Source organism: Aplidium turbinatum, chromosome 9 (assembly GCF_918807975.1).
Source record: "Aplidium turbinatum chromosome 9, kaAplTurb1.1, whole genome shotgun sequence".
In the NCBI taxonomy this organism is placed as follows: domain Eukaryota; kingdom Metazoa; phylum Chordata; class Ascidiacea; order Aplousobranchia; family Polyclinidae; genus Aplidium; species Aplidium turbinatum.
Window position 1 is genome coordinate 23,698,876 of NC_137480.1, and position 144,179 is coordinate 23,843,054.

At 37.0% G+C, this 144,179-nt stretch overlaps 5 protein-coding genes and 1 long non-coding RNA gene across 7 annotated transcripts; 4 read left to right on the forward strand and 2 right to left on the reverse strand.

The window, feature by feature from the left end:
* Window positions 1-8,074: 8,074 nt before the first annotated feature.
* Window positions 8,075-17,206, forward strand: LOC145777757 (uncharacterized). The gene is made up of 6 exons (XM_082589202.1): window positions 8,075-8,083; window positions 9,718-9,842; window positions 10,666-10,756; window positions 12,189-12,292; window positions 15,575-15,665; window positions 16,734-17,206. The coding sequence occupies exons 2-6, from the start codon at window positions 9,780-9,782 to the stop codon at window positions 16,811-16,813; spliced, it is 429 nt and encodes a 142-aa protein (XP_082445328.1). The 5' UTR covers window positions 8,075-8,083; window positions 9,718-9,779; the 3' UTR covers window positions 16,814-17,206.
* An 8,949-nt stretch (window positions 17,207-26,155) lies between these two features.
* Window positions 26,156-37,449, forward strand: LOC145777515 (mitochondrial amidoxime reducing component 2-like). The gene is made up of 7 exons (XM_082588908.1): window positions 26,156-26,421; window positions 31,362-31,532; window positions 32,049-32,232; window positions 33,662-33,802; window positions 34,472-34,533; window positions 35,098-35,172; window positions 36,224-37,449. The coding sequence occupies exons 1-7, from the start codon at window positions 26,198-26,200 to the stop codon at window positions 36,342-36,344; spliced, it is 978 nt and encodes a 325-aa protein (XP_082445034.1). The 5' UTR covers window positions 26,156-26,197; the 3' UTR covers window positions 36,345-37,449.
* A 5,021-nt stretch (window positions 37,450-42,470) lies between these two features.
* LOC145777540 (prolyl hydroxylase EGLN3-like) lies at window positions 42,471-59,148 on the reverse strand. 2 transcript variants are annotated; one of them, XM_082588946.1, is made up of 7 exons: window positions 58,978-59,148; window positions 58,122-58,607; window positions 49,681-49,895; window positions 46,815-47,042; window positions 46,051-46,170; window positions 44,342-44,484; window positions 42,471-43,867 (listed from the first exon to the last, which is right to left on the reverse strand). In XM_082588946.1, exons 2-7 carry the CDS (start codon window positions 58,357-58,359, stop codon window positions 43,768-43,770), a joined length of 1,044 nt encoding a protein of 347 aa, XP_082445072.1. In that variant the 5' UTR covers window positions 58,360-58,607; window positions 58,978-59,148; the 3' UTR covers window positions 42,471-43,767. The 2 variants fall into 2 exon arrangements, with proteins under 2 accessions (XP_082445072.1, XP_082445071.1); XM_082588945.1 differs by having other exon boundaries at window positions 49,681-49,898.
* Window positions 59,149-72,966: 13,818 nt separating this feature from the next.
* LOC145777494 (kynurenine/alpha-aminoadipate aminotransferase, mitochondrial-like) lies at window positions 72,967-83,879 on the reverse strand. Its single transcript, XM_082588875.1, has 11 exons — window positions 83,766-83,879; window positions 82,636-82,680; window positions 81,375-81,548; window positions 80,500-80,707; window positions 77,107-77,331; window positions 76,831-76,896; window positions 75,999-76,067; window positions 75,348-75,458; window positions 74,257-74,383; window positions 73,837-74,048; window positions 72,967-73,158 (listed from the first exon to the last, which is right to left on the reverse strand). The coding sequence occupies exons 1-11, from the start codon at window positions 83,777-83,779 to the stop codon at window positions 73,102-73,104; spliced, it is 1,308 nt and encodes a 435-aa protein (XP_082445001.1). The 5' UTR covers window positions 83,780-83,879; the 3' UTR covers window positions 72,967-73,101.
* Window positions 83,880-117,055: 33,176 nt separating this feature from the next.
* On the forward strand, window positions 117,056-125,687 carry LOC145776820 (neuromedin-U receptor 2-like). Its single transcript, XM_082588042.1, has 3 exons — window positions 117,056-117,528; window positions 118,812-119,018; window positions 125,024-125,687. The coding sequence occupies exons 1-3, from the start codon at window positions 117,056-117,058 to the stop codon at window positions 125,685-125,687; spliced, it is 1,344 nt and encodes a 447-aa protein (XP_082444168.1).
* Window positions 125,688-131,319: 5,632 nt separating this feature from the next.
* LOC145777687 (uncharacterized) lies at window positions 131,320-134,587 on the forward strand. The gene is made up of 4 exons (XR_014290350.1): window positions 131,320-131,417; window positions 131,607-131,703; window positions 132,202-132,283; window positions 133,520-134,587. It is a non-coding gene; the product is annotated as an uncharacterized LOC145777687 (long non-coding RNA).
* Window positions 134,588-144,179: the final 9,592 nt, after the last annotated feature.

A 144,179-nucleotide genomic window follows, 5' to 3' on the forward strand; every position in this document is an offset into this window, starting at 1 on the left:
GTATTCGAAATAACTGGCTCACTGAAAAGTGTGGCGAGCTGGAATTTGAATTTGATGGTAAGCGTCAGGTTGCAAAGTGGAGTGATCTAAAGCGGTTACATGAAATGGAAACAAATCATCTACTGAAGCTTTCGAAGTTAACAAATGTGGCTGTTTCTCCAAAACCAATTGAGAGGCAAAAGGTGTCAACCTGTCTGAAGGTGTTTTGTGATGAAACTGTCGCCGCTTTACAAACTCATCCGAAACTGAAACATCTTCCTGTTGCAGGTACAGCAAATTTTATCAAAATTTTCATTAAATTATGGAAGATTCTTAATGTCAGAAGACTTGGTACTGATGTGAGATTTAACGATCCAACTAGGGCAGTGATTCGGTCACCCGATGACCCAAGGCTACAGTTTTTGCTAGATGTTGCAAGCATGGCAGAAAAAATGAAGAAAACTGGCTCAGTCAGAATTCGTCAGTTAACGGCAGATACTGCCAACTTCTTGCACCATATATGCCATGGTTTTGTAGATCTAGCAAATTATTTACTTTCATGTGGAAATGATTTTGTAATCTTTGGCTGGTTTACAACAGACCCATTAGAAAAGTGCTTCAGTAAACTTCGACAAGGGTCTGGAGGTACCTATTTCATTACTGCTCAGTCAGTTTTGGAAAAGGTAAGAATTCAACATGCGAAGCTCTCACTGCAATTAGATTTAAAGTTTGATGTTGCCGAAAGTCATGCTTGTGCCGCTTGTAATCGTGATCTTGTAGAAAGTGAGCTTGAAATTTTGGATAGCTTATGTGCTTTGGAAGGGAAAGTTTCAGAAGAGGTTTTAATTGCAATGGTTTATATTGCTGGGTATGTTGAGTTGAAGAATGGATGTGCTATTGCAGAAGACACATACTTCTATTATGAAAGATTTGGTTCATATGTTGATAAATTAAATCGAGGTGGTCTGACACGTCCTAAGGATAGTGTTGTACAGTGGTGTGTATTTTGTTACATCTTTTTTACAAGTGTTGTTGGCGAAATGTGTCGAAAATTTATTTCCTGTAACTTTCTATCCATATCTGAACGACATTGCTTTTTCATGACATTGTCTCATTGTCGCACATTGGCTAATGTATTTTTAAAGAACTATGCCCTGTTGCAGTCTCCCAGATGCTCAAAAGAAAGTGCATTGAAAGTGCTAAAACTTTCGTAGAATATAGTCTATACATGCTGATAGCTAAAGGCATAATCTTTCTTTGAATCTTTATTTAGCTGATCTGATGTTATAAAAATGCCTGGTAGTTTATTTGTATATTTTTCCAGGTAAGCTTTTACTTTCCATGCAACTTTTAATGTTTTTGAACAACATTTCTACTGTATTTATTTAGTAAGTATTTTCTACTTCGTTATATGGCTGCATTTATCAGTAGTAATCATTCACCATCTACAATTAACCACTTCTATAGTTATATTGTAGTAAATCACAATATAATTGTGACTCATTTGACTTTCTCTTCTACTCGTTCATTTTGTAAAATTACAGCTTTATATTTTGTTTAACCTTATTGTTTTTGCATTTTAGGCAGTCACTCTAGGGCTAGGCAGACTGGCTTCATTGATTAATTTATTGACTGTTGATATTTGAAGAGTTGAGCTTAAAGTTTTGAAGTATAGCTCTGTCTGTCAGATGAATATGAAAACAGAATTTCACCATTTATAAGTGACTATATGGCAGAAGAACATCGCACTATCAATGGTATGAACTACAGAGACCAACGCTGATCCTGATCAACCAACACCAGGTGCCTCTCCCTCCATCAACTGATGACTCAGAGATAACCATACAATATCAGATTCAGAGGGTGAACACTGACTCATTTTGATGTGGCCAGAACTGCTTACATGCTTATTGTTTTGTGTATATGTCTATTGTCTAAACTCAAAACTATTCTTGGATAAAATTACCAGCAGGCATATTTTTGTTTACTAGTTTCTACTGCTCTAATCTCACTGTATTTTCTGATTGTATAGGAGAGTTGGATGTAATATCTGTCTAGAAGGCCAACACATAAGATCTTTTGCAGCGCGATCTAACGAACGATATAGTTTGAGCAACGTCCGGCTCACCTGCATTGTACTGTGAAGGCATGATTCAATTGAAAACTATTGATCAGCACGATTTTGTTTAAATTGCTATTAATGTTGCATGGAAATTAGTTGCAGATATGTATGATGCTCAGTACTTTATTTCTACCATGTTTAAGTTTTTCTGTGCTTTTAAACTGTTAATGGTTTTATATTTTTTGCATCCAGTAGGCTACTTGAATTTTTTGAATTACAGTACGTACTGTTTAAAGTCAATAGGGGAAATGCAGAAAACTGATTCGTAGAAATTGTGGTCTATCAACATTATGCAGCGATTCCACTGTCATTTGCTTACCTAAACTACTAAAACTGCTGTTATTACTAAATGCTATTTGTAATACAGTAAAACATATGATGATCAAGTTATATCCATGTGATATTGTTTGTATATTAATTACAATAATTAATAAATTTTGACGAAACATCACCTAACTATTAATAACGTTCCAGGAAAGTGACAAAATCGTGTTTTTTTACATAAAGCATATCCGCCGTCAGTCAGATCTCGTGCGTGCACGATGCGCTGGCCTCTATTATAGCTCGCCGTGCTTCGAACATGCCTTTACATAGGAAAGTTCTGGGTACATCCCACTTACTATTTATAACTAGCCAGTAGAAAAATTATAAAAAAAATTATGTTAAAACGGAAAGTGAAATTTCGCCTTTTTTTTCAAAAAATTGAAAGTTTGACCCCCCTGCGGGGGCAGAAGATGCACCCCCAAACTGATGAAATTTTGCACACGTAATTTTTTCATGCATGTGCCACTTTTTATGACTAGCCGTTTTTGAATTTCGAAAAAAAGTCAAAAACGGCCCACCCTACTGTCCATAAACCACCCCTTACAGGCAGGGTTACATTTACTTTCGCCTGAATGTTCAGTACCACTTCACTTTTTGATATATAACATCGGCTTTATCTTTTTCGCTGAACATGGAGATTTAAGCTTATGTGAAACTTGTCTATAACTCATTCTTATTTGAATTTTCATGTATTCAGAGTTTTTCATATTAGCAAAGTGTTAATTCTGTTTGTGGTGTGAATAAGTAGCCTAGCAGGATGGCATCTTCAAGGAGAAAGTGTGAAAATGACCCTGGTGTTTTTTGTTACATATGTGGCACCTTTTGGCTACTGTTCCTAACCAAAGGCAAACCATAACAAATTTTGTGAAATAAGCATATTTTGCATACTTTAAAATTCGCCTGGGTGATCAGGACAAGTCATGGACTCCACATACTGCATGTAGGCTAAAGCTTGTGTGGAAAACCTAAAACGATAGATCAATGGAAATCCTAAATCCACTCACAACATTCACGAAAATCATGCAAGCGAAAGTTTGTCCCAGAGTAACGTTTCCCAAATGTGCATGTGAATTTCCTTTTTTCTGTAGACTTGAACCTATTTTCAAGTGTCTATTCTATTCAATTTCTTCAATTTTATTTTTCTTTGCTGGCGCAAACATATAGCGAATGATATTACAAACACACAACTGCAGCGCCAACAAAAGGAAAAGATGACAAACCAAAAGGTTTAAAATATGCATTGGGGATTTGCACAGCCACCAAACCTACTTCTTAACACGAAAAAAATAACGAAGTAGCCTACTCTTGTAAACAAAAGGACGTTGAACGTTTAGTGTTAGCAGACAAACTTTGAAGAATTGGGTTCAAGTTACCAGACTTCAATAAAATTTAAAATAAAAAAAAATAAAACAGGTCTTGAAATACCTCAATGTTTTCATTAATATTATTTTTGTATCTCTTGTGTAGTAGACTTTAGACTTTATCGTGATGAATTTAGACTTTATCACAGACCTTGTTGATAAAAAAGGGTTCAAATTCCATGAAACCCCATAGTCTACCAATATAGATCAGGAGTCGATTTTACCAATTTTCACAAAAACAGCATTCAGATATCATAAAATCCTGATGTGATACAAAAAATCTGATGTGATTTTTGAATTTAGCACCCAAAATATACCCTAGAATGACATTTACTATGCTGACACAAAAAGTGTGTTGGCTTGTGTAATGCATCCAACACCTCTCGGTTTAATGGTAAATCTTAGTGGGCACTGCAAACTAACAATCATCGCTACAAGAGCAAGAGTGCAAGACTTCCATCATTGCTGCCTGCACACTCTGCACATGCGTGTTAATTAATAACAATCACCACCTCTGAAAGAATAAAATACAAGTGTTGCCTTTGTTGTTTCAATCTTACAAAATACAGTAAAGTAAATGCATAAAAGCCAAACAGAAAATTTGGAGCCAAACCAATATGACAAAAAGCCAAAAGAAGGCCAAACCCAAATTTTTTGGATAAACGGCTTCAAAAAGGGTCAAATTTGTGAAATTTATCCGTAAAAAGGCCAACCTGGCAACTCTGATAATAATGACCAACACACTAACATAGTCAAAACTCTGTAGAATGTGTAGACACTTTTATTATAACACATATGCATGGTTTGTACATCAAACACACCTTTAGAATTAACCATTGACGCCAAATATCAATATTCTGATACTTTGAGGTCATTGACATCTCAAGGTCATCAGAGGTCAGATCTGACTTACCTCCCGATCTTAAAATGACCCTTATGGTATGTACTAACACTGGTGAAAATTTCATGCTCTAATCATAATTTGCACAATTCTTATGATTATGAGAGGTTATCAGCTGTGCTATTTATAGGTGTCATGCAGGTTATAACATGGACGATGCATAGTGGTTAATTGGACGATGCATAGTGGACGGTGGACGATGCATAACTTTTGTGTGAACTTTTCAATTAATCGAAAATTTGAATAAATTTTATAAAAAGTTTGGTAAGAACTTTCAGCGTGTTTCAAAATTTTCATTAAAATTCGACTTAATTTTGATTTTTTGCTCAAATTATGATTATGCAATTGTCAAACAAAGTGCAACCGCAACCCTAAACTATTAAATTATTCAAAAACTTTGACAAATTTAATAAAAATTTAGGCACAAACTTTCAACAAGGTTTAAAAATTCCATCACGATTGAACTTATTTATGATTTTTGCTCAAATAATCAAAATTATACCAGACTATTGGGAGCAGTGTAGAAATTTTAATCAGGTGGTCTATGCTTTGTCGCAAAATATATATTTAGGCGCATTGAATTATATTTGGGCAAGAATTTTTTTGCCGACCTCATCTTGACCCAGTGGGAAAAGTGAAGCAAGGAAACTTTTTCTTGACTCTAATCGCCTGTGTGCTGGAGTTTGGCTATATAGTGAATGTCTCAAATTCATGTCCTGACAAGATCTTTCTTTTGTGCTGGTCACGCTTCTTCTGATGTTGAGAAGAGCAATTCCCGACAGAATGTGTGGCGATGTGATGTTGGTTGGTTTGATTAGGGCATTCGAGGAGATGTTGCATTGTTTGCCTCTGTCCATATTTACAACTTGTGCTTCCCAAAGAATATCTCCAGTGTCGCAACATTTTACATCTTCCAATACCAGTTCAGCGGTTGAGGCATCGCCAATACTTCCAGGGTTCACGCTTTTTTGAGGAGGAAGGCCTGTGGGAGAAAACTCTATATCGGCCGTGTCAGCCCGGCTGTCAGCTCTTCCTTCTACAGTTGGACCCGCACATTGGCGGCAACCTCACCTTGACCCAGTGGGACAAGTGAAGCAAGGAAACCTTTTCTTGACTTCAATCGCCTGCGTGCTGGAATTTGGCCATATAGTCGGTGTCTCAAATTCATGTCCTGACAAGATCTTTCTTTTCAGCTGATCACGCTTCTTCTGATGTTGGGAAGAGAAATTCCCGCCAGAATGTGTAGTGACGTGATGTTGGTTAGTTTGAAACAGCCTGCAATCAAACGGCAGCTTTGGTTCAACATAGGATCAATTTTCTTGGCATGTGCCGAGCGTTCCCAAACTGAGCAGACATATTCTGCAGCGGAATAGCATAAGGCTAAAGCAGTTAATAGCATTGTATCCGGAAGGGCTTTGAGCTTTGATGTTTTGAGCTGGCGATGCATCTGAAGCAAATCACCTTCTCGGGAATCGACTTGTTCGTGACTGGGCGATACTTGTTTATCAGACGTAGACACGTGACATTCGACGTCAGATTGCGTTTTGTTCCTATTTTTTTTTCTTTCATTGCACACAACCAGTCCTCAGCTCCTGTAGCTCAGTTGGATGGAAGCCCGAGATTGAGAACGGTGAAAGCGTAAGATCAAGCAAGGCCGGTTCAACTCTTTTAGTGTAGGCTTATACATCGCACTTCAAGAGCAGCTCTCAATTTAGGGCCACCCATAAGGTAAAAGTAGTCCCATACTTGAATTCAAGCATCGTGAGATGAGAAGATATAGGCTAGTTATCATTGTACTAAGCCTTCGTCACTAAGGAGAGTAGAGTGGCCAGTTTCGTTCTCTAGGCCGCCTTTCCTTCAGCAATGCCCACCCGATTTGTTACACTGTGGGTGGTGTTTTCAACCGCCATGTTATGTCAGGAATCGAACCAGATTTGCATTATTGGAAAACCAACGCCTTATCCGTTGCGTCATTTCACAGTCATCAGCACCACCTACGGGTCGGGATAATTCACAGGTAACAAAAGATGGAAACGTCCGTTTGATCATGTACGACAAGTGTTCATGCCTGGGTCGGCTGCATCACGGAGTGGTGAGAGCCTTGTTTCGAAGTTTTAAAGGGCACCAGTTTGACACCGCTCAAGAGCATGTGGCTGTGTCCATATCAAAACATCTAAAGGCATGAATAAAGGTGGACTCGAAGATTGGCTTCCCTGTCTTCCCGTCCATAATCTCAATCTTCAACGAACTTCAACTGAACCTTCATACAAAATATCTCGATTCAGAGGCTGAAACTCTTACCACAAAGGTAGGCTTATTGTTTGTCCTAAGCCATAACACTTGTTGCGACAAATGCTAAAACGAAACCTTTTGCACATTTAGAAATAGTCAACAGCTCCGGAAAACTTTCGTAAGTTTGAAACTTAACGCAAGGGAATTTTCACAAAGTATTACTCATGGGAGTTTTTCTTATTTAATAATTATCAAGTAAACAATGTAATTCGGCTATGTCTTTTTCATCTCCAATTGTGTGCACATCGCTTCAAGTTGCAGCCTACCGTACGGGTTTTTCACTTAAAGCTATAACGCCTGGGGATATAATTAGCCACGATAGCCTGATTAATTTCTAGTTAAGAATTCGTAATCTAGCACTTTTCGTGTGCTAACAGCAGTTTCAACATGTTCAACAGATGAAGAAATAGTTAAATTACTTTTGAACAGAATAGCACGCTTTACGTTTCCGCTGTGCATTTTAATTAGACCTACATCATAAACAGCTTTCAGTAAACAAACATTACTTTTGACTAGAGTCAGTAGCGCCAGCAAAAAGTACTACAGACAGTAGAATTCGCCTATAACGGCTTCGTTTATAACGTCAATTCGCCTAGTACGTCACATTTTGCTCGGTCCCGGCAGAATTCCTATCTTTTACGTACATTGTAGTTCGGCTACAACAGCATCGCCTATAACGTCAATTCGCATGTAACAGCACCCTTAATTGGTCCCCCGACGTCTTTTGTTCGTTTATAACGTCACATTAAGCCTTCACCTTCACCAGGAACGGTCAGTCTTTTAATCCAGTTAGCGTCGCTGCTTGCAAAATGTCTTCCCTTTATTTTGCTACGTCGTTCGCAGCAGGGACTTTAATTAAATGAATTAACTTTTTTTCCGCGTGAAAAACTATCACCTGTAAAAAGCAGCTCTACAGCTGACCTTTAAACAACTCAAAGCAACAGTTGTACGTGCAGTAACTTACTGTATAAACTAATTAACTGAATTAACTTTTTTTTCCCGCGTGAAAAAATCCGAAGTTACGACGATAGCGAGCAAATCCTACATTATTTAGCAAAAGCTGAACGCTATGTGGTAGAGAAATCCGTGTCAAAACCGAAACAGGTGAAGATCAATGCCTTTTTGGCTAATAAACAATGAACTTCTCTACTACTGTATGTAACGAGCTGTATTGCGCAAATTTCCTGTAGGCTACCTTTCGCTGTAGGTTATTTTTTTTAAAACAATTTTTTTGTTTATTGTATGTTCTGCGTGACTTTTGTCAGTTTGGTGGTACACAGTAAACCTGACTGGATTATGCACCTCTTTCTTTAATCAAAAGGCAGTTTTGGAATAGTTTGCGGTAGTTCGTCTATAACGTCAATTCGGTTATAACGTCAGTTTTTGCAAATCCCCTAGGGGTGCTGTTATAGGCGAATTCTACTGTATTAGACCCGAAATTAATGTAGGGGCCAGGAAAGTTAAAGAAAACGTCACATATTAAGTTGCGTACAGTGACCATTTTTTTGGTATTCACTATTTTTCAGCCACCCGTCAGGTTTGCAGTTTGTTCAATAGTTGTTGACATCATAAAAAATTAAACTGATGTGATGCGATATAAAAAATCATTGTCAAATCAAGCATGTGTAACTTTTCAAAAGTTACAAACACCTGAAAAATGGTTGCCGTAGCCTACGCCATTTGCGGTACATTTGTGCAGCGATGTTTTGTTTTTGAGGCATTAGAATGTCAATGGTAGCTTACCAGGCCAAATGTAGCCTCTCGATTGGCCTTCCTGGAATTATGCTCAAATCTTCTTACTGTTTTCAATTAGTTTGCATTAGTGATTCAACAAACTTTTAAGATACGTGAGGTGACATTTCCTCGAATTCTAAACCAAAACATTGAGAAGTAAAAGTACGTTTTTATGAAGAAAGGTTGTTGTGGAGTTGATCCTAAACATTTGCAATGAAACTTTACCTTATTTTTACGTTTTTGGTAGCTTTTTGCACTCACAGCGCTACAGCAGACTTCCAATGTAAGTTTTCCACTACTGTATTTTCCAACTTACACAATAAAAAAAGGTCTTGAATTAGCCTGCTATTTCTACAAGATTTATAGCTTTGTTTTCATACAAGGTTAATATTTTTGTATTATTAATATCAATATTTTTCAAGAATAAGTCATTATCCTAACACAGTGTTGTTTTGGTTACACATTGTTTTTCAACAAACAAAATTACGATTATTAAATATCAAGTAAACATATAATAAGAGTTTGCACTGCAACAGTCGAATCTTGTTGCAACCGTTGCATTTATTTTTTTTGTTTTGAAAAAGTACCGTAGCAATGTTTTGGCTGTTAAATGATTTAAATTATTTTATGGATGTCCTAACGCAGGATGGCATTGTCACATCTTGAGCAAATGAGAAGATAAAAATGTTTTCTTCCAAAGCTTAAGTGATCTCCCAAAGCCACACTAACACATTGCACTAACACACATTGCACACTAACAAATTTCTTTTGTTACATTAAGTCCAAAAAAACATTTGACTGCATAAAACTTTCTTGACTTGAGTGAGAATCGAATCTCCGTTAAGTTTAGACTGCGGTGTCCAGCATGTAGATCTTAAACTATTCTGCCGCGTCGCCTCAAGACAATGAAGTTGTTGTTGACTTCAATATTCAATGCATGGGGAATACCTGGATTTCCAAGTGCTCAGAGACAATAAATACTAAACAACAGTTTCTTTTAACAGCTGCACTAGCGGATATAATTCGACAAGCGCTAGAGCTTCAAGGTCTATTGCCAACAACGCCTATGGCCACAACAACGACTACAACAGCAGCTACAACGACAACTCGTCCCAATGCACCACTGACAGTAAGATACGAAAGTGATTTTAATAAAAAATAAAGAGTACAAAATGTAGACACCAAACTCATTTTCAGAAAACATTTCGAAAACTAGACCGTGTTTATCTTCAGTGCTGATGAAAATAGTGTAATTTTTTAAGTTTACTTTACATGAGGTTAGTAGCCTATCTACTGTACTTTTTGGGTCTTTCCTGTTCGAAAGTGACTTTGTTGCGTAATACTGTAATGCTGCATGGGATAGTAACCGAGCTTAGATTAAATTAAGCTATGGCACGGTTTTGATTGGAAATTTCTGGTAAACAACTAAATGCACTTGCATGGATTTGTCCTTTTCATTATAAACAAAGATGCAAAAGTTTTCAGCTGGTTGCCCGTTTAATTTTTCGACCATAATTCACTTTGTGAAGTGTGTTTGCAGGCAACCGAACGAAAAACGGGCTTTATTGACATTAGCTTTAACAAAATGCTGTTTGACTAGGATAACCAGGAAGAAATTGGCATTGTGAGTTTTTTAAGGTTGCCAAAAACTGGGCAAGTTTTTCTCTAATAAAAGGCCAACATAAAGTATTAAGCCATAAACATTGTAAAATTCGAGAATAACAAAATATTTACAAGTTTGAATGTTTTTTTGTCTCTATTTAAGCTATCATGTTATTGAACTTTTTTTGGCGTTTTTTTTTCTTTGAAAAGTGCAGCCGATCTTATTTTTTCCTTCGTTTAAGGCAAGTGTCATAGAACCACTTGATGTTGGACTTAATTATGACAGTTTTGGTGTTAGACACAGCCTGTATTTTTGAATCCGCCACAATAAAACTATAATTGGTTTACAGTCTCGCAAGATATGTCGTGAGTTTTGCTCAAGAGATACCAGTGGAAATTTCCTTTTACAATGTGAACCAATACGAAACAGCAGGCTGAGACGTAAGACAGCGTAATGAACTTCATTGCATTCTTAGAATTAGGTGTTTGCATGCACGTTAAACCATTACGGTTTTGCCACCTTTTTCTTTTTTTGCTGTATTGTATTTCCACAATATCGTTTCTTTGCATCCCGCCAAAGAAAAATAAATTGAATTGGATTCAACTTCCTAAGTAATTGGTGCTAGCGAGGTTAGAAGCAGCAGGGATGTCGTCAGTTGCGTTGACAGGGGCGGTCTAGGGGATAGTTATGGTAGTTGATGTTGAGTGTAGTTGATGTTGTGACTTTTTCCGGTGGTATTGTGACACTGTAAAAGTTTTGATGCACCTTGTCTGCATCGTTCATGTTTGGTGGTTGGTAACTTTGCAGTGAACTTGTTTGATACGAGGCTACAAATTGATTTTAGTCAGCTATTTTAAAGTTGATTGATTGAATAAATCTTTATCCTTTTTTGAAAACTTCATCCTGGCCGTTTCACGCAGTAGCTTTGAGAGGGAGGGGTCCAGGGGGTGCTTTTGGACAGGATAATTTTAAGAGCTCGCAACCTCTTCAAGGTACCCAAAACTTGAAAAAGTAGCTGCGTAATCTTTGAATACCGGTATAGTGAAGTTTTCTTAGAAGTGTCTTAATTTAGAGCCCGAAGATCTTGTTGGTAGCTACCGTTTGCAAATTATCTTCCCAACGGCCCTGGCTTCGCGCTTTGAACTACTGTACTGCCGCAAGCTAACCGAGTTTGATAGAGTGTAATTTCCTACAGTTGTTGAATTGTTGTTGTTTTCGACTTATTCCATCCATCAGGTGCCACTGAATGGAGAGCTGTCTTTGATATGCGTTGCTCAAGCACACTTCCCGAGAGTCGAACCATTAGCCTACCGTATGATCTTAAACTTTTTTTATTTGTGAAGTCAGCCGCTTAACCAACTGCGCTATCAGGGAGGACAACTTTAAAGTTGCACTGGTCCACTCTGGACAAGTACCAACATTTTTGGGGCATTGAGGAGACAGAACAAGTGCTGGGGTTGGAGAAACGCAAGCACAAGTCTCTCTAGTAGAAAGTTATATTGCCTGAATTTGAAATAGTCTATGTCTATCTATAGTCCATAATTAATAATAATATAATGATATATAGTATATAATTATAATAATTATAGAAACACTCTATGTCTATCTATAGTCCATAATTAATAATAATATAATGATATATAGCTTATAATTATAAGAATTATAGTATATTATTATAATTATAATTGTAGATACAGTCTATGTCTATCTATAGTCTATGTTTATGACAAATCTTAATGCTATAGGTTTAGGTTACGAGATGCGTTGTATTTTAACTAAGAATTCGTCAGTGGTTCCTCTACTAGTATGCAAACCTTTGTCAGTTCAAGGATAAAGATTCAAAAGCCAATTATAATCGTTAATGTTTTTTAGGCTTCTGTGGAACTTGTCGCGTCAGCGGGAGGTGTCAAGTTGATACTCCAGGATATTTTGGAATACAAGCTTCGGTCATGTTGATATATATACCTCCAAATATGGTTGGTCGTGTAGCGTAAAAATGTTTTATCCGGATAGCCTACTAAATGATTGTGATGTCCAGTAAATAAGTTGTTTATAAACAAAATAATATAACATCTGCTATTAAAAGCGCAGGCTTTTTAAATCACCTCAATTCAGTTTGTTTTTATTTCTAGCCATCACAACAAAAAACAATAAGCTTATATGACAAACATAGCTATTATGATTCTATGGCTGACATGATAATGCTGATATTCTATCAAAAATACTATATTGTATTGTAGTCACAGAGGAAGATTTGACGTTGCGTTAATATCAATACACAGTATGAAGTGCAATAACGAAAAGTTAGTGTTAGACAAGCCAAAATAGCGTAAGCTTACTGAACAAGCGTTGCCATAGACTTGCTTTAATCTTTGTGATTTGACGCAAAACATTGACAGAGGGTGCACACTGCACAGTCATAGTTTTAACTTTCCTTTTAGCTTGTCGTTGCCTTTTCGTTAATTGTTCTGTGTCAAAAACAAATTGGTATCAAAATTGTAGATACAATAGTGGGTGTATTTCAGCAATTTGTGTATTTGTGTACCATGGCACTTGTTCTTGGATATAGCACAGAGTGTAGCCTGTCTGTAGGTACAACAAACACAACGTCAAATCTTCCACATTTGGCAAAAGTAACAATTTGTTTTTGTTATATTTCAAAAACTCAATGATGTGATAGAAGAAATTTGAGGTCAGATTTGAAATCAGCATCCCGGATTTACTCTAAATCAGCTGCAAAATTTATAGCCTATTGTAGCCAACCGTAAAAATCGTGTTGACTAGTGAATAGACAACAAATTAACGTGTTAAATATCATTGTTCAAACCCCGTGAATCCATGATCCAGGGTTCAAACGATTGTTCAAACAATACAAGAAAGTAACAAATGATTGAATTCAAACGTTTTCGGCAAAATCTTATGCACTCATCAAGAAATAATCTATATACTAATGTAATAATACTGTGTATTAAAGTAATAATACTGAATATTAACGAAATATGTATGATATTAAAGGACATGAGAGAAAATTGTGAGGTAGAGAGCGTTTTTCCTGGCTATCAACGCAAGGATGAGTAGCCTATCTATTAGTAGTAAAGCGAGCAGTTGCGACGCTACACCGTTATGATAAAGGCAGTGGTCGAATACCCTTGTGGCATGAATTAGTGGAGCGATACTGATGAGTAGGGCAAGGTTTTGCAACTTTTTTTTACAGCTTCCGGCAGCTTCCTAAATACTCAGAATTTATGTAGTATGATGTTTTAAGCTGTTTGTAGGAATTTTATATTGTAACTTTTTGCAGCTTATTTCTATTTTTCATGCAACTATTTACTGCAACTTTTATCAAGTGTTGCGCAAACTGTAAAGGAGTGATTTAAAGAAACACGCTATAAAACTATTTCGAGTATGGTTCTATTCTTTTTGATTTGCATGACAAAGAGCCATGTGATGGATTAGCTGCATCTCAATATTATCTATGACGCAACAGTTGGCTTGCAAGCTAGAAGTTCAACAACCCCAGCCAAGCACGACAGTGCCCGAACTAAATTAGAAGTGGAAGTATGACTTGGCTTTTGGCCAAGCCCGCACAAACGGAAACAAGTTGTGTCTAGTCTATCGAGGTCAAGTTTTTGCAACTTCTCACAAATGCAATTTTTTACTGCAACTTTTGTTAAAATTAAGTGCAACTTTCTCACGATTTTAGTGCAACAAAAACTTGCCCTACTGATGAGCAGTGCCGGTCTTTGAGTATTTCGAGCCATGTGCGGAATGTGCTTTGCGGGCCCCAATGACAATGATCCAATTCAGTAGCGTAGCTAAGTATTTTGAAAGGGGAGGGGGGGTTTGACGGCCGGCGGGCAAAGCCTGACGGCGTGTTCGCCGAAGGCGACACCCAGCGGTGTGGGGTCTGGGGGGCCTCCCCCATAAAATTTTAAAAAATTACTTTGAATTTGGTGCATTCTGAGCGCATGTTCAACAAAAATTTGGGTATGAATATTAACTATAAAATGGTGCTGTCCGGTGGCATAGCAAAAGGATAAGATCATGTTTTCTCTGGCATTTTTCGGAAATAAAGCTGAGTCTCCATGTTTTCTTGTTGCTAATTCCTAAAGCCGCAACTGACTTCAAGGATAACGGTACTTGCTTGTGAATCGAATTGAATTTTTTCCATTGGAAATGACAAAAATTACTGCATTTCCTGAGTAAATTGCGGGCCCCCTAATTTCCGGGCCCTGTGCGATCGCACGGTTTGCACACGCCAAAGACCGGCACTGTGATGAGTCCAGCCTCATTAACGAAACACGGTGTCTATCGCTATCAATTCTTGCTACAATCGGCTACCGAGAAATATGCGAGAAAATCACTCATTTAACACTAACACGCTACAGAAAGTACAAACAACTAAAAAAAACATATTCTGAAGCTGCTAAGACTGTTTTTGCAAGGTATTTAGCAGAATGTAGTTACAACACAAATGCAACATTGTGAGATGGCGAGCTATAAGAATATTAAGAAAACGCATCATTGCTCTCGTAGCCAATTAAGTGTCTTGCGTAGGACTGTGGAGTCGGAGTCGGTGTAATTTTGGCGTGTCCGGAGTCGAAGTCGTTGAAAAAACGGCCGACTCCGACTCAACGATGAGCAATAAAATTTTTGTTTGCCATTACTTTTTTTCAAAATATTGTTTCTTGCTTTCAGTATTGCACTTCAAACCTTTGCCAGAAAATCGAAGTGTTGGTTCTTGTCAGTTTTGTGAAAGTCGAGGGTTCAATTTTGATTACAAATTTAGTGAAATTTATTTTTAAAAAATGAAAGAAGACAAAAATTTTGAAAACTTGGCAGCCCTCTATAATTTTGCAACACTGAAGTCGGAGTCGGCTAGTTATAAACTGAGGATTTCGAGTCGTATATTTTCCCCCGACTTCACAGCTCTGGTCTTGTGGACATAGGCTACCAATGCATGTCATATTCGTGCCACTGGAACAAATGATTTTATAGACAATGTAGGAACGGAGAGAGTGGGAAACCGGAGATTTCAAAAATATCAACAATGTCGAATATTTAACGTAGGCTAGCGTACGTCGTAAGAGTTTTGATAATAATATATACAAATCATGCATATTCCTCTGATCGAGTGTAAGGTCTCGTTATATACGGTTGCCTAAGTTATTGCGCTATTGGCCAAGCAGTTCTTGAATGACAAGTTATTTATTTGATAAAATTTGTTATTTTTTAAAATTCCCATGTTTGTTTTATAGTTCAACAGCCTGTGTCCAAACTATTGCATTGGAAGGAATAATACAGACGTCTTTGAAAATTGTTCAGAAATCTACGAACTAGAGGAGCAAGGTAATAGATAGATGACAACTTCTATTTTTAACATTTGTAATTGTTAACTAGTACACTACCAGCACTCAATATCCGCTACACACTGTGCAATAAAGTTGGTCGGCGTTGTTGGTGGCAGAAAAGAACTAGCCACAGGGAAGATCCAGAATAATAGATATTTAGCAACTTTTAACAGTTGTTGTTAACTAAAGTACACTACCAGCACTCTCAATAACCGCTACACAAGGTGCAACAAATTGGGCCGGCGTTGTCGGAGGCAGAAAAGAACTGGCCACAGGGAAGATCCAGCAAATAGTAGACTGAAGGAAGGGGAGAGATTTCAACAAAATACAATGATGTGTAGGTCTACATTAATCCGACCTTGCAAATGCATCATGAATGAAGCTAATTTCCTATGTTTTAGCGGGGAGGAGTTTGCTAAAACCATCCCCCCTTGAACCTGCCACTGATTGGTCACCTCATTCTCGTTAATACCGAAGGTTTTGAGTGTGTCATCTTATCATCCGTGCTTGATGCCAAGTATTGGATCACCTTCGCTTTAACCCACAATAATTACTTGTCGTAACTAAAAGTACAGCATGTGCTGGACAACATAGCCAAACACTTTTAATCCAAAACTACAATTATGATGTAGGCTACCAAAAGGAAAAGCAAAATCAAGTTTTTGCAATGAGAGCCTTGTTCGAAAGTGGTCTGTTTTTTTCTGCTCATGGTGTGTTTGCTCTTCATGATAAATAAAATGCATCTATTCATATAATCGATGAAGTGCAACTACAGTTAATGTCAGAGTTGGATCTATTACATAGCTTTCAGTGTAATTCCATTACAATTACACCAATAAAAGTTTTAATTAGGCTACATTAGCCTACAATTACATTGCAGAGAATAATAATATTAATTAAACAATAAAATTAAAATATTGTTATCAGCAGTTATTTGTACTTTGATGAAAATTATCATAATCATAATTCCCATTAATTTATTGTTCTTTAGAATTCATTCGGCTATTAAGCTGGTTTCTTTTTTATTTAGTTTCATTTAGGGCATTTCTTTTTTTTTCTTTTTCAGGTGTTTGTGAAAGTTGCCGATCCCAGTATTATGATCAATGCGTTCTCGGTCTACCACCAAGACGAAACAATATGGGATAATAATGATGTAACAATGAACAATGATCACATCTTAAAATTGTGCTTTTTGATTGGCTATGCCGAATACAGCACTTTACATAGCCTACTGGTCAGCCGTCCACTCTGATAGCTCAATTGGTTAAGTGCCCGGCTTTGTGGACAAAGATACCGTAAGGTTAAGCAGCGCTGGTTCGACTCTCGGTGAATGCACTTCGACGAGCAACGCATTCAAGGACTGCTATCCAATCATCGGCACGTAATTAATGGAATTGTTTACAGGCAACAACTCTTCATGAACTACCCAGACAGCAAAAACCGTTATCTTTGTAAATGCAAAAACGACGGATTTTGCTGTCGTTCCCTGAAGCGTTTCGGCTCCGTCCAGATTTAACAAACTTGAAATTTGAGTTCATATTTGATTATAATTAATGAGAAATAAAACGGTATTGAAGCATTGTTTATCAGTTGTGTAAAATGAAGCAGCAACAAGCCCTCTCTGAGCGAGTCTATCACAAAATAGTAGATTTTTTCAAACTTTTGCCATTCAAGTTTTGACTTTATCAGGTCAGTTTACAGCTTTGGCGCCAATAAATATGAGAAAAGTTTTAGGCAAAAACATTATTTAAATTGGCATGAACATGGACAGAACTTGAATATGAACTTTGCATTCAATGTAAATGATCTTGGAATATTTGTATGCTTAGCCATAAATACTATGTGGGAAAAAACCCGAACGTAAAATATGTTAGCCTGCGTCCAAAAGTCCGAGTTTTAAACACAGGCCGGTGGAGTGAGGCACCACTCAACTGACCACTACACCATACAAGTGAGACTTCCGTGACCGCACCGAGTTTTGAACACCGGCCCTGTGGAGTGCGGCGCCACTCAACTGGCCACTACACCATACAAGTGAGACTTCCGTGACCGCACCGAGTTTTGAACACCGGCCCTGTGGAGTGCGGCGCCACTCAATTGACCACTACGCCATTCTATGGACAGTGCGATTGTAGACTTTTAAGAGGTAAGGCTTTCCGTGATAGCCGAGTTTTGAACACGGGCCGATGGAGTGCAGCACCACTCCACTGACCACTACGCCTTTCCAGTGAGACTTCTCGTGACCGCCCCTAGGTTTCAACACGGGCCGGTGGAGTGAGACACGATTCCACTGACCACTACGCCATTCAAGTGAGATTTCCCGTGACCGCACCGAGTATTGAACACGGGCCCTCTGGAGTGCGGCACCACCCTGATCACTACACCATTTAAGTGAGACTTCCCGTGACCGCACCGAGTTTTGAACACGGGACGTATGGTCTGCGGCGCTACTCAACTGACCGCTACACCACTCTATGGGCAGTGCGAATGTAGACTTTTAAGAGTTAAGGGAGGCTTTGCGAGATTGCACCGAGTTTTGAACACGGGCCGGTGGAGTGAGGCACGCCTATACTGACGGACCCTGTGGAGTACGGCAACACTCCTCAGACCACTACGTCTTTCAAGTGAGACTTCTCGTGACCGCCCTAGGTTTCAACACAGGCCCGGTGGAGTGAGGCACGACTGCACTGACCACTACGCCTTTCAAGTGAGATATCCCGTGACCGCACCGAGTTTTGAACCCGGGCCCTCTGGAGTGCGGCACCACTCAACTGACCACTACGCCATTCAAGTGAGTCTTCCCCTGACCGCACTACTCAACCCCACGTGCCGTGTTCAAATAATGCCAAATAAGGCCCAAACAAGTCTTTGTATTGATCACATAACTCGGAACATGATTTTTGCAAGTTAAAGTCTATGTCGTTGTGACGATGAATAGCATGTGAAAATGAAGAAAATAACTTTTCTACCGAAATATCTAGTGCTTGAATAGCATCACGCCCTAATAAGTGAAGGTTAGGTATTTCACATATCATAAATTGAACTGTGGTGGTCTTTCCCGATTTGTTGTAGCTCGCTTCGTCTGTGAAAGATCCAATAATAGGCATCAAGTGCTTACTTACCCATTAATAACGTAGCTGCGGAGTCTGCAAGTTAGGTTTGCCTAGCTGCGACCAAACTTCAGAAGAGATGGAATTTCCCCCCTGTAGCTGTAGGGGAGACCGGGGATAGCTCGGACGATTTTTTGAAAACAGCCCATATTTTTTTTAAATTACACAGCAAGTTCGTAAATGTTATTTTGTTGTAAACCTTAACGCTTTGCCAAAAAAGGGTAGGAGTATCGTTTGTTTCAGCAAACCGGAAATGCTTGTAAAAACCATAATTTCTACGGTCCTCAAATGTCCGAAGTCACCCCGGTACCGGGGTAATTTCGGACATGCCTTGGGTCATCTCGGACAGCAATTTTATGCAGACGTTTTGAGTTGATTTGACAGTTAATACAGAATAAGGCAAACCGGGGCGTGTTGTCACAAGGGGCGTGTTGTCACAGCAATTTTTTTTTGTACTTGCACTGACTGCTTCGAGTCTATATTTATAGCACGTGCTTCGTTAAGAGTCATCTTCATTTTGAGGTTAGCAAAGTCAAGAAAAAACAGCAGGTTTAGCTTAAATTAAATTATTATCAAAAATTTTCATCGATGTAAACTTCACTAACTTTTCAAAATTGTGTGACGCTTTCGTAAGAGCAGTCTGACCGCAAGTATGAAATCAGTTTTATAGCTTATTATGTTAGGAGTTTAGCTGACACTTTTGAAGTTAATAGCGTGCCTTTTCTAGCCACCATTAAAACTTTTGTCTGACTGCATACGTCGGGGCTAGTTGTTACAGCTGTGACAACACGCCCCGACGTACAAGTTTAATACAAGAATATTAATAAATTTCATTGAAACATTCCAAACAATTTCAAAAACTGTGGACTTCACCCCCATCAACACAAGCCTTGTTTAATTTACGGGTTTTTCTATTAACTTTAGTGAAAACGTAACGCCAAAGTGTTAAAAAGTACATTTTAGGAATTCAAACCATAAATATTATTAACACAATTTTAAGAGGGCCCTTTTTACTAGAATTTGGGCGGAGGCCCCACATGGACTTGATGCGGCACTGGTTAGCAGGTTTTAAGTTACTGCAAACGTGCAAAAGAACAGTTGTAGGCCTAATCTTGTGACAACACGCCCCGTGCAGGGGCGTGTTGTCACAATTTTTTTTTTTTTTACAAAAATTTGATTTTCTTGAAATCCTTTTGCGGTTAAAAAGTTTAACTAGTAACAAAAGGAAGTGTAAGTGGACAGTGTACGAATGATATAACCAAATCACTTGCATTGTATAAAGCAAAAACACAAATCGAAAAACCCCAAACCTGTGACAACACGCCCCGGTTTGCCTTATTTGTTTTTCTTTTATATGTCCAAACCATTATGTCTTTAAAATCCAATAAATTATTCAAAAGACCTGAAAATAAGATTTTGTTTAAGTTTGATTTTTCCACGGGGATACTTCGGCCATTGTGTCCGAAGTATCTCCGACCACGTGATCTTGATCTTGAAGATCACAAGTGATCTTGAAGATTAAGATCGTGATCTTGATCTTGATCTAGAAGATCACTTTTTTTTTTGGTGATCTTGATCTTGATCTAAGATCACTTTTTTTGTGTGATCTTGATCTTGAAGAACAATAAGATCAAGATCACTTTAAAATTGAAGTTTACTTACTAGAAAGAGGCATTTTTTTAGAACTCGTACTGTACAAAGTAGTTAGTGGCAACTACTAACAATAAGCCACTGTTAATATGATATGTGTCCAACAAAAGACGATTTAAAGTTCATCTAATCTGGTCACTGGTCAGTGTTGCCATTTCAAATTGAAAGAAGTTTTCTGTGTTGGTCATAATAAAGATGTCAACTTCCGTGTATGGTACTTTATGTTGACTTATAATAAAAATGATTTAACTTTGTTCACAATTTTCATGTATGAATTTTAAAGAAATGTTTTTCGCGCCCCCGATCTAAAAGTGCCCCGGGCCCCCTATCAGCTAAATCCGGCCCTGCGAATAACGAAGCGCTTAGGGTCGAACTGTGCCTTCATGTAGTTCGAAATTTTCTCCATTGTAAGTTCGTTGATTGGCTTTGCTGTAGACTCCTGTGCGGCCAGATTGAGGATCATCTTGTAGATGCTGGCTGACTGGTTGGTAAGGAAAACTTGAGCCTTTTTATCATCAGGAATGGACTGTGCTTTTACGAATGTGCAAAAACGGGACCAATAATAATCAGTCCAAAGTTCTAAAGTTGAATCAAACTCACAAAATTTAGGAATAGCTTGAGTTTGGTTTGATACCCGAGTTTGGTTTTCCGATTCGATAGGAGTTTTGAGGACTGAAATTAATTCCTTCAATTGTTCTTCATGATGACGTTCTTGCTGCTGCATTTGTTGTCGCATCTGTTTTTCTTGCTGCTGCTTTTGTTGTCGCGCCTATTCTTCTTGCTGCTGCATTTGTTGTCTCATAGGCTATGTTCTAGCTGCGACTGCATCAATTCCACCACCTTTTCCATATTGTAAATAATTGTAAAAACTAAAACTTGTAGAAATTAAAACTTGTAGGAACTAAAACTGATCACTCTGCGTAGCACTGTGAGCTTCTCGTTCAGTCGATTAGAAATCCCATCCTCGTCGTCAAATAACTCTGTTGTCTTTACAACATCTAAGGTTTTTTTAGCGACAGTCAAACTCTGTTGTGTTTTTACTTCATTCAACCAGAGTCATAATAAAGATTTTCTACTTGTATTTTAATTCGCAAGAAAGAAACTGTAGGTTACTGTCAAAAAGGCGTGTCCCCAAAATATACTTGAATTCAAAACGCGAAGCGCTGATTGACAAACACGCAAAAGAGAAGACCTAAGGGGAACTAGAAGTAGCCTACATTGTTTAAACCAGGGGTCATCAAACTTTTTTCTCTGAAGGCCGGATTGCTGCGAGATTAACAGCTGCGGGCCAGATGCAAATTGCGAAAAGATATACAACTATTTAGAATCTCCATTGAATTGAGCACAATAAATAACAAAGTCAGCGGTGGAATATAGCAAAGTTGTGATGAAAATCGAAAGGTTGCTGGAAAAGTTATCCCCTGCTGTGATACACTACAGGGCATCGTGGTCTTGAAAAAACATTACATCTTTCCAAATTTGGTCTGGGCTGTCCCCATTTGTGGTGGCCTAATGATAAAAACAGAACACCAACATGTAGGCTGCTTGGTGGAAAAATGTACAAATTATTTCCGCAGCACGTGGCGGGCCGGATGAAATCAGTTCGGCCCTCGGGCCGTAGTTTGGTGACACCTGGTTTAAACAAAAACAAATCAAAATAACAAACCAAGAACAAAAAAACAAACCAAGAACTGTGTCTATAAGATTATATGCAAAAAATGCAGGGAAAGCTACATAGGCAGCACGATCCGCCCACTCCATTCCCGCCTCAAAGAACATCTCAGCTCGGATAAAAGTTCGTTCATTGGCAAACAAAATCCTAAAATCAACAACCGCGCCGAAAGGGAAGAACTACGTCACCTAATCTACTAATCAACTGATCCAACAAAACCTCACAGCAATAACGCCTAACAGCACAGAAACTCAACAGCCGGCAGCCTCAAGCTAAACCAAAGAGCCACTTTAAAAAACCACTCACTGACTTCAACACCATTCGTCATAGCACATGACTAGGGAACTGTGTTCCGAAAGCTAGTGTAATTTGATATTGCCAAAAAGAACCCGCAGCATCAGGCTATAACAGATCGTTTGAATCTACACTGTGAAGAAACCAAAATACACAACAGAAAACATGTTTGGTATGATACTGGGTTGCTACAATATTAGCCTACCGGTACTGAGTTTGCGAAAGCCGTCTTGAAACAGGTGAAAAGTTGCTGGTATAACCAGTGGCGTACCTAAGGTTTTTTTTAAGGGTTTCAACCAGGGCCGGATTTAGCTGATGGGGGGCCCGGGGCACTTTTAGATCGGGATGCCCCCGTGCAAAAAAAATTTTCGCGCCTACAGCGCGAAAAACCATCTCTACGTCTACAGTAGCATTAGTCCAGTACTGCACAGCATTTTGCAGAAACTTTAAAGGCCAAAAGGAAAAAATAACACAAAATCACATTTTTTCCACATAGGGGGGCCCTTCAAAAGTGGGGGGGCCCGGGGCAACTGCCCCCTCTGCCCCCCCTAAATCCGGGCCTGGTTTCAACCCCCCTTTAGCACTCGTGTGACGTTACGATATTGAGAATGATGGTTTCAGTCTCTTTATGTCTCTAAAAAATGTTTGCCTAATTTTAAACGAAACTGCATTAATAGAGCGAGTTTGCCAGTACCGGTACCAAACATTCAAATATCTCAGCCAGGAATTAGCAACAAGAAAACATAGAGGGTTAGCTTTATTTCCGAAAAATGCCGAAGAAAGCATGATCTTATCCTTTTGCTATGCCAACGGACAGCACCATTTTACAGGAATATTCGTAACCACATTTTTGTTGAAAATGTTCTCAGAATGCAGCAAATTCAAAGTAATCTTTCAAAAATTTCTGGGAGAGGTCCCCAGACCCCTCGCTGCTGGGTGTTGTCTTAGAGTAATCAGGGATGGCGAACCACTGACCCGCGAGTCATGAAGTGACCCATCACAGATTTTCAGTGACCCACTTGTCTTTTTTAAAATAATGAAATTTAAACAAATATTTCAGCAAAGAATAAATGTTTCACTAAATATTTGTAATAAGGCCCCACCCACGTGTGACAGTAAATGTACTGGCTTAGGCCTACTTATGTATAACAGTGTATGTGTAAGGTGGTTAAGTTGTGGTGATGTTTTACAGCGATTTTTGAATTGTTGGAAGAAGTACAACTTTTTTTAGCTGAAAAAAAATCAAAAATATCCAGAGGTTGAATGATTTACATGTAGCCTACGTGGTTGAATGATTTACATTTTTTCGCTGATTTCATAATGCATTACAATAAGTTAAATACCGTACTAAATTGCAAGGCTGTGGATATATTGCATTATCCATGTTTGGGCACGTTAAAGCATTTGAGAAGAAACTCGCTATTTTTTCTGCAGACCCTGAACAAGGTCAGCTGAAATATTTTCCTCAGTTGTTGAAGCACTTTACCAGCACCAATTTAACTTATGAACAAAAGCAAACTGCACTCAACAAGTATGTTTTACTGACGAAAGAGGCCAAATATGTAATGTCAGAAAGGTTTACCCAGTTCCGAAAGCTAGATACTACATTGCAGTTCATTCTTTTCCCGCATGCAATTCAATTTGAAAATCTTGAATCAGGGATTGTCTTGAATTATCAAACTTCGAATGGCTTCGTCTTTTCCAACTTGGAAATGGAAATTTGTAGACTTAAATCATCTCCTACAAAAATTGAAATAAAAACGGATATGGATGGTTGTGACTTTCCTGCTGTTGAAAACCATGCTAAAAATATAATTCTTACAGAGTGGAACTCCCTGTCAAATTTGTTTGAAACTATGAAAAGATTTGCGGTAGCTCTGTTAACATTGTTTGGTTCTTCATATTCGTGCGAATCTTTATTTTCGCACATGAATTTTATAGCTACAATCAAGCACACGGAATCGTCTCAGCTCAGATATGAGCGCTGCATGTGTGAAGCTAAAAACTACGGATTACCAACCAAGGATAATAAGACTTACAGAAAAGATGCAGCAGCAAGTTTCGCATTAACATGTAGTTTCGCATTAACAAGTAATTAAATGTATGACCCACTTTTGCTTTTTCAAGGATTAAGGTCTCTTTTGTGACCCATGCACTAAAAAAGGTTCGCCATCCCTATCTTAGGCGAACACGCCGTCAAAACTCCCCTTTTCTAAATTACTGGCTACGCCACTGGGGTGTAATAAAGAAGCCGATTAGGGAATTTGCAAAGCTGCCCAGAAAAAAACTTATTTTGCGGCGTCTGGCAACACTAGCATAAGCTGGTTCATTGCACATTGCAGTTGCAGAATGCAGATGACTTGCTGCAATCAGAGATGCTAGTGCTACAAACCTGCATGATCATTCATCAGTAATCAGCGTTTGATTTGCATTGATGCAATTCATTTTAAATTGAAGTTCTCAAAGAGAATAGAAACAAGTTACAGTTCAGTAAGCAATGTTTCTGGTTAACAAACAAACTTGATAGGCCGCATGCAGTGGCGTACGCAGGGGGGGGGGGCATTGGGTCATGGCCCCCCCTCCTTAAAAATGGTTTAGTAGTTAATGACGTAGATTAAGGCATTTTATATGTTTTGCATTGCTCTGTCAAAGCAATCACTATAACAATTTTGTTTTATAGACTAAGCCAATACGAAATACATGGCCCAATCCACCTACCCCACCCCAGGTATACCAATGTAGAATAGTGTTCTGTAAGCCTATTATAGTGATTAGTGAGAGAGAAATGGATAAAGTCTAAACTAAAACCATACTGGGATATCATGAAGACGTCTGGGATATCAATGGCCAGTGGCGTAGCCAAGGGGGGAGGGGGGGTTACAACCCCACTTTGGCACGCGTGTGACGTCACGATATTGAGAATGATGCTTTCAGTCTCTTTATGCTTGGGAATGATGCTTTCAGTCTAAAAAAAACTAGCCTAATTTTAAACAAAACTGCATTAAAAGAGCGAGTTTTGCCATTACCAAACATTCAAACATCTCAGCCAGGAATTAACAACAAGAAAACATAGAGACTTAGCTTTATTTCCGAAAAATGCCGAAGAAAACATGATCTTAGGCTATCCTTTTGCTATGCCACCTGACAGCACCATTTTACAGGAATATTTATACCCACATTTTTGTTGAAAATGCTCTCAGAATGCACCAAATTCAAAGTAATTTTTTAAAATTTTCTGGGGGAGGCCCCCCAGACCCCACGCCGCTGGGTGTCGTCTTAACCGAAAACGCCGTCGGGCTTCGCCCGCCGGTCGTCAAAGCCCCCCTTTAAAAATTCCTGGCTACGCTACTCTCAATGGCCCCCCCCTTGAGAAAATCCTGCGTACGCCACTGGCCGCATGATTTGCGGTTGAGTCTGGTTGCTCCATTACAATTACAATGTTGTTTGTAAACAAATCCACTGTATCAAACAAAATGACTGAGACTTTTAACACTTCAAACAACAATTGGAAACTTCACTCTTGTCAAGCTCGGTTAGGGGCTGCGTTAGTACTTAGTAGTTCAAAGTCTTCACATGAGTATGTGAAACTGCCAGACTTAAGCTCTCAAAGAAACTTTATTAGTCCAAGGAGAAAGATTCATTGATGTATATATCTAATTCAATTTAAAAACAGGCTATGCTATGATTTAAAACAATCTAATCTTGTTGATGTAATGTTGATAGATTTCCTGGTTAGGTTATTTAGTTTATTGATTTGCTTTATATTTAGCAAGTTTTTTTTCAATTGAGCAATTAAAACTTACAATGCCAGTATCACATAATTCTTCATTAGTATTTGGAGCAAGTGTTGCAGCTGTAGTAACAATACTTGGAATATATTTCTATAAACGACAAAAATCATGGAAAAAAGTTGGATTTGTTACAAAGCTTTTTTTGTATCCAGTAAAGTCCATGAGAGGAGTTGATTCAGTTGATCTTTTGTGTTTGAAACAAGGCTTGCAGGAGACCAACGGTACTTTGCATGATAGGTATGTCAATTTAGAGCCATGTATATAATATAATTTAAAATAATTTGTTAAGGGATTAGCTTTAGTCACTGCATATAGTAACCTTAGCTCACAGATTGTTGTGCCATCTGCAGTTAGTTCACCATATAACTATTAGTTTTTTTGACAGTCAAAACCGTTTAATTTCATTTGTCAAAAAATGGACTTGTTATAGTTAAACTTAAATTTAGTAACAATAGCCTAGTCAGATTGCAATTAAGCTAAGATTGTAACATCGATGCATTTTGGAGCTGTGAGAATGGCACTGCAGATAAAGCGTTGCCTTTCCAATAATGATACAAACCCGGTTCGACTCCCGGCTTAAGCTTGTTGTAGATAACATCGCTCACCTCTACATAGAGTGTAATAAATTGGATAATAATAATAATAATAATAATAATAATAATAATAATGTATTCTGGTCCAGTACACATGGTACTACAGAGAAAAACATTAACATACTCGCAAATAACAATTGATAAGAAAACGTAAATAAATAAAAATAAGAAATTTTTGAAGAGAAAACAAAAATCACAAAGAACAAAAAAGATAAGACACAATCATAAATAGTTTTCGACACGTCGCTTAAATATCGCAATAGACATACTATTGACTACAGCATATGGTAAATTATTCCAAGTGTCGACTACTCTATTGGCAAAGGAAAATTTACGGCAGTTCAGTAGAGCAAACTGTTTATGCAATTTAAAATTATGGCCTCTGGTTGAATTAGAGTTAAAAAGGAAATATTTGGAAGATGGTGATACCGAAACATTGTGTACTAATTTAAAAACTTCTGTCAAATCAAAAATTAATCTCCGTTTTTCCAACGAGAGAAGGTCTAGTTCAAACAGTCTTTGTTCATAGGTTAGGTTTTTCAGTCCATGAATGCATTTTGTTGCTCGTTGTTGCACCCTCTCTAGCAAATCAATGTCCCGAACAGAATGGGGATTCCAAGCCGCCACTGCAAATTCCAAGTGGGGCCTGATCAACTGTTTATATAATCTTAAAAAGACATGCTTGTCCCTGCTGACCAGTGTTCGTTTTAAAACACCCAGGACCATCTCCGCCTTTTTAACTGCATACGAGACATGGGTGGATGTTTTAAGATCAGTCGTTATCATGACGCCCAGGTCTTTTTCACTCTTTTTAGGGGCAATTGGCATGTCACCTAGAACATACTGATGCTCTAAGTTGCCATGACCAAAGTGCAGAGTGGAGCACTTGTCAACATTAAACTGTAGTTGCCAGGATTCAGACCAGTCCATTAACAATTTCAAGTCCGTTTGTAGCAGGGATGAGACAAGATCGGGATCATCCCTGCTCAATTCTGTGTAGATTTTCATGTCATCCGCGTATTTCAACAAGGTGCTGTGACTAATGTAGTCATCAGCGTCATTGACATAGGCAATAAACAGCAAAGGCCCAAGGCAACTTCCCTGAGGCACACCGGATATCATGGGTTTCGGATCACTTTTCTCTCCATCCACCACAACGACTTCACTCCTACCAGAAAGGAAGGAACGTATCCACGAATAAACATTGCCTTTTATACCCAAAGCCGACAGTTTCCTCATTAGTCTTTCGTGTGGAACCGAATTGAAGGCTTTGGAAAAGTCCAAATAGACAACATCAACGCATTGACCTTTATCAACAATAGATGTGATGTCTTCCAGAAATTCAAGAAGTTGGGTTGTGCATGAGGATTGTGGGATAAATCCAAATTGGGATGATTTAATAAGGTCACGCTCATCCCAGAAGTGCCAGATGACTTCTCTTAGGCATGACTCCATTAACTTACAGACACAACTTGTGAGGCTCACTGGACGATAGTTTGCAGGAGTTTTTCGGTTTCCCTTTTTAAAGATTGGGGTTACATGGGCAATCTTCCACTGCGCTGGAGTGTCACCATAATCGAGACACAGCTGAAAAAGTCGACACAACTGACATAAAAGAGTAAAACCACCAGCTTTAAGTGCAATGTATGGAATACCATCAGGCCCAGTTGAGGCAAAATTTTTTGTCTTGGTCAGGTTTCTCGATACTAGCTCAGTCGTGAAGGTGACACTGACTAGTTCTTCTTTGGTTTTTGGAGGAGCAAAAGGTATGTGGTTGGTATCCTCATAGGTAAAGACAGTGGAGTAAAAGTTACTCAGGGCTTGTGCACACTCAGTTGCATTGTTTGTTAAATCACAATCGCTGTTCTTGACCAAAGGACCAATGGAAACTTTTGATTTTTGCTTGGAACGCACATAGTGCCAGAACGGTTTGGTATCAGTAGTTTCAACTAGTCTGCATTCAAAGTTTTTGATGGCATACCGAACTTCTGATTTAAGGTTCTTTGCCGTAATATTTCGCATTCTCCTGTTTTCAGTAGTCTTATTTGCGAGAAACTGTCTTTCTGCTTTATTGCGTTGTTTTCGAGCATTACGGACCTTTTGAGTTTCCCACAAAGGAGATGTCGTAGTTATTTGTGTTGTTGATGGGACTGTAACTTCCAAGATACAATCCAGGGTTGATACAAAATTTTCCCAGATTGAATTGACCTCTACGGTGGAAAAAACATTTTCCCAGTCAGCAGCATTCACAAGATCTTGAAACAGAACCCAGTCTGCCCTCCTAAAATTCCGACGCAATCTAGAGCTTTTATTGCTGTGGATGCTTAACAGCGCAACTTCTGCCAAGACCATGTTATGGTCCGAGTTAGCTAAGGGTTCCAAAATATCGACGTTGGTAATAAGGTCTGGATTAGAGGTGAACAGCAGATCCAAAGTTGCTTCTTCTCTTGTTGGGCTTAATACACACTGCACTAAGTTATTGTCCAGAATTACCTCCATAAAATCATCATTGCTTGGCTTGTAACAGAGGTTAGCCCAGTTAATTGAAGGAAAATTGAAATCACCAGCAATAAGTCGAAAAGTTGACTTTTCCTGGCAGGCTTTGCACAGAAGCTCATTGAGATGTTCGTTGTCCAATGCGGAATTATTTGGAGGGCGGTAGACAATGCCGATCAGCACTGTTACATCTGATGGAAAGTTGGCTTTACACCATATAGTTTCTTCATACACATCACAAGTTAGGTTTTCAACAAGTGTACATTCGATCTGTTTATCTACATACAACAGAACTCCCCCCCCAGCACGATTCCTCCTGTCATTTCTGAACATGTTGTACCCACTTAGTTGAAAAACGACATCTGATATATCTTTGTTCGCCCATGTTTCTGTTATGCCAATAAACATGGGTTTATATTGAGCAGCATATAGTTGCAGCATGTGAATTTTGTTAGGTAAACTCCTCGCATTGATTATAAGGAAGTAAGGGTTGGTCCTTACATTTACTCGTCGTTTTTTGCCTCCTTGTTAGACTCATTCCAAGTGTTGTCCCTCTTCCAGCTGCCATTTGTTTGCTTTACATACTTCCATATTTTACCATTGTCCCTTAGGCTGTAGCTGACTGTGCTGACGCCACTTTCCATGGCAGCCTTGTTCAAATTGAAAACACTCTCAGACTTCTTGTTGTAAATTTGCCGAGACTCTAGATCCATGTTCGGGCGTACTTTAACGTGTTGGAAATTAGTGCCCCTCTTGTGCTGAGTAAACTTCATTCTGAAGTTTCTTGCATCAAGCTCAGTGGGAAAGCACACCTTTACAAGTCGAGTTGAGGTTGAGTCATCGGGTTTTTGGCCTAGCCTTTGGACATTTAGTGGTTCCACTTGCACACCAATCTTCTTTCCAATTTCTTTGATTTGCTGTTGATCAGTTTTGGAAGAGCACTCCTCCATGCGTGATATGATAAGTTCGGACTTTGTTTTTTCACACTGCAGCACTGACTTGACAGAGTTCCGAACAACTTTGTCTAGACCACCAGTAACCCCGTTAGCAACTCTCTCTGCCCATGTTTTTTGTTGTTGAGGTTCGGCCATGTTGGGTGTTGATCGCTGCTCTAAAGAGGCCACCTTACTGGATAAGTCGGTAACTACCTCGGTTAGCTTCTGTAGCTGGGACTCGATTTGGTGTGGGTTGTTGCTTTGTTCTTGCATTTTGGACAAATGCACCATGAGCTTCTTAGCTCCACGGTTGCAACCAGGACAGATCCAAAGAAGGGATCCGCATTTTGCACCATCCTTGTCATCACCATTGGCCAGCATAGTTAGGGTGCCCTCTGGCATGTTTACACACCTTGCATGGTACCAATATTCACATAAGTCACATGCAACTGCTTTGTTAGCCACTGCTTTAGTACATGTAGGACATTTTTCTTTTGCTTTGTCCAGCATAGTTGCTCTTTTCAACAGGTCAACAGCACAAATTACTTTTTCATTTATCAACTATTCAACTTATTTAATTCACTTATCTTATCTTGATTACAAATAGAATGGGCATAATTGCTTAATTGCTGAATAGGATGGGCATAGGATGGGCATAATTGCTGAACGAAAGGCAGCCGAGATAAAGGACTTGGCCACCCTACTCTATTTAGTGCTAAAGACTTACCGTTAGTATAATGAACACCTTATCTTCTCCTACGCGACACTTGAATCAAGTATAGGATCACCTTTACTTTTTTATATTTCGGAGCAGTGGTTCCCAACCTTTTTGTTGTCATAGTTCTCTTTCATGGAAGTCTGGAATCTAAATTTCTAAAAGTGACTCTTGATACAAATTTTAACATTATTATTTCATTATATAACTTTAGTTCTTCTGAAATCAATGCATTTATGCTCTCCCTTAAAACTGTCTGCAGACTATTTAGGTGTACATAGATCCAGATTGGAAACTCCTGTTTTCAAGTATGATCAACTTCCAATAAAAGTTACTTAGGGCAAATATACTGCCATTTTTTTTAGCAGTATTTTTGAAAAAATATTTTGCTCATACAAAAATACTTTCTTTTGTATAGGCCTACTGTATCTTTTTCAGAGGTTTTCTTGTTGTGCAACCTGGAGGGAACATGTTGACAGCAAGAAAGGAGCCACGTCTTGTTACAATTACTGTAGAAAAACAAGAAAATTTCATCATTCTTAGTGCCCCAAGCAAATCATCTATTGAAGTGGTTATTCCACAAGATGGTAGGAATGCAATGAGTTGCAGGTGCAAGAGTCTTTTCTTCTGACTAACTAAATCTATTCTAAATGAAACTTATAATCGTTAACTAAATCTAAATGAAACTTCTGACTTTAAATAAATCTAAATGGAACTTCTGTCATTAAGTTAAGTTAATGATTTACTAAATCTAAATGGAGCTTCTGACTTCAACTAAATCTAAATGAAACTTGTAACATCACATATGTGTAAGTACAGCAATTAATTGTTTGAAAATCTTTTGCATAGACTATTTCATCCTAAGTATTGTGCAAACTTCAATCTGCTCTTCATATGATTTGATTGCATCAGGCCAACTCTAACATTTCATATTGTGTTTTATGAACCAGCAGCCTACTTTATATTATGTGTTTAGTAGTTGCAAAAAACTTAAAATGGTAAGGTTTTATAGCAGTTAGCATTTTTTATATAAATGGCTTTTGTTTCTATTTCAATAGTGATTTTTTTTAAAGAAAAAGACAGAGGATGGCTGATTACATCAGTATTTTTTATTGCATTGTTCAGGGTTTGGGGGAAGGAAACTGCTGGAATTGACTGTGGAGATGAAGTTGCAAAATGGCTCAACGACTACCTTGGTTCTGAGTGCAGGTTATATTACTATCCTCCTACACTCCAAGGAAGAAGCATGTCCATTAAAGAGGATAGACCAGCTTCCTTCTTTGGAAAAATGTATTACTGGAAAGGAAATGTAGGATTTAAGTTTATTTTATAACTTTAAATATTTGTTAACCTTTTAAATTTATAAAATATGCTTTATTATATATGTAGTATTCATGAAAGTCAATCGTTCATTTATCAAAAAACAAAACACAAAAGTGACATAAAACAATAATACATCTATACAATGTGTAAGTTGTGTTATTGACAGGGAGACAACGAAACGACCATACTGTCTATTAGTCAGTTGCCACCCTGGGAAGAATAATTTCAGTTATGAAACCAAGCAACTAAAGTGTTTTATACTGTTGAAAATTGAATGAGGCTGTTCATCAGGCATTAAATTAAATGATATGGGATGTTCTACTGGTGCAAATTAAGCTAAACTATCACAAGATGTATACAGTGACAATCTGCTTTTATTCCGACGTTTCGTCAATCAGACACGACTGACTTCTTCAGGGGGCTAGACCAGGTAGTGACTACCTGTCTAGCATGGCAAAACACAGGACATATTGCTGAAAACAACTAAACATGCAAAATGAAAATTCAACTTCTGGACAAAAGCTTATCGCGCGCAAAGTTTGAAATAAGTTAGAGAAAAGGGGGGGACTTAATTGCAATCAACAAGAAACTTAAATAACAACAAGATAGGAGAGTGAACGGCATGAGTCATGAATCGAGTTTTGTACGCACTACTGCACAGTTTTACAATCAGCATGAAACCAATTTAAAAAAACGTCAAATCAGCACTTACAATAGTTTTTTGTAGATAGCGGGAAAAGAGATGCCATCATTGCGATTCATTACATGAGACGCGCGATAAGTTTTTGTCCAGAAGTTGAATTTTCATTTTGCATGTTTAGTTGTTTTCAGCAATATGTCCTGTGTTTTGCCATGCTAGACAGGTAGTCACTACCTGGTCTAGCCCCCTGAAGAAGTCAGTCGTGTCTGATTGACGAAACGTCGGAATAAAAGCAGATTGTCACTGTATACATCTTGTGATAGTTTAGCTTAATTTGCACCAGTAGAACATCTCATATCATTTAATTGTTTTATACTGTTATAATTTTATTGGCTGCAAATACACTCAATTGTGAGTCATACAAACACTTTCTGTGCTGAGGAATAGTGGCATAGCAGATTATGTCATTTCTTTGAAAAATAATTCCATAAGTTCTATAAAATGAAGAACGTACGTTTGCCAACACAAAGGTGGACACTTTCCTCTGAAATGGGGTTCTTAAGCTTTTACCGTCATTTACTTTTTGGTGAACGTTTAAACATAAATTTACCCCCAACCAAATATTTTTAGATTATACTTTTTTATTTATCCTACTTTAGTAGATTTATTCCCATGATGCATGAAATCTTCCTTAAACTGAGAACCCATGAATCTCTATCTTGAATCAGATAAATTTATTGTTTATTCAAAGCTCATAAAAGAATTATGTTTTCAGGTCAGGTACCAGGATTGCACTCCATGCAACCTGCTATCGGAAGCATCCATTGAAGATCTCAATACGAGACTTGATGATAAAGTGACTGTTCGATCGTTCCGACCCAACATATTTATCGGGGGGTGTGCACCGTATGAAGAGGTATATATGTTGTGTTGTAGCGATTTCTCTGCTTTTTAACATTTTGCTTTGCCATCCGGGTGTCCAAGACTTACGTTTTTCTTGTTTTGAAGGTTTGTTTAAAAAGTGTTTGTTCTTTGGAACGAAACTGAAACTTTGTCTCCCCGGATATTTCAGTTCGCTAAGCGCCTGGCTTTACAAACGGAAAATCTGCAAGATCATGCGGTGCTGGTTCGATTCTCGGCGTGTGCACTTGAGTCACGCGTTTTAACGCCAGCTCTCCATTTAGCGGCACCTGGTGGATAGAGTAATTCACAGACAACAACACTTCAACAATCGGAAACTTTACTCTGTCAAACCATGGTCAAACTCAGTAACCGGACCTGTGTCAGTGGTTCAAAGCTTCTACAAGTATGCCAGATTGCCAGAATTAAGTTCTCAAAACTTTTTTTCTCAGTCCGAAAATTAAGATTCAATCAATCTTATTTCCACTTGCAGAGCTTTACCTCTTTCCTATGATGGTATCTTTTTGCAGCAGGCATATGCTGTCCAGTGCTGAACTCATCGGCGTTGTAGTGTGACGTAAAATTGATTCATTACGCTGCTTTGTTCGATTTTAAGAGTTAGTAGACGTTTTTTTGCAATTTGCAATGCAGCAAACTACAACAAAAAATAATATTTTTGTTTCAGGACAACTGGACCTATATTCGAATTGGTGATGCGGTGTTCAAATACGTCAGAAACTGCTTCAGGTGCATAGAGTTCATCACTCTACAGCAATTGTGTCTATTATGTGTGATATGTGTTTTTTAATCTGCCATTTTGACTTTGTTTTTCTGGTGATTGAGCTTTGAATAAGAGACATGAAGGAAACGTAGCTAACATTCTTGCCCACCTTCGAGGATGTCATTCTACACCACCCACTCGGATGACGAACTTAGGTTCATTTGCGCGTCTTTCAGATGACCTCATTGGTTGACGTAGCCGATCATTGTAAATTGTAGTTATTCTCTTTTGTCACGTCTAGATAAACTACAATCGGTTCTGGTTAAGTCTTCAAACTACAATCGGTTCTGGTTAAGTCTTCAAACTACAATCGGTTCTGGTTAAGTCTTCAAACTACAATCGGTTCTGGTTAAGTCTTCAAAGAGTCCTCCAGCATTGACAGACTCTGCCCTTTGGTGGAGAAGAAGTCAACCTTGTAGGCTTTTGAACATGAACTGTGGAATTTGATGAAGGACAGGGATGTTCAGGAAAGAACTACGTTAATGGTTTCCGGGCACGCCAGTTGGACAATGAACAACTATATTTTTTAGATGTGTTCTGACCACTGTTGATCCTGACTCTGGTGAGAAATCCGAAGATGGAAATCCACTGAAAAAACTCAAAGAGTAAGTCCACCCCCAATTGCTCAGCATTTGCACACTTGATTTTCCAGTAAACTGCACGGCAGGATCAAGCCGAGTAGGTTCAATACTCGAGGCGTTCGTTCGAATAATCGCACTTTAAGAACAGTTCTCTAACTTTTTCAACCTTGGCAACCGGGCATGCATCAACGTTTCAAGTATGTGGAACTGCCAGAATTAACCTTCAAAATAGGCTTATTAGTTCTGGACTGAAGAATCAATTAATTAGTAGTTTTCTGCATGTATTAAGGTGGTGGCTTTCCTAAAGTATGATATATAATTACCAGGTTGGCCAAAAGTAGGCTTACAGTTATTAAACTTTGACTAATTTGTTGGAGAACAAGTTGAAATGTTGGACAAAATCATCTGATCAGATGAAGCTTGCTTCAAATTATCTGGTTAAATTTAAAAGTACCCACATGAAAACAATAAATTTACTTTTAGACCCAAACCCTACTTTTTATAACTGTAAGCCTACTTTTGGCCCACCCTGTGTATATATCTTTTTTGTTTCAATAAATTTATATACAACATGTTCATTTGTCCACGTGTGTGTTGAATTGCCAATGTTTCGCTTGTTTGTGTTAAAACCTGATGAGTTTGGAAATGGGTTCAATTCTACCACAAGTGTTCTGATGGGTCATCCTTTTGTGGCAAGACCCAAGCACGAAATGTCATCACTAATGGTTGCTGAGTCTTTTTTTCGCTTTAACCTCGTAACTTTATCTTTAGTGCGCTACATTCGTAAATAGTGAAAGTAGCTCTTAGGTCATCGATGGGTTGACAGCAACAAATTAAGCTGCTGTTGTGCTGTTGTTTATCACGTCATAAACTGAGTACGGTAACTATTGTATTGATTAACTGTAGTGTCTGTATTGCTGTTTTTACGAACCACACGCGCAGTCGTGCAAACCATTACATGGAGCAACACATCTAATCGAAGTGCGTGGCCACGTTTCTGTACCACTGCTGCAGTTTTCATGATTAAAACATGTGTTGAAAATGAGGAATAAATCAAATGTGATCCTTTTTTCAGATATCGACTTTGTAAGCCCAAAAATCGTTCTTTCTATGGGGAAAGTCCCCTATTCGGGATTAGTCTTGCTGTCGTCAAGGAAGGTCGGATTTCTGTTGGAGATGAAGTTTACGCTTTTTGATGACATGGGGATCATGATATGCAACAAGTTTTGTCCTGTTGTAGCTTAATTGTAGCTTGTTGTGCTTAATTAGTTAAAATTAATTTCAATACTCCAGTTGCAACTGTGCATTTAATCTCTGCAGGTGTCTCAAAATTAATTCAATTTTATGTGACTGTTTTGTTCTGCCTGAACGAGGTTTTTGTATGTTCTACTCGTCAACCCACCACTGAAGCTTTTTTTACATATCTTCTAAAGATTGCAAGGTGATTTTTTGTCAGTATTGTTCTGGTTGTTCTATGCCAATGTAAAGGAATGTGTAAGTTTTCACTTTTATCTAATCCATGGCCAAACAGTTGTTTGTTGGGCGAGTGCGATCAATATATTGAGCTATGGCCGGTGCGTCGCAATGTCCTTTGACTGTATTTATCTTTTGTTTTGTATGCTCATATATTTACTCCATCGCAAGCCTTAAAGCAGCCGGCGGCCATGGCCGCTAAGTAGTGCTTGAATGACCGCCTGTGCTACCTCCTCCGTCGGCCAAGTTTGGCTACCGGTTTCTTCTAGCCAATTATTTAATTTCGCAATAGAATGATCGTGGATTAAATGTCGAAAATATGTAGTATCAAAGAGTGACGCAGAATTAGGTCAGCGCATCATAGTCACTACTGTTGTATTGAATATATCCAGCTGCGATCACCAGCGCTGTAAGTCTTGTTTGCAATTCCCGATGTTTATTTTAACGAAGTGTTAATCCGAAATGCTAATTTACATCGGCTGGCAATATTGTCGTTTTTATATCGATTCAATGTTGTCGGACATTGAATCGTTGTTAAAAAGGAGAACTAGGTTAGTTGACATCCGTGGGTAAAACACGTGTCTTCATAGTTGAGAACGCTGTGGGTTAGTGACTTCACACCCTCAATGGTGACATCATAACGGAATAAATGGTCAGGTTTTATGAAAGGCGGTATGCAGTTGAAACAATTTACTGAGCTGCGAGCAGTTAAAACAATTTAGGGTCGTTAGATGGTCCCTCAATGCCGGATTACAATCCCGATAAAGCATTTAATGCGTGGTACAACGATTCTATTGCAGGACGTCGCCCAGACTTCAACAACGCTAAGGGAACGTTCAAATATTACGTAACGCCTTCGAGGGGGAGGGGAGGGTTATGCAAAGCGTTACGTTAGCGTCACATCGGGGGGGAGGGGGTTCAAGCAAAACGTTATGTAACGCTTTCGAGTACGGAATGGTAGTTTTTTGTGCTGAATTCGTAGTGAAAAAGCGTTACATGGGGGAGGGGGGGATTGAAAAAAGCGTTACGTTGGCGTTACATGGGGGAGGGGGGGGTCAAAAATTCGGAAAAAAAGCGTTACGTAATATTTGAACGTTCCCTAAGTGATCATTTTAACATTGTTGCAAGTTTAATGCTATTTACTTGTGCTATCGTTATTGTATTTTGGCCTCAAAGCACGCAGATATGGCCGCCGAGAAGGAGCTCTCGGTAGGCCACGATGGCTGCCGGAAAAAAAACACGAGTTTTAAGGCCTGCTATCGAGATTCGCTACAGGTTTTTGTGCGATTTTCATGCTGATTGTCTATGCACAAGTCGAACTCTTTCTTCATTAAAGCCAATACACTATCATAAGAATCAGTTTTTATGCAAACCATATTTGATGTCGTTATTTAATGTGCTTTGCTAACTGTTGCTTTTATCGCATCGTTATCAACATTTTCATGGAGTAGTAGAACTGTTGGAAGTCAACAGCCAACCTCTATCAGTGAGTTGGAAAGCTTGAGTCATAATGACTCATTGTTCATTTATGGATTATTACCTGGGTTTCCAGACATGTACGAAAAACGTTTTCTTTTCCCAAAAATGCCATGCCAGAGAATACCATCAGCTGCGTTGTAAAATCTGTCTGTTTCTGCCTTGTCTTCACATACCTTAGTGTAAAAGACTGGAATGCTAAAAGCCACGTTGTAGGATAGCCTATGTAACCTACAGCATGCTCGAGCCGGAGACTAAAGTTAAGTGGTTTTACGGGTGCTCGCTTGTTGGGTACTGCCAACTGCGCAATCATTTATTAGTGCTTTTCTTTTACCGCTGCAAATATTAATGCCTAGAGCCGCCACTGCTATGCAATCACTGATACAATAAAATACTGTTTCAGCAAGTCTCGCTTATTTGTCATGTCAGCAGTCTATGATATTTGTTTATTACGCAATTGTGCCAGGGGCGATCAAGCAAATAGGTTTAGGAAGGGGCAGCGATTTCAACAATAATATGTTGGTCTACATTAATTCAACCTTTCAAATACCTTGCTTGAAGTATAGACAGCAAATTTCGTCATTTTTATATTGATTCAACGTCTGCAGACGTTGAATCAATGTAAAAATGACGAATTTTGCTGTCTAGGATGAATAAATTTTGTTTTCTGTGTTTTAATGAGGGCGACCGCCTCCTTCTGGGTCCGTCCCCGCATTGTGTGACCACGAATATATGTCATGCTACGTTTGCTAGTAATCTTTAATATTCTTTTCCTTTGCAGCCTATTACGCAATTGTGTAATCACGAATAACATGATTAAAAAATCGTTTGTTTCAAGTGAAAAATAGGTTTACTTGCAGAGGTGGGCAGTAGCGCGCTACTTTTTTGGTAAAAGTAGCGGTAGCGGCGCTACTTTTTAGTTGGAGTAGCGGCTGCAGTAGCGGCGCTATTTTTATTCCAAAGTAGCGGGAGAGGCGCTACTTTTTTTCAGTCGCACTCCCGCTACTTTTTAATTTAAATTGAAAAAAAATGCTTGTTTTTTTTGCAATACTAGCGTGGTCAAGCAGCTATATAATCGGCTTGGTTGCAAAGTTTCAGTCTTTTCTAGCTGACGTTTTGACATATCATGGATGCAAGTTTGTTTCTGTCTTGACTCTTTGTTGTAAGTGTAGATATTTTAGTGTAATGTTTATTAAATGTATATATCATCGACTTGGTTGAGGGTGGCTGCTTGACTCGAAAACCGTCATGGTCACTTCGCAGCTTCCCGTTGTGATTTACTAACTTCAACGATGCAGTGTACATTTGTTATTTTTCTTTGTTTCAATTGTGTTCGTTAAGCGTGCTGCATCATTTAATGATTTTGCTGTTATAATATTGCACAACAAAAAAATAAACCAATCAATTTAGACATTCTCCAGGGCGAGTCCAAGGCATATTACGAAGTCTTGCTTCCAACCATCACAATTTGCAGGAAGAAGTTGACCGAGATCAGTGACCTGTGAGGAGTTGAAAGTCCTTGAAGCGGTGAAGAAACGATTCAACAATTGCTTCAACAACCTGAAATGCGTTATGGCATCATGTCTTCATCCCTCCTTCAAGACGTCGTGGCTACAATTTCTGCACTACGTTTCCACGGATGATGCTGACACACTGCGAGAAAAAGTCAAGACAGATGTAATTCGACTGTTGCGGGAGACATCAAGCCTGGTTGATACCGAGAAGAGTGACACCAACACCAGTCATGACTCCAAGGATGTATTTTTTGGAGTGTTTGCGTCATCCCGTGAAACGTCGGTGCAGAAGGAAACAGCAGTTGTGGACGCCTTTTTTTCGGACAAGAGCAAGTCCTTGAGCTTTTCGAACACCGAGTTAAAACATCTGTTCATTAAATACAACACCCCAATTCCTTCCAGTGCTGCGGTGGAGAGACTTTTCACTGTTGGAAAAGATGTGCTTTAAGCGAAAGCGGGCAGGACTTAGTGACTCTCATTTTGAAATGCTCGTGGTTTTGAAAGATGCGTAACAATAAATTTCCCTTAGAATGTGTTTTCTATAACGACGTCAAAATGACAGTGTAAACAAATGATAACATTCGTTTTCAAAGTCATTTTTGCGTCACTAGGGACTTGAGTGTTTCCTAGTGTCATTTTAGACAAAAGTAGCGGTAGCGCGCGCTACTTTGGCCGAGTAGCGCGCTACTTTAAAAGTAGCGGGTGCCCACTGCCCACCTCTGTTTACTTGTATCCTACAGAAAAGTTCAATTCATTCTGACCGCAATAAACCACCTTTTTTACCACATTATCATTGTGTTGTCCGTGTGCGAAGCAATAGATTTTCGCTTTTAGCAGCATGATTATTAGCTTACTTCACAAATGTAGATACAAACCTCCTGTTTTAGCCTGATGCTGCGAGTTCGCTATGGTAATAGCGGTTAGCACTTGCTTTCGGAACACAGTTCCTTAGTGACGTGCTATGTTTCAGCCAATTAATGTCATTTTCACGTTTGTCGTTTTGAGTAAAGGAACTCCCCGGTTGTCATGGTAACTAGCGGGTGCTTGTTCAAGCGGTTACTTCATGGTTGGTTGCACAATGACGGTGGGTTGATAATCTCGAAACCTCTTCTCGCGGCTGAGTGATTCCTGTGTTTTGCCATGCTAGGCAGGTTGTCGTTGCCTCATCTTGCCCCCTTGAAAAGTCAGTCGCGTCTGATTGACGAAACGTCGGAATGAACGCAGGCGAATGCACATTTCACTTTTGTTGAACCAGTAAGATAAACTTTTCCACAGTTTAGATTTGCATTGAAAAATTGTTCCTTGGTAACATTTATTTCACTTGTAAAACAGACCATAAACTCGATTGTTAGGCATAGAAAATGAAACAATAACTCATAAATGTGTCACAAATGAATCATGTTTCGATATCTGTTAAAAAATAGCCAATAGCAATGAATGACAAAACGCTTTCTGTTTATTTCTTTGTTGCAGTACCCTATGATACACTCTACACAATTTTAATGAGCAAAATTTGCCAAATCATGGTTTCCGCGAGGCAGCTTCCAGCATGGAAAGTACCTGGAAAATTTCACACATGACTTCCAGCCGAATATTGAGAAAAACTAAAATACAACTTCCCAGCTAAAATAATTAATCCGACCAAACGTTGAATAAATGTAGAAAGGATGGGTTTTTCTGGATGGATTAATGGTCAAACACCTCTCAGCAATAAAAAAAAAAACTAGTCAATAAAAGCGATATTTCGAAATTGATCACATCTAAGGTAAAATAATTGATTTTTCACAAAACAAGCTTTTGCTGATTCATTGCAGTGAAAAAGTCCCCTTTTCTGGTAATCGACATTTTCTGTCGAAACCACATTATACGTCATAGATGCCAACTTGATGGACAGCACGTACGCAGGCTTTAGGGACAAGCCGGGAAAACCTCTGGTTACCTTGTAAAATATATTTGTTTAACGTTGTAGGGTTATCTTGTTCAGCAGGTAGCCTAACCTTGACCTCAGAGAGAACGTCTTACTATGTTGATATGTTTACAGCCGACAAATACGCAAGCAAATCAGCAGCACAATCGTCCCACATTTACTTGATTGTGATTGGTATAAATAAAAGGTGTGTCCTACTCGAGCCAATGGCTTTCTCTCCAACACGAAAGGGAGTTTTTTTTAAAGTCACCATAGCTCAAATTAATTTCTCCTATTTGGGATTTTTTTCTGTTGTGAAACAGTTAATTGATACGTAGCTTTAAAAATTAATCCAAATCACCGAATTTGATAACGAACGGAATGGATGAAGAAAGCTACTGCACTCAGCTAGTCAAACCGTTGAACATAAAATTAACATCTTCAGGCTCTGGGCAAAAGTTAAAAAGCTACCTTTACTGCACTAGCCTATGCATTACATTGAGTCAGCTATACAGTATATACATGAAGAATGGTGTGAAAACAAATTTAACAGAGATTGGCCGCGTGGCAGTCAACGAATAACTAAAATTACATACTATTATGACGTCAAAATATTTTGTATAAACAAAGTTGCATAAAACGAGAAAGGCAACTATGAACCTCAAGCGGACCTTGCATGTACGGTACAAATATACATTACAATTGGTTACAATTTTGCGATGGCATGTTCACAGTTATCAGCAAACCGTGAAGCATAACATAAAACTGCACCGTTTCTAGCACTAGTTGCAACGTTCATCTGATAAAAGTGGAAGTAAAAGCAACGACAGACAGGTTGATTTATTGGTTCACTGACGTTTCGTGCACCATGACAATGCGCATCCTCAGAGCGAATAACATACAAAGCATTGAGGAAGCGCATTGTCATGGTGCGCGAAACATCAGTGAAGCAATGCATCAACCTGTTTGTCATCGCTTTCACTGTTATCAGATGAACGTTGCAACTAGTGCTAGAAACGATAATTGTCCTGATGAACACCCAAACTTTTCAGTATTCATATAACGGTATCATGTACAATGCTTCAAAGCTTAAGCTTGCTGTAGTCATTGTGTACATCATAGCACCATGGAGCTCAATCCAAAAAGAAAATGGTCTCGTTTACAGCGTTTCAACGTCGCCATAGGTTGAAACGAAGAAAAAAGGGCAATTTTTTCTGGCTGGTAGTGGACAAGTTATCTGGTAATAGACTAAGACATAAGTGGAGCCACAACTACAGAAATAATGACCAATAGGCAAGCAAACAAAACGCGAAGTGAAACCTTCACGAGATACGTACAAACTTGTCCGGACGAAAATCCGCTCGCGAGCAAGCAAGAGAAGGTCGTGCTTTAAGGAATTCCCAGACAACAAATCAACTGTTTGTTACATTGATTTAACGTCTGAATCAAGATAAAAAAAAAACTTTTAATTTTCTGTCTCGGTATCAACCCCAACGCTGAGATAATGAACTGGTTACAGTTGAAATTGCCTGGTGGATCACGACCAGAAAGAACCACACAAATCCATCACATCATACAACTTGGATGAAATACACTTGAACATCAGCAACTATTTTGTCGGGTGGGATTTTGCCCGAGTCATCCTAATTTGCATGCAACTACGAATAAATTAAAAGCAGGAGTGGCACGTATTTTTATGAATTTGTGAATACACAACAAGACGAAGTTTGCCAAAGCTATATACAATAATGTATGTTGCTGTTTGTGCTGTCCTAGCAAAGAGATTCTAGTATATGAAAGCTGTTGCGAATACGGCCAACGAGAGTTGAATATCAGTCAAACCGAACGTTGAGCAAAAGAAAAAATGCATCAAAAAGATCGCAAGCTGGACCCAGGCGTGCTAATCCAGATAATAAGATTGCTTTATTTAGCAACGATTCAACGTATGCAGTTTAATGAGATTACAATTGCTGAAATCTTACTGGTACCGAATCGTTCGTAAAAAAAGGATAGAACAGTCTAAGAAAATTCTTACTTGATCTGGTATAGAGAGATGAGTAATTACAAAAGTGCATTGAAATTTAGGGATAAGCTGCCACACAAACGTCACAAAGTCACATTTTTCGGCGTTGATTCTGCGTCAAAATGCGAGTAATCGACATTAATTGTTTGATTTTCTCCTCTGTAGAATGTTGACAAGATGATGTAGCTTGAAGACTAAACCAAGCCGTTTGAACGAAACAAAAAGCATTACTGCATCCCTCCAGAAAAGAATTGGGATTTCTGGGCCCACCGCATAAGGGCACGTTGCCTTTCATCTCGGTCAAAATACCAACAAGTCATCGCAAACCTGTAAAATGACGAGTAGTTCGTTAAGTGACATGATGAATAAAAGTATTTTTAGCTGGCCGCCTGGCTGCAAAGTTATTACTTCCGCACGCTTCTTTAGAAGAGTATTAAATAATTACAATGTCCACGTTGCTTCATCAACTTTTGATTGTAGTTTTGAGTCAACACCATCTAGCACACTCGTGCTTTAAAAGTGAGACTTACGAAGATTTCAAATTTTGTCGTTGTTAATTCATTCAAATTAAAACAGAAAGAAGGAAATTCATAAAAAAAATCTTAAAGCCAAGAGATTTTGAAAAACGTCAGTAAGTAACTAAGTATGAGTGCAAAAATATGTCGTTTTCTACATTTAAATAACGTCGGCAGATGGTAATTTAACGTTGAGTCAACGTAAAAAAGATGAATTTTGCCAGCTTAGATTTAAACAAAACTGATGAATTTAAATTAGCAAACTTAGTAAAGTGGCATTACATACCGTTGCCTGTACGTGGGTTGCACTTCATGAGGGACACGGGAGTTGGAGAGAAAGAGACAAATTCGATTGAAAACTGGTTCGCATTTCACCATGTAGTTTCGACTGCCACCTTGTGGATATAAACACAAACACCCACCATCCGTCTGCAAACATGTAATCGGCTTTCATATACTCCATAAAATAGATAACTACGCGCGGTATCTCAGTCGATAAACACTCGGGAATTGAGCAATGGTGGTGCAACTCTCACCGCCTGCAGCTGAACCACGCACTTTATAGACAGCTGTTGATTAGAGAATGGCTTACAAAATTGCATGTCATTGATGAGTGAATAACTAGGTCGATTAACAAACGAAAATGGCAGTGAGTGATCATCGCTTCACTTCAGAACACTTCTGATAAATCTAATCAACTTTCCGGAAATGACTTCTGTCGTGTAACCGCTTTTAGTTTTAAGGGTTGAAGTACTGAAACAAACACTTCGAGAATATGTTATGACATGCAAAAAGAGGAAGTTTTTGTTGCAAAATTTTTCACTTTCATCAATTTAGAGTTGTCGTTTCTGTTTAATCGGCCATTGCATTTGGTCATAAAGCTTTCAAAAATCCTTATAAACCAAGTTTAAAACATTTTCTAACGACCAGATGAATTTGCATGTGTTGCAATCAAGCACAGAAAGAGCGATGCGTGGCAATATTGGCCTTGCCTTCAAATAGTTGTTGTCGTGTCCAGACTTTCGCAGGGGTGGTTGAAGATTTACTTTAGACTGGCTGGACGGAAAGTCAATTACTTTCAACGGCATTTTTTATCGTTAATGTTTCGTTCTTGAAAACTCTCGGGTAAAGTTTTATAGTCGGATGCTATAAATGTTGGTATCCTCCTCTAACTTGGCACGTTACATTGCGGGACGCAAAACTCCGCTTTTCTGCTTACATTTGAAGGGTCCATTATCAATTTGAAATCTTTTCACGGTTTGCTACAAACTTGCTTTCAACAAAATATCTTAAATTATTTTATTCCTTTTGCTTTTAAAACTAATCTTTATTTCAAGCATGTCATTAATTGTCCTGCCTAACACAGCCGCATGCTCTTCAGCGGTGTCGAACCGGCGCATTATCCGTGTGATGGTGGAAAAAATTCTCATTGTGGATTATGCCAAATGATGCAGAAAAGGGCATCATCAAGTAATAAACTACCACCCCTTTCGCGGAAAACTCTAATCCAGAATCTGGGTGGGTAGATGAGACTCAATAGCCTGATAAAGGATGTCTGCTTTGAAAAAAGAAACTCAAATTGTAAAACCAACTACCGACTTGGTAAATGTTTGTTAACCGTTTTCCTTGTAAGTTGTAGAACTTCACGTCAAGGGGATGTGAAACTATATCCACTTTTGGCTAATCCGCCACACTAAGAGGATTACTATTTTCAGATTTTCAAAAAATTGCACTTGTTATACTGGCTTAAGCCAGGGGAATAGAGATGGTATTAAAACAATTTAAGATATTTTGTTGAAAGCAAGTTTGTAGCAAACTGTGAAAAAATGTCAAATTGATAATTGGACCCTTCAAATGTACGCAGATAAGGAAAGTAGAGAATAACAAATTTTAAAATTCTACTTGAAGAATGTCAAGAATGAAACATTAATGACAAAAAACTGTCAAAAAGAAATTGATTTTTAAGATAACTCTGCTAAGTTTGTATATACATACCGCAGTATTCCATTCTTCATTAATATAGTAGAGACATGTCAAAAGTCTCCCGTCTTCTGTAGGATTGTCCACGTGACGCTTGTAGCATGTTCCATTACCGGGGTAACAGGTAACCATGGGCTAAAACAACACAATAAATTTCAACAACCCAAGGTTGCCAAATTATTTAATATATTTCTTTATTTCAACCAACTTGTTGTTTGTTGTTGTAATAATTTTGTAAATCTATTAACACAATATCAAAAAGTGAGGTGACCAATTGATGTATACTTTAGCAGGCGGAAAAAAATAACGCATTAGTACCTTAGATCTCTATAAATGTTTCTAGGACACTTACTCATGACATACACTTACATAAAAACTATATTAAGAAAAAGTAAAGCTGGATGAAAAATACCAGAATGCCAAATAAGATATTTTGTGTACAAAATTAATTATTCTTAATTGTTTTAGTCAAAAAAGTCTGTGTTATATTGTATTTTCTTACAAGTTAGTCAATTAAATATGGCATTTTAAAAAGTTAGATAGTTTTTATTTATAAAAATAGCGTGTAAAAGTACTAAATTAAGGTAACAATCTTTATTAGTCCACCATAGGCCTGCCTTTTTACAGCTGCACACAAACTATAAACTTTATCTGTTGAAATTAAAGCCACTAAAAGGTCACTTTTTTGAATTGGGCATAAGCTGTCCCAAACTCAACATATCGGTAAGTTGCTTCATCGCTGTAAATAAAACAAAACTCAAAACATGATGTAACATCACCTTGGTCCTTGACTCAATATTCCAGTTGCTCATGTCACTGCACAGTTGGATAAGCTTGTCAAGTTTGGACATTACCATTTGAAGTGGTTTACAACCAGAGTAATATTCATCGATCCAGCGAACTTGATCCCCGCGAACCTGTTCGGATTTCAACTTGCAAGCATTTATGACTTCACCATCTGTAAAGTTTCCAGGTGCCGCGTACAGGGATACAATGGATTTGCGAACCTGTGTTTAGTTTATTTGATTTTGTTGATGAGATACAATCAATCACAGATACTAAAAAACCATACAGTCAATAAAACAAAAAGTCATCACAAACACAAAGCAAAAGAAGCTGTGTCAGTCAAATAGAATAACTTCATCAAACGTCATAGATATCGTAAATTAGGCATGCTAAATTCAATCAAATCAAATTTTCGGGTCCACGTCTTTTAGGCGCTGACAGTTAGGCGCTGGTCTAATAGGCGCGCACACTGTGGCGTCTGGATATTTAGGTGCGGAGCACTAGGGCGCCCGTTCATTTAGGTGCTATTCCTAGTAAAGTCTGTAAATTGTATCAGCTTGGCAGGTAGGTAGGGGCGTAGGGCAATCCTTTTCACACAAAATATTATATTGAACAGGAATTGTTTTGTTAATGCGTGTGCGTTGTTGGTCATGGCTTCAGTGAGTGAAGTTGCTTGAACCGGCAATGCTTTTTCACACAAAATGTTATATTAAACAGAAAAATATATGGGTGAAGCTGCTTGAACCGAAAATGCTTTTCACACAAAATGTTATATTGAACAGAAAAATATGTTATGGCTTCCGTGAGTGAAGCTGCTTAAACCGGCAATGATTTTCACATAAAATGTTATATTGAACAGAAAAATATGTTGTTTTTTTAATGCGCGTGTTCAGCATTTATTTGTTGTTAGTCCAGGTTTGCGCCGGCAAAAGCTTTATCAATAAATTGTTCAAGTTTCCGAACATGTATGAGTTCACTTTTAGTTAGGTCAAATAATAACTAAACATCAGTAAAAAATGTACCATAGGCTGTACTCAAGCGGGCGGTAGGCTTGAGTGAAGAGTAACTTAGTTTTCCGTCAAAACCCGGACTAGGTTTAATAACGAGCTAAGTCTCACCATTATGCTTGCAACTTGTAGCCAAGGTGTAGCCTATATGCCCTGTAGAAATGTATTCATGTGAACAGTAGTAGAGCGTCTTACGCGTTCTCGTCACATGGCCAATCCATCCCGAACAGAAGTAATTTATATTTAATCTAAATTACCAGACATTTTTCACACAAATCTGTTGTATTTACGCGGTAAAAACATGTCATGTGATCGACGTAGACGCACAATCTTGACATCAAATGAAAGCATACACCTTCAGCTATCCGAAGATGCAAAGCTTTGCAATAAAATTTAAAACATTGTATGTACCACTAGCAACTTTCCAAACGGTATTTTTTCTAATTTCTAAAAAAATTAAAAATTGGCAGAAAAGTGTAGGCTACTTCATTATAATCTTTACTACCCAAGCATGATAAAATAATTTGAAAATATGTGTAGTTTAATCGAATGCCAAAACAATTCTGCACATGAGAAAAAATTTACTTCGTTTCTGCGCGCAATGCTTTAGGAGGTACAGCAGAATGATTATGGAGAAATTTGGAAAATTTTAAGCAAAAAGTTTACGTAATTTAGCCTACAGTCTTTTTGATCGAGAAATTCCAAAGTAAGGGGTTGCCTAGCCAGTTTTGACTGCCAATTCCAATGAGTGAAAGAAAAAAAATCCACTGTGTCCCCATCTTTAAGAAGTCCTCATCCGATAACTGCACCGCCAAATTTTTTTTTTAAATTAGTTAAAAAAGGACAGGCAAAGACTATGGATCTGCCATCATTTACATTATTTTTTTTGCTTGAAATAGGCTACCTTTTAACCTTGGACGTAGGGATACTTCCTTGGTCATCATGGCAAAAATCCCAAGACGTGTGTATACGTCCGTGGTCGCAAAAGAGTTAACTAAAAAGTGAACTCAATAATGTTCGGAAGCTTGAATAATTTATTGATAAAGCTTTAACCAACGCAAACTTGGACTAACAACAAATAAAACAATAATAAATCAATAAAACAACAATATATTTTTCTGCTCAATATAACATTTTGTGTGAAAAGCATTGCCGGTTTTAGCAGCTTCACTCACTGAAGCCATGATATAATTTTCTGGCAAGCTACCAAGCTGATACAATCTACAGACTTTATTAGGAATAGCACCTAAATGACCGGGCGCCACAGTGCTCCGCACCTAAATATCCAGACGCCACAGTGTGCGCGCCTATTAGACCAGCGCCTAACTGTCAGCGCCTAAAAGACTTGCTCCCAAATTTTCTTAGCCTTGTTCAACGTTTACGAAACGGCCATGAACTAAATGTCAGGTTGGTACAATGAGAGGTTACAAAAAATTATATCACTACACTACATAAAGTCAAAACTCATTGATAAATCAAAATTATTGAAATAAAAATTTAACATTTCAAGTTTTTTGATAAAAAAAAAATGATTACAATATTCATAAAACTGCATGGCTTTTGTTATAAAAAGTGAAACAAACACAAAATCTATTAAAGCCTTCTTAGCCTAAGCCCTAAGGGTTTGGTTTTTAATAAAAAATTCCATATGAACAATGAACATCTACTTTCAATTCATGGACCTCTCTTAAGAAAAGCAAGCAAGAGTACAATAATGAAGTTTTTAGTTTTTAACATTTGTGATGACTAAATTTGTCAAAGCAAAATAATTTTAAATGCTTTGGTGATAGCCTACTTCATTGTAACACATGTTTAGTGGTACAAAACTTAACACAAACTTTAGTGACGATACCTCTTCAGCTTGCTCCTTGGGTAGAAAATTGTTGAGAATAACTAAGCCGTGATTTTGAAGAGATTGCCATATAGTAGCTGCCATATTGGTGTCAATATTGGTCACATCCTTCAAAAAATACTTTTCCAACCTGACAGAATTGGAGGTGGACAACAAAGCAGGTTGCATATCTGTAGGACTAGAACTGGAACTTGGACTGGGTATTTTCCCTCCATCTGCTTTAAAAACATTTAGACATTGAATTCAAAAAGGCACATAATTTTTAATTAGGTTTAAAAATACTTTCAACAAGCATAATGACTCGATGACTGAGGTAATAATACATATGATTCCAGGAGTTCAAACGTTAAGACTTGATATTCACAGTGACAAGTGACTCTACGCTCCACATTAAGAGCACACATGACAACAGTTATGTGGTTCTGGGAAGCAAACTCCCTTGTTTCAACAAATCAGAAAACATCAACTTCTCTGGGTACATAGGATGAGACATCTAAAAAATTCAGTTTAAATTAAACTCTCCTATTTTCAAAACAGCTCAAAAGCAATCAAAACCAAAGAAGACTGACACAAACTTTCATGAGAAGAATTCAATCCCTTCCATAGTACAGCCCAGACGCACTATGCCACTATAAGAATCGGCTAAAAATTGCAAATTATGAAAACTTTTCAATGGTGTTATTTTGCACCCAACTGGTTTAACATAAATTATCATTATTATAACATATGCAACATTATATAGCATACTATGCAACTTCTCTTAACTTATCAGGGCACTGATTGGTTGTGAAAATCTTACCACAAGACTGCTCACAGTGCTCAAGAAAGCCTCTATATTACAGTAGAAGCTTAATCCTGGCAGTTTGAAATACCATACTTGCAAAGGCTTAAAACCTGTCTGTTCAGAAATTCAAATGCTTAACCAACTTTTTGATGGGGATAATTAAAATATAACTATTTCTACTCCTTTAATGTCAACCATAGTTAATATCACTTAGCCACATCTTCTAACAAACTGTTTATTTATAATATAGTTGCTATGTTATATCAATAACTAATAGTCTAATACATTAATATATATATAGTGTTGCGTAGTGCATATCGTCGTTAATAAGCTAACTATCGTAAGTCCAAATTTTTCAAAATTGCGTTTTTGATTGATTTGGTGTCTTTATAGACTACAGATTATTTTGTTAAAGCATCGTAACTCCATCTACTTTAGTTTTGATGATACACAATCAGGCCTCGAAATTTGTACTTTTTTCCGGCGGTCAAGCATGTCCTACCGGACTGGCCCTTTCAGCAGACATTTAATATCTCAACCGGACATATTTTTTGCTTGCAAATAAATCAGTGCGTTAATGACAGTCGTGTAATGACCCAATAAACACAATTGAAAACAATCCAAATTTCCTTATTACAAAAGCAACTCCTATCATTTATTCAGTGGTTTTCGCGTTATAGAATCGTTGTGCCAAGCGATTACTGCCGGCGCGGGGTCGTAAATCTCCATGTCAGGACTGTCCAGACAAAAGCGCATTAGTGACTCAATAGTGTTAGCCCTCAATAGTGTTAGCCCTCAATAGTGTTAGCCTTCAATAGTGTTAGTGTTAACTAACTAACACAATTTAGTGTTAGTCTAACACCCTCCCTAATGTGCAGAAATTCTATTTCTATCAGTATCACTCAGCGTGAATAAGGTCGCCACATTCGCCAAAGCACGTGCGGAACCCAGCTGAGACTTGCTTCTCTGTGACGTTTCTTTTTAACAAATGATCAATGTAACGCAATAATCCTCATTGTTAATATTAGAATACATATCCTGCCAAAAAGTTCAGACAACTTTATTTCAAGGTAATATTGCAAGGCGTTGAAATGATGTAAAAATAGCTACTTTTGCCATCAGCTTGTTAACCACGCCACTCTAATGTGATCTTTAATGCAATTGCCTGTACTATTATTGTTTCAGCTCCGTATTTGTTCGCGTTGAACAAACAATTGTAACAATTCAAATTTAAAATATATTTTTGCTGCATTAGCTCTATTTTTGTCAAGAACTTTGCGGCGGTCATTTATGACCGACCAATGAGTGGGCTTCGGCAGACATTCGAGGTCATTCCGGAGGTCATGTCCGCCATGACCGCCGGAATTTCGAGGCCTGCACAATGATGAACTATCGTAAATGGGAGTTACGATAGTTTTGCAAAAAAAAAGACATAAAATGAGACTTACGATACTCTGCTCTGAAAGTAATTTTACACGTTTCATGTTAACACTCCATTTTCTTTTAGATAATTTTTCTTTCAATCGTTTTTTTGCATGTTGATGTTTAAGGCTTAGTTATATTTCTTTCGATTTCGCACACAAAAATTTTGCTGCATTATTGTAACTACATTTCGACAATTTTTTTTTGTTAAACTATCGTATGTCCATATTCATACGCGCCGACTTCCGGGGGGGCCCGGCGCCCCCCGTAAATGTATGGTTGAAGGGCAACAAAAATGGTTATTACAAGTGGTGTTTCAAAGATAAAACACTTCACGAAAGAAATTTAGATCATTATTTTAAACGGACTTAAAGAATGCCGAAAGGGAAAAATAGCCTACGTTGCTCTTGCCCGCAAAACAGCAGCTGATCGCATGGCTTTCTCATACGGTATGGAAATTTCAAAGTAGATGGTAGAGTAACTTACGCTGCTGGAATAGGCACGCAACTATTCATGGCAATATTAAGTAAACCAGCTAAATTAGACACGCTATTTTCAACGAGGTCTTCCCCGCTGTGAGATCAATTATGATTCAACAGAACGCATTGTTTTGTTCGCAATGTGTGAGAATAAAATCGAAAACCGATAAAAGAAAAGGTGTTTAATGGTATTGGTCGCAGATATTGCTTGCATTAACGACATCTCTTACCGCTATTATCACCTAGCCAACCTGACATCATTGTTTTATGCGGCCGTTAAGGTTTTACATCAACTTCAATGATCATGGAATGTTACGTAATAAGAACGATTATATCCTAGACGCAAAAATTAAAAATATAATACTGATCTCTTAAAACAGCTCTTTCCGCTGTTTTGTGTCGTGAGCTTTGCATATTGTTCAACAAGTGCATAAAGTTTAGAATTGACAACATATCATTAAATTTGAAAATTAAGTTTGAATCACCACAAATAAACGTATTCAAAACTTTTAGTTCGGCCGACGCCATTACACACTCCGTAATGTACGTCGGCAATGATTTTGCCGCAGCAAAAATGTGTTCATTTTGAAAACCGCCAAGCTTGTCCCGTGTATAAGTTGAATCTGTCTTTTTGAGGTGAAAATCACTTGCGAACATCAACCTATACTTGAATATATACGGTATTCGATAAAAGACTATAAAGACTTTCGATAAAAAACAGAAGAGAAAACACTTCGTCGTTGTTAATGCTTTGAAGATAAGTAATTAACAAAACGAGCGAAACGAAGCTAATAAAACTGATAGCGGGTTTCCACTCTGCTTGAGATCATGATTTTTTGCGTTTTATTTCGATAACTTCACTGTCTTGATCGTTGGTATTCACTCGCATGAAAAGGAAATGAATCGGCTTGTTTTCCAACTGTTCCAATTATGAGCTAACAATATCAAAATTTTTACGACTAGGCGTACTGCATGCGTAAAACTAATCGTTTCAATCAGCGGTTCTAATAAATTCGGTTTGCGACCTAGGTGTCAATATAAGCAAGACACTAAGCTTAATCAAAGACTATTTTAATTGAGTAAAATAGCGTTATGGTTATGACGTCATCACCTTTCTCGCCCCCCAAGGTTTTTTGAAAAGTTGGCGCCTGTACATCAGAAATATTTTTTTAGAATTTGAATTTTCTAAATAACTAAAATAACCACCTGATTGAAATATCAAAAATAAACAGAGAAATTGAATATTTTTTGTTCCAAATCCAGCATTTAGGTTATTGTTGATCAATACAAAATATAGTTGAACATCATTACTAAACATGGAGGGTAATATTTTTAATTCAATTGAAAAGCAACTTGATTCATACACTAAAGGGGTTTTTGACCAGTTCTGACCAGTAATACTAATAGGTGGTCAAAACTGCCCGGTTTAAACCAGGTTTTAACCGGGCGGTTTAAACTTCCCCAGTTTAAACCGATTAACCCTGATGTACAGAAGACAACGTAAACTTTAAAATTCAATTTTCTCAAAACTGCATTTTTGGAGTTACGATAGTTCAGCTTATTAGCAACGGGGTCATTTCATTATAATTCATCCAGGCCATGGAACCATAGAATTTAGAATTGTCCCATTTTTTCACAGTTTAAAATGCTTGAAATTCTGAGTTATTTGGCACAAATTTTGTCAAAATTGGTTGAGCGGTTTTTGTTTTATCGCTGTTTTAATGTTTGACCACCAGGTGGCGATTTTTTTAATGAGCCGCATAAAAATGCTCATATCTTGGGACCTAGTTGCCCAATCTTCATAAAATTGGTATCTATCTCCCCATTTTCAGGGGTGGGCTTTCCAAAAATGAAGGTTAAAATGAGCTAGGAGTTATACTTTTTGTGATATAAACATTTGTAGTGCTTCGATTGCATGGCCGATTTCGCCATGCGGCCACACATTTTTTTCAAAATTTTTTTGATCATTATTATTAGCATAAATGTTATATTCCAGAAATATCTTTTCAATCACTTACAATTCACAACCTCATAATAAAAATTGTGCACAAAAATGCAGAATTTTTAAAATAGTCAAAAACATTGGATTTTATTTTTTTGGATATTTGGGATAAGACTTTAGATTTCATTACCACTACTTGTATTACAACTATTTTATGAGCAGAACTGTAGTCAAGCTTTCTTCTCAATGCTAATATTGACGTAGATAACTGACTCCTATTCCAATAATTCCACTTTAATCACTAACAATTCATCAGCCCATACTGGGTGGTCCGCCTCTTCCCCCCCCCCCCCCCCTTACTACGCCACTGTATGTCAAGCAAAGAATAGTACAGTAGTATAATACACTATTACACAAAGTGAAGGAGTCAAGACATAAAGATGAAGGAGTTTAATACATCGAAAGGATGTAATGAGGGGAGCAAGTCTTTTAGGCGCAGACAGTTTGGCGCCGGTCAAATAGACTCGCACACTGTGGCGTCTGGATATTTAGGTGTAGAGCACTGTGGCGCCCGTTTATTTCTAAGGTGCTATTCCTAGTAAAGTCTGCAGATTGTATCAGCTTGGCAGGTAGGGCAATGCTTTTCACACAAAATGTTATATTGAACAAAAAAATATGTCATGGCTTCCGTGAGTAAAGCTGCTTATGCCGGCAATGCTTTTCCCACAAAATGTTATATTGAACAGAAAAATATATTGTATTTTAATGCGCGTGTTCCGCAATTATTTGTTGTTAGTCCAGGTTTGCGTCGGCGAAAGTTTTATCAATAAATTATATTCAAGTTTCCGAACACTACTGAGTTCACTTTTAGTTAAGTCAAATAATAACTACACTAAACATCAGTAAAAAATATACCGTAGCCTATATTCAAGCGGGTGGTAGGCTTGAGTGAAGAGTAACTTAGTTTTCTGTCAAAACCCTGACTAGGTTTAATAACGAGCAAAGTCGCACCATTATGCTTGCAACTTGTAACCAAGGTTCACATGCCCTATAGAAGTGTATTCATGTAGTAGAGCGTTGTCTCATACGTACTCGCAACACGACCAATCCATCCGAGTAGAAGTAATTGCGAAAGATAACAGATTAAGTAAAGGTCCATCTGGCTGCAACCTGTGTTCAGGATGAATAGCAAATGTCCTGTGGAGATGAGCTAAAATCAAGAGTAGTAGAGCGTTGTCTCGCACCTCATATCCACATGCGCATTAACAAAACAACATATTTTTTCTGTTCAATATAACATTTTGTGTGAAAAGCATTGCCCTACCTGCCAAGCTGATACAATCTGCAGACTTTACTGGGAATAGCACCTAAATAAACGGGCGCCACAGTGCTCCGCATCTAAATATACAGACGCCACAGTGTGCGCGTCTATTTGACCGGCGCCCAACTGTCTGCGCCTAAAAGACGTGGACCCGTAATGAGCTTGTCCGATGTGGGAAATAATTATATAATACCATTTTCCAAACATGTCTCGCTGCTACTGGTAGGACAGTGTGCATAGTACAATTGCGTTACTTTAATTTGTCAGAAGTTACATTAAAGAACAGCGACAGTCTTAATAGTAAAGTGAGTTATATGCAACAATCTAAGAAATACATAACAGTCTGAGAAAGAAAGTACATTACAAAATAAAGTCACACTATTCTGAGGATATAACTACAAGTCTATACACTTCTGCTATCATTTCTGAATTGGAATATATAGGCTTTGTCTGCACTGATCATTGTAAAATTACATACATACATCATTGTAAGATTATTAGTGCCAAGAAGTGTACGAAACATTAAAGATAGTTTTAAGTGACTTTCTGCAATAAAATACAATTAAAAAGGATTCAATAAACATATAGTTTTGCATGCATAACTAGTGCAGTAGTGCATCCCATTTTGCATTTAACATTATGTGACACTAGACAAAATATGCTCATTGCAGAGCCATTACAACATGCGAGGGGCAACAATCGGAATGAATAAAAATGCAAGAACAAGGGCCGCCATGCATGTAAATAAACCGACAACCACGGTTTCTACCATGTAGCTAAACATGTGAGAGGCAACATAAATTACTATACAATTGAACACGGGTTGTCATGCATGCGAATAAACTTTAAACCACGGTTTCTAGCATGTATTGTACAGTATATAACTAAGCTCTGTGAGAGGAAGCAAAAATATAAAACATAAATGAACAAAGGTTGTGGCACACTTGGACACATAGAACAGCATGCCATTATTGTAACATTAGTCAAGACCTAGACAGCAATTTCAGGCAATCAAACCCAACATAATAGAAGCCAATCAATGCTCATTTTGAATGCAAATGAAGCGACGATTCACAGTTTCCATGTTTGGAGCCGAAAATGTGTATATTCTGCCTGTTGTAGTGGAAGGACTGTCCAAAATCTCACATGTTTAGCTACATGTTTATTTACATGCATGGCGGCCCTTGTTCTTGCGTTTTTATTCATTCCGATTGTTGCCCCTCGCATGTTGTAATGGCTCTGCAGTGAGCATATTTTGTCCAGTGTCACATAATGTTAAATGCAAAATGGGATGCACTACTGCACTAGTTATGCATGCAAAACTATAGGTTTATTGAATCCTTTTTAATTGTATTTTATTGCAGAAAGTCACTTAAAACTATCTTTAATGTTTCGTACACTTCTTGGCACTAATAATCTTACAATGATGAATGTATGTAATTTTACAATGATCAGTGCAGACAAAGCCTATATATATATTCCAATTCAGAAATGATAGCAGAAGTGTATAGACTTGTAGTTATATCCTCAGAATAGTGTGACTTTATTTTGCAATGTTATGTACCAGTGGGGTGTTGTACAATGTACATACTTGCTCAGATTGTTGCATATAGCTCACTTTACTATTAAGACTGTCACTGTTCTTTAATGTAACTTCTGATTAATTAAAGTAACGCAATTGTACTATGCACACTGTCCTACCAGTAGCAGCGAGACATGTTTGGAAAATGATATAATTATTTCCCACATCGGACAAGCTCATTACATCCTTTCGATGTATTAAACTCCTTCATCTTTATGTCTTGACTCCTTCACTTTGTGTAATAGTGTATTATACTACTGTACTATTCTTTGCTTGACATACAGTGGCGTAGTAAGGGGGGGGAGCGCGGACCGCCCAGTATGGGCTGATAAAAAAAATTAAAATCTAATGTTTTTGACTATTTATAAAATTCTGCATTGTTGTGCACAATTTTTATTATGAGGTTGTGAATTGTAAGTAATTAAAAAGATATTTTTGGAATATACCACCTATTATATGCTAATAATAATGATCATAAAAATTTTGAAAAAAATGTGTGGCCGCATGGCGAAATCGGCCATGCAATTGAAGCACTACAAATGTTTATATCACAAAAAGTATAATTCCTAGCTCATTTTAACCTTCATTTTTGGAAAGCCCACCCCAGAAAATGGGGAGATAGATACCAATTTTATGAAGATTGGGCAACTAGGTCCCAAGATATGAGCATTTTTATGCGGCTCATTAAAAAAATCGCCACCTGGTGGTCAAACATTAAAATAGCGATAAAAAAAAAGCCGCTCAACCAATTTTGACAAAATTTGTGCCAAATAACTCAGAATTTCAAGCATTTTAAACTGTGAAAAAATGGGACAATTCTAAATTCTATGGTTCCAAAATTTCAATTTTCTGGATGAATTATAATGAAATGACCCAACGATATATCCTAATAGGTCACAAATATAACTTACAAGAACTTGAGTTTTTAGATATTTTTCTTTCTGTATCAAGAGTGTGCTGCAGTTGAAAATTAGAAACATTGTTTGCAACATTCATAGATAATGGCTGGCATAACTTCTTGTGCAGTTTCCAATCTTGTATTTGATGTTCTTTACTGCAATAGGCTGTTTTATGACAACGGGAGCACCAAGACAATCCACTTGTCTGGCCACAAACGTGACAAGCCAATCCAACAGGCACAGGAGGCATTGCCTACACACAACTTTGAGCTAGAAAATAACCAAAAAGAAAACAATTGAACCTCTTCGTCTTCAGAGTGTTAATGGCTTTGTCTTTGCAAGTATGAAGTATAGGGCATGGCCATATCTGCAGAACTAGTGTTTTTAGAATAAATTCTGCTCCAATTTCAGCAAACTTTAAAGGAATGAAGGTACAATAACTCGTAATTTGAGAAAGTTTGAAGTACCGGCAGTGGAAAGAAGGCAAAACCTTAACACCTGCAACAGAACAATACTCTTTGATTGCAACCATGGCAACTGGTGTCAAAAATAGAGCCATTTTGTAAAGTGTAAAATCAATCAATTTTTTTACAGTTACTTAGACCCACTGATAATGCAATTCCCACAAAACAAATTAACAAATTTAACTGGGCAAAAGAATGCTTTTCATTATCAGTGCAATGAATTGGATGCAACCTATTCCGTCCCCTGAACACTTCGTCTCACCAATTTCGTCCCTTCAAAAGATCGAGAAAAAAATAGAACAAAGCCGATGTCGCTGATCGGAGTTTCCGCAAACATTTTAAAACTTTACCCTTAAATGAATCATTGAATTTTTATGAGCCACCACAAAATAACAGTGACTAACCCAAACCCTAACTTTAATCCTAATTTGAGAACCTTAACCTGAAAGTGAGGTTTGGTTTATCGTTCTATCATTTCAAAATAAAGCTTTGGTAGAGATTAGTCTTGTTGAACCATAGGCATACGAAGCCGAGCAACACAATCAAGTTTAACATATTCACGTTTATTACAGCTGGGGAACACCTGAATTTGAATTCTATACAGAAAAGTGCAATTAAAGATCACATTTTCTTATGTATGATACAGAATGTGAAAACAACGTTTCTATCAAGCAATTTGAGATCATGTCCAGAGGCAGGTCGAGTATCAAACCAATATCTTAGAAGCCTTGTACATAAAACGTAACAATTCCCCTCTAAACAGATAATCACATGCTTGCGGCTCATCTTTCTTGCTTTCTGTATTTTAAAATTAGTTTTTCCGCACCTTGCCTTTCTACCACATCATGTAATCTGTTCAATACCTTTTGATGCAGTTACCTTTGATTCTCGTAGAGCCTACGTATATAGTTGAGTTTAAGCTAGTCACAAAAACTGTGCAGTTTTTGCTTTTTTCTGTTTATAAACTTAGTAAACCATTGTATTTTATTCAGATATACCGGTAGTTAAATTGTATGTATGTATAATTGGATGCAACCTAGTTCGTACCATGAACAGTTCGGACCGTCAGTTCGTACCTTGAAAAGATCGAGAAATTTAAAAAAAAAAAGCCAAAGTCGCTAATCGCAGTTTCCGCAATCATTTTAAAATTTCCCCCTGAAAAGATCGAGAGAAAAAATAGCTCAAAACCGAAGTCCTCTGATCGCAGTTTCCGCAAACATTTATCCGCAGTTTCCGCTAACTCTAACCATAGAGTAATCTATGCTCTAACCCTAACCCTCGCTGATCGCAGTTTCCGAAAACATTTTTCCCCAGTTTCCACAAACATTTTCCGCAGTTTCCGCTAACCTTTACCCTAACCATAGAGTATAATCTATGCTCTAACCCTCGCTGATTGCAGTTTCCGCAAACATTTTTTCGCAGTTTCCTCAAACATTTTTTTGCAGTTTCCGCTAACCACAGTTTCTGCTTACTCTAACTCTAACCATAGAGTAATCTATGCTCTAACCCTAACCCTTGCTGATTGCAGTGTCCGCAAACATTTTTCCGCAGTTTCGCAGTCTCCGCTAACCGCAGTTTCCGCTAATCCTAACCCTCGAGTTTGTTTCAAATTGTTTGGGGAAACTCCGATCAGCGACTTCGGCTTTGTGCTATTAAACTGCGATCAGCGACTTCGGCTTTTTTTAATTTTTTTTCTCGACCTTTTCAGGGTACGAACTGACTGTACGAATGGTTCAAGGTACGAACTAGGTTGCACCCTATATAATTATATGTTATTCCTAAAGAGGACATCTTGTGATGTCAAAAATGTTTGATATTTTATCTAATGGAATATAGGATATATTGTGCTCAAGTAATTATTATAGCTGTTTCCTATTTAAAAAATTAAAATGTAGGTGACAACTGATTTGGGTTTTATTCATTTAAAAAGGAATATAGAAAGCAACTCAAGTCACACAAACTATTAAAACTGACATGGCATTGTTTACTTTCTGAACTTAATGCTACTATTAACTGATGCATTGAAGTGCTTTTTTTGATAACTAGTTGTTTATTTCTTTCTTTTTGTTTGTATTACTAATTCAATTAGCTATTGTACAGTTGTACACAGTAAAATATCCCATGTGGGGCACCTTGACTTAGACAACCGCATGGTTTTTAGTGTGCCTCCATGGTGTAGCTTCCATATGAACAAAAGAAATACGTTATATTATCTGCTATTGTAAATTGAAATGAATGTGGAGCTATACAGAAAATAAACTTGATTAATTTGGTGACCTTTTAGCCTTTCACTTTTTACTGACATATTTACATTTTACAACAAAGTTTTTACTACTTGAACACTTTTGTGATTGTTTTGTCTGATGGTAGTGTTGCCAGATGTCCACCAGTAAATTTCCTTACGACCACTCAAAACTTTTCTCAACTTTTATTTTTCAGTTTTCGTGTGCCTGCTGTCAGAAGTCTTCAATTCTTTATCGACTAAAAACAAGTTTTTATCGAGAAAGGTTTATCAATTTTGCTGTAATCTACGTAGGCTGTCGTAACGCTTCCACACGAGGAAAGTCAAAAAAAGATGCAGAGACGAGATTGACAAAGAATGTGGAACAAATAACTGGTAGGCTATACCAAACCACACGACACACTGGATTGGCAAGAAAAGAGGCAAGCCTTCGCTCAGCAGTGGGCTATAGCCTATAGGCTACCTTCGCTACCACACAAAAATAAACATTGACTTGGATATGGATTTAAATCCTGCAGGATTTGAGACCAGTAACCGGATTTGGATTTAAGCTTAGCCTACTCAACAACCGCATTTGGACTTCTGACAATTTGGTTATGACTTTATGTGTTCTTCTCATTGCTAATTTAAATCATCCCTTCAAAGAACTGCCAAATAATGATTTTTCTTAATTTTTTTTTTAATAAACCCGTTGTATTAAAACATCTCTAAATAGGGCCGTGTAACCCCCCCGGCCACTGCATGGGGCTCACGACTCTTTAGGAGCCCACTCATTTTAGTCTGTTTAATGTTTTTTGACTCTTTAAAAAAAATCTACTACAACAATTAATGCTTGATCTAATTAAAAGCTTAGCTCACCTGTTCAGTTCAGTTCAGTTGTTTTTATTTCTGACCATCATATCAAAAACAATACACGTCAACATAGCAAAGGTCGAGAAAAAGGTAGAAGCGACAAAACGCGAACGTTAAAACGTGCTTGTGACCAAAGTAAGTTATTGAGTTGAAAAAAATTTGGCACGTCGCAACACCTTCAGAAAAATTTAAGATGTAAAGGGAAAATAAAAAAAATAAAATGTTACAAAAAAATAAAATAAAAACATAAATTTAGGCTATAGCTTTATTAGCCCACATAGCTTTAGCTGATATATTTAAGATTTGTATGGACAGTTGCTATGAAGATCGGACATGGTGCGTTATCAAGAGTGCTTATGGTCGTAAGGGGAACACGTCTTGGTGCGTTTAGTCTGTTTAGGGGCCCACGCATCGATTTGCTTTGTGCAGCATTTTTCGGCTTGTAATTTTAGGCTACATGTATTTGAAAATCTCTCAGGGCATGTACACCTATAATGGTAAAAAAGGAGCCTTATGAAATATATATATATGTCACGATTTCTTTCTATCTCTTGCCAGGAAAAAGACTTGGAAAGGTTCAATGACGTAGTTTAATGGGTCGAACCGAAAAACAGTCAATTAAATGTCGAATGGTTCTGCTAGCGAAATGATAATCTAACTTCTTGAAGGACTTTAACGAACGGCTTCTCAAATAAGCTCTTCGTTAACTCTCAATCAACAATATTTTCTGCATCAACTACCAATCCACAACTCATAACACAACTCTCATAATCAATTCATAATAATACAACTACCATAATCACATAATCAACTCAATAATAAATCATTACGCAAACTACACCACTATTTATAGAAAGTTGTTTCGGTCTAGTAACATCGAGAAGGTTACGTAATGTCACATTGTTCTGTCAAGTTGCAATAAATGTCAACAAGCAGAAGCTTAAAGAAGTCTAAAGAATGTCACGTAGGAGTAGAGGACTCTTACATAATAAATATTTCGCAATCGGACATTACTGATAAACAACCTTATGACGTCATGACAAACGACGCTCAGAAATTACGAAAAACAACAGAACATTCCAGAATTGCATGCTTACAGACGATTCTAGAAATACGCTACATAATACAGATTTCTCATCCAAAGGTTACTTCAGGTCATAACCGATAATAACACACCGCACCAGAACTCCATAATGAAAACAGCACATTCTGTCAAGACGCAGAGTAGCCCGACGCGACGCCTTACACATTGATTGTGACAATATATATAATATAAAGATAAGAAGCAATAAATAAATAATAATTCAAGCCACAACTAATCAAAGTTGAAGTTCCTTTTTTACCTCCCTTAACTGCTTAATTAGAATATTGGGCCTTTTTCAAATAGGCTACAATGAATAGGCCCAAAACATTAGATGAAGGGATATTTGGTACAGTTATCAAATAACTGAATGATTAGACCAAACTAGGTCCTAGATCTAACCGAGTTACCGGTAGGGTCACCTTACTTGTACCTACCGATACAAAATGGCAACCTTCCGGTACTACTGGTATCTTGCTAACCAATATGCAGCACACTAAACTGTAATAGCCAGACGCACTTGCCACACAACTTATTTCTGCACCGGTAAGCCTCGTCCAAGCAGTCAATTTTAGCCTGAAAGACATTCGACGGTTAATAGTCAGACAGTTAGGCCTACTGAGTTAAGCCTGGTTCTCCAAAGGAATTGTTAATCCACATCCCAAAACTGCCACAACTGATCTAGGGCTCTAAAACATATCAAACTGTAAAAAACGACGCGTTATTTATCTACAGGTACCGTACCAGATGCAAAACAGAATAGGCCTAGCCTAAACAGCAAAAACCGTCCCATTCGACTTTGGCAATTCTTTAAATGACAGATGGAAACGCGGCTGTTCTCATTAGCATATTACAACAACAATTCAGCTAAATTGCTGCAATATAGCTAAATTGTATTTTTGCAATTTAGCTAAATTGTTGCAATATAGCTAAATTGCTGCAATATAACCAAATTGTATTTTTGCAATTTAGCTAAATTGCTGCAATATAGCTAAATTGTTGCAATATAGCTAAATTCTATATTGCAATTTAGCTAAATTGCTGCAATATAGCTAAATGTGTTGCAAAATTGCTCAATTGGTGTTGCAAAATTGCTAAATTGTGTTTTTCCAAACGGCGCCCCATAACATGTAGGCTAACACTAATTAGAAGATTTTTTTTCCATTTTTGCAAAGTTATCTCGCTTGCTTTGCTCACTCAACCACGTTTTTATTCACCTGATCAGCGATTTTGGGCGTGCATAATTTTAGAAGGAAATTAAGAGAATAAAAGGTTTTTTGTAAAAAGTTTGCTTTTCTCGCAAGAAACTAACAAAATACTGTAGCCTAATTTTCTAAAGTATAGCCTACCCTGCTCATTCATATTGCCTAGTTAATTAACAATTTGCCTAAATTAATAAATTTCAGGCAAAATAATAAAAATACCATAGATAAAAATACCATAGGTGAAATCAGGGATATCTAAAGAAGGGGATACGGAGGCTTGCAGTGATTGCCTTATTCTCACGATACTACCAGGACTGTAGCCTATAGTTTGTAGCGCGTTAAACATGCGTTTTTTTAATTGCAGAAAGTTGTGTACCTAGTGCAGCTGGTAAAGTCAGTTACAAAAAAAAACAGTTAGCAAATGTTAGCCTACGCAGAACCCGGCGTAGAACATAGGCTACGGTATCTAAAGAATGTTTGTTTGGAAAGACAGTTGAAAAGTTACCAGTAGGCTAAAGCTGTTTTTCTTGACAAAACTTTTTCAGCAGGCTAGATGTCAAGCAAGTAGGCCTATAGGCTAGGCTATAGGCTAACGTGTAGGTGAACAAGTAGCCATGAGCATGCAATGAATATCCATCCATCCAGGAAGCGGTAAATAGGGCCTTGTGTGATTTAAGCTATTGAATATCGAGCTTCTGCAGCAATCTTTACAACATTTTATCATTTCAAATAGCCAAAAACATCAAACAAACTGAAATGGGTGGGACCGTAAACAACTGTGCCCCCTCCCCCGGGTACGAGAGGCGGCTACTACGGCCCTGATACCCAAGACCACTCTTGAATAATTACAGAATTACAAACAACGCTAAAAATAAACATTTTTTTCAAGGCGGAGAGGGCCATGGCCCAATGCCTCCCCTGCGTACGCCACTGGGTAAAGCGATGGTCAGGACACTTCAGATAGATTTTCAAAGTTTTAGCCTGCTGATAGGCTACACCATAGCCTACTAGCCTATGCAAATCCTCAAAAAGTAAATTATTGAAATTTTTCTGTGGTAGCCTAGTAGGCTGAGTGGATTTTTTTAAATGGTAACCTAACTTAAATTTTAAACCAAACCTTCCATCCAAATCCAATTTTAATTTGATGTAGGCTATTTAGTTACATACTAAACGACCTATCCTAGACAACATATTAGTCGTTTTTTACATTGATTCAACGTCTGTAGACGTCAACATTAAAAACGATCGTAAAAATTTAAAGATTAGCAATTTAAAGATTAAGTTTTAATTAAATTTAAAGATTAAATTAAGATTTAAGATTTATTAATTTAAGATTAAATTAATTTAAAATTTAAAGATTAAATTTAAAATTTAAAGATTAAAAACGATCGTAGAAATCAACATTAAAAACGATCGATATGTTGTCTGGCTGCATAGGCCACAAAGTGTGTGTTTTGATAAAAAAAAATTATTGCGCAAACATGGCTAAAAAGTCACCAAACCAATGTCATAGCCTAATATTCAAAATTTTCAGGGGGCTAGCCCCCCCCCCCCCCTATCCATCTTTACTTTTTTGAACATTAAGTTTTGCATTGTCTATTTGTCTTGTAAAAAAATTTCTTTGTTAATAAGATACTGGTCCTTCCTTAATTTTTTTCCAGATCTGCCACTGAATTGTCGGCATATTTGCTACAGTTGTTTACTGTTTACTGAAATGACGAATGTGAATTTTTTCCTTACGTTGAAAGAGTTTGCGTTCATAGCGTAAGGCAGGCCCGTAGTTATACATTTTAGCTTGAGGGGGGCTCAAAAGCTGTTGCGAAGTAAAAGGCTATGCACCAGTGGCTGGTTGTGACTTTAGAGCATAGGGGTGCTGTAAATGGTGATGTTAAATATGACGTCATTAAGTGACAGGAACGGACAAGCGCCGAAGGCGAGAACCCCTAGGGGGGTCTGGGGGCATGCCCCCCCAGAAAATTTTGCACTTTTATATGCTCTAAACTGCCATTTCTGGTGTTTTCAGGACAAAAAATAAATATTTTAAGCAGTTGAAAATGTGGATTTTTAGAACTTTGAAACAAAGAGCACGAGGGATCAGTATCGAGCACGAGGGATCAGAGAGAGAAAGCGAAAAATTAATGAATGTCATCACGGAGGTTGAAGATACTTTATTTCAAGAGCTCTGTGCTCCTGAAAAGAGCGATGTTGGTGCAGTGGACCTCACTAAAAGATTTAGGCTATATATGCTAAACCATCACAGCACGCTTAGAATAGTGATACCTTTCAGAGTAAACGTTTTCAAGGCATGTTTTTGAAATACAACACACCAATACCATCCAGCGCGGCTGTGGAACGCATGTTTTCGCTTGGAAAGGAAATTATGCGTCCCAAACGCAGCAGATTGTCAGACAAACGTTTTAAAATGCTTATGTTTCTACAAGGAAATAACTAAAAGCTTTGAGATTGGGGGGGCGTTGCCCCCCCCAAGCCCCCGGCAACTACGGGCCTGGCCTAAGGCTTTTTTGTCCTATTTTCAAAAGCTATCACAAAACATAGGCGCCCACTAGTGAATTTCGGGGTGGCTTAAAATGGTGCTCACACGGGACTGATTGGAGGCAATGAAGCGCCAAGTTTCTCTGTTGTGAGAATTTTCTATTGTAATTTTGTAATCAAGTCCTGACCAATTTTTGATATCATTAGTCCATTGATAGTCCATTTATTAGTCCATTGATTAGTCCATTGATTAGTCCATTTATTAGTCCATTGATTAGTCCATTGATTAGTCCATTGATAGTCCATTTATTAGTCCATTGATTAGTCCATTGATTAGTCCATTTATTAGTCCATTGATTAGTCCATTGATTAGTCCATTGATTAGTCCATTGATTAGTCCATTGATTAGTCCATTGATTAGTCCATTTATTATTAGTCCACCATATCTTTGGTGGTCTACTCCTGTTTTGTTTTCAATTCATTTTTCTTTCTAGTAAGCTAACCTAGTTGTCTTTGAATAGAATTATTGCGAATCATGTGGCCAATATAGCCTACTTCATTTTTTTTTGTTTTAATTGTTTGTAGAACTTCCATGCTGGTTTGCATTCTAAATAGCACACCTTCATTTGTAATTTTATCCTTTCATGAAATTTTAAGCATTCTTCTGTAAATCCACATTTCAAATGCCTCAAGTCGTCCATTTGTGATGATAGTGTCCATGTTTCTGTATTGTAAAGTAACGTAGTCCAGACATAACATTTCATAATTCGTTTTCGAGTTTTGATGTTGATTTTGCGTGTTGTTAAAATTTCTTTCATTTTGACAAAGTTGTTTCTTGCTAACATCTCAATGTTTCCGTATCACATCGGCCATTTTCAGTTATCGTGTGTCCCAGATAGGTGAAGCTTTTGGCTTGTTCGACCAGCGTTCCATCAATAGTTATATGTAAACTTGGTGCGCTTTGTTTTCTCGCACCAAGTTTAAATATCACTTCTGATAGAATGTTGGCAGAAAGTATTGTGTAACAATCGTTACCTCCTTTTCATGTGTGGGAATAGCAACCTAGGCAGTTTTTGAAAACAAGGTGCATCACCATGCAGGCCTATGCTTATTTTAAATGGCTACCTAGAGCTTCCTGCTTCCCCAAGGCAACAAAAAGCTTTATATCATAAAGAGACAGCAAAAAGTAAAAAAAAAAAATCACCAGAAAATGTCAGTCAGGCACTAGCAGTAGTGGTAATCAAAATCAGCAAAATGTGACAAATCAGGCCGCATCTCCAGGTGGCCATGGTTACACACAAAACGACAGTATCCAAAATTTTAATTTGATGGTTTTTCTATGGAGTTTTATTGAAAAGATGCTAAAGTCAAAGAATGGCTACCAAATGTATCACACATTTATAACACTGAAGATGAAGACAGTATAGTTTTCGAAACGTTTGTTTGCTGAACATGAGTTTGGTATCTACATTTTGGGCTCTTTACTTTTTGATTAAATTCATTCCTGATTGAAAACCTTAGGTGCCAAAAAAAAAAGTTTGAGATAACGTTGAGGCGTGACAGCTCAAACAAAAGAAAACTATAGGCTACTTTACTTCGCATGGGCAAAAAGTGCTGTGTTTTTTTGTTGACAGTAGATAGGGGAGATGCGGGAGAGTTGAGCCAATTTTTGATTTTGAGCCCATATTTCCGATTGTATGGTTGCTGGTCCAAATGTTGTGTGCTTATGTTGAAGTAGAACCAATCGGCTTCCAATCACTCTGATTAAATGTTAGTCAACATCAAACGTATTTTCAGAATTTAACTTTAAAAAAGTTTTGTCAAATGGCTCAACTCTCCTGCACCTACAGGAGAGTTGATCATAGTGTTAAGGAGAGTTGAACCGGATAAGGAGAGTTGATCCATGTAATGTAGAAGTTCCAAGTTAGAGCAGCAATGTTCTGCAAAAACCTCATAAACCTTGTGAGTCATAATTTTTGCTTTCGACAAACAATCAGTGCAGTTAAGAATGACTTTTCCTGTTAAACAGTAAGCTATCTGTAAGCCTAAAGTAGGGGAGAACCTCCTACAGTGCCCAGTTTTTTCACATTTTCATAAATTTTGAAAAAAGTTGCAGAGAAACACTGAACTTTTGATTTTTATTCTATAGTTTGAGGTTTTCTCTATTTCTTGGCCTATTTGTCTAAGTTCTGGGATTACTAATTTTTGTTCGGCAGCCATTTAAAAACTTGTTTTCAAAAGTGGGCACTGTAGGGTATCGGTCCCATACAATGCCCATGGGGAGTACCTACAGTGCCCACTTTACAAAGCATGACATTATTGTAATGCTTAAAGGCATACTAAAGGAAAATTTCAAACCGGAATTAAGCATTAAAATGAGTAAACTGAACATTCAAGAATACATTTCAAAAACAATTACCCAAAAAAATTTGTTTTCAATGGCGCTGGCAAGGCCCAAAGTCCAGTGTTTCATTTATTTTCATTTTTTTCAAAATGACCAAAACGTGCAAACACAGCTCAAGAATACGTCATAAAGTCCAGCAATAACAAAAACCACGTTACCAATCTGATGTTTTGAGCAAACTGTCTGCTGTTTTGATGTTAAAATGTGCTGTTTTGATGTAAATACATACATAGCCTACAGTCAAATCGCCCGCAGTAACAATTATTGCGTGATCGGTTGATTGCTAGACTTTATGACGTAGACTTTATGACGTTCTTTACAGTCGCACGCTTCGTTGCTCAGGCCAATCTTGTTTTGAAAGCTCTGACAAAAGCACGCGCACAATGGTGGTCAGACCGCAATGGGGCAAAATTTTATTGAAAATCGTTTTATGGTAGCATGTTAAACACAAAGAACGTGGAAAATCGCCAAGTCAGGTTTTTCCTTTAATACCCCTTTAAAAGGTCATATCCTACTTATCTTGTGTTGTAATATTCTGGCTGCAGCAATCACCACACAAAAATGTTGAATTCAAGCCATACATAAAATGAACGACACTAATCAATAAAAGAAGCAGATGAAGAAATAAAAAACTTTCCAACCATTTTTTTCCAGCCATGTTATTTGCCTTTCACGCTTCCGGTATTTTTTTGTCATATTTTGTACCTACGTAGCAAGTTCGTATGCCAATTTTCTAACATTCTTATTGGAAAACCAAAATGGTGCTTCGCAGACCCTATTAGATAGTCACAAAGTTTCTGTTTTTCTGGTCATTGAAAATTCTGTTTACGGAGTAGTTTTGCTTGAAATTGGTCATGGTAATATTCTCTAGATCTCCTTCACACTTAGCTAAATAACGCCGAATTGTTCTACGAGAAATGCCGCACTCCTCAGATACAAATTGTTTTGATCTCCCTTTTACAATCACCTCCATGCATGCTTTCTTCATTACATTTTCTGGATATCTAGCAAGCTTTTTTGTAGGCTGCTGGACATTTTGAAAATATGATATAGAAGATTTGTAACTTATTGTCTGGACAAGAACAATAAAAGTAAACCTATCTAAAGATTGTTGCTCATTATCAATAAAAAAAACATAGATCCAACAGTGCCCACCCCTGGGCACTGTAGGCTCTGTCACTGATGGGCACTGTTGGGGCCGTCGCCATTTTGGACAAAATGTGCTGCAATATTTATAAATTACATTATTACAAGCATTAAGCAATATCGAAGCTTGCCTACATTAACTAACTATCCACAGTGTAACTGACAATACTGTAACATGAGCAATGAAGTCACATGCACACTTTCCTTTCTTCCAAAAAAAGTTTCTATTTTCCTAAAAAAATGATTTCTGTTCTCATTTGCCAAGTACTTCACATTGCATCTTCACGTTACATGCTAGAAATCATTGGGCACGTGGACATCTCAAAATGAATTCGGGCGCGCAATTGATGATGCATTGTGGGTAAAATTTGAATATGGGCACTGTAGGAGCCTGGGCACTGTAGGAGGTTTTCCCCTACTGTATATTTATGCACCACATAATTTTATGAGTGTAGACTTTTTAAAAGAAAACATCAAGCTTGTAAGCAGTGTGCCACAAAATACACCTGGATTTCTACTCGTAGTAGCTCTGAAGAAGATCTCCAGCGTGCTGCTGAAGCAAATGAACGTGACACCTGGATTCGATCAGCTGCAAACGAATTTGGGGTCAACAACAGGTCCACTTTAGAGCGATAAGAAACGCAAAGAAAAACGTCATGAAAATTTTGGATACAAGAAATGTAAAACAGCTAATATGATATTTACAATAGAAATGGAAACCGAGCTAGCCAATCACGTGATAGACTTGACCTCTACCTATTATGGCTTGTCAAAAGACAAATGTCGCATGCTTGGCTACGAATTTGCTGTGAGAAGTAACGTTGTTATTCCCGATAGCTGGAAAGAGGACAAGAAAGCAGGACAAAGCTTCTGGTTGGGAATCAAAGATCGCCAAAAGGTGTCGATACATAGGCTACTCCTGAAGCGATATGATTAGCAAGGGCAACAGCATCCTAATAGATACACTGTTGGTACCTTCTTCGATAAACTTGCAACTGAATGGATCGCTATCATTTCCAGCCACAAGACATATAGACTACTGCATTTAGGAAAAACAAGTTTTACTCGATGTGTCCGCCATTTGCGTCGATAACATGTCGGAGACGCTTCGAAAAGGACCTGCAAGAGTCAAGAATAACTCTTTGAAATATTTAGGTCCATTTTTTTTTTCAGATTAGCCTTCAGCGCTTCCAAACTTTGGTTGTGTTTAGTCGAAGCCTTGTTCTCCACTATCCAGGTAAGACCAGATACCAAAGTCCAGGAGGTTCAGGTCTGGGGATGAAGGAGGCCATTCTTCCTTGGAAATGAAGAACGGCACATTATAGCTGAAAGCCAGTTTTGCGTTCTCTTAGCTCCATGTGAAGGGACAGAATCTTGTTGGAATGACCAGTTACGTTTTTTTGAAGTGTTTCTTTCCCAAGGCAACAATGAACCCTCAAGAATATCATTTCGGTAGTTTTCTTGGTTCAATTTCACTCCTTGGTCCACAAAAATTAATGGACTCCTTCATGCTGATTCGTTGACTGCTGCCCACACCATCACTGCTGAAGCCGCCCCTTGTCTCCGAGTGACTACCCGGGGTTCCATGTAACCATTTTTTAACCACACACGATCATTTTGACTGTTAAAATGATGCTAGACATCAAAATTCTTCTCATCGCTGAACACAAGGTTTGGCAACGTGCCTCCTCCTTCAATACGTGAGAGCAGATTTTGGCTCTGGAGAGACGTTTTTCAATGGTATTGGCATTTAGCAACTGTTTCTTCATGTGTTTGAAATTGAATGGGCTCATCTTCAAATCCTTCTTGAGAACTGTGAACATGGTTCCACAGGCCACGTTCGCCTTCTTTGCCAGTTTTTGAATTGGATCTCTTGTAACATTAATTATTGATGACCCTTGTAATAGATAGGCTAAGCCGTTAGGTTAGCTATTTAATCACAGTATAACAAATAATTCAGCAAAGATAGCTTGGGCTCTTTTTTAGAACTCACCACAATGCCTGAAACATTTGCATGATTGGCTAGACTGTTTTAACAAATAGGTTGAAGCAAATGTCCAGTTGCTTTGATATTTTTGCTTCAATAATTAACTGTTGCAAGCAAGTAGGCCTATAGGCCTATCGTTTTTAAGCATAAAACAACAATTTAAGCGCTAGAATTGTAGATTTGAGAAAACTATATTTTTCATTAAATAAAAGGGAGAGTTGAGCCATGTGGTTCAACTCTCCTTGACGTGATGGTTCAACTCTCCTAATTGTAGCCATTTTGAATTTAGCCCGGAATTTTTCAAAACGCTTTTAAGAAGCTGCGTGGTAATTGTTGCATACAATCACCTTTTCCAAAGGTACACTGCACTATATTTGTAATTTAAATATCTTTTATAGATCTAGAGTTATTTAAGCAAATGCTGAAATTTTTCGAATCTACTTTTTGATACATTTTTTGCATTTTCAAAGATTACTTTCCGTGGCTATATCGTGAATCCTTCTTGACAACAGTGAAACTGTAACAATGTTTTTTCATACCACTAGTGACAGTAGAGTGCAATTATGTTAAACAGAATTTCTGCTAGAGGCGGTGGCTCAACTCTCCCTGTGCCTCAACTCTCCTGCATCTCCCCTACTACAGTCGTCCGCCCCGTTAGCTCAGTGGTTACGCGCTCGGCTCAAGGTCACACGGTGCTGGTTCGACTCTCGGGGTGTGCGCTTGAACAATGCATTTCAGGACTGCTCTTCATTCAGCGGCACCTAGTGAATGGAATAATTCCCCGGCAACAAGACTTCAACAATCGGAAAGTTTACTGTGCCAATCTCAGTAACCGGCCCTGCGTCAAAAGCCTCTACAAGCATGCGAAACTAACAGGAATAACCTATCAAGGCTTTGTCAGTCCGAGGATAAAGATTCAAAACCAACCAACCAGACAGGACAGTGGACAAAACCAATGGTTCCCACTGAAGGCAGTGGGAGTACTTTATGTTAATCACAACTGTCATTTATTATCCAAATTATTGGCTAAAAACTGTGGTTGAAAAATACTAGGATTTTTAAACTACGATATTAAATACATCGACTATTTAGAAATGTCTTTGCAATTTCTCTGATCTTTATTTTTCTGTTGATGAAGAAAAGTCGTCCAACAATTTCTTTAACCGCCTTAGGCCCTTAAAAATATTGATACAATGTCAGTAAAGAAGAAATATTAACACATGTGCAGCAGCACTGAGGAAAGCAGCCATGTTGTATCAACCGCGCAGCGTAGCGTAGCCTACGTAGCTCCATAGAAGTGATGAGGATGAGAAAAAATTGCTGCTCCTTCCGGTTTATTTATTACTGTGTAATGTTCTAAACGTAGATTTCCACAAGAAAACGGCTCACTCTTTTTATCATTACTGTGATTAAACTTACGTGTGAATGTGATACGGCCTATTGTATTCCTTTCAATTTATTTGAATACAACCCAATGCAAAAAACTCCGTTCCGTTAGCTCAGTTGGTTAAGCGCTTGGCTTTGTACAGAAAGAAATCTCAAGATTAAGCGGCACTGGTTCGGCTTTTGGGGTTATGCTCTTTGAGCAACGTATTTTAGGACTGCTCTCCATTCAGTGGCACTTAGTGGATGGATTAATTCACATACAAAAACACTTTTAAGATCAAGATGACTTCACTCTGTCAATCTCGGTAACCGGCCTTGCGCAAGTGGTCCAAAACCTATACAAATATGCAAAACTGCCAGGAATTACCTACAAGAGGCTTTGTCAGTCCGAGGATAAATATTTAAACCAACCAACAACTCATTACAACCACTTTTGGTTGATCTACTTTCGGTCTGTTTGACTTTACCTCTTCTAAGTCGTCCATTGATGGATAAGAAAATCCGAGACGGATGTAAGGTCCAACGTGGTCCTTTTCGCTGGAGAACTTTTTCCCCGGAACCACAGTCACGCCATATTTACGGGACAAAGCTTCGTCACCCAAAAATGACGTGTCCTTGAATTTTGTAAGTTTAATCCAAAAGAAAAATCCGCCTGTTGGATTGGTCCATTCCATATGATCTATGCAAAAATACACGAACGTTATGATTGCATTTGGCAAACAAACAAACATCTACTAGTTAAGTTTTGCTTCTAACGAAGTCTTTGCAATTTTGTCTTTGTTTTTTGTCTTTAAAGACTTCTAAAGTTAAAGAAGAGAATACCTATAAATTACAGTGTCATTTATTAGATCATAGATAAGTCAAAGCAACAAAAAATCTTTACTTACTAGAAAGATGTTTTTTGAGAAGTAAATTCGTTTCGGCAATTCGATGTTTATAAAATGACTGGATTTTTTTAAAATTTCTTTCAAATCCTTCAATTCCCCATTGTTGAAATAGTTTCACCAAAGCAATCTAGAAAGACAGCGCGTCATAGAAAAGACTTAAGGAATAAATGTTTCAAATATATTCAGAAGCACTTGATAAAATAGTGACAACTTTACTTCATAATAACAATCATCATCAACTTGAATGGAAAACCAAAGTTTGTTTCGCCTAGTCCAAATGTCATGTTCAGACACGTCACAAAGCAAGTTTGGCCCCAGTACCAAAGATAACTATCGGTACCAACGACAATTCCCGATACCAACGATAACCTACCGGTATCAACAATATTTCCCGGTACCAACAATAACTCCCGGTACCAGCAATAACTTCCGGTACTAACGCTAACTTCCGGTACCAGAAATAACTCCCGGTACCAGCAATCACTTCCTGTACTAACGCTAACTCTCATTACCAGCAATAACTCCCGGTACTAACGCTAACTCCCGGTACCAGCAATAAATTCCGGTACTATCGCTAACTCTCGTTACTAACGATAACTTTCCGGCCCAGTACTAAAGAAAATATACCACTGAAACATTTACTATAGCTAAAATGGTATCACGACAATTCAAAGCAGACAATTCAAAGCAGACAATTTAAAGCCGACAATTCAAAGCCGATGATTCAACGACGAAATTTTAAGGCAGGGATCTCTGAAGAAAAAATATCTGTTTTTCAGAGATCCCTGGGGTAAGGTTAGGGTTAGGATTATTGTCTTTATCGTAAATAAATTATCGGCTTTGAATTGACCGCTTGGAATTGACCGCTTTGAATTATCGGCTTTGAATTGACGCATAACCGCTAAAATATATGCGACTCTTTTCAGTTTCTTGGATTTCCTAGAAAGGTTTTGGCTCCTAAAATCATTCCAGGTTCCGGACCGAAAGAACCCTGCTTTTGGACTCCCTGCAAACGCTACTGTTGAAGTCCATGATAAAGTATTTTTTTTTACAAACAAATTTCACAACTGAAATATTGTATCAACATTCACCTGGGAATACGATGCAGGTTGCATTCCATCTGTCCTTTGGTATTCCATCGCTTTCCTGATGATAACAGCTGGTCCAGTGACCCAACCAATGCGCACTCCCGGAGCGACAATCTATGACATCACAAGGGTAATTTAGTTGCCGCCACATGTTTTGTTAAAGCCAAAATGTCGATGTTTACTTTTCCAACATTTTGCTGTAGACTGTTTTACAAAATTTGGTCATCAATCTTATTTTATTATTTTCTCTTAAAAAGTATTTTTCTTAAATATTTACAGTACATTAACATTGCATACAGTATATGCATAATTAAGTCACTACCTAGGTTAGCAACGTTACTTTGAATATTATTTGATTATTCTGAGAATCTAGGGTTAAACAAGTGGGCTACTGTATTCAACCTATATTGGCTACGCTCACTAAAATGAAGGCAGAAACTAAAATATAGTAATTCTATTACTTCTAGTTTTTCACAGTAGTTGTAGCGATCATCCGATGAAAGTAAAATCAAATACATTATGTTATTTTTATTGCTTTTACTTGCATTGTATGTCTTTTATTTTATTATCACTTTCATCAGATGAACGTTGTAACTACTACCAGAAAATATAACAACCCTGATGAAGATCTAAACAAACTTTTTAGGATATTACTTTTGATGTTGAGTCGATCCTTAAAACTCTCGCATCTGTGTCCAGCGCTTGGAAACTGGGTACGAAGTTCTAGAAAATATTTTCAAGAGTAAAGCAGTAGCACTGATAAAAGACAGAAATAGTAACGTTATGCTTAGTCTGTGGGAACAATGTATAGCTTAGGAAGTAATACAATTGTATAGCTACTGCATGATATTAGTCTCTGACAGAAGACGAAAAAAGATTATGATATGTTTAGTGGAGTCATCTGCAAAAAAATCCAAAGTTGGGGAAGCCAAATTTTGCATCTACTTTTTATTCATTGAAGTTCGGTCAGGACAACCACAAGCCTTCAGAATGTCGGTCAGCAGGGCTTATAGAAAGATAATCTGGGACCGATACCAATGAAAATTTCAATCCTACACTTCTAAGAACAACGCACTATATCTAACAAATTCAAAGTGGTTTTTGTAAGTTCCAGGGATCCTGGAAAGGTCACGAACCTCAAAGTCATCCCGGGCCCAAAATTACCCCATGGACCCCTTGTCAACGCTACTGTGGGTCAGATACTATCATTATGTACCCTACAATATTTCACATAGGTGGCACAAATGATATGACTTATCCACAAGTCGTGGGTTGCATTATACGACTTGTGCTTTGGTGGACTAGGTCAGTAGCCGCAGAAGGCTTCCGGCTGTACATATACAGTATGCAATAACATTACGACTAACTAGTACACAAGAACCAGCATAAGCTACCAAAAGATTTCATGCTTGAAAATCAAGTTTGCAGCGAGTAAATTGTCAAGGCATCATATGTGTAGTTTCTGATGGTCAATAATTTCACTTACGTCAAAACATTGTAAGTAAAAGAAAGAATCGTCTTCTATGATTATCAAGTTGTATTCTTGAGCAATCTAAATAACAAGAAAAGTATGACACGGCAAAAACACGACAGGTTCATGCTTGGTACTCATAGCGAAAGTAAATTCGGCAGTTTGTCCCTTTCAAATAGTCCTGGTTTTAAATATAGTATAGCCTACACTCGATCGATTAGCTTTTTAGACGAAAAGTCTTAAAAAAAATAATTTTAAAAAGCACTGACGCATGAGGAAAAAATTCGGTACTTTATATATTTCTTTTTTTCTTTCCAGTGGAATAGTAACTCCAGTTGGGTTCTGAACTGATGAGACGATGTAGATTACTTTCGGGGGGTTTAGTTTGACCGTTTCGTCAGTGGCGTTTTTTTTCGCTTCTTCTTCCCAATTTTCCAATAGGTGTCGCAAGGAGCTTGGTATCATCCCCATGTCGTCCATAGCAACCCCAAGCGGGACAGCCCCAGATATTTTTACCTGAAATAACAAGTCAGTTTTAGATTATGGTACTATAGACCCAACCCAAGGCCTCAAACGACGATAAAGAGCTTTCAGCGTACATCGCTTAACTGCTGTGCTCCTTTATTGAATATTCGAGCTTATATTCCACGACTGAATAGGTTTCTTAAAGTTTTATATGCAGTAGATTTCGGCTACAGTGATGTTTCGTTATGTGGACACTTTTGGAAGGTCCCCCCAGGTGTCACTATGGTCAAATTTTACTTCATTCTTCATTCATTCGGTTTAATGATTTAATTGATCATCATTATACTATAACAGGTTAAGAATGCTGGAATTCCACAAGGTACCTTAATCAGACGTCACAGGATCCCTTTACCTGCACCAAATGATGACGACTTTTACACTGTTGAGTAGAGTGGATCGTTTTTCAACTTTTTTTCTTAATCGCTTATTAATAGTGCGGAAAAGTTGTGCACTGACATTGTAAGCACAACACAAAAACAAAATTTCAAAAATTTTAATATCTTGAGTTGCCCCAAAGAAGTTGAAATATTAGAAAAAGTGGAAAATTTCCAATTTTTAATCGCGTATTAAGAGCGCGGAAAAGTTTTGCACTGACATTGTAAGCACAACGCAAAAATAAATTTCCAAAAAAATTAATATCTTGGGGTGCCCCAACAAAGTTTAAAATTCAAAAAAGAATTGCAAATTTTTAAAAATTCTATTTTTACACATTTGTAACTGCACTGCGCCTCCACGAATCATTGTAAATTACGCAGAAAACCAATATTTACAAGTAGAATTACGGTAGCCTACAAGTACATGTTATTGTAAGATACGCAAACCTTTTAAGAACATAATCTAAAATCTTGCTTTGTATTGAGACGCGGCATGTCTTTCCTGGACTGTAGCCGACTTCTGATGAATCAAACGCGGTTAGCGGCACCACATACTGCAACAGATGCCTCAATCTTTAGTGTCTTGTCTTTTCTGCCATCAAAATACAAACCGTGTAAAACGTCCAACCTGGACTCTTGAGATTCTGCTCGATTTCTACTTCTTGATCTTCGAACTTTGTTTCTATCAATAATATCAGTTTTATCAGCATTAACCATTACCATACCTACGTCGTGCAATGCAGCAGACGCTACAGCGGCCGCTGCTCGATCAGAGATGACATAGCGATCCCACATAAGTGTCATCGAACGCATCGCCACAGGTCTGGTTGTCTACTGTAGTATGGTGGGACGCAATTAGAGTCATGGTCGTCGTCATGAGATCGATTTGCAATCCGTGTAGCTGCGTGAGAGAGATACAGCTTGAAGCCTGCAGTAGCTGCGTGAGAGAGATACAGCTTGAAACCTGCAGTAAGTCAAGTGTGTGCTGTGTTGCCTACACATAACACACAAAAGGCCCGCACTAAGGGGAAGGAAGCAAACGTTGGTGAATGTTCATGTTATTAAACAGGATACAGACAACCATGACATCAGCAATGCGAAGTAAATATTGATTTTCGGAAATTTTCTGAAGCGGTTAAAAACTAAAAACAATAGAATTTTTGGAAATTTTCCACTTTTTCTAATATTTCAACTTCTTTGGGGCACCCCAAGATATTAAAATTTTTGACATTTTTTTTTTTGTGTTGTGCTTACAATGTCAGTGCACAACTTTTCCGCACTATTAATACGCGATTAAAAACTAAAACAAAAAATAAAATTTTTGGAAATTTTCCACTTTTTCCAATATTTCAACTTCTTTGGGGCAACTCAAGATATTAAAATTTTAGAAATTTTGTTTTTGTGTTGTGATTACAATGTCAGTGCACAACTTTTCCGCACTATTAATAAGCGATGAAGAAAAAAAGTTGAAAAACGATCCACCCTACTGTTGAGCACTTCAATGTGGGGAATGAGCTTGTCTTTTATGGAAGGTTTGGCTAGTTTTCTAAAGAATGCTTAGTTGCTTACATGGGTAGGGTGGTGCAATCAGCTTCACGTACAGCGCCGTGGATACTTTTTAGAAGGCCTCTTCTGGTGTCACTATGGTCGAATTCTACTTCATTCATAAGGACTTTAAACCACACTCGCAGGCTCAACCACGAACATTGACAGTTGTGTGCAGATTATTTCACCCACCAAGTGCCGCTGAAGTAACAACCTTCTTTAAAGCGCGCTTCTCAAGGGCACACGGCAATAAAGTCGAATAAGTTTTGCCTGCACGTAATCTTTTCTACAATTGCAGAGTGGTGTGTATTTATTGAGCCTTTCAGTTCTTTGGAGTTTTGTTTGTCGTATCCAGGTTTACACCTGGTGGTTGATGATTTAGATTAAGTGGACGGGAAGACAAGGAAGCCAATCTTCATGTCCACCTTCAGGTATGTCTAAGTGTCCTGCCAAAGACACAGCCGCATGCTGAGCGGTGTCGAACCGGCGCATTTTCGATTGCCGTTCCAGCGCTCTCACCACTCGGCTATGAAGTTCTTTCCTGACAACAGAGCTACTATAGTGATAAAGTATCTAAATATTTATCAAAATGAGATTCATCAACCAAGTGCTTTCTGCAGTTTTATAGCTCTTCAATTTTTTACTGGCTTAGATATTATCAACAGTTCAACACTACAAAAAAGCGCTCAATGCCAAGCAAAAAAGCTAGGCGAGGTGAATTACAGTATAAATATCAAATTTAGTTGCGAACTACCTAAAAACTTTGATAGCTTGTTTTCTCTTATTGAGATCTTCAGAAGGGACATGTCTAAATAGAATGCATATTATTAACTACGTAACTGTATAACTTATATCATACTATTTGTTCTACTATTATACTTATTGTATTTAAATAAGAAATCTCAATAAGTGTGAAACAGGCATAATATAATAATAAAGCATAATAAATAAATAATAAAGTGTATATAAATAAAATATTTTTATTTGAATAAGGACTTTCTGATGATCCTCCTTTTAGGGTGAAACAGGCTGTCAAGGTTTAGAGAGATAGATAACTAGATAACTATGTTAGATAACTATATTTGATTTAATAAAATATAATAAATAAAGCATAAAAGACATAATAAACTACAATAAGTTTGAAATGTTTCTAGACTTTTAATTAAATAATAGTAATGGAAATATTAAAATAATTCACAATATAATTATCCTACAACATAAGTTATAATTATTCTCTTACGTTTCTTAGACCTCCTGGAAAAGTAAATTCTCCCATCAAAATCACATCACCCTTTTGTGCAAACATGGGTATCAACAAATGAATGCCCCCCATGGCCCCATTGGTGATCAGTACATCAAACTTTGTTTCCGGGTCGGGATGATTCAGATAAGGAGGTTCGTGATACCTCTCATGTAATTTTGCTACAAATTTGAGAAGATCGTCCATTCTGAAATTCAATGATAAAGATTCTGAAATTACTGCAATGTTAAAAATCGAATGAGGCTGTTCACCAGGCATTTAGTTCAAAAACGGTGTTCTTCGTGCTTGAATTAAATCAATGTTTTAACTATTCACACCTAACGTTTCATGAAGTAGCTTGAAGAGTTGATTTGTAACTTTGTGTGTGTACTGTAGTTTAACTAAGAACTTTAAAAATTTGATAACAGTCGAATCTTAGTAGAACATTGATTGCATCGTATAACAACACTTCGACTGCTAAAGAAAAACTAAACAAATCCTATAGCCTAAGATAAAAGAAGGTAGGTTATGTTTTATGACGAAAATGACAAAAATTTCACAAGCATTCGATTCTTTTTATTTTGTTTTCATGAGAGAGATCGTATGTTTCATCAATACCTTCAAAATTACCAAAATACAAGAGAAAAACTACACAATATAGCGCAAGGTTCTCGACCGGGGGTGCATTTATCCCTGGGGGGAAATTTCATCGCTATGGAGTTAAATTAATATAACAAAAAAATACATAGGCCGCCCCTTGATAAATGCGCAAATTTAGTATAAAAAAATCTGAGGGAGTAAATTTAGTCTTTGAGAGTCTGAAAGGGGTAAAGCAAGATAAAAAGGTTGAGGACTGTGATAGGAGAATAATTTACCCTTTTGGTGACTGATAGGCAGATATGAACATCATCTTATCTTCGTCGATATCAAGTTCTATGTCGTCAGAACAGGTAAATTTTGCGCTTCGGATCGGTATCACGCTTTCATTTGGAATCCCCACCGCCAACGAGATCAGTTTGGTCTTGGTGCCAAATTGTCTTTCTGCGACACTGTTAAAAATTCTTTCGGGTTATTGCTGTATCACAGATCACCGATTTTGCATTGTGCTTACTTTCCAAGCATTATAGATTTTAAAAAATGCTATCTTGCAAAATTTTACACATATTTTTGTCTGAGTGGTCAAACAAAAGCATTTGAGAAAAGAGGTATTATTATAAAATATATACAATATTATATAAAATATTGTCGTTTTAATCCGTGGCCTACGGCAATTGGTGCCTTAGATCAGGGGTTGGCAACTTTTTTCGCAGGACGGATCGGTTTGAGACAGGCATTGTTTTGTGAAACAGTAATCAATAAGACTTATGCTTGGTGCGTAGGCTACGCATATTACGGTATTACAACTCATTCAGTCACCGTTACGTTGGAAGCCCTGAGCTTATTTTGCAGCTAAAGCTTGTCATGACTGTTCTCGTCTTCTATTAGTTAAACGAAACATTCTCGTCTACATGGCACAAACGTCTGATTTGATTACTCGCATGGCGTTTCAATCAAATCAGCGCCTTTGTGGTCTTTATGCAGGTACATTCTTGCATTCTTTTCTCAGCATAAATTGCGTGGCGTTTAACATCACGTTAGGTGAGTCTACTACTGTACTGCAATCGACTACAAATTTTCTCTTTCACTTATTTTGCCTGTCTTTGCCTTATTCTGTCTTCTGTTAAATACAAGTCTAGTAAAAATACAACACTAACTAAGGATTATGTTAGTCAATGACACCAGTAGTTCGCTATGTCTAACTACTTCGTAATTTTGCCATGTTTGCTCTTGTTTGCTGTTGTTGAAGGAAACCTTATAAAATTATTTCTTTTTTGTTTGAATAGTTTTTACAGCAAACGTTTGCTAATTTTTGTGGCAATTTGTCCTTAGTTTTGCTCCGCCCAGTAACAAATTCCTTACCGCCTGACACTGGGCGCGTCTCAATGGTTGCCGACCCTGAGCTTAGGCACCATGCACAAGTATTTGGAATTGTTGATCAACACTAATAATTGATCAACAATAAATGATTGTTGACCATTTATTGTTAATCAACAATAAATGATGGTTGATTGTTTGATTGTTGATTACAATTCTTACCTCAGCATGTCCGCTCTGTCCGTTCTGAAGAATGGAGTGAGAAATCTATGACAGTATGATAAGAATTAAATGATAAAGCAAGTGGAAAAAATAATAATGCATCTTACTAAGTACTGTTGTGCTGCTTTTATTATACTTTTTGCAAGGAGATATATAATTTTTGTTTTGCAATAAGAACTAATACAAACTTGCAACTGCTCTAATATTAGACACATTTGTATTTTTGACCGTTTTTTTATTACGTTCGTTCTTCGTGTGATGCGTTTGGTTTAGGCTAGCCTTTTGAATATTGAGTTGCAGTTGCAATTTTACAATTCCGTTAGTTGAAGAGTTTATGCTCCTGCAATTGCTTCTAGAAGGCCGGGGTTCGACTCCAGGACGTGTCATGAATAAAATACCAACTATTTTGTACAAAGCAAAAGAGGATACGCCAGATAAATTAACCTCGCAGCGCATTATGTTGCATTTATGCAACAACAAAATTTGAGAGGTACATGACTTCGTGAAAGTAGAAGTAATATTTGTGAAGAAAATAAAACAAACAAGAAATTCATGTTTTTTTCTTGGGCCCTGCGGGGTTGATAAAACAGTCGGAAATAAAATCCTAAAGCTTTCCCCATGTGGGCACCACTAATCTGTCATATTTAAATGCGAAGTTTTTTCCAGTTATTCCAAATTATTTTCTATAAGAATGGCTGCATAGCCAAGTGGTGAGAGCCCTGGAACGGAAGTCGAAAGGGCGCCGGTTCGAACCTACGCAAAAGCACGCGGCTGTGTCTTTGGCAGGACACTTAAAGACATGCCAGAAGGTGGACACGAAGATTGGCTTCCTTGCCTTCCCGTCCACTTAACCTAAATCTTCAACCACCAGGTGTAAGCCTGGATGCGACTAAAAAATAAGAATGCATTCGAACGTTTTTAATTTAAGCTAGCAAACTATTGGGTCATTCATAATGACGTTCGTAACAACGCATCAATATCCAGAGCATTTGTAGACCTGCCTTGTACATCAGCTGCTTTGTCGCGTGCTACCGGGTTCGTAATCCCAAGGTCGTGTGTTTGATATTTGCCAAAAGCACAAGCAATAAAGAAACAAAAATATTAAAAAAATAAAAGAACAACTTCCTTACCTGTTGTAGTCCATGTTTTAACAATCCTTGCTGGAAAAAATATCTAATTGTGTTTTTTCTTTTAAACTACTCTTTGTCTGTCTAGCGAAAACGACCAACTATAAAGCTAGGACGATTGTGTGAATATAAATAACACTTTTGCTTGTCACGCAATTCACCTGATGCTCTTAATGATTAACATAATGCATATATTGCTATGCAAACTGTTTGCCAGCTCCTGTGGAATTTCTTGGAGTGCTTTTGTGTATATTTAGAAGTTCTGAGGCTATGGGTACTAGGAACTCTATTTGATATGTAATACTGATGTATTGATATAACACGACTGTAGCCAGGCGCGGATTTATGGGGGGGGCCCGGCCCCCCCCCGAAATTTTGTGAAAAATTGTATGTTTTCGCATCAAATGGTTTGATATGCTTCTAAACAGCTGATATTAGTCCCTCGGCATCACAATTGATGAAAATGGTTGTTTTAATGTCTATTTTCTAGCATATCGTATATGTCGTAGTATCATTGTTCATATCTGTTTAGCTTTTTCTTTCTTTTTAATTGATTTTCAAATTTTCTGCCCCCCCCCCCGAAAAAAACTCTTAGATTCGCGCCTGACTGTAGCCTACGCGTCTGCGGTCGATAGCCTACCCTACTATGGTGTATTTTAAAAGGTTTTTGCTTTTCATTCGACAAGTGTATCTTGTTTGTTTAGGACATAAAGTTAAGCGAGATAACTCCTCAGTTGAACTTACCTTGATTGCAAATTGACGCTACTTCGTTATTTTCAAATATTTGCAAGTTTGTTTGGTAAATATCTGAAGTATTTAACCAAGTCTAGAAAATTCTTATTTTTGTGAAATTCGTAACGTGATCAAACACTTCAGTGATTGGTTGATGCGCAAAAAGATTAATTACCGCACTTATGGAATGATTGGTAGACTAACATTCCACTTAAAACAAAAAGATAACAAGAGCAAAGAGAGACGTTGTTGACAATGACAATATCTAAAAGTGGCTAAATTCGTCTAGATGCCTGAAGTATTTTTTGGCTCCTGAAAGGCCAATGCAATAGTCTTTGCCATTGATAGTCCAGATATCTAGTCCACTCGCTTATAACGACGAGTTAAACCTGTTTGTAATTGCACATTTTATTATTGTGCCAGTAGTTAAAACAAATATACTTTACAATCCAGAGACCTTCGCGACTGAGGAAGCCTGAGGAGGGCAACCGTTTCTTTTTTCCAAAAAAAAAATCGTTATATAGCTTCGTCAATGTCATAATCACTCTTTATAAGCACAATTTTCAAACACATTTCCATTAAATTAGATGAAAGAGCATTTTAATTTACATTTATTTGTCTTGCAGTTTGATGGAAGGGGTCGTCGTCGTGTGAGCTTCTGGGGCCGAGGGTCTATCCTTTTACCACCCCAGATTCACGATGTTCCCGGACTACACTGGAAGGCTACTAGAGAGCCCCAAGATATCTTGGTTCGGGGGCAGAAGGACAGAGATTTTCCGTTGTTCTGCACGTGTAGTTCACGATCAGCTTCCCGATTGTGGAGGTGAAAAGCTGCTGCCACAGTTTTGGTTTCGCTGAGTTTCAGTCGCCAGTTTTGGAGATAGGCTGAGAGAGTTTTCATGTCCTGGCTCAAGGTGTCTTCTAAATTTTCCCACGATCGACTTTGTGGAGTGGAGAATTGCCAGGTCGTCCGCATAAGCATATTTTGCGGAGACCGTAGTTGGCAGGTCGTGGGTGTAGACGTTGAAAAGAAGTGGAGCCAGGACCGATCTCAGTGGGACGCCGTTTTTCAGGCGTCTCAGTCTGTTTCGCCGTGAGCTACCGGTGGTGAGGGTGAAGCTTCGATTCCTGACAAGTTCCATAATCATATGAACCATATGTCTGTCAGGAAGCAGGCGAAGCAGCTATCAAGTAAGGCCGCAATGCCATACGGTGTCATAGTCAGCTGTGAGATCTAGAAATACAGCGCTGGCCTTTTTTTTGCCTCAAAGCAATCCTCGATGTCTTGGGTTAAGAGTGTGACCTGATCTACGGTGGATTTTCCGCGCCGATACCCAGCTTGCTTTTTTGGAAGGAGCGGGTCGATGATTGGGTTGACGCGGGCATAGATCAGTCTTTCGAGAATGTTAAGGAAGGGGTGTTAAAGGTTATACTTTTAACTTTCTGATCCATTGAATTCTTTTTAGTAGTTTGTCATAAAACGTTCATCTATTCCACAGAAGAGTGATACGACACTGGTGGTGCATTGTGTGCTGGTTTAGTTTTATTCGAGAACGTATCTTTTAGCAGAGCTACGTCATAACATGGTTTAATTTACGAACCTTACTTCTGATATGGAACAGCGACAAAAGATATAGTCTGCCTCAAAACGTGATATGCACGGTCGTTGCACCCACAAAAGAACAATATTACCCACAAATGCAGTTACTCATGTTTTAAGGTGGAGAAAAGTGACTTACAGAACCCTCTCATGGATGGTTGGTTTTGAATCTTTATCCTCGGACTAACAAAGCCTTGATAGGTTATTCCTGGTAGTTTTGCATACTTGTAGAGGCTTTTGACGCAGGGCCGGTTACCGAAATTGGCAGAGTGAAGTTTTGCGATTGTTGAAGTGTTGTTGCCTGGGAATTATTCCATTCACTAGGTGCCGCTGAATGGAGAGTAGTCCTGAATGCGTTGCTCAAGCGCATTCCCCGAGAGTCGAACCAGCGCCGCGTGATCTTGAGCCTTGCGTGTAACCACTGCGCTAACGGGGCGGATGTGCCACTAAGCACAAATAGTGGTGACACTTATACTAAAAGAGAAAATTGAATTTAAAAATATCCACTAGGACAATTCAAGGTCTCTGCAATTAGGTCAATATTTGAGAACATGCATGACGTCAGAACGTACGTGATCTGAGGTGTGTATAGCGTTATTCAAATATTTATCTTTCTTTGTGTTGTCTTTTCAATTGAAACAGTTGCTGTCAGAGCTGTTTGCGGTTATGAATTGGTTAGCCAAACAATTTTGCAACAAAATTTACAAATTATGCAAAATAAATTTTAAAAATATAAAAGAGAAGTAATATTGTGGCATAGGTTCATGCCACGAGTTTCGTATCTACAACGGCAGTGGATCCAGCAGGGTGCCCATTATGTAAGATCTCTCGTTTTCCGTCATGCTCATAACTACTCTCTCGTGATGAGAAGTGCCTTCTGGCCGATCGAACTACGTTCAGTAATGAATTATCCTAAAACTTTATATCATTATTATTTTAAATATTCAAGAAAATGAAATAACTTCTGACAGGTGTCAAACCCACAACAATGCTTGATATGAACGACTCGGTTACATGTCTTGTAATACAAAGGAAAGGAATAACTCAATTTGAATAAGCTTAACTGAAGATGATCTAGCTACTAGCTGATCGAAATCGATTTTTAGCTATTTATGATTGAACTGACTCGTGTGAGAATAAATTCTTTTGCATTATTTTAAATATTATTATTATTTATTCACATCAGACAAGAGTGTCCATTTCTGAATCAAAATAAAATACACAAAATAAAAGGCATAGCCTACATACAGTTGCAGGCTGCAAAAACAATAGCGGGCAAAAGCAGCCAGAAAACATTTCAGCACAATTGCAAGTGGATACAAGACATTGTAATAATAATGTTATGGTTTTATTTATTGTCGCTCTACAACAGCTAAGGTCTTTTAGCGACAGGGCTCATTTTTAATTTGTATCAGGTTTACGATGTTATCACATTATTACCCGACTCATTCTCACTGCGCTAAGCAGGATAGAACACAATCGGTACCGTTTTTAAAGTCTTCGGTTTGACCCGACCTGGAATCGATCTAAGATCTACCAGCACCAGAGCCGAAGGCGAAACCACTCGGCCACTGAGCTGGTACAAGACATTGTAATCGACCCAGTAAAACTTGGCAGACTTTTCTTATGCAAGAATGCAAGCAATGAGCGAAGCACAAAGAACAAAAACACACTGATGGCTCGTGGGTCATTGTGGTGATTAAAACATTTCGATTTGTACAAAGTGTAAGAGTACCTATCTGAGAACTGAGAAATATACGAATTAATATGAAGACCTTATTACTGCAGATAATTTTTTATAAAGTGCGTAAAGTATCACCAGACAAAGTAGGCTATAGTGCTTGTAATGCAAGTAATTAAAATTATACTTATCTGTGTTAATTCAGAAAAAGAGTGTTGAAATATTTTTGCTGATATTTTCTTTTCCCAATTAAAGTTGTTTCTTGCTCCAAATTATTGTGAAGTTAATATAACTCCAAAGATATGAAGCCAAATACATTAATCCCATTTTTCATCACATTATCCAAGACTGCAGCGACCTACAGATTACAAACACGTTAACCGTAAGGAATGTTATAAAAATGTAAAGTTGCACCAAATATCTTATTCTTTAATCGTAGTTAGGCTATAAGTAGCCTATTTTATATTATGATTTTTGATAAATTATGCTTATTAAAGCAATTAAAATAGCAATTAAAATAGCAGAACATAGAAGGAAAGCAAAAGCAAATGGAAACAGAATACAATTCAAAAAGCTAAATGCTAAATTCCAAAAACAAGCTCGGAAAGATAAAAACATATATTGGGAAGAAAAATGTAAGAAGATGGAATCAGCAAGTAAAACTGGGAACATGCGAGAGCTTTACTCACAAGTAAAGAAAGCAAGATCAACCTTCAAGGCCAAGAATGCTACAGTACGTGGAGAAAATGGAGAAGATCTGCATGACAAACAAGCAATTTTGAATCGGTGGAAGGAGTATGTTGAGCAGTTATATCAGGACCCTCAACTGCAAGTGCAACCACAGATTGAAGAACATAAAAGTCAACAGTTTGACCTTGAACCTGACATACTGGAAAAAGAAGTTATCTGGGCAAGAGACCAACTATCTAAACAAAAAGCTCCAGGAGTCGATGGAATTCCAGCAGAATTATTAAGTCATGTGCCAATTCAAATACTATTGGCCTTATGCCAATGTATTTGGAAATCGCAAAAATGGCCAAAAGATTGGAAAAGATCAATATTTATTCCAATTCCAAAGAAAGGAGACATACGGACATGTTCAAACTATCGAACCATAGCCTTAATACCTCATGCAAGCAAAATTCTTTTGAAAATCATCCAAAAACGACTGGGCTCAATTATTGAAAGAGAAATGCCAGATGAGCAGGCTGGTTTTAGAAAAGGCAAAGGTACCCGTGACCAAATTGCAAATCTCAGATGGATTATGCAAACCAGCAGGGAGTACAAAAAAGATCTGTACATGTGTTTTATTGATTATTCGAAAGCTTTTGATGTTATCCAACATAACATTCTTTGGAGTAGTCTGAGAGACATGGGAACGCCAATGCACCTGCTGGAACTCATAAGGTCATTGTATGAAAATCAAGAAGCTACAGTTCGAACAGCATACGGAAATACAGCTTGGTTTAAAATCGAAAAAGGAACACGCCAAGGGTGCATTTTATCTCCTTCTCTATTTAATATGTACTTAGAAATGGTCATGAGGAGAGCAGGGTTGAGTAATTCCAATATAGGAGTGAAAATCGGTGGCAGAATTATAAACAACTTGAGATATGCAGATGACACTACCCTTTTGGCCGAGAACGCACAAGATCTTGAAGACTTAATCATCAAAGTGAAAAAGGAAAGTGAAAGGGCTGGATTGAAACTCAACATCAAAAAAACAAAAATTATAACAACTGGTAAAGCAGATAACATAAACATCAAGATCGAAAATCAAGAAATTGAAACAGTGAATGAATTCATATTTTTAGGCTCAAAAATAAGCTGGGATTCTAATAACTCACCAGAGATAAGGAGAAGAATAGCGCTGGGAAGAAATGCATTTGTTGGAATGAATAGCATTTGGAAGAGCAAGGATATAAAATTAGAAACAAAAAAGAAGCTGATCAAAACTATAATATTCCCAATTGCAACTTACGGATGCGAAACATGGACAATGAACAAAACAGACAGAAGAAAGATTGACGCATTTGAATTGTGGTGTTGGAGAAGGTTACTGCGTGTTCCTTGGACAGCCAAAATAACAAATGAGAAAATTCTTGAACAAATTAAACCGGACATATCCCTAGAAGCTAGAATCGTCAGGCAGAAACTTTCATATTTTGGCCACATAATGAGAAGCAAATCAATGGAAAAAGACATCATGCTTGGTTTGGTGAGCGGAGGAAGAGGAAGGGGGCGCCCGAAAACAAGATGGCTTGACACGATCGTAAATGACAGTGGCATGGGAGTGCATGAATTGAAGGAGGCTGCGTGGGATCGAGAGATGTGGAGAAAGATAACGTATAGAGTGACCGAGAGTCGTAAACGACTGAACGGATGATGATGATGATGATGCTTATTAAAGTATTAGAATTGAAAGCAAAGCGTAAATAGAGCCTAGAATTTACTGAATGAGAAAACAAGGTAAAGGTCGTGAAAAATTTACACAAACTAAACTCACTAAAAGCATAGGCCGTGAGGAAACAGAACAAAGCATCGGCCACAAGAGTTTTTCGATGGTGAGATCTGAGCACTAAAGTTTTACCTTTTTGAGGCTAATATTGTGTATTACCTTTTATCTCTCACAGTTATTACATTGTTTTAGTTTCGTTTTTGTCATGGCCTGCAAGGGGTGAAAGATATCGCTCTTGGGTACAAAATGTTGCAAGTGAACATTTTGTAGCAAACTGCTGTTGAGATAACTGAATTGATCTTTTACGCAATACTATATGAAACGAGAATAAAGTAAAAAAAAATTATTCACAAAAATATTGATTGTGCATCACTTAGTCTTGTTTGTTTGCTTGCTGAAGCTGTATTAATAGTTTGCACGTTTTCAGTGATTAATTAGCCTGCCTTTTATAATTAGAGAAACATAAAGGGTTTTTTGGTTTTATTTAGCTGACCTCGTTTTGTTAGTACAAGTACACGGCTTGATGTTGGTTTTGTTGTAGACAAAGCGGTGTATCATGCATACCGATGAATGCCTGCACGTCAGCGGTACGTTGCTGCATGTGGTTCTACTATATTTGTGGTGTCAGGTAGTTATCAGTTTCAAAGTGACCTTTCAATTTTTTTGTTTGATTAATAGTTTTGCTTTCCGTAATGTAAAGAACAATTGGTCCACACTATAATTGTCCAATAATAGTACAACAGAAATCTTCCAAGGCTAAATCAGGGTCTCAAATAAATCTCATTGATCAACGAACCAGCTACCCGTACGATAAACTCAAAAGTGCAAGACATTTAAAACTTGTTTCAACTGTTTTTTTTTGCCGCTTTAGACTGAATGTACCGACTTCATGTTTATTTTTTCTTTTATTACTTTGCTTACCGTCACCTTTTTATTCTCTTCTATGGCTTTGGCTATTGCGAGTTTGTATAAAAAATATGCATTTGTCTGTTACGTTTGTATTAAACCAAATCATTACGTGTTTTGCCTTTTTCCAAATTGTTACAGAATCCATTCCTCAGCATTTATTAGTGCATGCTGGATGCCTAAGGTGGGGCCCAAGTAAAGAATATCTGAGCTCCGATCTTGGCTCATATTGTTACCATTTACTTTAGTTATGTTGTTTATGATGAAAATAAATTAACAGTTGCGGCAGATTTTCCAGGTTTTATGAAATTTCTTAATGCAGCTAACCCATATGGCAGCAGACATACAAAACTTAAATGCTTTATTTTAACCAAAAAGATAATTAAGTTAAAAGCTGCAGTTTCAAATAATTTAGCTCAAACGTAAAAAAATATGGCCAGTATTGGACTTTAACTAGCTCCTGTTTATATCAATGCCAATACGTCTACCTTCTGATTTGGTGGATAAAAACAACTGGTAAAGGTAAACATCTTTCTTCATCCCCGAATCTCTACCACTGGGTGCGCTATATGCTCACGGTATATTAAAGTGTTGCATGCAAAATCACAGTTGCATACTTCATGTAAGGTGTAGTCACTATGTTAGCGTACTAGGCTATGGATTGTTTAAAAGGTGTAGCCATAAATAAAGAGTTCGTCGTCTTCTTTGTGTTAACCTTTATCTTCTTCGCCACTCCAAGGGGCCAGGAGTTCTGCCTAGATATTTGGGAACATCGTTGAAAAAACAAGGGCGGCTGTGTCTTGGCAAAGACACTTAATGGCAAGGCAAACCAAGGGGAGCAGCCGACTCGAAGACTATATGTCACTTCGCGGCTTCCTGTTATCTGTTGTATGACATCTGTCATCACAGTGTACGGTATGTTATCGCAATGGGCGCAAATAAAAACACGATTATTATTATAAAAAGACACGATTATAAGTCGAGCAGACACTGAATTGATTCGTCATCCAGTTCACGCAGACCATGCACACCATTTGGCACATGATGAATAGCTCAGTTGCAGATGGTGTGGTCTGCTGTTTGTCCTTCTTTTGATATGATCAAGGGAAGAAGAACGTTTGCGATCGGTGGCCCTGCAATCTACTACAATCTTTAACGTAAAATCGAAATTCAAGAATAAAACTTATGAAAGTAGAACAGGGACATCTATAATAACTACTTGTAGTAGTTTTAGATATTTCTGAAGTAGAATGCGGCGTTCCAAGCCTCACAAATAAAAAAAAATGCGACCAATACTTAAACCTTTTGGCATCCTTGGTTTGTAGCAATGTAGAACAGTTTTTCAAAGGTTTAACAACGGCCAATAGTAAAGATGGTGGATGTGTGTTTTTATATGCGTTGCATCTATCGCAGATATATGTTGCTGCCAGGCTCAACACCGTAGCGTCCTACGTTGCATACATGCAACAAAGATTTTTGGGAAGTTGACCTACATGACGTTGAGAGAAATGAATATTTGTGAAGAAAGTAAAATAAAAAATATTTTCAATTGACCCTCCATAGCCCAATGTTAAAACTTTTCAACAGATTTACGACTAAATATTTTGTGTTGGTTGGACCACACTTTAAAAAAAATTCAATTCTGAAAGTTTTGTTTTTATTCTTGGCCCTAGGGGGTTAAAAAATAACAGGTTTAGCTAAGCCGTGTAGAGTTTTGTTGTATTTTTTTCCATCATACAATCAGCCAGCAACTAAGTATTTTTTACATTAATTCAACGTCTGCGGCAAAATAATGCTCAAAATTGGTCCTCGTTGTATCAAGCAGAAAGTTCACAATAATTAAACAGTCGCAAACATCAATAAAGAAATGATTATCTACTTGCTTAATAATTCATAAGGTCCGTTCCTTTATGGTTTACAAGTTCGTCAGACTTTTCACAGTTGCTAACAGCGGCGCTGATGCTGGAAAATTTGAACAAAAAGAGTAATCTGCGATATTGTCATGTGAGATATATATTACATAACATTGTAACCGAGACTTTGTAGTCAAGGGCAGAGTTTATCTGATGCGTTGGAGATAATCGTAACATACATTATTAAACAATACAAACAAATTTATTTTCACACGAGTCAGTTCAATCATATTTAGCTAAAAATCAATTTCGATCAGCTAGTAGCTAGATCATCTACAATTAAGCTGAAAGCAAACAGCACAAATATTAAATGATGAAAGTGCGAAGGAATGAGAAAACGTTTTACTCTTGCTACGTCAAAGAAATAAAATTTTATTTCACCTTTGAGTGTTAGTTTTTTCCATCAATTCTTTGACATAGTAAGAGTGAAACGTTTTTTCATTCCTTTGCACTTTCATCATTTGATTTTTGTGCTGTTTGCTTTCAGCTTAACTGAAGATGATCTAGCTTCTAGCTGATCGAAATTGATTTTTAGCTAAATATGATTGAACTGACTCGTGTGAAAATAAATTTGTTTGCATTACAAGACATGTAACCGAGTCGTTCATATCAAGCATTGTTGTGGGTTTGACACCTGTCAGAAGATATTTCATTTTCTTGACATTATTCAACAGAGTCAAAGTCAGGTTTCAACGTGCATTACCATTAGTGCTACTTTCCACACTCGTCTTAATTAGAAGCAAATCGTGAGTTGAAGAGCTTGGTTAAAGCTGACCTACTGACCTCATATTTCTTTGCATTTCATGACTCTAGATCAGAGGTGACAAACCTGCGGCCCGCGGGCCGCATGCGCCCGTCAAAGAATTTTGTGCGGCCGCAAAACAATTTGACAATCGCCCATGCATTAGAGACAAAAGATCAAAGGAAGAGTTTCCAAATTTGAGAGCTCACGCTCTCAAATGATCATCTGTTTTCGGCAGCACGTACCTATGCGAACAGTTCTTTTCTAAAATGCACTTTACAAAAAGTCGTTACAGGTCGAGGCTGACAGATGAAAATCTTAGCATGCAGTTGAGAGTTGCCACATCGTCTGTTCGACCTAATATTGAACGCTTAGCCAAGCAAAAAACTTTCCAAAATCCCACTAGCAAAACAATTCAATGCTTCAATGATATTTTTTAATATTTTATGCTTCAATGCTGCATTAGATAGCTTCACCTGTATGATTCGCATGGGCTTTTGTTTGTTGTTTGAAAAGAAATTTTGTTAACTGATTTGTTGTTTCGGAGCATAATGGTTGAAACATTTAGTCAACTTGAGCAAAAAGGATGGAGCCAAAAAAAAGAAGAAATCAGACTCATATGAAAGCAAACGCTTCGAAAATTAAACTGTCTTCATTATCAGTGCAAGTACTGTTGCTCTATCCTTTTTGCTCAAGTTGATTTGTTTTTATTTTTTACTGTTGTGTGTTTCGATTCTGCGTAAGATAATTTCAACTGTGTGGGTTTTATCACTTTCATCTGCCGTTTGTTACTTTTCATGAATAATATCTTGAGTGGCTTCTAAAAGATTTCATAGTTGGTTACGATTAAAAAGTTGTGTGGCCCGATAACTCATGTGTAATTGACAAAGTGGCCCGCGACCGCAAAAAGGTTCGTCACCCCTGCTCTAGATATAGGATCGCTGACACGTGTATGATATTATATAACTGAGAATCTCTTATCATTGATGGGTGTATTGAACGTCAATGTAAATATTGATGGCAGGTTTCACTATAAACCTTCAAATTGAAAATGGTATAAATCATTAATAAGCAAAACTAGCCACTACACTAAATCGTTTCGTAACAGTTCCTGGACTTGGTTTTCCAGAACAGAGCTTCCCAAACTGCCAATTCGCATGAACAGAAGTTACCACCCTATCATCACTTTTAAAATTCCAGTAAACGTAAATGATTTCACTGACATACTGATTAAAATTCAGTTGAAGTAACTTATTCGCTCATGTATCGTTTTTTTCAACGTAGCAGCTTCGATCGAAACGTTGGTGAAAGGAAATATTTTGACAAAACAAAGACGTTAGAAGCCACGATTGATTTCGAAATTCTTTGGTGTGTCGCAGATCAACAAGTTTGAAGGCCACTGCCCGAGAATCAGGGCATCTGTTTAAAATATTAAGTCCTATTTGACACCAAGGAGAACAAAAATAAATCAGTGACGTCCATCCAGCCAGTCAGTGATTTACTTTTGTTCGGATGCAAAACAAATCGTAGGCTACGTGAAGAAGAAAACGATAACATGTAGTGTGTATTTTTGAGAGAATGCGCAAAACCGTAGCCCATTTTATTTCAGCGAAAATGAATTGCAGGGATGCAACTTTCATGCATCACTAAGGTAAACAAACCAACGATGGCGATGGGACTATTATAAGATCCACAGCGAGATGAAGAAAGCAAAATATCTGACTCCAAGCTTTGGTTTTAGAAATCATTGCGACATAAAAGCCGCGCGCTCACGTTCGTTGAAGTTATCGTGACTACTTTTTATTTTCCCTTAAAAGATGTAGTCTACTCGCCACTCAATACTTTATATCAATGCCAAAACATGCTTCAAATTATATGCAGACATATGTCTCCATAATTTTGCCTTCAAGTTCTACAATAATCCTGAATTTACCAATTTAGTGTGATGCTCTCTACTTTTTTTTATTTCTACATTGCTAAATTTACTTTCTGAAGACAAACAATCAAACGATGGCCTACCGTAATTTTCGGAGCACAAAAACTTTAATCGAAATGCATTTTCTGAGTTTGGAAAATTCTGCAATTTTCAATTCTGCTTCTTTTGCGGTAAAAATCTTTTGATTCAAAAACCATAATTTGCGACTATACGAAACAAATCTAGAGAATTTAGTGCTACAGCGAAACAAAATGTTTCTAAATATTTTTAACAATATCATCCAGATATTTTTGCTACGAACAGTTCAATCAGTGCCAAGACCGTGAGGATAATTCGGCACCGGTACCAAGACACTTCGAAGAAAAAAAGCGCTTTGTCTAAAGAATACGCGGTGCTGCGGTTCCTTCAAACTCTCGGGCGCCTTGAAAAAGGTAACGGTGAGTCCCATACTTGATTCAAGTGTTGGGTATGAGAAGATAAGGTCCCCATTGTACTAAGCCTTCGGCACTAAAGATAGTAGGGTGGCCAGTTCCTTTCTCTCGGCCGCCTTTCCTGCAGCAATTATGCCCACCCAATTATTACTCCCTAGGTAGAGGTGAGCGGTGTTTTCAAAAACCAGCTGAAGCCGCGAGTCGAACCAAGTTTGCACAATTGGAAAGCCAACGCCTTATCCGTTGCGCCATCCCACCGCCAAAGGAAAGGTTATGGACCCCTAAAATCATGTCGAGCCCTGGTCCAAAAGTACCTCCCAAACCCCCTGTGAACACTCCTGAATAAATGTAGAGAATTTAGCGTCACAGCAAAACAAAATGATTTTAAATAATTTAAAAACTCTTATCAAAATATTTTTATCACAAACAGTTCAATCAGTGTTCTTTGGTAATGGTTTCACGCAACTAGCAATGTGATTTTAAATTATGTACCACAAGCAGTTACATCAAAGCGTTTGGAAAATATTTTATTTAGATGAACCATTGTTACTTTATTATGACCTTGATGTGATTAGAGATCAGTAGTTAGAGAAGCGTTTCAACTCCAATTTGTTTGAATATTGACCTTTAAAGATGAATATCCCAATACAATTATGACATTGCACCTAACCTAGTGCATATAATAAGCACACAGCATCTTATCTAGGAGACAAAAATGTTAAATCTCTGGTCTGAAGAAAGTTGAGATGTGATTTCAAGCAGCCACATTTTATGTGAGTTGACGTTAACAATGATAGCCTATAACAAGGCATTAAGTGTCCCTGAATTAAACAAGTAAAAAAATTTAATGCGGGGCAGCTGCAAGCAATAAGACTTAAGCCTATAGATCTTCTGTACACTCTGTAAAAAAACAAAAACGAAAGCTTACAGATCGTCTATGAAATAACAACCTAAACTTGCAAATTACGGAGTCAAAGCCAACACAAAGATATTTCAAGATATGACCTTACCGGTTTACACAGAAAGCCCATAATTAGGTGTCTGAACGACAAAAGGTAAATAAAGTGCCGTGACTTATGGCAAAGATATAAATCAAACTTATATTTTTGTATATTGCATCATATGACGAAATGATAATATTCCGTCGATTTTACTCTAACAGTAACTGTAAAGTTGGTTAAGCGGCTAACTTCACGAACAAAGACACTTCAAGATCAAGCGGCGCTAGTTCGACTCTCGGGGTGTGCGCTTGAGCAACGCACTTTAAGGACAGATCTCAATTCAGCGGTACCTATACTGGATGGAATAATAATTCACAAAAATTGGAAACTGCACTCTGTCAAACTCTGTAACCGGCCCTGCGTCAGTGATTCAAAATATCTACGGTACAAGTACGTGGTACTGCCTGAATTATGCTCTAAAAAGATGCATTTTCACTCCGAAAATAAAAAATTCCTCAATCAATCAACTGTAATAGATCATGCTGTTTGCTGACAGTCGACTCCAGTGAATAGGAGAGTTCAGGTAGTAATTTTAGACACTGTCTTTAGGTGCTTTTATTAACTGGGAACCTATAAAAGGGAGGGCAGACACCTAAAAAACACCTTGTACTCTTTTACTATTGTCCATTGGCATTAATTCCATTTTGTTTTGGAGACAACTCTTGCTCGTCTGGACCCTAATCTTTTATTACAACTTAACACATCTTCAATTATGAAACGTACATTTCACAGTACCAGGCGTTATTTACGTCCAATCCGAAATTGTAAAGTAATCCTACAACAACAATTCTATCCTTTCTGCTTTCTTGTATCCATCTCCTTTGTGAATGTAGTTTACCTCTTGAAAGTATCTGCTGGAAACCGACAAATAAGTTTCATCACTTTGAAGTGTTGTTTCCGACCAATTTATAAATTAATTAAAACGAGTCTTTTTGATCGAAACTTCTTTCATTAATCTATTCATTCGTCGTTTTACAGATTAGAAAACCTTACCGACTTTGCAATACCCTTTCTTGACTTAGCTACTGCCAAAACAAAGTGTAGAATAAAATGAATCAAAGATTTTTAATAGAATATGTTTCAATTATAGATTGATTTAATTAATGTTACAATGAATTCTCTACAGCAGTTTCAGAAAAAGTTCTGAGGCCTAAAAGTAATCGAACAGTTTTGTTTTTGCAGCATCTAGGTTTAAATGTAGAAATATTTCAACATCTCAATATAGAACTTAATAAGAAGATTCTTATGTTTTCGAGAACAGTGGTTAGGTTACTGAACTTTTTGGGTTATAAAACAATCAAGCCAGGGGACATCTGAGCATCCAGCAAGAGCTATATCTGATTAAAGAGTAAAATAAACTTAAACATATAAATTTGAACCTTGAAACGATAGTATTTTATCCAAAATTAATTCAATTACGGAGCCCGTCATACATTCTACAGACTCTAGAAAGCCCAAGGACCTCAGTATAAAAATCACTGGTCCGGCATCTAGCGGCACTTTTTTAACAAGTTGATTTTTGTTTCAACGCAAAATTCAGTCATCGTTGAACTTGAATCATTTGAAAATCCAAAGCAAATTCTTGGTATTACCGAGACAAAACAAAACGCTGAAGAATCTTAATTCTCAGAAAGATCGTCAAATTTTTAAATACGATTGTGTTGAGCCATATTCAACATCTGATGGTTAATAGGCATCTTGACGTTAACAGGGAGGAGGGGGGGTTCTGGAGGTACTTTTGGACCAGGTCTTGTTTTAGGGGTCTGGAATTTTTTCAGGAAGTTTGAAAACAAATAAAAAACGGAGATTTTTTTCAAGTTTTATTAAAATCATATGTTTGGAGAGCCCGGGCTTTTAATTTGTACAGGTTCCAACTTATCCTCTCAATGACCCTGTTATTGGCCATCTGGGTGACCGAAACAACATTATTTCTAAACGAAGTTTCATTTACTTTAGTTCCTTATGCTTTTGAATCAAGTTTGATTTCAGTAAAGAAAGAGGTTTCGCTAAAATATAACTTACCACTGAGATCCTTACAATCCAATGAATATATTAATGATAATGCTCTAATTGGAATTAATAAACTTCACTCGTATATTCGCAAACGTCATTTGGGTTAGGGATTATACAATGAACTGCTTCCCAGACAGCATATCCGTTGTTTTTTTACGTTTGCAGACGTTGAATCAATGGAAAAAACGACTGATTTGCTGTCTGGGTTACAGCAAGCTTACAGCACTAAGATATGCAAATTAATAATTGTTCTTCCATTCCAACTCCTTTTCCGCAAAACATAAATATTAATAGATCTGCAAATGTCTTTGGATAATGCTGCTCATGGTGCTAACCGCATCATTACTCTGTTTGCAAAACAAGCATTTTACATTGCTTTATTTTACGTCACCGGACGTTGAAAAGATGCAAAAATGTGAATTATTTGAGCCTGGATATGTTGATAAGCAAAAGCATCACCAGAAAGTAATTTTGTCGTTAAAGTATGGCAGAAATGTAAAGTAAAAAATACAACACCGAATACTAATTGCAAGTAAATTTTATTCGGATGTCTACGTCGTTAGTTGGGGGGGGGAAGTCTAGAGTTTCCTTTTTTTTAAATTGCACAAATCCACGCAACTCGTGCGATCGAAAAGCCAGCGATTTGTATCAAATGTCAGGAATTGATTTTTTCAGTTTGGATCAACTATCTCGAGAATAAAAAGTTGACGTCATCTGTCTTGAGCTGTTTAACTGGATCTCACGCGAAATCTGTTTATTCTACTAGCGCCCTAAAGTTTTACTCAATCTTCCAATCTGACCAAAGGAATGATATTGGTGTCTCTAAGAATATCAAAATGGATTTTCTTAATTGAAGGAACGGAAAGTGATTGGGATGGAAGTTGTCCGCACTAATATTGTCCCAGACAGCAAATCAGCCGTATTTGTACATAGATTCAAAGTCTACAGACGAGGTACATTTTAGGAACTCCATGGCTACCTCATTAAAGATACGGCCTGATTTGTCACATTATGCAGAAATTTCCAGATTTTGCTAACTTTTGGCGAATGTTTAAATGAATTTTTTCAAAAATTATATTTTTACACTTTCTTTACTGTTTTCCCCAGATGACACAATCGGTTTTAACATCCTCAGATGTTGAAAAACAAAGAGAATTTGATTTCGAAGATTTTAGTCAGACTGTTAATTTTTCAATAACAGTCTGATTGAGCGTTTTTCAACTTACTTTTTCTCATTTGCTACTGCTTCCCCAAGGCAATAAAAAGCTTTTATATCATTAAGAGACAGCAAAAAGTAAAAACACTTCAGAAAATATCAGTCAAGCACTAACAGTAGCTGTAATCAAAATCTTCAAAATATGACAAATCAGGCCGCATCTCCAGGTGGCCCTGGGAACCAATAAACTTTCTAAGATGCCATGGAAACGAAAGAACCGCACCGCTTATTCTTTGGATATACAGTAGTGCGTTTTTCTAAGAAGTAGCCTATAGTAGGTTTGATTTGAGGCCCGAGGATCTCATTAGTACCAGTTCCAACCTCTCAACGGCGGTTAGGTTGCTACAAGCTAATCATCAAAGAGGTTATAAATTTTGCAGAAATGTTACCGTAGAACATTGCGGTACAACAAAAAAACAACTATTTTTTGTTGCCCCTATTTTGTAACCTTCAGTGTTACATTGCAAATTACAAATGTAGCACAAAGAACAAGTAAAGCAACAAAATCGATGCAGGTTTCACATTTTTGGGAGCTCCTGAGCGGTCTCGTTAAACTTAGTCGAGGACGCCTCTCAATAGATGTTGCATTAAAAATGGAATACTTGCAACAAAACTGTGGCTGGTGGTCTTCTATTCGTCCTTTTCCGCAAACCACCCATCAAGAAGTTGACCGCATCTTAAGTATTTTACAATTTCTGATTAAATTCTTTTAGCCATCATTTTTGAAAATTAAAAAAGATATAAATATTTAGAAGCATCGCAGAAGTTTTGTTGACAACCAATTGCCCCTTGGCAACCACTTGCTTCTAGATTGGTTTTCTAAAACAAAACAAAAACGTGGATTTAAATAATTAATGACTGCTGTTCTTTGTACCTAAGTGAAGGCCCCCGATTTAGTTTTATATTATTTTAGAAGAAAAAAAAAATATATTTTAGAATTTCGTCAATTATCGTCATGGATCATAGTCTAGACAAAAGGTTTAAAATCAGAAGAAAAGTCAGTTTGCAATATTTTTAGTTTGCTCTGTCGTAACTGGAAAATTATAACCGGGGGAGAAGCCAAGCAGAAATTAAATGACGTCACTGACTACATTATGATGCATAATAGAAGGAAAGAGAGTGTGGTTGTTTTACTTAGTTAATTGATAACCAGATTGCGTGTGGTGTAATTGACTAAGTAATTAAGCGTGCTTACATAAGAGCAATTACTGAACGAAGTATTGCTAGCTCAAAACAATTTCTATGCGGACAAAAAATTTTATTTGGAGTTTATTTAGTGTGTTTGGTACAAATTATAGTTATCTTTGCTCTTAAAAATTGAATTTTAAGTCATGTTTCGTTCTACAAGGGATGATTTCCAAAAGTTTATAAATTTTTCATTGTTGAATTTGAATATTTGAAACACGTTGAGCTTTGCTCTAATGAGTTTTCGGAAATTTGAATTAAAATTTTGCTGACGTGGTGCGTGTTGGTAGCGAACACCCTTCAGCTAATCAAACTTTTACAAAGCAATTTTGCTGTGACAAAGGGGAAATGCAAATGTGGCAATGCTGCAAATACAGCGACTTCTTCATGGCTTGTTAAGCCTACAACATATACGTATGCTTGTTGCTTATGTTTTTATGTTGAAATACCAGCTCAGTGGCCGGGTGGTTTCGTCTTCGGCTCTGGTGTTGGTAGATCTGAGATCGATTCCAGGTCGGGTCAAACCGAAGACTTTAAAAACGGTACCGATTGTGTTCTTTCTTGCATAACGCAGTGAGAATAAATCGGGTAATAACGTGATGACATCGTAAAACCTGATATAAAATTACACATGAGCCCTGTCGCTACAAAAGACTTTAGCTGTTGTAGAGCAACAATAAAAAAAAAAAAATGTATTCAAATATATAGACTATTATGTATTTTTCCTTATTGATTAAAATTCTTTTTGATCTAAACATTTCAAAGTTTGACATTGTTTGATATTATTTTTACATAAAAAATTTGCATTGCTCCAGGAAAGATTAATAAGCCATCATTTCAAATCTGCTAAATATTCAGTTTTAATAAAAATAGTATGTCAATTTAATTGATGTCAATGAATTGGACAGTGTAAGGCTGAACGGTAGAGTAAACTAAATGTGCGCAAAACAGACAATCAGTTAATTATTTCGCAGTAGATTAATGTAAAATATAACTTTTTAGATGCCAATATAAAATGAAATTTTATTTCGAAATCATTTCAAACCCTACGTTTCTGATGTAGGCGACGTCCACTGCATCTTTAAATTGCAAACTTCAAACGTGGTGAGCACTTTCGTCTAGAACAGTAAACTTTTTGCTGCACTCAAAGTTAGACGCAGCATCAGTCGAAAGGAAAAAATTCTCTTACGTCAGCAATTTTAGGAAGAACATTCTGGATCTACTTCAGCAGAATTTTTGCCCATAATGGTAAAAATGAAACTGACAGAATTTTATGGAAGTCCAAACTATAGCCTGCCGTCTCTATCGCTATTTCTGCCTTATAGGCTCGACTGTCAAACGTATTAATGTTATATAAATTTTTCGATCTTTGTATTTTGCTCAAACGGAATTGAAAACCATTCGAAAATCATTAAACCTAAAATTGAAAACAATTGTAAATGAATAAGTCAAATATGAATTCGAATAAACAATGGGGTAAAGGCAACTGTTACGCGGTTACAGTGCTGTCAATAACGCCTACACTTGCAAGATTGATTGATTGATTGAATCTTTATCTCAGACTGGGAATGCTTCTTGCAGAGCTTAATCCTGACAGTTTCGCATATTTGTAAAGGCTTTTGACGCAGGCCCGGTCACTGAGATTGGCAGAGTGAAGTTTCCGATTGTTGAAGTGTTGTTGCTGGGAAATTAAACCATCCATTAGGTGCAGCTGAATGGAGAGCAGTCTGGAAATGCGTTGCTCAAGCGCACACCCCGAGAGTCAAACCAGCGCCGATTGACCAGAAGTCACGAGCTAACCAACTAAGCTATCGGGGGGGACACATTGTAAAGCCTTCCAAGTTGGCCTTGCCAAACTTATTACCGTTCATTCTTTAACAATGTTTATAAAATCATATTCAGTTTGTTTGAGTACAGGACAGTTCTTCGCGCTCGAATTTATGGCATTTCTGTTCATTTGAGTGTGCCACAAATAAATCAATGAGTAGTTTAATATTATGTTACCCCTCAAAACAATGGTTGGGCACTGAATGAAGTCACATCATATGAGCCAATGGGGATTATTGTTTTTGGGATTGGTCAAAGCAAATCTGAAATCATTTCGAAAAGGTAATCCTAGTTTCAAACTGAAATCTTTAAAGTTGTGCAAATCACGCAGTGATCCTTTAAGAATAAGCAACTGTAATGCTTGCAGCCTGTCATTGGTTTCACTTGCCACAATTTACATGACTTTTCCAGCTCATATGATTTCAGGCAAGGTTGTGGGGCTTATGGCAAATACATCTTGAGAACTTTAAATCCATAGCGAAGCTCTACCATATCTGCTTAAAATTAAGGAATAAAATATTTTGAAAAATGAGTGTTCGCTGACAGAGACAGCAGTTATGCGTAAACATAAGTTAATGTGACGTCACAATTTCTTGTTTTTACTATTAAGTTAAATAGCGCTCGTTCCGTTTCTGATAATTAATAATGGATGCCATTTTGCAGTAGGGTGGTTCAATCAATTTCTATTACAAGTCAAAAGCTCAAACAGCTAGATACATTTCTACACTCACTTTTTTTTCTATCATTTTCATAAATCATATGTATTTGTTTACATATCGCTTCTCGATATTGAGATAGATTTCACCGTATCAACAGATTGTGACGCGGACTGTTCGCGCGGTTTAAGATAAAAGCTTTTGCACGATGTTCAAATGAATGTCGGATCCACATCCATCCAGAGCACACTGGTGTCTCGGGAAGATACCTAGTTCTTTAACGGCAGGGGATACATATAGACAACATAAATTCAATTTGACTTTTTTAAAGTTTTTGTACTTTCCTAATAGGGTTTGGTTTTACCACATTTAACTATTGGCTACGCGTAGTGGAACTCTAATCTGCACCCCTTCCCCCCTAGAAGGATTTAAATCTCCTTAACTTTGATGGCCTGTAATGTACCCTCTGCAACTTTTTTATTAGCGTGCAGAAGATATAACGAATTCCTCTTTTAAAAACAAAACAGTATCTACATTTATTTTGTTTCGCTTGAATTACTACTGTGAAAATATAAGGTTCAAATGGAACCTGCGGCAGTCACTAAAATTTCAACGAGGCTAGCAGCTTGTTTTTTGCAAAGTTTCAGTTTAAGCGTATTTCTAGCAAGATAGCCTAAAACTTGAAAATTTGTCATCCGTAAAATCTTTTTGTTTCTATATGTTGCAATTTTGCGCATTTTACGGTTGATCATCATGAGACGTTTTCCCAACGATAGAGAGCCACACTTGGCGGTTCTTCTGAATAGCCAGCGAGTAAAACCATTCTTTTTACATTGATTTAACATCTGTAGACGTTGAATCAACGCAAAAAAAACAGATTTTGCTTCCTGGGGAAACGACTCGCCAATGGACATATTTTAGCGGTTTAAAAGATTACCAGGTTAAAGCCCACAGGTGTGAAAAGCAGTTAAAAGCCAGGTAACAATTTACTCTCGCTTCCCCAGAGTCTACTTTCGCTACCGAACAAGTTTCTTCACATAACTTTGCTTTGATTGCAGGTAGATCTTGTAAAATTCACTGAGAGAAACTCGGCATTGTTTATCAGGCAGCGAATCAGTCATTTTTACATTGATTTAACGTCTGTAGATATTATTCGTTGATTTAACGTCTCATTTTGTACGCTAACGTTACCATAGAGCGTAAATATTTTCCATACAGCATAAATATTTGTACGTTAAAAGTATAAACTGACATTCTATGGTTTTTGTTAAGCAACCTTATTGCCCAAATATTAGAAAGTTTTTGCCCCAATGCGATGATAACATAGAAGCAATAGAATACTTGCATTCCCCATCTGTGCTCATAATCCATATACGGTTGTGGCTGTGGCTACATTTCTCATACGTTTATAACAACCCCATTGGATAAAGTCTTTTAAAATTGCAGCCAAAGAAAAAATCTCAGCTTACCTTGCATGAGCAACGAAAAAACATTTTAAAAATCCAACATCAAAAGTTAGCAAACACTAAAGTCTTACAATTTGTAGTTGCAGGTTATGCAGTTTTACTATTTAACAATACGCTCTATCCAAGTATAACGTATTGTTATCCCACCCTCTTATACAACCAATAAAATTAAAAAATTTCGTCGCAGTAAAGCATGTACGGCGTGCTACCAAATAGGCCGATCTATCTGCGTCGACAAACGAAGTTACGAGCTTGATGACAATGGATTAAGCTAAGGCAATAAACTAGAATAGAAATCCGTTGTGTTTTGTGGCCAACGTAGCTGGACTGGGCGCATTACTTTCTGATGACAGGAAAACGAACATGGTTTTATGGCAGCTCATTGATGACAGCATAGACGACAGGATTCTGTTAGAAAAGTTAATAAGGAATACTAAGTTTACGTCACTACTTGTAGGCACTCCTGTGGTGAAGTTTCATTGCAAAATTTACATCAAGAAGATAGAAAATTGAAGTTTTAATGGTTTTTCTTCGAAGTCTGGACCTTTTTTGATCTTTGCAATTACAGCGTATTGGAAAACTTTGTTTGCATTTGCCATTTTAGTTTTATATCTGTTGGAATGCAAGGGCTGCAGTGAAACAAGTGACTTATTTAGATTTGAATTTGTAACGCTTATTTACTTTTTGCTTTTAGCCTAACCTTTTTCAAGTAAATGACGCTTCATCAAAGTGGTGAACAGGTTTGTTGCTGCAAGATATTGATTGAACATGTGAAAGGAAGTTAAAATGTAAAGGTGACTCCATTACCATACTTGATTCCAAGTGTCGGGGATGAGGAAATAAGGTTCTCTTCAGTGGCATGGCGTGACTCATTTGTTTGGGGAGGCACTCCAGAAGTACAAAAATTTAGCTATAGGCAATTTTTGGTTTATGCAGTGCTGTACGCGTCAATGAAATAAATTGACGGCGTCAGGGTCAGCGCGAATTGCTTAAAAACTTTACGGCGTAAAGTACTGCGTCAGCTCTTAAAGAAATTGATGGCGTCAGCGCTAATTTCTAGCGTTATTTTAGCCAGGGTCTCACAAAATGACAAAACAGAAGTGTTTCAACCAAGTTTAGGCTAAAAATAGCTATAAATAAAGAGCAGGTATTATGTATTATGTTTTGATACTGTATTGTAATTAGCTGCTTAGCCTATTAGTTATTTCCTTGTGAAAACACAAGCATTTCAAAATGTTTGTCTGACAATCTGCTGCGTTTAGGACGCATAATGTCCTTTCCATGTGAAAACATGTGTTCCACAGCAGCGCTGGATGGTATTGGTGTGTTGTATTTCAAAAACAATCCCTAAAAACGTTTACTCGGAAAGGTATCACTGTTCCAAGCGTACTTTGATGGTTTAGCATATATACATCTCGAGGTCCACTGCAACAAAATTGCTCTTTTCAGGGGCATAGAGCTCTTGAAATAAAGTATCTTCAACCTCCGCGATGACATTCATTGATTTTTCGCTTTCTCTCTCTGATTCCTCATTCTCGATAGGCTACTGCTCAAGATATGAGTGATCACAATTTGGCGAACTTCTTCCGCTTGTATTCCAGGTAGCCATTCAAACCAAAGCGAAAGCCGGTAATTGGGTTGAGTCGCGCTGGCCAAAATACATTGTGAAATGAGATAACAAAAAATGACGCATAGCGCTTGACGCTTAAAATCTGCAAAATAGTTGACGGCGCTATCACTTCTGTCAATTAAAAAAAAATGACGGCGCTAGCCTCAGCGTCAACAAAAAGTTGACGCCGTCAAATGACGCCGTCAAATTGACAGCGTCAACGTATAACACTGGGTTTATATCATTCTAAATTTTACCCATTATCGATTCAACGCATTTGTAATAATAAACCCTGGCCATTTTCCCTTGACTAATTTAACCTAGGATATTTGCAGTATTACCGGGCTGTATGTAATTTTGCAGTAATAGAAGATACGTACAACACAAAAAGAGTAATTAGCGGACACGAAGGCTTATGCAAAACTCAGCCAGGTTTTATTGATTTTCTTAAATTCGGCAAACGGGTTTTAAAACAGGAATTATATTGAAATTAGGTTACAGTTCCGGCAGTACAACCTAGTCAAGAAGATGGAGTAGGTTACTGCTGAGAATTCCACTCGTCAGAACGCTTATGTAGGCTATGCCATAAATCTTGAAACACAATTAAATTGGTTGCGGAAGGTGAAAAATATATTACATTAAAGTACGTTAAACGGAACTATGGTAACCACCTTTTCTCCGCAATAAAAACAGATCTGGGATGAAAGGTTAAAAAATGTAGGCTTATAATTACACTCATGATCAGAGCAGCGAGATCGTTCAGTAAATCTAATCGAAGTTATCTTTTTTGTTTAAGATATTGGTAAGCGTTTTCGGTTTAGTGAGCAATGTAGGATATAGGCTGACAGGCTGTGAATGCAATTTATTGTCCCCTGTTCACAAATAACCCATCGTTTGTGGTGTTAGATGGTCTTACCTGCAGAGTAGTCTGCAAAAAGAATTTTCCACAGAGTTAAGCTATAATAAGATTGCATCACAACTTATAGTGATTTAGCCTACTTTTACTCTGCGCCAGAACAAAGTACAGTAGCCTAGCCTATAGTTTAATGGTGATATCAACTTTTGCAAATATCTTACAATCTTACACCCTTGTTGGTACAGCGCTTCGACCGTAGATGTCAGATTGTTAACCAGCATTATAAAATAAATTTATCAACAGTTATAAATTTAGCGTCAGTAATTGAACCAGCGTCGTCATTGGCTTGCAAACAAAGCAAAAAATTACTGCGGACAAACTAATTTGGACCGCACTGATCTACAATTTTACGAAAGGTCTAGTTTGTTGAAGACGAAATTCAATTGCTTTAGCTGAAACGTGATAAAATTGCAACAAACTAGACGTGTTTGAAGCAAATCCTGCAAAGGACTTTGTTTTGTTTAAGAAGTTAATTCGAAAAAAAAATCAGTGCAAAGGAATTATGTAACAAAAATAAAGTAGGATTTTGAAATAGTCTACACCATATTTTACTTGGATCACTCCCAAGCGAAACTATAGTTCATAGGTTTGGTTTTGAACTTTTACCATGTAACCTATCTAGGCTTTGTCAGTCCGGTGATAGTTTCGCACACTTGTAGAGGCTTTGAACCATTGACACAGGGTTGCTTACCGAGATTGACAGAGTGAAGTTTTCCGATTGTTGAAATTTGTTGCCGGGGAATTATTCCATTCAGTAGGTGCCGCTGAATGGAGAGCAGCAGTTACATATCTTGACCAAGCACTTAAATATGCAAGCTCGCTCAATTTTCACTTCATGACTCTCCGTTGTAATATTCTCCGCATTTCTTTTTTTCTTCAAGCACACAACAAAACCAAATTGCTACGATATCAAAATGGAAGGCAAAAACTTTTCCGTTAAAATGGTGCGACATTTTGTGTTAAAAACATTTTAACATAAAAGCAATAGCTGACTCATCATATCAAATCTCATTGAAAAGTTAAGTTGATTATGTTAAAATTAAAGCCAGTAGTCCTAAAATACGCGAAAACCTACTAAAAGTTAGATTAGCCCACATTGCAAAGTGGACCAGTTATTCAAACGGGTGTTTTGCCTGGTTTGATGGTAGCCTAGTTTCGCTTTATAGGCTGCAACCCAAGTAGGGTTATGAACAAAAAAGAATAGCTTAAAATAAGCAAAACAATTAGAAATCTTGATACTATAGCTAGACATTTTTTTGCTGGAATTCCGTCATGGAAATATTATGAGGTGCAGATAATAATAGGTTGTTATCAGGACAAAAACGTCTTTCTTTCTTAACCTCGATGTGGTCCATAGGTTCAATAATTTGCGCTGATAAAGAAAAATACAGTAGAAAATACCTGATGTAACAAAGCCATCATGGCAATAAAGCGATGCGTTTTCGATTTAGCTACAATAACATTTTCATTCTCATAAGTAACCATAGCAACTTAAGTATCCTTTCCGATTTTAGGTTCATTTTCCTTAACTTTTCCTTATATGTGTTCTGTTCATTGCCTTTTTTTTAAATCTTGAACAAGATATTTCAGGGGTTGGGAACCTTTTTAGGTACGAGAGCAATGAAAGCTACATATTTGCAAATGTATTTCCGTGAGAGCCATGTATGATGTTTTAACAGTTTATACAACTATAACATGCAGTGGTACTTGGTGAGTTGCAAAAGTGGAGCGTGTCTTCGTTAAAGACGATGAAAACGTTGTGTGTAGTAAAGTTGGAAACACCTTTGTTGTACTTGCAAGTGTTAATTGTAATTGTAGGGTTGTTTTCACAAAAAACAAAATCTTTCTATTTTTTTTCTATGGCTGTGCAAATTAAAGATAATGATTTTCAAGCGCTGTTTTATGCATATTTTAAACCTTTTGGTTTTACCACATGTTCGCGCCAGCAAAGAAAAAATAAATTGAATTGAATAAAAACAGTGGGGGATCATTTTGAAAAATTATATTTGGTTTGGTACATTCTGAGCGTATTTTCATCTCTAAACTGTGGTAAAAAGTTAAGATAAAACTTTCCCGGGTTTTAAACTTTAGAAGGTTCCATTTATCAGCGAGCCAGAAAAATTTATCAAAAGAGCCATTGGTTCCCGGTACGTGTTGGTTGAATCAAGCATTTGGCTCATATTTTTGCAGAAATGGATTTGTCATTAATTATGCCTCCACATTGCTTATTATTATGCAACCAATGTATTTTGGAAAAACAATCCATTTAGGCATGTAGGGCTGTTTGATCATGTTTAATTAAATGTTTATTTTTACATGGGGGATTTTGAAACCTTCCTAAGTAAGTTTCATCTGGTAAATTTCATTTTTTATTTCAGTTTTAAAAAATTAGAATATATGATTGATGACATAAGCTTTTAATCAGATTTACCAATGTAAGGTATCGAAATTTGCATGAAGATTGTGTAGTGATTCATTCCATAATTTTTATTTCACATCTAATGTGTCATATTATTTGACGCATATGATTGGTTATATCTTTCATCAATATTTTATTGTTTGCCCTTTGTTCATAGCCTCAAAAATAAAGCAGTGCAAACTTACTCAATGATCGATCAACGTTATGATCATTCGCTATCTCCGCTTGCAGCAGATTGCGCATCAACATGAGTTACTTGACAGGGTTCCCTGTGATTTTATCAGCCGTACTGCTTCCATGCTGGCTCAAGGCAGATTGGAAGAGGGTGATATGTCACCAGATTATTCCTCTTTACTTACCTACTCATTCCGTTTTACTTAGAATTTTCATGCGCAGTCCCCATGAAAAATATTTCTGACCCTGAGAAATACAAGTCGTGGTTAGAGCGCTGTTGTCGGCCCACAGCTATAGCAATTGTCGGCAATTTGTTTCAAACTCAGTAAAAACCCGAAATGTTGAAGATATTTTTTATTTTTTTGATTAATTTGAGCCGCAACCTTGAACATGAAATATTTTGAATTCAAATCTGTAATTTTTCTAAAGGCCAATTTCGACTCCATCAAAATCAAATAGTTTTGATATAATGCAAATACAGCCCCTAAATTAATTTTAGAATGTTGTGGCCCTTCAAGTAACATTACTTATGCTTTCATGTTATCTTATGATGTCGTAGTGTTGCTTAGTTTTGTTTATTCAATAAAAACTTTTTGAATAAAATTTAAAAGTTAAGCTTTCCATATGATGATATTGATACAAATAAAGTAAATGAATTCTAAATATCTTCGAACATATTTTTTTGCAATACATTTGTATAAGAAAAACACTAAATAATATAAGAGAAATGTAAAAGGTTTGATGGGGAATAAAAATCTACATTAGCCTTGAATAGTTTGATTAAAATATGTTGCAAAAGTTACGAGCTTTGGAAACGCAATGTTTTATATCAAGTTGCCATATGCTCTTGTTTGGCAATCACGGATATTTTCGGATTTTACGATTATTTGAAAAATCAATACGGAAGTAAAATAACATGTCTGTAGACTTGAATGTTCTTGTGGTTATATAATGAAGAAAAGTATTGATAATGATAATAATATCGTTATTGATATGTTCTATGCAACATGCCATGGCAGATTAATCATTTTCTTTATGGCGGAACCATCTGAATTAATTTTGCACAGTTCATGCTAAAAGCATCAACCCATGACATAATGTCAATAAAGTAATGAATTAATGAAAGCGCGCAAGAAGGGTGTTGAACCATGCCAAATGTGTTCATAAGATTTTTTTGTAATGTCAATTTTTTAACATATTTACTTTCTTCCACCCTGAAGAAATAGTGTTCTATTGCTACAAGAAAGATAAAGTAGAAGATTTTGCATAGATTCTATCACTCTTGTGGCAACCAGATAGAGATCAAGCTGTTCCACATTCAAGCAAGCTGGGGATCAACAAATGTTGTTACAGAAGCTACAGTTTTCATATTGTTAACATTGTGGCAATGTATAAGCTCCTTAACCTTGGCTTAGCTGTGCCACGCCCTGCCGTTAGTCTGGGTTAGCTGTGCAACGGTTGTTTTGGGTTAGCTGCACCACGGTTGAAAAAAAAACGGAGTTGATCTTATTCGAAATAAAATAGTTGTTGAAGTTGAAATATTTTTAATTATTTATTTTCCAAGACAGTTTAGATTGAATCATCAGCGTTTAATAAGCTTTTGAGGTATTGAAGATGAACAGTTTTGTTTTGGAAACATTTGCTAAACGTATAAGTTTAGTATCTACAATTTTGGCAGCTTTGTTTTTTTGTTACAATGGACTGTTTATTAAGAATTGGCTCAGGTCTGCTTCGTTCTCTGTATAACGTAAATCTTGTTTGGTTTTGGGTCTACTGCAGATGTCACAAATTGGGCTTTATTAATGTTAGTGTGTTGAGTGCCTAAAACACTGTTTCTGATAAATGGGGTATTATATCAAGAGTATTGTTAAACTGTTACATTAATGCTATTATTATTTGAATATAAATGTAATTGTACAATTTGGGTAGAGAGGTAACTCTTTTAAACCATAAACAGACATAACTCAGCAACAACACTACATTTAACATTATAAAAACAAAAAACAAAAAGCGAACGTTTTCGGCTAGTCATATAGCCCTTTTCAAGCCTATAAGAAAAAATACATTATGAAAAGAAATGCTAAAGAATCATATAGTATCACAGCAAAAAATATGGTCAAATCTAAACATTTGAGAAACTGCCTCGCTCACACAAAATAATAAATGTAATTGTCATTGCAAAGTGTTTTAAATAAGCAATTTTTCATTTAATTTCCGATTCATCGACCCTCTTGGTTGGTTTTGAATGTTTATCCTTGAACTGACAAAGCCTTGATAGGTTATTTCTGGTAGTTTCGCATACTTGTAGAGGCTTTTGACGCAGGGCCAGTTACTGAGATTGACAGAGTGAAATTTTCATATTGTTGAAGTGTTGTTGCCGGGGAATTATTCCATTCCCTACTCACTATAGGTGCCGTTGAATGGAGAGCATTCCTTAAAATGCTTTGCTCAAGCGCACACCCCGAGAGGTGAACCAGCGCCGGTTGATCTTGAAGATTCTTCGTTCACAAGGTCACGTTTGGACCCGGTAGCCTACCTATGAGACCCTCGGGTCCTACATCAAAATACTAGGCTAATAAGAAAAACGTATTATTTTCAATGAATATTTTATGTTTTTTTTTAATTTTTTGGCCTCAAGAAGGTTATGGGCCCCTCAAATCATCTTGGCCCGGGTCCAAAAATACTCCATGGACCCACCTGCCAACGTTACTAAATGATGGACTTTTCTCTAAAAAAATACTTTCTTTTTATTATCTCCAACTTTTTCAGTGTAAAATTCTTAGTTGCGTTATCAGTTTGATTAACTAAAATAGGCAACTTAATGAATTTGTCACTTCACTGCGTCAACATTTTAAAGTAAACCTTGCTTTATAATGTTTTTTGTTTCAACTTTTTTTTGAACTGTTATTTTAAGCAACGTTTTTTTTCTGTTTCCGATAGAAACACAGAAAACTTTTCAGATTAAGTGATTATTTTACGTCATAAATCAAGGCACTTTTTAACACACGCCATATGGCATGCGGAAATTGCAATGCATCATTAGCCAAGCAATGCTCTCAATCTCTCATGTCAACTAGCCTGAACAACTGCAAAAAAGGCAAATTTGGTTTATAATAATATATATCGCTCTGTCCTGCGTAGATCAGAAGCAGACTGTTTAGATCAGAAGCAGACTTTATTGTGCAACAAATCTCTTTACATTTTTGCACTCCACACTTCTCAACCCGTTTCTACCAACGACGTTTCTGAGTCATCAAAATGTGAGGTTTTGGTGATCACAACTCCAGAAGAAACGGATGATACTTTCAAAGATGCTACGTAGCCATTTTAAAGGAAGAACTAACTTTGATTGATAAAAATAACAATGATTATATTTCGTGTCCTTTGTGACAATATTTACAATGCGTTAGTTCACGGTTTTCCGTCTTTTGTATTGGAGGGTTGGGCGTACAGTAAAAACAGGTGGTACAGCACTGTGGGATGGTTGGAGATCTATCGCGACAGCTAGAAGTAGCAAAAAATCCCAGTCATTGAGTCAGCTGCTCCCATTTTGGCACCACGGTCTGTGTCATGCTCATACACATCCGCGTACTTAACACTATCTGACTATCGGTGCGAGCAGTTTCGAATCGATGTGCTTTCGCCCACAACGTTCCCCCCCAGTCAATTGAAAAAAATTCTGTTGTTCGCTTATACCGTTTCCCCACTGTCAAATCTCCTGCCAGGTAGACAATGATGATGAAGCATTTGTTTCGTCATTGTTGCCTACGTGTTGTTTTCGCATTATATATACTGGTTCATTGTAGTGTTTATTCATTCGCTATTCAAGCTGTACTGAAGAGAGTTTAATACTCGAAATCTAGATATACAGCAATTCATATTGCGTATAGAATGGAATTAAAAGCGGATTTGGTGTTAGAAGTCTTGTCTCAGATTTCATAGAATTTAGACATACGAAGGCGAATTGAATGAAAGAAATATCAGCGATGTCATCTTTGCAAAGTATGAAAAAAATAATATCAGTTTTTTTCATTCTCAGCTATATTTTGTCTTTCAATTGCAAACTTCCTTTATTGAATATTAGGTGAAATTTCTTGCTTCCGTTCCCGCTGATTAAATTTCACGATGTGCTACTACGAAGCGATCGCAGTTAATGCAGCAATTTATCAAAGATTAGATTCTCTTCGAGTTGAGTATAAGCCACTAATGCATTGATGAGCAGTTACGTGAATGTCAATCTTCTTTAACTTAAGGTGCCAATGCAATTGCTATGGCTTCAAAAAAAAAATGAGTGGCATTTTTAATATTCATTGGCGTTACCCCAAGTCAAATCAAAATTGATTGAAAATAAAATGTTTACCTGACTAAGCTGGAAATTTTGCCACCTTTATAACTACAGTAGGCCACAGTATTATATTTTAATGCAATTTTTTTTTTTAATTTTTTAAGAGTTTCGGGTGAGGCAGTGGCTGAAATTAAATTGTGGAATTTACCATTTTCAATTCAGAATGTAAACCTTCCATATCAATTTTGCACAAGTTGTGTGAGATTTGTTTGTGCTGTGGTCATTATCTTGTCTTCGTTTTTATTGTTTCCACAGTTCTTCTGTCTAGTACCCTAAATTTTATTGACAGTGTAACTACAGATTGGCACATTCCGCTGCAACATGGTTGTACACTGAAAGGTCTTACTTACTGTCCCAGGTGGTAAGCTTAGGGGACACAAGAATATGGCTCGTTGTTTTGGGCTCAGTGCCACAGAAACATGTAATTGGGCCCACATTGTAGTCCCATTTTACCATTGCAGATATGGCACGATTAACATCAGTCAGTTTAGTGTTTTTTACTTTTTTCAAAGACGTTTGTTTTTGGAGAAGGGATTCCGGTGGTTGAAACATCGCTTTAGTGCGAGTTGGATGATTTTAGAATTGTTTTTCGTATTGCTTGTCTCTGACTTCTTCATGCTTTGAAAGACCCGGCATCTGTTAGAAAACTGCTTTCTTGCTTCAACTTGATCTGTACTGCAATTTGTCCAAAAAGTGGTTGTAATGTAGTTGTGTCTCCGTGATTGATGTAATTGTCAGGTTTTACATGTGACAACTATTCTTTAATTATTCTCCTTCACCCTATGCCAATCGCTTATTCTGGAAGGGCGCAGACAAGTTGAAGCACTAGAAAACGTTTTATTTCCACGCACAATAAGTACCAGTAGCTAAAAAAAAACAATTTTTAATCTTTACATTCACAAAGCGAAGTACAAAAAAAATAAATTAAATATAGTTTGACTAAAAATTAAAAGTTTGATAAAAAAGCAAAGAAAAGCTCTTCATGCTATATGGCAGTCATCTAAATTCCAAAGCATAATGCCAGCTAACATAATTAAATATTAAAGCTATTGCATAACAAATAATTCGAATTAATTTCATTGTGAAGCACCAAACGGAGAATAATTTATTGCAAGGCCTCTTTGTCAATGCACGGCTATAAATGCTCTTACAAGGATAAAACTTTTAACAAATCCGACTATATTATTTCTTGTTTATGTTGTTTTAAGTCTAATGCGCAGTAAGTGATAGTCCGCTCAGAGCAGCATATTTGATGTAACATCTGTTTCAGGGCTAAATATTTCCGCATTTTTCCACTCATAATGATGAAATCATGGGCATTATTACAGCAAATAATGATGAGATAATACGCGTTTTGTATTGTAAATAAAGTGCACTTTGACAGCAAAAAGTGTATAAACCTATTTTTAATAATGCATATTGCATATTGTTGGTATTGTAGGGCAATTGTACATTTCAAGCAAATATATAGACAAAAACGTTATCTGTACTGAGTTTGCAGTTATGTCAGTAGTGGAAATTATTTTGAAATTTATTTTTGAATTTTTTAATTTTTTAATTTTGAATTTTGGAATTTTGAATTTTGGAATTTATTTTGGAATTTATTTTGTGCATTTGAAGCCGCAACAATTTTTTTGTAAAAATTTTAACTGCATCATCTTACACAAAATTCCATATTTTTAGCAGGTGCGTGAATAAGCAAAAGTGATGGAAAAACGCAAGAACCGTTTTTTACTTGTTTATTTTGGCACTTTGATGCCTGTATTTGCTGCAAATAATATATTGAATCTTAGTTTAAACAAAAACAGCAATTTTATTTTGGAAAATTTTGCAGCCAATCAATCAGTTTTATATCGACCTCAGCAGTCATCTTTCTTGGAGTATATGCTGAGCCTGGAAGAACAGAACGTCACGAGGGGCGCAGCAAACGAATATTATTATCAAACAGAAGACTTGGAACACGAGTGTTTGGACCAAAGTTACAATTTCACTCTTTATAATAAACTTGTTTATTTGTTTTCTTGTGGAGGAAGAAATCGCGCAAGCTTCCATAAAATTTGCGGGGTTATGGCTTTTCATAAAACTCCTTCACTAGATTTGGCAATACACAAAGGAATAAAGCAGTACTTCACCACTTCACATGGCTCATTTGGAGAAGAAGAGATTGCAAGCGTTCTGGATGCTTGTCATTCCATTCTTGAGTACATCCATGTTAAATCAGTTTTCATTGGCACGTTAGAACAAAATTCACAACGATTGAAGCAGAATTTGTCTGAGTTACGTGTTCTGAAGTTGCAGTTTAACGAAAAAATTCTCGAAGACATTCCTTTCTGCATGCCTTTCACTTGCACTTACTGGAAAAGCAACCAGGAAATATACAACTCATCTCCCACTATATACAAGTGCATGCCTACCTCATGCAGAGTTGGGTTCTGGATCATAACAGCTCTTGATCTGTGCTTTTCACTTATTATTATTCCCGCCAATATTTTGATTGTACTTGTCATTATAAAAACCCCAATATTGGCCACATCTCACGGGTAAGTTGTGCATTGGTCATGACCATAAAATTTAAATTTTTTATCTGATACTTCACGAATGCCTTTTTTACTTAAATCTTGAATACTCAATAGTTATAGGCTACATGCTTTGTTCTATATGGCGTTCAGAAATAGTTTTCAAAATCAAAGTTTTGAAAAGTGATGCATTATCATTTCATCACTCTTGACATGATCATACTGAGGATGCTGTGATAGCGAAATCGATCTATGATTTTTATTAGTCAGTATTTAAGTTTTATTAGTCAATATCATTTCAGTTAGAAAATGCGTAATTGAAGTACAGTACATGCGGCATGCGTGGTGGAGCTTTCAGACGCGGTGGATATTATTCTATAGCTGTTACAAGAATGTTTTTGGCCACAAAAGCACTTTGTTGACCTTGTAGGCCCATAGTATGTCATTATTCCAAATAAAACGGTTGACAATTGAATCAAGAAGCAGCTTTGCCTTAGTACTGACCGATTGTGACAACAGTATCATTCCAATGCGAGCTTCTAAAAACGCTCGAGATCGTTTCATTGCCATTGTTGTGAAACAGTGCCACTCACTAAAGTTAATGTTGTCTCTGCTTTTAAACATTAACCTGAAAAAACATTTTACCAAGAAAAGCAACTTATGACATAACAATGATCACTATACACAAATTCTAAAAATAAAATCTTTGTTTGGATTAAAACAACTTTGTTGAAAACTTGTAGCTACAGTAGCTACATTAAATTTTAACTAAAAAAAGGGCTGAGGCTAAACAAAGCTATACAACCACAGGCTTGCGCCCTGTGGTTGTATATTTCGATTAAGTAAGTGGGAAGTCAAGGAAACCAATCTTCCTGTCCACCTTCAGACTTGTCTTTAAGTGTCTTTCATAAGACACAGCCACATGCTCTTGAGCGGTGTCGAACCGGCGCCCTTTCAAGCGCTATACCGAGCTCTTACCACTCGGCTACGCAGTCGACGGAGCCGGGCAAATGAGTTTGTGATTGTTGAGTGCTAAAATGACTTATCGCTTCTACGCATCTGGAAGTCATTTATTTTCTTTCACCTATTTGTAGTTGTTTGTAAGAAAAGTAAACATATGTTCGATTTGTATGGGTTTTAGGAACGAAAAAGCTTTTCATATTTAAGAGCATATTTTGAAGTTTATTTATGACAAGTAATTTTAAAAGCAAAAGTTTGCAGTTCATGAAAAATTTAAAATTGTTGATTTTTATTTTAAATTTTTAACAGATTTTTCATGTAAAAATAATCAAACGTTTTACTTCCAGGTATTTCTCTCTTTCTTTAGCAGCAGCTGACCTCATAGTGGGAATTGTGACGGAACCATGCACCGTGTTCGCCTTCTATCATAAGTACAGATGGGACATGGCAGAGACATTTGAAAACAATTTCTGGTTCCTCAATGTTTCTGGATTCTTCACAAGCGTTTCATTGTGCGCTTCTTTGTTCACGTTGATGGGATCAGCCGCGTTTCGGTACGGTAAGATTGTCCGATGGGTTATGCTTATATTGTTTCATACTTCTTTTCAGGTAAAGCTTTAGTAGAGGGTTCGCTTTGTTGTACCACAGACACACAAAAACACAAAACAAAGTAACTTCAATGGGTTCAACATATTTTATTGTTTATCTCACAAAGAAAATATACAACCATCAAAATAAACTTTCAAACGTTCTCAACCCAATATCGTGTGTCCTCATCAAAAATAGCTTAAATTACATCTGCAACATGAAGTCGTTTTAGGTAATTATCCAAGATTTTTTGTTATACATTGATTTGTTACAAATTTTCCGGAGTAATAAATTTTCGAGAGTAATTTGACACTAAACAAACCTTTAAAGTTTTCTGATTAAATTTGAACCTCAGACAGCAGCAAACGGAAAGATTTGAAAATGAAAGATTTGATCTGGTTTTGCCAAGTCTGCCATTCAAATATACCAAATAATATGCAACAAATGGGACGAAAATTCACATTCATCATTACTAGGGCAAGTTTTTATTGACCTAAAAATCGAAAAAAATTGACTTAAAAAAAATAACTTTATTGACGCAACGAAAATTTGACTGCGTAAACTATTGTTTCTTGTGCTTTATATTTAAAAGTAGGCTGGATCAACAAAAAACATTGAAATCCTCGTCTGAAGACTGTACAAGCAGGCATCTATCTCTACAATTAACATCACAAAAAACAAGAGTTGAAATGTCACATAATGTTTCACATTTTCGCATTAAAGTTTCTGTTCTGGGCCAAAAGTTTGCAAAGCCTCGAAAAACAATTTTTCACAGAAGCAGACGTGTGCGGGCAGCGTTGGAGTAAACTGTACACAGCTGGTGAAATATCTGGTCTTTCCATGTTCATTGTTCTGAAAATGTCATTGTTTTGCATTTTTTGTGATGTAGCAGTTAACGTTGCAAGTATGTTCTCCAAAATCAAGTCTTGCAGTAGAAAATAAAACACAAGAGGATTGCTCATATGAGTTCAGTTATGTTTATCGAGCTAAGTATACCATTCTCGGATTCTTCGCTCGATCAATCATTATAGATCAAAATCAATCTGTAATGAAACAGAACATTTCACGACGTTAACAAATATCGACCCGTTTTGGCAATTTATTGATTTGATTTATATAAATATAACCTCTTATATAATGCTTATTACTTTCACTTAGATGAATTGTTGAGAGTCCTCTTGGTTTGTTATACAGTAAGATAAGTTCAAATTTCTTCAAATATTTTCGCTCAAAAAACAATTCTTCTTACGATAGACCATGAATTCAAATAATTATAGGCTCACTACATAACCGTTTTCTGTATAAATTGTGAACCAGACCTAAATTGAGTGATATGAATCATTTAGATTTAAGAATATTTTCTTTTTGTTGAAACTATAAGGTGACGTGATTTTGTGTGCTCGCTTTAAAAGCTAATTGAGCAACCCCCTACGTCACAGCAACTGAGATACCAGCTACTCATGAGAGCAACACTAAATCCTTTATCGATTTTCATTAACAACAAAATGTATGCAAAAGTTCAATTCTGTCATCAAACACCTGACAGGAATAAATTCACTTTCGAAGAGGCTGCCAAGAGAAAGCTTCCAGAAGAAACGAAAGAAAAGATTTTTAGCGAAGCAATATAGACATCACATTCAGCACGAACATTAATAGGAAGCGTCGATACCTTACAGAGCACAGCCAGAAAACTGTGACAGTGGCTGAAAATCACCAATTATTATCGAGACATTTTATTGACGCCATTTTGCACCTGCATTATTTTTATGTAGCACAATACAACAGCGGCCCGATTTTTGCCTGTAGGCTACTTATTACAGATCTTGCAAGATGCGCCAAATGCCACTGCACCAAAGTTTTTTTAAAACTTAATATTTTTTTAACGTTTACAGTTACAAAACCCAATAGATCTGAACGTACAGTAAATACATAGTCGCTTGTCACATGCGCATCCAACAGCATGGTTTCAAGCATCTCAAACAGCAAAGCAATCGTTTTTACATTGATTCAAAGTCAGCAAACCTTGAACCAATGTAAAAAAAAACGATTGATTTGCCGTCTGAGTATTTATGTAGATGTTGCTGTAAAGTTTGCTTTGAATCCTTTTTGTATTCTTGTCAAATCTACAACTTATTTAACTTAAAAACTACCATAACATATTTGGGTTCTTCTACTCTGCAGTTAATTATCCCGTTTTAGGGGGCACTGGGGACCTGGTTATAGTTGCACATTGCATTTACTTGAAGTAATGCTTTCGCGGTGTATGACCGTTTGGGCTTGAAATAGACATGGTACACAAAAAAGAAGAATGCTTTCCATTTGGAAAGAAATTCGTTCTCAGAAAGAAATTTTATATCAACAAGCAAAATTTTTTCTCTTTTATTTTGTATACGATATAAAGCAATTCTTGCATAAATATGATCTCATGATGTTCTCAAGTGTTTAAGTGCTCCAAGATTTTTGCTCATGAAACTGATGAGTAGGGCAAGTTTTTGTTGCACTAAAAACATGAGAAAGTTGCACTTAATTTTAACAAAAGTTGCAGTAAAGAGTTGCATTTATTTATTTACCTTTTTACCATTCATTTACTTCGAAAGACTAGACACAACCTGTTTCCGTTTATGCGGGCTTGGCCAAAAGCCAAGTCATTCTTCCACTTCTAATTTAGTTCGGGCGCTGTCGTGCTTGGCTGAGGTTGTTGAACTTCTAGCTTGCAAGCAAACTGTTGCGTCATAGATAACATTAAGATGCAGCTAATCCATCACATAGCTTTTGTTGTGCAAATCAAAGAGAATAGAACCATACTGTACTAGAAACAGTTTTATAGCATGTTTTTTAAATCACTCCTTTACATTTTGCTCAATACTTGATAAAAGTTGCAGTAAAAAGTTGCATGAAAAATAGAAAAAAGTTGCAAAAAGTTGCAATATAAAATTCCTACAAACAGCTTAAAACATCATACTACATAAATTCTGAGTATTTAGGAAGCTGCCGGAAGCTGTAAAAAAAAGTTGCAAAAGTTGCAAAAACTTGCCCTACTGATGAGTTATAAATACTGAGAAAAGTAAAGCAGCAATTAACTAAAATTAATATATTTGACGACTAAGTTGCAGCCAATTCTAAGCCGTTGTCAGATTTTCTATCACAATCATAGAATTGGACTTGCAGACCCATACGTGACTTGGGCTCATGATTTTGCACACCTCAAAGGAGGCTTTAATCCGTATTGATTCATTATAAAATGAGTCGTGAAGCTACTTGGTTTGTTTTTCTTTTTACTGTAGCCTACTTATTTTCATTAATACAGTACAAACAGTGGAAAACTTTTTATTTTTCCAGTAAAGTACATAAGCAAAGCAAAGAATACTTACGTACCCATGTACCAATGCAGGGGCGGATCGATCAAGTAGCTTTAAGGGGAGAGAGGGCCCTTTCAATAAAACACAATGATGAGCAGGTCTACATTAATCTGACTTTGCAAATACACCGTGAATAAAGTTACTTTTTATGTTTCATGGGGGGAGAGGAGACGATCGCTCCAAATGCTTCTCCTGAATCCGCCACTCTACCAATAATCTACACTGTTTTAAAGTGTAATATTTCTGTAAATAATGAATAAAATTGTAAAATATTTTAGCGGTGTATTGCCAAGACAGTAGCTAACAATCGTACAAAGTTTTATTCAATATGTCCCCTCGGGCCTAAATAACATGGTCAAGTCTACTTCTGAAACTCTCTACCGGTCTACGTAGGGCTTCGTGGGGTATTTTTCCCCATGCTTTTTTGAAAGAGCACTTCAACGCCTCAGCTGAGGCATAGGATGAAGCACAGGCATCTGCCTCCAAAATGGACCAAGCACAAAACTCCATTGGATTCAGGTCTGGTGTTCAGAGTGGCCAAACTTTCTTGCTCCAGAAATGAGGAAAATGGTTTTGGCACCTTTTCTTGTTTTTTTGGACATGTGGAATGGCGCACCGTATTGTTGGAATGTGAATGGCTTCTTTTTGAAGTGTTCCTTAGCCTCTGCTTTGAATTGTTCCTTGGCCTATTGGTGTTAACTTTAGCGCCTTGTGGAAAAAAGGAGGGGAGACTTCCACGTTTGGAGACAACGGCCAACACCATGACAGAAAACGGTTTCTAGCGCCTGAAAACTTTTCTCGTGGAGGCAGGAATGTCTGCAGAAGACTTAGCAAAGATACAATCATTTTTTTGGTTAGACACTACTTCGAATGTGAACGATTTTTCATCTGAGAAAATGATCTCTCCTGTGTCCGTACCAGACTTCATTTTGTTCAGAAGAATTTTAGCTTGAGCGAGTTTCTTTTCTTTTTGGAGGTCTGTAAGGTTTTGGCAAGTTTGCGGTTTAATGGGGGACAACTTCAGATCGATTTTAACGATCTTCCTGATCGTCTTTTCATTCACATCCATTTCGTGAGCCATTTTCTTTATGGATCTCTTGTGATTGCGACAGATTCTGGCTCGAACCGCATTAGCGACCTTTGAGGTTCGAGAAGTTTGTGGTCTCCCACTTCGAGGGCGATCTTCAGTTCTGTTCAGTTCTCTAAACCTGCTGACAATGTAATAAACCGTTGATTTCGGTGCTTTAAGAAGCTTTATTATCTTTGAATTGGTCTTGCCTGCTCGATGAAGCTCAATGATAGCTGCACTTTTATCAACTCATACTTGAAAATAAAGCTAAATTATGATAAACTGATGACGCATTCTGAAAGATAAGGTTTGATACAATAAATATGCACTATCAAATACTTGCTGAATCTATTTAAGGAAATAAAAAATTAAAATTTAATTTTCGTCCAAGGACTTTGTCCGCACCCCTTATTTTGATAAAGACCGAAATATCACCAGTTTGTGATATTTTCTGCAGCTTTAGATTAATAAACGAGAAGTGTTTTATTATTATTAAAACTGGATGGAGAATCAGCTGAGTCCTATCTATGGCATATGCAATTCGCTTTACTAGTGTAGAGCATCATTAGCGCCTTATTCAAAAAGATGCAAAAAAATGAGAAGTGAGATGTGTGAAGTTTAGGGCTTGTTTCATTATTTTTTCAACATATTTTGCCTTTACGAATACATGAGATTGCAGAGTTTGTGCGAAAATGTTGTCAACATTTTAGTGAACTTGTTTATGACATCTTTTGGGTCTTGCGGCACATCACCCATCAGTCTCAAACGAAAGAAGAAGACCCATCAGAATAAGAAAGACGTGGTGTAACTAACAAAGTTAATGCAGTGAATCGGAAAAAAGAAATTAACAAAACAGCTAGACTTCAACATTTTTTTATTAACTTACGAAACGAAATACTACTTATCCAGCACAAATTACAGATGAAAACACAGAACTAGAAATACTTCAAATACATAAATTTGACATTTTTGTGCGTCCAGTAACTTCACATATACCAGGAATCCATTGCACGTTATTTATGCACTGGACACTTTTTCTAATTTATGTTAGATCATGTGTGATTTTCAATGAAGACAGATCCATCATACACAAGTTACTAAAATGTTAGCAACCCAGACAACCCTATCACTCCACTTGTTTACGAAAAAAAATACTGAAAAGTAGACTTCATAAATAGGCCAAGTAGGCCCAATGTAGCGAACTCAGCTGTAAATCTAAACGCGTTGTGCAGTTGGATTGGGAATAAATCTGGTGCAATTTTCTTTGTCACTGATGTTGTTCAGTTTAGATCATTCGTTTTTGTTGGCAAATAGTTCGCCCAAGGATGGCAGCGAAAGACCAACTAGTCACCAAAGTCAGCTACCACCCAAATATTTAAATAAATAGAAGTAAAAATTAAGCATAATGATTAAGCACACTTCGTGGAACTACCACTTCAACTAACCAAATGAATAGGACAAATCGACAATTTCCACAACTTCACAGCACTGAGTGCAAAAATCAATACTTATGATAAATTTACTTATTGTTCTGTTGTTTCAGTTTGATCGCTGTCTCGCGACCTCGGACTTACTGGCGTCATCGGCAGCGACTGCTTCGAACGGCGAGACGCATGATAGCAGGAATTTGGCTCTTTTCTATACTCTTGGGATTTCTTCCTATGATCCAGCTTATTCCTGGAGACAGATATTTTATCCATCACATGGGAATGACTTTATCGACACAAATGGATAATCTCTTTCTGTACGAAGCTACGATCTGCGTCGGTCTGTCAATCATCTGGGGATTTACTTTCGCATCATGGTTGATGATGCGTCGTCAGAGATACGATTGTAGCAGCGAACTCACCGCGAGCGTAAATGACGTCCCTTCTCCTCCAAAGCAGAAAAGGAGAGAACGATTCAAGAGGTTGGAGAAGTCTTTAAACTCTACCTTGAAAGCTGTGGTTATAGCTTTCACTGTTTGTTATTTTCCACTTGTTGTTACACAATCCTTCTCAAAATGCAAGGAGGTTAACTTAGTCGCTTTTCCAAAGGATTTTAATGTTAAAACGAATTTCATTTGGAATCTTTTCATGTTTATTTCTTCAAGATTGGTATTGGCTAATTCTTTTGTAAACTGCATTATTTATAACGTCAAGAATCGTGAATTTCTTCGAGCGGCTAAAAAGATACTTGAAAAAACGGTATTTTTAAACATCAACTGATTTATCAATTGTCTAATGGCACCATACCAATTATCGCTCAATCGTATGCAAAAAATACCTTCACTCTTTTACGTCGCCCTATAATGTTAAACAGAATGTGCCAGTATTGTTTTAAACTGGCATAGCTGGGTTTTGGTCGCGTGGGACTATAAATGGCACCTTTTGCTCGTCCTGGAAAGAGCTCTAAAGCATGTTGCTGAGCATTAAATACCCTACAACGTGATGGCACAACAGAGAAGTTGGCAAAGTGTGAGGTGCTTTAACCAAGGACTTAATATAGGTGGAAATTTTAATTTTCCTGGCAGCACTGCTAGCAAAGAATAATCTCAGTACTAAATGGAGTCACCTCATTAGAGTATGACATATGATAGAAACATTTAAAAGTAAACAGATGCCGAAATACATTCGTAGGCTACATCGAGACCTTTACTATTGTTCTAATTGCCTATCGAGCATTAAAAATCGTCTTACTGCTGTTATTCACACAACGTTTAGTAACGTTGGAATTACATTATCTTCTTTACTTCACCACCAAGTGGATGGAGGCGGCATCCAAGCAGGCCTGTCTAAACAGATCAAGTGGCCCTGGTTCGACTCTCGGGGTGTGCGCTTGAGCAGCGTACGTTAAGGACTGCTCTCCATTCAGTGGCATCTAATGGATGGAATAATTCCCCGGCAACAAGACTTCAACAATCGGAAACTTCCCTCTGTCAATCTCGGTGACCGGGCCTGCGTCAGTGATTCAAAGCCTCTACAAGTATGCGAAACTGCCAGGATTAAGCTCTGAAAGAAACTTTTCCAGTCCGAGGGTAAAGATTCAATTAATCTATCAAAAGTATTTTAAGTTATGGTGTAAATGAATGATGTGTTGCTTACACCCTGTGGAAAATCTCTAAATAACGTAAAAGTTATGAACAATTGGTTTGTTTACATTCTGGCTACTACTTCACTGTGAAATTGAAATAAACTATTGCTTAGTGTGGTGTATGTCTTTTATATGTCATTGAGATACGCGCGTGAAAAGAATTATTTTCTTCGCTTTATCACGTACTTTCTGATGTCAAACAACGCGTTGAAAGATTAAACTTTGACTTGAATCCAAATACATACAAATAATATGATTTAAAAGGGCATATATAAATATATTTTTGGACAAAGCTAGCCTACCTTGAATAGGCGCATTTTATAATAAAATGACAAACATAAGCTTACTACGAATTCACAAAAACACTTTTCCACCTTTTGTGCAAATTGCATCTGCGAGATTTTGAAATTTCTCAGCCGAGTGATATGAGTAATTCTTCCTGACGTCATACCAAAGATGAGGAAAATAGCTCAGCAATTGTTTTGAAACCTGATATGTTGAGAGTACTTGGAGCATATTTAGGACACAACTGGCCCATTGAATCTAAACGTTAAAGCTAGTTTTTGTGCAAAATGTGATCAATTGTGAAACTTTAGTATGTTTCTATCATGGAACAAATTCTCATTCGCGTTACTGGGCTCAGCATCTTATTTATCCGAAAGTTTGTAAGTGTTCATCTGTGCATGATTTAAAGGAAAAATGCGATGGTATGACAGTAGAGATAATTATTGACTTTGCCTCGGCAGAGATGTTTCTATGAATCAGAAACAGACTTGAAAATGTATTTTGTTGTGTGATCACCATCTAGCGGTGTTATAAATATAAAAGTAGTGAGCACTATAAGTTTATACAGTCCTGTTGTAATAAAAAAGCTAATGTAATCTTTTTGGACGTAAAAAAGAGCAAAAAAATCACTCAAATGCACTACGTATCACTGTAATCGCATCCACTACGACAAACACACAGAGTAATCTCTTAACCTTAACTCTGTAGTTTTACACTGACATCATTTGAATATGAGAATTCCGTTGTGTTTTGTTAACACAGTGAAGTGTAGGTCTACATGTAATCCGACCTGAGTCGATCCCAACTAGTGTATAGAGGCTACACCGGTATGGATACTGGATAGCGAAACACAATGCTCGCTGTTCTATAGTGAGTAGCCATGTAGTGCTGAGGCCAGGAAGATCGCTCCTTCTAAACTGTGTTTTGTTCAGTGAACGTGAAATATTTACTGATATTTAAGACTCAGGTCGGATGACATGTAGACCTACACTTCATTATGTTTGGTTTAACGCTATGGCTAGTCTCCCTCCTCCCCCCCTACTTAAGGCTACTTGTTGTTGGATCCTCCATGTAGTGTCATGCTCACAACAATCTCAAAGATAGAATCGTTTGTGGCGTCATGGTAGCATAGGCGCAAATGACATTTGTGCAAAAGTGCAGCGAGATGATCAAAACAGTGATAAACTCCAGAATTACTTCAAATTAAAAATGTATTATTTATTATTTTAACTTTATTATTTTAAAATTGATTATTTTAAGAGAAAAAATAAATGGAAAAATAAAATAAACGATTGTGTGTCAGTGAAACGAATTACTGTAAGAAAACAGATATTTCCACTCTTTTTGAATTGAATCCATCAAATCGATCCATAATTAGTCCAACCTAATCTGATCTGGTCTCCCGCTAGTGCAGATTACAAAACGTTTTGGAAAAGTTTCTCATCTAATGCCACGTCAGAAATTGGCATCAGGACCACGCAAAAGCTCTACTCCACTTGATCTAGTGTAGCGCTTGCGCCAACGCTAATCTATATTAATACCACCTTGTTTGAGAACATGACATGCTGCTTTTACAACAGCAAGCTGTTGCAGATTATTTTAAAAACGGCATAGGCCCGTATATCGCATACAAATCATTTTTTGTCAGCGTTTTGCTCAACTAACCGCAAAAACGTTTGGTCAGCTAATTTGGCAGTGGCTTAGATGCTGTTTCAACAATTTCTGGCCTAAGATAACCGGGCCTGCGTCAGTGGTTCAAAGCCTCTACAAGTATGCAAAACTGCTAAGATTATGCTTGTACAGAAGCTTTCTCAGTCCGAAGATAAAACTTTCTTCCATCAAACGCTTAAAGGTAAAGTTTGTTACTGGAAACGTTTAGTTTGTAGAATGTAAACAAATTGATTTAATCCTCCATTTCATACCTTGACCTTCGTTTTTAACTTTTTTGAGATAACAGAATTGTTCTTTTGCACTATAATGTCGATATTAAAACTACTGCAAAGCGAAGCAAAATTTTATGCAGTTGAGTCATGATGGCCTATACATTTTGTAATCTGCGCTTTTGGTGATATGTATTGTGGATTATTATACTACCACAAAGCACTTCCTAAACTCCATGGAGATCTGCTATAAAATTTGGGAATTAAACACAGGTTCCAGTGATAAAAGTTTTAAAAAATCGACACTGTAAATAAATCCAGTTTTAGATGTAACTTTCAATAGACAGATTTGAAGAAAATGTCTCTAAACAAATATTTTCTCATGTGGTCTTAAAGATTAATTTGATCAAAAAGTTAAAAGTGAAACTTTCGTTTGACAAAAGTCAAGAAATTGTCTGAAAAGTTTTCTAAAAACGCCATTTGTTGTATGTACGCGTAGCGATACACTGATACATAACTTAGTGTTGTTGTTAATTTTCTAAAGTTGTCATGTGACTCAAATGTGACTTCATAGACATCAAGTGATGATGTTTTGAAATATTTCCAAACCAGCAACATTTCCAAACCAGCTATTACTCGTCAAGTGAAATAAGAAAAGATAAAAATAAAACATTACAAACTTATTGAGGAACAGAACCAATATTTAAATTTTTTTAGTTTTTTTACGTTTTTATGAAAGACTAAAATTATTTAAGCATTTTGTTCATTTTTTTCGAGTTTAAAATTTGTCTTAAAAAATTCTATGTTTTTAAATCTTTCAACTTGGCAGTTGTTTGCAATCAATTTCGAATATGAATAACAGGTTTAACTTTTTCGATGCTAGCCTATGTGGTGTAAGTGGTCCAAATCTCGATCCCACGCACATAGCCTACAACTCTAACGTGAAATATATCCGAAGTCTGTGGCCTATAGAACAGAAAATTTGCCAATTAACAAATAAATTACTTGGTTTATCCAATAAGTCAAAACATACTTTTAAGGGGGTGCGTTTTTCAGCACTATTTTCTTTGCAGACAATAAAACTGCAAATACTTTTTGACTTAGTATAAATATACCAATATTTTTAAAACATTTTGTTGTGTTTACAGCGCTGTAAACATTTATAAAATCATGAGGCGAACTAGATACAAATTGCTCAGTAGATTTTTTGACTCAGTTCTATTCCAGGCAACAAAATCCGTCATTTTAACGTCTGAAAACGTTGAATCAATGTAAAAATGACAGATTTTACTATCTGGGATAGACCACTTACGTTGCATCTTTTGACAAACTATTTTAATTTTGATACAAACAAAATGTTCCAGATCTTACAAGTTGTTATAAGCCTCACAAAATAAATCTAAAGTTAGAAAACCAACCTTAAATAAGTTCACTGAACAGCTGTGCCACATAAAACTTAACTTTTCAAACTTAAAATCAAAGTAAATATTAACAAGAACTTTAGTAACCAAAGTTGAATTCTGTGGTTTTGCAGTGGCACTTTTGTATATGTGATGTGTTATGTTTATACCGCATGTTGTAAACTTTAAAGTTGAGAAAAGTTTATTTTTTATTATTGAAAATCAAGCAAAGATGTCGGTAAAGAACTCATAGCTCAGTATGTGTTTTACCAAATCTGAAATCTTTCAAAATATATTTTTTTTGTTTAATGTCAACAAGTGTTAATTTTATAAATTGCAAACATTTTCGAGATTCAACCCCAAATCTGAAAGCTAAAGTCAAAGATTTTAAATTTAAATTATTTCCAGGCCTACCGCGACTAGAATCAGACTAGACGTCCTGCTTCGTATTCCAAAGGATTCACAGATAATTTTTTAGCTTTATTTGAAATTCCAAATAAATGTGATTAATTTTCTCATAAAACAGCGCAGAAAGCGTGCAAAACAGCACAAACCTTCCCTGTTTTGTTCCAATGCCTTTCTCTAATTGTTCATAAATCCGAAATTTTCCGATTCTGAAATTCTCCGATGATTTGTCTGGACAGAACAATTATTGGATTTACTTCATTCCAACGTGCTAGAGTCACCGTTTACTTTCAACTTACGCATGAAAACACGAAAGCTATATAAACGCCATTGCGCACACCACAACGGCAGATCATGAAAACAAAATGGTGAAGTGAAACATAAAATTAAAAAAATAGCCATACGCTATCAACCACTTGTGAGGCTTAATTTTAACTTTGCGAAAATATTGATGGTTTGATTAAAGGAACAATGAAAACTATTAATACTACAAAAAAGTGCTCAATGCTAAGCAAAAACAAAGCAGAGCGAATTAAATCAAATATAGTTATTACTATCTGAAGCCTTTACAAATTGTTTCACCTAACGGATCATCAGAAGGTCTTATTCTATTCTATTTGAATAAGACCTTCTGATGATTCGTTAGGTGAAACAATTTGTAAAGGCTTCAGATAGTAATAACTATATTTGATGGTTTGATTTAAGTTAAAAACTGCTCTTAAAAATCTTTGGTAGTGACAATTCAATTACAATTTGTTTCACAAAGTAAATAAATGCTTTCTCTTTCACAGCTTAAAATCTAAATCGTGATACTGAAAACAATTAAATACTTGAAGAAAATGAAGATCATTCTAATTTTGTTGTTGGTAACTGTCTACGTCACAATTGCGCAATCACAATCAGGTGAGCGAATAAATGCTTTCAACAGTTATTGATTGTTTATTTTGTTAAGAAAACAATTAAACTCAAGTTAAATAAGCCAAACAGTTCTTTCTTTTTTGGTCTGTTTGATTTAAAGTTTAGTTAGTGTTGTAAATTTGTATTTTCTTGTTTTTCATTGTTCTTAACTAATTTTCCATTTTTTAGAAACCAAGAATCCGATGACAGCAAACTCTTTTGTTTCCAAGTTGAAACAAAATGTGAAGTCCAGATCTGTCCGAAGTGTCTTGCGAGTAACTCGGGTAAGGAAGCACAGTATATCAGTTCAGTTATTACATATCGTTTTAGTGGTGGCCTTAGAGCTAATTCCCAATTATTTCTTCCTTTTCTTTTTACCTTAACCATAGCCACCTGGAGATGTAGCCATGCCTTAACATACGTTTCAATGTTTTATTTTTAATCGAAAAGAGGTTTGAGCTATATTTCGTGAAAGATAGATCACATCCAAAAAGATTACTGTACAAACCAAAACATAAGTCAATCATATTCGAACCCACACTTTTCATTTAATCTTGTTTTAATTTGTTTTAAATTCGCCGCTTCACTGAAGCTTTGTTACGTCATATTGATTTGCAAGGTTAACTTTGTAATACAACGCCGGATTGGTTTAATGCATTTTAAAGTTTGTGGTTTGGTTAAGTAACCAAAAAACGAAAATAAATTTTGAAAGTCAATTTTCATCCATGTATATCTGCTTGTTTACATTCACTCAGGATTAATCGAATCTTGTTATGTTTTAGCGCATTGATTGCTACCCGTCTTGTCGGAGGAATATGTGGACGAGAAAATACGTGCGGTATTGTTCACAGATGAGAATGCCTTGTAAGTGAAACAGTTGTTCATATAGTTTGGAAGTCCCGAGTGTTTTTATACAATGCTTTTAAAATTTAAAAGTAGCTTTGGCGATTCCATACTTAATTAATCAGCAACATTATATACATTAAATGGTCGTTCAGTGATGGCTGTTTGTAGGTCACTGGCGTAATTTCCGGCCCTTTGTAGAGCCTGGAGATATGTGTATGTGGCTCTTTCGAAACCTATCTGAATATCAAATAGGTGCTTTCTATTAAAATTTTTCATTACCTTTGTCTTGTATCATAATGGAATAGGAAATGATTGCTCATGATTACTTTCTCTAGCTAGGCGGTGGGAAGAAACTTTTTTTAAGGAAGAGAATTGGAGCTATAGTATAGACAGGGTTGGAAGTAACGACTAGTTGTCACTATTCGATAGCGTTATTCGTTGCTTTCTGAATATCGAATGCTTACACCCATTCCTTTCAAAAATAAATATCGAATGCGCGTTATTCACTGCTTTTTTATGCAAGCAACGAAATCATTATTCGTTTTTCACTAATCGATATTTAGGAGAACTGCTGAATCATTTTTTGTTGTTCACTTACTTCGTCGTCAAAACGAATTTACGAGACTTAGTTTTCGGAGTACTATCCGACCTAGTCCCTTTCCGGTTTTCGAACTTTAAAGGATTAAGAAAAATTTTGCGGCAACATAGTGTAGAAAAACCATGCCAGTGAGAGTCGTTAGCAGTGTTGCCAACCTTGCGGTTTTCCCGTAAGTTTGGGCTTGTTTTTTTTCGAGTTTTCGTATTTTTTTGAGTTTGCTGGTCGCTTTTTTTGGGCTTGTTTTTGGCCAGTCAATTTTTAGTAATTCCTATTCATTGCTTTTTTTAAGTACCGATAACGGAAAGTCATTGCTTTTTTGGGCACTATCGAATAATGAAATAGTCATTGCTTTTTGACTAACGACTTCCAACCCTGAGTATAGACTATAGAGCATGGGAGCTAGAGCTGTACTCAGAAAGTTAATGAAAAATATAAGACGTTTATATCCGCATCAGTTTGATGCCATGAAAGTGCTATCAACATTAATAGAAACTGGCTCATGATACGTTGGCGTAGGCGTTGCTATTCTTGGAATGACTTTTGATTAAATGAAAAGTTTTTCTTACCAAACGTGTAACGTTTATCACCAGCATACGTGGTACTTTTGTAAGATATAAATATTTATCGGGAAATATAACTACAATTTTTTGTTTCAGATCTTTGCTATTACTGTCGGTACCAACTGCGATGTGGAGAAAGATTTTATTATTTTTAAGCATCTTAAAACTTCCTTCATTATGTTTGTGCCAGCAGCTATCATTATTTTTGGTAGTAAAATCTTGAAGTTTTTTAGCATCAGAATAATTTCAAAACTTACCTATTCCAAATTTCAATATTGTCTTTTCCTGTCAATGCAAAAAGTGCCTGTGTAGGGGAGTCGCTTTATCTCGCCGCCACAAATCAAAGCTGTTTGTGACCGAACAGAAAGAGCGGCGAGCTTCAGGTGATTATAACTGGCTAGCCAAGTAACGTTGAAAATTTGAGATGATTAAAATGTTTTTGTGAACAATGATTGCTTCATGGAAGCCACTCATTACATTATATAGCACGTCGATTTATTTAAAATATTATTTTTTCCGACATTGTTTTTTTTTATGTTAATTTATATTTATTGTTACAAATACTGTGTTTCTGTGCTTATCTTGAAAAAGCACTCTGTTTACTTTCTCATTTAAGACATTCTGTTTGCTGCTTTTTGACCGCTTTACATTCTACAATTCTGTAGTTTATCCACAGCGCTACTAGAATTAAGAATTGCAGCCAATCACGCATTATTTATATATTTAACCCCATTGTATTTTATTATTCTATTTGAATAAGGACCTTCTGATGATCCTCCTTTTAGGGTGAAACAGGCTGTCAAAGGTTTAGAGAGTAATAACTAATTTGATTTAACCCCATTGTAATGCCAGTGAATTTGTAGTCATGCAAATTAAATTGTTTATTTATTGTTGCTTTTTATAGTGAATGTTTTAATCATTGCACATTTGCCAATTTTTTATCAATGTTTATAGTCAAATTACAGTTCCGACGTTTTATTGCTTCACGCAGGAAAGATTAGTAGGATTTTTTTAATTTTTGCCATGACCTTACTTGGAATCGAACCAGGTCTACCAGAAGGTGATGGTGGAATTGTAAACCAATTGAGTTCAGCACAATTGAATGGCGTTTTTCAGTATTGTCTCTTGAATAAAAATTGGCTCATTCAATAAAAACAACAGCATATTTGATGTTTGGGTGATAGTATACTGCAATGAAGGAATTTCAGTTGGAGACTACCGGAAGTGAAAAAGAGAAAGGCAGAATTTGCCTTAATTCTGTTCGGAAAACTATTTCTCAATTTTGCCGAAACAATTCTTCTCACAAAACGTTGTAAAGTCTCTAATCTTTCACGGGTAACAACGTTGCAGACAGAAAAAAATAGCAATTTGTGTTTAAAAGATTTCATTCTAATTCCCTTTACAACCGGTTGTAATCAAATTATGATTAGGCTCAGTGGCGTAGCCAAGGGGGGGGGGGGGGTTTTGGGGGTTACAACCCCCCCTTTGGCACGCGTGTGATGTCACGATATTGAGAATGATGCTTTCAGTCTCTTTATGCTTGAGAATGATGCTTTCAGTCTAAAAAAAATTGCCTAATCTTAAACAAAACTGCTTTAAAAGAGCGAGTTTTGCCAATACCAAACATTGAAACATCTCAGCCAGGATTTAGCAACAAGAAAACATAGAGACTTAGCTTTATTTCCGAAAAATGCCGAAGGAAACATGATCTTATCCTTTTGCTATGCCACCGGACAGCACCATTTTTCAGGAATATTCATACCCACATTTTTGTTGAAAATGCTCTCAGAATGCACCAAATTTAAAGTAATTTTTCAAAAATTTCTGGGGGAGGCCCCTCAGATCCCCCCGCCGCTGGGTCGTCAAAACCCCCCCCTTTCAAAATTCCTGGCTACGCTACTGATTAGGCTATCTTTCGTTCAGTAAATCAGATCACTTCATGTTAACCAAAAGCAAAAATAGTAGAACAGTACAGAAACGAATCGCAATCCATTTCCAAAGATCTACACTACAGCTGTCCAACACCTATTGTTTCAAGACATCTGATTAGAATTATAAACGCGAGAGTATCAACTACTGTAATTGCTGAAATTGCTAAATAGACCTTGATTAGACCATTCGAGAACAAGCAGTCACCCAAAGTTTGCTGTACGCAGTTTTTTCGAGTGGTACATAAAAACGACTGTTACTTTTTTTAAATAAAAATGCCATGAAATCGCTTGGAAATTACCTTTGCCAAAAGTCAAGCAATATTTCATATTTTACTAACTATTACTTTATATTTAGTAAAAACATGAATAGTTGCTGTTTATTTTCGATGAGGACTAATCACCGAAAGGAACTTATTTCGAGAAAAGCTGTGAACAATATTGTTGATAGTGGTAAATGATATCAGCTAAAATGATTGAGGTGATATCAAAGACGCTAACTAGTGACTGGGATAGACGTATTTCTTAAAATACCTGTTTCATATCTGAAGTTATTTAAAAAAATTCTTTAACCTTTTATTGGCTTTGAGATGTAATATAAATAACTTTGTCGTGGCGACTCAATTATCACGTTACTCAATCTTGTTGTGACGTCACACTTCAGGGGATCCAATCTTAACTTTTTTTAATGACGCGTTATGGCGTCTAAAAGATAGAAAAAAAATATCTGTAAGTTGTTAATCTCATTGTAGGTGGCTTCATTCTTATCCTTACGGACATTTATCTTTTGCTTTCAACATCATCATCATCATCATTTTCAGCCTGTGAGAGCCCACTGCAGAGCGTAAGCCTTCCCCTTTTCATGCCAATTTACATGATTATGTGCCAGTTGGTACCAATTGGTTGTATTGCATTGTTTGTCAATGTCGTCCCTCCATCTTACTTTTGGTTTTCCTTTCTTTCTTTTGGTTTCTCGTGGTGTCCATGTTGTTAATTTTTTAGTCCATCTATTGTCCTGATATCTTGCTATATGACCTGCCCAGGACAGACAAAAACACAGCACCAGCCATAACATACGATATACCAGCACGATAAACGTGATCTGATCTTTTAAACTTTTTCCTACAAAATTTTTCTCAATTGGGTTAAATCTTGCCTTTTGATTGTTCAATAAACCTCATCTGCTGTAACAACCTGCATACTACAAATACACGCACGTGAGGCTAAGCTGTGGAACCGGTCGATTGAAGGTTACTGAGATATATCTATTGGACTAAGACACCATGATAAAGACGAAACAGATCGTTATGATCTTTTGGATATTAGTGCAGTAACTACCTAAAAATTATATAACATCTGTTTCGTCTTTCATGTTCGTCTTTAGTGGCTATGGTAAAACAGCAACTCGGTTGGGTGACTTTCCAATAATGCAGACCTGGTTCGACTCCCGACTTAAATCGGTTGTGGATAAACACTGCTCACCTCTACCCAGGATGTAATAAATTGAGTGGGCGTAGTTGCTGACCAACGACGGATGAGAGAAAGGAACTGGCCATGCTACTTTGGTTAGTGTCGTAGGGTTACCTTGTCTTTTCATTCCCCAACTACCTTGCTGGTTCACCATTAAACTACTTTTTTGGTTTTGTTATTTTTTTGCCACAAGCATGCAAAGCCAGGTAAACAAGATAAATTTGAATACAACAAAGTAAATTCACAACCAAAGCTCTAACACCAGTAGCATTATCAGGGGGGGTCCAGGGGGGAATTTTTACTAAGGCCCGGAGTAATTTTAGGGGCCTATAACCATTCCAAGAGGCACGAGAACTAAGAAACCATCTCGTATTGGATAGATATGGTGCGTTTTTCTTAAAGGTGCCTTAATCTTGGTTAGAAGACCTCAATGGTACCTTGGCCCAAGCTATCATCATGTCTGTCACTTTTTTTAATTTGTGTTTTCTTGGGCTTGGGACTGTGCCAGCTACACACATAACTATGTAGCTTACTGTTCAAACAACAATTCAAGAAGGTTTAAAAATTTTCAATGTACTGCCGCCTTTCCCTTTTCATTGTGCATCCTTGTAGCTATATGTCGCGTATTGTAGCTAGTGCTATCTTTTATACCTCGGACACGCTAATGACTAAAAAAAAAATTATATGATAAGTTGATGTGAAACGCAATTGTGTTTTGGACGGAAAAAATGGGCCATTAAGGTCATGATCGAACAAAAATGGAAGTGGCGACTTCTGCGAATCCCCACATCTCTACAAAAAATAGGCAAATGTGCAATTACGTGAATTAGGTTTTAAAGGACTTTATAAAAGTGCATCGGTTCTGTGACTGACTAGCGCCACACAATTAAACTCGAAATTGTCTTTTAATTTTTCTTTCCGCTAGGTGTCGCTAACTGAAGAATAATTCTTGATGTGTCTTGCTCAAGGGCATTCACCAAACCTTGAAGCATCATTTCTTGGCTTTTGTCATTTCTCCTTTGGCAGCCCTTCTGTTTATTGATTCCTCAATCGAAGTTGCTCGTTTGCTGCAAGCGATGTCGAATTTACGTTACAGGTCGCTATTTCGGTGGTGCAACGTAAACCAGTCAAACCCAGCTTTCTAAACTGATTATTTATAAACAATTCTTACTTCATTCGAGCAGTGACAATGCAAAGTGTGAAGACAAATTCAAATAATTAACTTCTTATCTGCAAAATCTTTAACTCCCATTAATTGATTTAACGTTTTCTTCCTGTTATCTCAATCGTACAGCGTGTCTTTAAAATCAAAAATAGACAATTTCAAGGTACGGCTCGTTTTCCTAAGGACACAAACCCATAAAAAGATACCAACATAAGTAAACACAATTGTATAGTTTATGATACTGTTATATTTAGTTGGTACAGCGATCAAAATTTGTAAACTTTTCTAAGATGACGACGAATTTATTGTCTGGAGAGTCTGCTTCCATTTTGGGACACGATCAGAAACATTTTATAATTTGTCTGCTTTTTGCGCATAAAATTGAGTTGCGTTATAAAACGTTTGGAAAGTGAAGGAAAGGTCAGAGAGTTGGTTTCATCAGCTTTATCCGAACTGGTTCAATCTTAAAGTCTCCATAATTTCCAAAGACATTCATAACCGCATTGGATGAATTTCTGAAGATAGCTATGCAGCAGTAAGGCATCAAATGTTTTGTTTGTCGTATCCAGGCTTACACCCGGTGGTTGAAGATTTAAATTAAGTGGACGGAAAGGCAAGAAAGTCAATCTTCGTGTCCACCTTCAGGCATGCCTTTAAGTGTCCTGCCAAAGACACAGCCGAATGCTCTTGAGCGGTGTCGAACCGGCGCCTTTTCGATTGCCGTTCAATGGCTCTCACCACTCGGCTATGCAGAGACATCAAATTAGTCAAGTTATTTCGCTTACACAGTATAATTTATAAACTATAAAGCGAATAATGAAGAAAGACGATGTTAATTGATATTTAACAACAAATATACCACATCTGATCTCACATTATCGCCGCCAATTCGTCAACAAAGGTATAAAACAAAAGTTGTTTGCTGAGGATGAATGTACAAAATCTGCTTGGAGGATAAGTCTGTTTCAAAATTATTCTTGCTCACATTTGCTATGAGTTCTTGAACTGTTATGATTCTTCAGCCACTGGCTTGCTGTGAACAGTTTCTGAACAGTTTGAACAGTTGAACAGTTTGAAACAGTTGAACTGTTGAACAGTTTCTGACTCAAAGTTGCAGATATCTCCAAGCAGTGTTTGCCAACCAATCCAACAAGTGATGACCATTGCAGTTAAAATCAATTTTAAATTTTGTACAGTAAGTCCAAGATATGTATATTGTAACAGAGTTAGCTGTGCTATGAAGATAAATGGTGACATATCTTCTTTTTTTGTGAGACTGGAAGATTCAGATTTCAGGGCAGGTGATGGAAAGCCAGGTGAGTGTAGCTTCGTCCAGTGCTGCTATGCCATGCATTCCATTTGATGCTTTGTAAATGGGACATTCAAGAATAACATAGTCAGCAGTTTGTTCCTTCGCGCCGCACTTGCAGACCGATGAGGGAGCCAAACCCCACTTGTGCATATTGGAATGTGAGCGGCCGACTCCTGTTCGATGGTAGGATAATAATAGATAAATAATGAGAACTCTTTATACATCAAAAGTATGGATGACTTCAAGATTGTACTCTTTGCGTTTTATCAAGTCTATGAAACAATCTTCTGACAAAAGTGTGAACTCGGCTGGACACTGGATAGCCGAATAGAGAATGTGAAAACACCAGCCGAGAAAGACGATGAAGATGATAGAAGAAAAAACTAAATCTATAAAAACAATGCAATATTACCAACAGTTTCTAAAATCTTAATCCAACAATTAATTAGACCAATTGCGTAGACAATGGAAAAGATTCCAATGGGTTTTATTAAATTAAAATAGCTCTAAGCTGCACCATTATCAACAACAAAGAATCTGCAGACGTTTTGCTCCAGTTTTGGGATTCTTTTTTTTTTGTTAATCAAAGATTACTTCAACTGCGTTTAGTTGAATTTATTTAATTTCAAAGTGTCGAAAAATTACACCTTAGAAAAGTTAAGTTAGCTTTTTAAAACAGCTGCTTGATACTGGTCTGGTTTCTAATGCAATCAGACTGATTGGCTTAATTCGAACCGTATAAAAGCATGGCCAAGATGTCAGAGAAGCAGTTACTTAGTAGAAGGTTGAAGGAAGGAGCAGATAAAGTTACCAATAACTGAAAACGTTCTGCAAAATTAAACTTTATCACTTGTTAAAGAAATAAACTTAACAATTTATTGTGCAGAGAATGCAAAGTGTAAGTCACGAGAAGCTGTACATCTGCTGCAGCAGTTTATCTGGCAGAGTAAATGCGCTTGAGTAAACGTACTTTTTAAAAGATGATGTATTTATGGAGTTACAATCGCTATAACCGTAAAGATTTTTCAAAAAACAAAACTTAAAAATAATTTTATGCCATCTGAAACTTTTAGCATTGCTTTCAAAAGAAGTTTAATATTTTATGCTTTAAATTGAACAGAAGGGCAAAAGCCCGCTCGATCGAGATTTTTAGTACAAACAGCGAAAGCGAAAGCGCGGCCTATCGATCCCAAACACATTGTTTCTATGCAATTCAGTTGTAAATCATTAGATTAAAAAAATCGAAATACCTCAACTACTTTTTTTTGACAGTTATAGTTTTGGAGATTTCTGTGCTTAATTGTTGAATGCGCCAACCTTTTAGACCTGTGATACTTGATCGTGTAATTCAAAAGTTGAACCTAAACATGAAAGGAGTTTTTGTTGTATTGTTATTCTTGAGTCTTGTCACCATTCTTTCCGCTCAAAGTAAGTACAACCTGTCCTAATAAATAAATCGGGCCTCATCTTTCAGATTCATGTTTAAAAATGATACTCTGTATCTAACCCCCAATACAAGGAAGGAACATAATGATGATGATGTTGTTTAAAAACAATTTTGGCCAAGTTTGGACTTGAATTTTATAAATAATTTATATATACCTGATTTTTAGATTATTTGTGGGCGTGGCTTTACATCATTGTCTTGATAAACTTCTTTAGATTATTTGGATAATATGTGTAGTTTGGTTTATAAATCTTTGTCGTCGGACTGGAAAAGCCTTGATATGTTATTCCTGGTAGTTTCGCGCCTACTTCTAGAGGCTTTTGAGTAGCATTGATCTGTAGTCCGTAGCCTACTAATTTAAGACAACAAGTAGCCTACTCAAACATTTTGTAGATTTTTGAAACAATTAAATGTGACCTAACTGCAAAAATGTTTAAAATGGATAGGTTGAAATGATTGAAGTTTTTTTTATCACAGCTTTGTGTCAAATCAACTTACTTACAACGGATAAATGCGCTTCGATAGCCCTTTGGTATAACAACCAAAATAACTTTTTCACAAATCCCTACCACACCAACCCATAAGATTGCAGCCATTGTAACAAGCTTATTGTGTGTTTGAACAGATCGAAGAAATGGCGACAACGGAACAGGTCAAATCTGCAAGATGACCGTACGAACTATGCAAGTGAGTTCAATACCTAATGTGGGCAATAAATTGCTGTAGGACTAAGTTAAGTTTTTGTAATGAATGGTTCCTTTTGTGTTTACGAAAAGAAAACGAAGTTTCGTTTAAAAACTTTCTTTCTCCCGATGCGACTGATTTGGTGTCCTCCATTATTTTGTGTGCCTGTGTCCTCAGAGCTTATTAAAAACGACTCTTTATGATAACCCAAGGAAATATCTATTTAAATATTGACCTTTATTTTAACTGTTAAACGTCTTCAAACGTTGAATCAATGCAAAATGAAATAATTTTGTTGACAAACAAACAGAGGAATAAAGCAAACATTCATCTCAAAATCAGAGGATTGATTTGGCAGTGCAAAAGGAATGGAGAATAAATATTCTAAAATATCCTTACTATGTACTGTAACTAACAATTTCTCTCTAGAAATAAAAATGAATTAAAATAATTTCAAAGAAATAGGGAATGATGTTTTTGCACATGACTAATCGTTAGTTGCTTTCTTTCAGGACTGTCGATGCTATTGCACCAAGTACACCCGCACCGGTAAATACACAAAAACTTGCAGCAATTTTGGTCCATATCGAAGAAGACGTAAGTATTCGAAACTTCTCATTGTTTATGTCTGATATCACTTGCGTTAAATACACTCATGGTGTCGTTTTTTCAGAGAACTTTGGTTTTTGCAAGATTTCCCGAGCTTTCAGAGTTCTTTCAGTTTACAAAAGTTTTCATGTAACAATAAATTCTTGCGCACAAATTATGGAGATTTTGAATACTCCGCTAGGTTTCTGACCACTGTTGTTACGTCATCAATGATGGTAGTGTGACGTTGCCACTAAGATGGCTGCTCTGCTGAAAGAACTCCTAAATTTTTTCTCCATTTGGATGTGAGCCGGCTTAAGTAAATAAATAAATGCAGACCAAAAGTAGCCAAGTCAAATTTACAATGAAAATTGTTTGGATTTAAAGCAAATTGTCGCCGATGAATTTGAGAATGATGAACTGAAGATAATTAAATGTCCCAGACAGCAAAATTCGTCATTTTTACATTAATCAATGTAAAAATGGAAGTGTTTGATTGAAATCGATCAATGCATCAAACCTACAATAGCTCAAGTTTTTAATCCCAGAAAAGGTTTCGATTATAAATGAATATGAATATAGTTAATTTGTCATCCTATTTTCGCAGGTATATGCATTATCTGTCGAATCACCAACAGATGTTTCAACATTGAAGGAGATGCAGTGATATGAAGAAACTCCAGTCCTGTGGTACCTCTTTAACTGGTATTATTGACGTAATCCAAGATGTTGGCTTGTTCGAAAAAGAATTTGATACATGCCCGAAAAAAATGTAATTGCAATAATTGAAGCTTGTTTCAAGTTATTGAAATATTGCATTGTTTTTTTTTAACTTTTTCTGTTTTGATTTTCCATTGGGTGTCTTTTCAAATATCATATAGCGCTTCCGGGGGAAGGGAAAAATGTCAAATGAAAAACCTGTCATTTTGATGGCTGATGGAGAAATGGTGATAAAAAATAAAATGAAATAACTTGCTATTTCATGAGGCTTATTTTCATTAGCAGCAAAGCGACATATTACAACATTCAACCATTTGGAAGTCTGTGTGCTTCTCATCTTTTTTTGTTTGGTGACTGCATTGAGGCATGTTTTTGAAAAATGCAATTGTACTTTCAAGACATAAAAGTTGCAGTTATTGTATGTGATTATTTATTATCAATACATAATGCTTTGTCTTATCCAGATTTAGCCTATGTCGTAGCGGTTTGTGACCTACTGCTGTAGCTTACATTTAAGTTAAATCAGTGGCGTAGCCAAGGGAGGGGTTTTGGGGTTTTCAACACCCCCTTTGGCATGCGTGTGACGTCACGATATTGAGAATGATGCTTTCAGTCTCTTTATGTCTCTAAAACAAAGTTTGCTTAGTTTTAAACAAAACTGCTTTAAAAGAGAGAGTTTTGGCAATACCAAACATTCAAATACCTCAGCCAGGAATTAACATCAAGAAAACATAGAGACTTAGCTTTATTTCCGAAAAATGCAGAAGAAAACATAATCTTTTGCTATGCCACCGGACAGTACCATTTTACAGGAATATTCATACCCACATTTTTGTTGAAAATACTCTCAGAATGCCTCAAATTCCAAGTAATTTCTCAAAATTTTCAGGGAGTGGATCCCCAGACACCCTGCCGCTGGGTGTCATCTTAGGGTTAGACGAGTACGCCATCATACTTCGCCCGCCGGCCATCAACCCCCCACCCTTTCAAAAATTCTTGCAACGCCACTGAGTTAAGTGATTCGTTTTGTGTGTCTAAGAAAGGACTCATCTAATGAAAAAGGGGGAAGAAAGGATTTAAAAAAAATTACTTGTTCGAGGTTTACCACTACTGAAACCTTGCGTTTGAAATGCTACTAGTAGCCTATGGATATTAAATTAGGAATAAGCGAGCAAAGCGAAGGCAAAAAAAAATGCAAAAACATAGAAATTTACTGGATTTTGTGAAAAGCGTATGAGCATTAATAAATCAGTGTGATGTGTAAACTTTGCTTAAAGCTAATTTTGCTTAAAATTGGACTCTGAATGTCAGTGCCGTGTGAGCACCATCACGTTTCCCCCTAAAATTACTATGTGGATCTCTATGTATCGTGATGGTTAACATCGTTAACAAGGGCTTCAGCAGGGTAGCCTACTTTTGAGCTCGGGCACGGAATGATTTTC

Coding starts and splice junctions, on each gene's coding strand:
- LOC145777757 (XM_082589202.1), top strand. CDS start 9,780: ATGGCCACAACAACGACTACAACAGCAGCTACAACGACAACTCGTCCC. Junction 10,757..12,188: donor ACGAAACAGCAGGCTGAGAC/GTAAGACAGCGT, acceptor AATGTTTTTTAG/GCTTCTGTGGAACTTGTCGC. Junction 12,293..15,574: donor TATATATACCTCCAAATATG/GTTGGTCGTGTA, acceptor TTTGTTTTATAG/TTCAACAGCCTGTGTCCAAA.
- LOC145777515 (XM_082588908.1), top strand. CDS start 26,198: ATGCCAGTATCACATAATTCTTCATTAGTATTTGGAGCAAGTGTTGCA. Junction 26,422..31,361: donor AACGGTACTTTGCATGATAG/GTATGTCAATTT, acceptor TATCTTTTTCAG/AGGTTTTCTTGTTGTGCAAC. Junction 33,803..34,471: donor GGTGTGCACCGTATGAAGAG/GTATATATGTTG, acceptor TTTTTGTTTCAG/GACAACTGGACCTATATTCG.
- LOC145777540 (XM_082588945.1), bottom strand. CDS start 58,359: ATGCCTCCTGTGCCTGTTGGATTGGCTTGTCACGTTTGTGGCCAGACA. Junction 49,899..58,121: donor ATCTAAAAACTCAAGTTCTT/GTAAGTTATATT, acceptor ATGTTTTTAAAG/CAGATGGAGGGAAAATACCC. Junction 46,171..46,814: donor ATATTGAGTCAAGGACCAAG/GTGATGTTACAT, acceptor GTGTTGTTTTAG/CCCATGGTTACCTGTTACCC.
- LOC145777494 (XM_082588875.1), bottom strand. Junction 77,332..80,499: donor TTCCAGGAGGTCTAAGAAAC/GTAAGAGAATAA, acceptor TTGTTATTTCAG/GTAAAAATATCTGGGGCTGT. Junction 74,049..74,256: donor TCTCAAAAAACATCTTTCTA/GTAAGTAAAGAT, acceptor ATTTTTGCATAG/ATCATATGGAATGGACCAAT.
- LOC145776820 (XM_082588042.1), top strand. CDS start 117,056: ATGGCTTTTCATAAAACTCCTTCACTAGATTTGGCAATACACAAAGGA. Junction 117,529..118,811: donor ATATTGGCCACATCTCACGG/GTAAGTTGTGCA, acceptor TTTTACTTCCAG/GTATTTCTCTCTTTCTTTAG. Junction 119,019..125,023: donor ATGGGATCAGCCGCGTTTCG/GTACGGTAAGAT, acceptor CTGTTGTTTCAG/TTTGATCGCTGTCTCGCGAC.